The sequence below is a fragment of the Canis lupus genome, chromosome 9, assembly GCF_048164855.1.
Source record: "Canis lupus baileyi chromosome 9, mCanLup2.hap1, whole genome shotgun sequence".
Classification (NCBI taxonomy): Eukaryota; Metazoa; Chordata; class Mammalia; order Carnivora; family Canidae; genus Canis; species Canis lupus.
The window spans coordinates 40784288-40904526 of record NC_132846.1 but is presented as its reverse complement, the minus strand read 5'-3'; the positions used below and the strand labels follow the sequence as shown (position 1 = coordinate 40904526).

The following is a 120239-nucleotide window of genomic DNA, read 5'->3' as shown; positions in this document are numbered from 1 at the left end:
AGCAGGGATGTGGTTATCCAGGGCAACATTTCTAGATACAGTTCCTGCTAAATAAATGACCCTTGGGGAATTGGTAGCCCAGAGCTGTGGATTTGGGTTTCTCTTGGTAATGAATGCCCAGTTCAGAGGTGACTGGTAGTCTCTAGGTCCTTTGAGTTTCTAGAGAGTTCCACCACAGTAATAGGAGGCAGCAGAGCTGCCAAGGGCTGGAGGTAAAGGAGGTTCGTTCAGCAGCATCGTGTTAGCTCCATGCGGCCTTAGGGACCAACATTGGCCTGAACTTGTTTAACCTTGAAGAGAATTTATGGCCAGAACACAGCTCAGCTTTGGTTTTCCTGTCTGGCTGACAGGAAATACTGCTATTCCTAGACCAAGGGAGGGAATGAAGTTAAATCAGTTCTTTGATTTGCCCCTCTCTTTAGAATGGTAGTGCTGGGGGTCCTGTCAACCAGATGTCAAGTTCAGAGGCTCTCTTTTTGGCTAATGGGAGTTGATAGGTAGGCCATGTTTCTACAACAGGCAGTTTGGAACCTGATCAAACCAAACCCCCCCAAAACGGTGATTGCAATCAGGAAAACAAGGATGCTGGGAGAACAGCATCCCATTTATTAAAGGCACTCCTTTCCAAGACAGGAAAGAGACAATAAGAAAATAAAATGGGTGGGACGCATGGGTGGCTCAGTCAGTTAGCATTTACCTTCTGCTCGGGTCATGATCTCAGAGGCCTGGGATTGAGCCTCGTGCTGGGCTCTCTGCTCAGTGGGGAGTCCTTTTCTCCCTCTTCCTCTACCACTGTGCTCTCCCTCTCTAAATAAATAAGTAAAAATCTTTTCAAAAGGAAAGAAAAAAAATGGGAGTGAAGTCCGGTGATCTTTAATAAGCCCTCAAAGGCAGCATGCTTTCTTCTTTTTTGTTGCTCTTCACTGTATCTCTTTGTATATCTGGCCTTAATTATAAGTCTACACAGCTGGCTTGGGAAGGGTGGGCCTCAGAAGCAAGCTGCAGGTGAAGCCATGTGTTTGAGGTGGAAGGAGTGTGCAGCTGGGCCACAGGAGGGGGAGAGAAGGGCAGTCGAGCCAGCACAAGGACAGATGATGTCCCCAAGAGCCAGCTGTGGCTCCAGGACATTGGCTGCACAAAGGGCTTGAGTTTTCCACTTCTCAAAATTTCAAGAAACCAGTTGGAAGAAAAGGGCCACTGTGGATAACTGGTTCCTGGGAAGATCTGAACCACCTGACCAACATGCTGTGATGGAGCAAAAGCTGGTGCCACGGGGAGCAGCTGCCTGGAAAGGAAAACAAGGTAGGAGACCCACGCTGGAGATGGTGTTCACTAAAGGGGACAAATGAAAGTCACAGCTAAGTTCTTTCTGGTCTGTCTAGGAAGCCAATGTATGTATCCCCCGGGACACCACAGGCCTGCAGGAAGCCAGAGAACCTGGTGATTTGCCTGGTCACTGCAGCAGGTGGCTTCACTGAGGGTCCTGTAGAAAGCCACCTTGTTGTCTTTTGCAATGATAAGCTTGATACTTTCCTCCTTTGTGATTGCCCCAAGTGCAAGGGTGTTTTAAATGGTCTGGTTTTTTTAATTTCTTTTTTTTAAGATTTTATTTATTCATGAGAGACAGAGAGAGAGAGAGAGAAAGGCAGAGCCACAGGCAGAGGGAGAAGCAGGCTCCATGCAGGGAGCCTGATGCGGGACTTTATCCAGAACTCCAGGATCACGCCCTGGGCCAAAGGCAGGCGCTAAACCACTGAGCCACCCAGGGATCCCCGTGGTTTTTAAAATTCTTGATACATAGATCCAGTATATAGAGTTCCTACAAGTTCAGCAAAGAATTAGCTCAGCTCACAGAGCTCCCATCTTAGCTGGGGAAGGTTTGAAAAACAAGACTGAGTAGATAGATGATCGGAGACAGACATAAGAGAATTCTGTTTATAATAATAGAGCGTTTTATGCTTGGGTCCTGAAGTCAGACTGCCTGAGTGCAACATCCTGGCTCTGTCTCTGGCTGCTATTCTCAGGGGAGCTACTTCTCCCAGCCCCAATGTCCTCATCCATAAAACGAGGGTAGTAGTGGTACCAGCCCTATAAGGTGGCCGTGAGAGTTAAATGAAATACTGCTTATAATGTGCTTGACCTCAGGCCCGAGTGAGCACCCAGGTGCCAGCTATCATTATCTGCACAGAGGACGTGACCAGGGCTGATGCTAAAATGGAAAAACCTAGCTTCTTCAGCCAGCCTTCCCTGAGTATGTGAGGGTGGACACCTCATTGTCCCACGATGCTTCCACCCCTGAGATGTGCCCTATCCTTACAAGGCACAGTGAATAAAGAGGCACACTCTTTAAAACCAAAAAGGCACCTGCAGGTACCTCAGATCGGGTGTCAGCCCATGTGAGGCTCCGCTATTCCCTCCTCCTGTTCTTCAGTGGCATCTCTGAACTTTGGACACTTGGTGTTCTGTCCATGGTGTTGTTACTCCAAGTCGAGTCTCTGAGGCATGCCCAGGGGGATTGTTTAAAGGATTTCTGGGCTCCTGCTCCTCTGACCTAAAGCATATGGTAGGCCCGGCAGCCAGAGTCCGTCTCTTCAACAGGCGCTCCCATGTGGTTCTCATGCACTCAGGTTTGACCCCCAAAAGTAAAATAATCCAGAGAACAAAAAGAAGCTGTAGGAGATGGGCAGTCTGGGTGGCTCAGCGGTTTAGCGCCGCCTTCAGCCCAGGACATGATCCTGGAGACCCTGGATCGAGTACCATGTCAGGCTCCCTGCATGGGGCCTGCTTCTCCCTCTGCCTGTGTCTCTGCCTCTCTCCCTGTGCCTCTCATGAATAAATAAAATAAAATCTTTAAAAAAAAAAAAAAAGCTGTAGGAGAAAGGGAGGCACAGGTGAGCTGAATTAGCAAAGTGGGTGTGAGGTCAGCCTTTTAAGGCTGCGCTTGGGAGAAAGGGGAGAGGCTTGGTAAGCCATCCACTTGATAGGACTGCCTTGGTGTTTCCCTTTTCCCCGTGGAGCTCTAACCCTTGAGGCTTACCTCGCCGCCCACTCTCAGAGCCCCAAGCAAGGGTGGATGGCATGGAGCCACACCCGGTTTTATACCACACTGGCGTCCTTGGGTTTCCAGGCAGGTCTATAGGCCAGCCAGAGCAAGGCCGTCTCTGTTGGCCGGGGCTCTGTTCTGGACAGCCTCCAGGAACGTGAAATGAGAGTCTCTCTTTGTTCAAACCGTTTCTCTAGCCTGAGGAGGAGACCCAGGTAGGGAGAAGGAGTTTGCTAGCCTCTGCATTGGTCGTACAATGGAAAAACCATGGTAAGGACCAGGACCCTCTGAAGCACTGTTAGATCATGAATGGGCAAAGCCAGAATGTCCTCCAGTATTTGGGGTTACTAAGGCATGTACTAATTAAATTAATACAGCGCCAGGCTTTCCTTGGGAAGGGGATAAAAAAATATTTTCTAGTTCATTCCTGAGGTAGAAATCAAGTTGGCCAAATACCCCATTCCTGGACAAGCTGGGATAAGCAGGCTCAACTGTGTGCAGGACTGGGGTGATGGCATCAGGCAGGCCCCCACTTGAGTTTTGGAGGCTCTCGGCCAAGCATCATCCCCAGCTGGGGAGTGTCGTCACTGCTTCATCAGGGTCAGGGTGGGGCAAGGGGCCGGGACAGCGTCAGATCTAGCGCCTGATTGGTGAGGCCTGGAGCTCTGAGCTTGCCTGTCTGGATGGGCTCTGGGTGACACTGCTCTGGTTTCCTGAGGCAGAACACGAGGACGGCAACAGCACAAAGTGCCATTGTGAGCCGTAAAGGCCTAAGTGTGAAAGTCCTTCAACTGAGCCTGGCACTTGATCAGTACTCGGATGTTAGCAGTTCTTAGATCTGCCTGCCATCAGAGGTCCTGGGCTATGCAGCCATTTCTGTTTAAGTTTTGTTGAAATACAGAGCGAGTAAATCCCATCCTTCAGTGCATTTTAATCCTTAAAGGAAGTAAATACATGTTGAATACCAAAGGGTGGTAAGAGATCCGCTTTACTTGATTTCTGATGGAACTCAAGCAAGACCACAAGTCTTACTACCTTTTGCTAAAATCTGGACTTGGGAAATGAAATAGACCTTTGCTAGCTGGATCGGAACTACTAACCATTACCATACTGGTTACTTCGCCCTGTTCCCCATCATGGTTTTTTTTTTTTGTTGTTTTTTGTTGTTTTTTTTTTTTTTTTTTTTTATTTACTTATGATAGTCACAGAGAGAGAGAGAGGCACAGAGACACAGGCAGAGGGAGAAGCAGGCTCCATGCATCGGGAGCCTGATATGGGATTCGATCCTGGGTCTCCAGGATCGCGCCCTGGGCCAAAGGCAGGCGCCAAACCGCTGCGCCACCCAGGGATCCCCCCATCATGGTTTTAATTCGGATTTCTGCATTGCCTCGTGGCCTGTCCTGTGCCATGCATAGAGAACTGCAAAAGAGCCAATCTGTGACAGCTGGGTGTTACCAGCCAGGGCCTGCTTCCAATAGCGCTCGAACCCTTGTGTTTCAGCCTTTCCTCTCTGGGCCCCTTGAGCTGAGCTGCCTTGAGAGGTGAGGTGGGGACAGACTAGCCTGTTGTCTCCATGTGGTCTGATGACTAAACCCCGCAGCCCACATACTCTAGCTCACTCTGGCTGATGTGTGTGTGTGCACCTTGTGCACGCACACACACCCAGCAGAATGGGCGTGTCTAGAACAGAGCTGAACAGGTGGCCCTGGACAATTCACAACCAGCTGGGCAGGCTCCCTCCTGTGCCCTGTGCTGGTTGCCAGCTGCACCAGCAGGCCTGTTCTGACTGCCAGGGCCCATTTAGGATTGTTTTCCTCTGATGTCCATGGTGGAGTGAGGCCTTTGTATACCTGTAGCCTTCTCTGGGAAAATTTGTCCAGCACAGTCTATTAATTTTTCTCACTAAATTAAAGGCCAGAGTTGAGAAGTCGGGGGAAGAAATCAAGGATCCAGTGTTTAAAAATCTGTGCCAGAACCAACCTTCCACTCCAGTGCTGAACATGGTGAGGGTTTGATCCTCCTGCAACAAAAAATAGATACCTGACAGCTACCATAGCAGGCTGGTAGAGAAAGGTACATATTCCGTAAGCTGGCTCTTGCAAGGGCCCAATGAGCCATGCAAAGTCTGGTTCAAGAAATAACCAAATGGGCATGCAGAGCTGCCACCCACACCCTCACTCACTACCAGCTGGAGGAGTCCAGCTGGCAGTGGGGCTTCTACGCACAGGCTTCCTTGTTTCGTATCTCCTGGTGCCATCAACAACTCAGAGGTGGCAGGAGCAGATCTGGGGCTAAAGGGCAGCAGCTGATGGCTTTGGGCCAAAGGCCACGGCAAGGCCAGCCAACTGAGAGAAGGAATGTCACGTCCACAGCAAACACCTCCCACAAGGCAAGGGGCAGACTTCAGGTAGAGAACTTGACCAGGTTTCCCACCCAGGAAATGAGTGCAGGACTGCCCACTCTGCAGAGAGCTGCTGTGAACACTTTGGCAGGCATTTCTGACTGGAAGTTCCCCCGAGGCCAGGGATTGGTCTCAGTGCTTGCTGCTGCATCCCTGTCACAGTGCCTGCCTATCACCAGGTACCCCACAAGCATTTGTGCGTGCCACGGGACTCTAGCTTCCACTGTACATGCATTTCTGTGCACGTTTAGGGCACTTCCAGGGTTGTCTCTACATGAGTTCAACCCACAGGTTTCTGAACACTTGGACCTTTAGCCCAGCACTGTGTGAGGCACTGGGGAGATTCAAGGCAGTTAATGAGGCCTGGGCCCTGCCTTTAGGAAGCTCAGAGGAGATAGAGACCAGACTCGAGCACATGGCAGAGATGTGCACGTCTGCACTCCAGATGCCAAATGAGTTCTGAAGCTACGCTGTCCACGAGAGACAGCTGGTGTTGGGAGAGTGGAGGGGTGAGGCACGAGGCCAGGCCATTGCTTCCCAAGGTCTGGTGTGCCCGCCTTCCTCCCTCCCTACGATCGCCCAGTGGAGGTTTTGGGTGAAGGGAAGGCGGGCCAGAGCCTCCACTCTGCATGGACAAGATCGCCCTTCCCATTCCAGCACATTCATTGGCAACCTTGCTATCCAGGCCATGACAGCTACTGCTCCCAAGATGGAGGGCAGGGACTTAAGAGCCCAGCAAAGCATCCACCTTCCTGGGAGCTTGGCATAGCTCTCCTGGCTGCTCTCTCCATCATTGTGATTGTCATCCCCCTCACCCAGAGGGGCCACTTGCAGGACCCTTACCACTCTTCTGCCAGGTACTGGTCAGCGTGCCTGGAGGGCAGGGCCCCCTGCAGTTCCAGGATCCCCCAGCCTTCCCCTTGACAAGGCTGTGACATCCAGTCTACTCTGACTCGGAAGCTGAAATCCTAAGCCCCTGTCACCACCTTTGTCCCATCAGCACAAGCCATTACAGGTACAGCAGATGACAACTTGCATGTAGTCTCACATCCAAGATCACTGGCATGCAGTACTTTTTATTTTGGAAAGAAGTTAATGTTATCAAAAATTGAGAGAGTAGTGTACTGAATGCTAATGTACCCATCAACCAGTGTCCACGATCAACATGCCATACTTCTTGGAAGAAGAGGGATGACAAGCATTATTATTTTGTTATTTTATAAGGAAGGAAATATGGAGATGTCAAAGGGACACGGGAACCGATGGAAAGAGTTAATGGCCAAAGCTGGAACAATCTGAGCAATAAAATAAACAACACAGTGCAGAACACAACCCAAAGCATAAAATAAATACTCGTGAGTCCATACTGTTATAAACAAATGGTTAAATAAATAAATGGAGGAAAGAGAAACCTCCCACAGAAAAATTCCAAATAATCTTATGTAGATACTCCACCTTCAAGGATGTGGGGCATAACTGTCCAACCCTCTCATGTGGGCAGTGCACATGGACTTCCTACTGAAGGGTACAGTCTGGAAGGTGGAAGAAAGAGGAATCTCAGAGTAGGGTAACATGACACACACTGTCCAGTCAGGTGACCAAGGTTAACAGCCCCAGGGATAAGCCATGTGGACCACACAGGCCCTTGAAAGGACGTGAGGAGAGGGTGCCTGGCCTCTGTGCCCTTCCTTCCAAAACCCACAGCCCCAGCATAACTGGGAGAAAATTTCCACACAAATCCCAACTGAGGGCCATTCTACAAAATCCCTGACCAGTACTCCTCATTACTGTCAAGGTCATTCAAAACAAGGAAAGTCTGAGAAACTGCCACAGCCAAGAGCAGCCTAAGGAAAGACTTGACTAAACGTAATGAGGTATCCTGTGTGGGATCCTGGGACAAACAGGCATTAGGTAAGAACGAAGCTCTTCAACCCCACTATGGACTTTAGTTAGTAGTAGTGAATCAGAATCGGTTCGTTGTTGTGACAAATGTTCCCTTCCAATGTGAGATGAGATGTTACAGTAGGGAAAACCGGCTTAAGGAGTATGTGGGAACTCTGTCTACTATCCTCCCGATTTTTCTGTCAATCTAAAACTACCCTAAAATAAAAAGATGGTTTTTAAAAATGTGTTCTTGTTGTTATTTTGCAGGATTCGTGTTTATGCAGGAGGGGCAGAGGACAGGAAAAGTTTTCCATTTAGCTGGGCTGGCGATGAGCACTCTGTCCCCGCCTGCCTGGTTGTTCTTGGATGTACCCAAGAAGTGGGAGGGGACCATTAGCCACCTGGCCTCGTTCTCTGATCCTCCTGCAGCAGCTGGTGAAAAGCAGAGGGGAGGCTATTGCCGGGAAGTGAAAGAGGATGTCCAGGAACCAGTTAGGCAGGCCAGGCCAGGCTGCAGAGGCTGGGCTGTCTTCAATGTTGTGATCAGCTCCGAGAAAAATGATTCACCATGACCTCGCTTGGGAGTCACGCGGCGTCGCACTCTGCACTGGGGTGGCACCCATTTGGCACGGGGAGCCTCGCTCTATGCCGAGGCCTTGGCAGAGCAGGAAATGGCTTAAGAAGGTGAGGTGAGCCTGCCCCTGCTGGTGGCTGTCCTTGTCCTGGTAAAAGATGAGGATGGGCATTTGGGGTCCCAGTCATCCTGTCCTGGAGGTGACCCATGCACATTTAGCTACTGCCCCTATTGCTGAGACCATCCATCTCACCTTCCTTTAGACACCTGCGGGGATGAAAGCCATGGACTTGGAGGCAGCAGATCTGGTTTCAGGTTCAGACTCCACTACTCAATAACTAGGAAACTTGGGTGATTGACTTAAGCTCTCTGCCCTGTTTCTACAGTTGTAAAATGCAGATAATACACCTGCCTCACCCACTTCATGAGGCTGAGTCAAGGATCAAATGAGGCGAGGCAGTAGAACTCTCCTAGGGGTTATTCTTTGGGTAAATGTGGCAAAGGTAGTCAGTGTCCTTCAGGCAGTGGGTAAGGACTTTGATGACCCACAGGCCAATATGGGATGAACTTTTGCTAATAATGCAAAAGGATTATTAGGATGCTGTAAGTCAGGGAGTCTGTGTGTACTGGCTTCTAAGAGTGGCTTCCTTCCAGGTTGGAAAATGGTTGGAGTTCCAGGCCACACATTGTGCCATCCCCAACAGGAGAGAGGTGCTTTTCCTCTATCATATAATATCCAGGGCTTCTCTCTCTTTGGTCCATTTTTGGCCACATGCTTGGCTCTGCATCCATCAGTGAAGCAAGGACAAGCCATTTGACTGGCTTCACTTGGGTCATTGCCAAACGTGAACAAATTCCTGAAGCAAAGACGGATGGATTAAAATAATTGGCTTAGGCCAGTCAGGGCCTAGACCTGGAGGGAGGAAGGGGATCAAATCCACACAAGCCTATTGGCTGCCACAGTTGGGTGAGGGAGGGGAACGGATGCCAACTATGTCCACTACGGGTTTCTATCCTAGTAATAATCCACTGTTACAGAGAGCAATGGTGATTTGTCTCACTAGTATCCGTGTCCCATACTTTGGTTACAACCCTAGTTTGCATCTGGGGCTTCATTCCTTCCCCATTCTTAGACTATGTGCTTCTGATAGAACCCCATTTCCCACTCATGGGAGAAGCACATGATCAAGACTTAGGTCAAACAGTGCACTCTAATCTCCTGGCCATTGGATTGCTTCTCGGAAAGGCACTTTGCTTGATCAAAGCCAGTGAAACACAGTGACACTTGCCAGGAAGGAAGACTGGGACAGCGCCAGCCGCTCGTCTGCTGAACTTCACCCCAAGCGGATGTAAGGTCTGGAACTATGGCTGCTGCCATTTTACACTCACATGGAGAGAGCCTGAGGTTGGAGCTGATACAGAAAGATGGAGAAAGGGGGAGAGAGCCCTGTTGGGGCCGTACAGCCAAGTTAATTCCCGGACATCTCAGTTTGTGAGTCAACAATTTCCTCTTTGCTTTAAGAATGTCTTAAATCATACAGTTCTCCTTCCTGTTCAAAGGCAGTGAATGCCCTGAACAGTGTGTGTGGGTGGCTGGGATATTTGGTACAAGCTTTACCAAGCACATTAATAATTTGAGACTAATATACATGGAAAGCATCTCAGCCATGACAGATGTGGAAGAAAGCTGAATGAATACGGGTAGGATTTAGTTTAGATCAAGGGTAGGCAAACTACAGCCCACTGGGCCAAATCTTGCCCACCACCTGTTTTCATAAAGTTTTATTGGAACACAGCTACACTTCATCTATGGCTGTTTTGTATTACAATGGCAGATTGAAGTTGAGTAGTTGTTTGCAAAGCTTAAAATATTTAGTAGTTGGCCCTTTACAGAGAAAATATGTTGCCCCCTGGTGTAGTTGGTAGACTAATAAAATATTAGCAAATACCCCCCACCCTCCCAGTGAATACCTGTGTCCCCAAACGGTAGCAACAGTGAGTAGCCCTCCATGATAGACCTCCGTATCATTAACCTCAGGTCTGATTATCAGCATTAGGAAAGCAAACTTTCATGGAACTGAACTTAGCCCAGGCGGTGAATGAGAGACATCCTACATCTTTGGTTAATATTTGGCCTATGCAACATGTGTATTTTAGTAGTCCTGGCCCCAGAGGGCCTAGGAAAGCCCGCCGACATAAATAATGGCCTGTCCCGGACCATTATCCTTCCCTCCGGATTGAGACACTGAAGCTACTAGAGAGTTCCTGCTGGTAGCCCAGCAGCCTAATTCCACAAAGAGGTAGGATCAATGCAAACCTGGTGGGAAGATGAGACAAGCTCCTCAGTTTTCATGATGGAATGGCAACATTGTTCTCTGTACATCTGACAGGTGAAGCCAATGGATTCCACTTCTAGCAACAATATAGGGCACTCGGGGCACTTGAAGCTCCACTCTTAATCCTATCAAGCTCCTGCCCCAACTAAGTTCAGCATAGATGGTTAACACTAATGAAATAGCCAAGGTCAGATAAGCAACCACCTTGCCAGGGGTTCCTAACCTCCATCTCTGCTAAGTTCAATCACCAGGAAGCAACATACCAAGATCTAAGCCCAGTTCTCAAGGGAAGGCCATTGTGGAGCTATTATTTAATATTATGGCATATGGTTTTGTGTGAGGTCTTCATGAGCAGTGGCTCCATCAAGGTTGGTACTGCATGGCCCCCAACACGGTGGCCAGCATCTGACTGGTGGTTTCAAACTCAAAAATGGTGCCATGAAGACAAGGCAGTTCAGGATATTGTTGGCTGGTATTGTTCTCCTGGGGAGTCTGCTTATCCAGGAGCCCCCCTTCTGTGCACAGGAGGATCTAGCAGGTTGCCCAACTTACATGGGACACAAGGTGGGTCTGAAATGGATCCAAGGAGTAAGCTGGGAGCCCATCTGGATATAGAGATCTGTGGTCATTTTGTATTTCTTTACCGATGGGGAAATATCTGGGGTAACCCACCTTAAATGCTATGCAAGTGCCTTCTACTTGAGGAACCACATGATAATCTGAGAATTTATCTCCAGCCCCCACTTTGCTGTGAAAGGAAATCCTCCAGACTTAATTGGGAGCAGACAGGGAGTCTTATGGTTATGCCAGTATAAAAGCCCTGAGGTAAGAATACCAGGAAGTGACCCTTTCTTCTCCACTGAGGCAAACTTCACCTTCCCCTGAAGCCAGCTCTAACCCTCCCTCCTTGATATAATAAAGCCAGCTCCTACGAAAGCAATCCCTTCTGGAAGCAATCCCTTCTGTCTCAACCACACCAATTACTGCAACTAATCCCCTACCACCTAGAGGCTGCTCAGCTGGTGCTGAGGGTTGGCCTTTTGTTATGCGGCAAGGGGGCATCTCAGTACACTGCTCTGTAGCCCAAGCTCTGCTATCAGGGCAATGCTGTGCTAACAGGGACAGGAAATACATTCCAAAGTGAGGATACCCTCTTGTCATCCATGAAGGGAAGCCAGGGGACCAGAGGATTCTGGCCAATTCCTGGGACAGCCCCCCTACCCCTGGGCAGGACGACCACCTCCACCTGTTGCCGAAACGCTTGCCCTAGGACTCAGGAGCACAGTCCCTGGCTAGAGCCAGACTGAGGAGACATGCAGACCATGAGACAGGGAGTACAGAGTGCTGGGACAGAAGCAAACCGAATTGCTCTGTGGAGCTTGGGGAAAATGTAGCTTTCCCCACTGCTTGTTGGTTCACTGTGGCCTCGATGGGAGGAGGTGTCTGAAGGTGGAACTCGAGCCAGATACCTGTAGTCACTAACACCCAGGGGCTGGAACCTTGCACGCAGGACACTGGCAGGCCACGAGCAGTCTTCAATAACTCCTAACACTGGACGACATCCTGAGGGAATTTTCTTGGTACCAATCACAAATGAGAGACGTCATGGAAAATGTTATTCTTTTATTATTTCAAGGAGGTAATACATAGCCCAATCCGCCAAAGCAATAGGGAATTAGAGGCAGCAACGGGCAGAGTTTTTGAGAAGAGCCTCATGCTGCATCTCTGAGCTGCTGTCGGCCCGCAGCCTATGGCTGCTTACCTGAAGGCCAGGTCAGCCACGCGGAGTTTGCTGTGACTGTAGCAGTGGACAGACGGCCCACCTCGACACCCCACTGCCCAAGAACGGGTTCCCCGTGAGCAGCAGAGGTCCTGACAGGCTGAGCAAACCGGGTGGCCCTCAGCCCTGCCTCAGCCAGGGTTCCATGGCTACTGCCTTAGCAGCAGCCAGCCTGTCTAGCACTTGATTTTATTTCTGTGAGCCTACAGTGGGCAGGATGTGAATAAATCCTGAGTCAAATTAAGGTGAAAGACTTAGTAGCGTTAATACTTGGGATGAGAGAAGACAACACTATCTTGGAGGGGGCGAGGCTGGGCATCTGATGGAAGAAAGATGGAAACACGCACAATGGCCACAGGCTGCAGGTGCTGCCTTGCGGACACGAGAGGGGTTTTTCACGGTACATGATGGGGTAGGGGAGGGCTGGGCACTGGGGCTGCTTCCTCGGGCACAGAATTGATAGAGGTTCATTTTCCACTCGTAATTGGCTTCCTGGGTTGAAGTCACCACTGTGGCTGAAGCAAATCCCACCCTTGCAGCCGAGAGGGCCCTGGGGAGAGGTGTGGCTCGGTCCTCCAGCGCGGAGCGGGAGAAGCTCATAACCCAGGGAGACCTTTCTCTCCCAGCTCCTTTCCCCTGCAAGTGACCAAGGTGGGAGGTGACAGCCTTGGGCATGTAGTGAAGTCCCAGCATGATTTTTTTCTGAGAATTCATTTTGATGGGACCAAAGTTCCCCCTCCCCCTTGGCACAGAGCAGACATGGGAGGGCACCTTCCTGGTGACTTAACGGTGGCGTGCAAGGGGGGATCCAGCAGTGACTCCTAGACACCATTCATTTCAATACGGCTGTCCCGGCTGGAGAGCTGGTGGCGAGGGGCCGCTTCTGCCCAGCATGCACTGTTCCCCAACAGCCCTGGTCAGGCCAGAGCCGGGTTCAGGTGCCGCACAGGCTGACAAGAGTTTTGGTTTTTCAGAAGTGGAAAGAATTTTTAAAAAACCACACCAATATGTTCTCCAAACCCAGAGCCATCAGTTTTGTTTTGTTTGACAAGAAAGGACAAGGGACCACAGCTCCATAGTGGCCAAGGCTTGTGCAGCACAGAATGCAGCATGTATCGAAATGTATACACCTTGGTCTGACTGGGGAGGTGGGCGAGCATGGAGCCACGGGGCCCTTGTCTTCTAGGCGGTGGCAGTCTCTGCTGGTGTCTCATCCTCATGCTCCTCAAAGCCCGGGACTGGCTTCTGCAGAAAGTGCATGGTGGCCTGGATCACCTTATCTGGTCCAATATTGTACACAGGGTGAGTGGGCTGCTGTAACGAGAAGGACACATGCTAGTTAGTCACCCCGGTGGTCCTTGGGAACATGCAAGCCTAGGAGCCACTGCAGGTGCTTGTAAGAATTTATCAGAAGAAGGACTCATCAGAGATACCTGGGAGATCTGTCACACAAGGCCCTGATGTTCAACGACAAGGTATTAGTAGAAACACTTAATGGTACACAGGACACAAAGGAATATTATGTCCCGTTTAAAAACATGCTTTCAGGGGTAGCCCGGGTGGCTCAGCAGTTTAGTGCCGCCTTCAGTCCGGGGCATGATCCTGGAGACCCGGGATTGAGTTCCACGTCAGGCTCCCTGCATGGAGCCTGCTTCTCCCTCTACCTATTCTCTGCCTCTCTCTCATGAATGAATAAAAATCTTTAAAAATAAATAAATAAAATAAATTAAAAAAATAAAAACAAATATTTAATGATAAGGGCAAATACTTATAACATATGAGGTAGAAAACAGTATGTACAATGTTATCCTAAATTTTTTTTTTAAGATTTTTAATTTATTTATTCATGAGAGACATACAGAGAGAGGCAGAGACACAGGCAGAGGGAGAAGCAGGCTCCATGCAGGGAACCCAATGCGGGACTCGATCCCGGGACTCCAGGATCACGCCCTGGCTGAAGGCAAACGCCCAACCGCTGAGGCACCTGGGCATCCTTTATCCTAGAATTTTTGAAAAATTTTTGATAGATGTGATTCACAGGTAGAAGTTGGACATCCACCCAAATAGGAACAGTGATACAATTGTTTTAAATTTTCTTAATTATACTTTTGTATATATTCCAATTATTAAAGCAATCACACCAGGTATTTACATCTGTAATCGGGAAAAAGGACCACAACCTTATGACACAGTAAAAGTGTCAGGCCATGCTTGAGTTGTTCCACCCTATCTACAGTATTCACAGAATAATTACATCACAGAAACCCCCAAAAAAACTTTAGGTCTAAGGCACAGTACAACTGGAAGCTAATATTGAGGACTGTTCCATTTTGGGCAAATGAAGAAGGGGACAGAATTGCTGGAGAAGTTTTTAAAACTTCTGTAAAAAAAAAAAAAACATTTTACATATTTATTTTATAGAGAGTGGGGGAGTGTGGAGGGGTGGGGGAGAAGACTCGGAGTTGAACACGGAGCCCATCATGGGCCTTGATCTCATGACCCTGAGATCGTGACCTGAGCCAAAAGCAAGAGTCCGACACTCAACTGACTGAACCACCAGGTGCCCCAAGGTTTTAAAACTTTTAAGAGAGAATACTATGAGCAACTTTATGCCAAAACATATAAAAGTACAGATAAACTGAATAACTCTAAAGAACAATACAAATTTTCAAAATTTACTCAAGAAGTTCTTTAAAATGTATATGAATAAATTAGATCAATAATACAGTTGCTTATTCTACTACCACCCTTCCTGCCTTAGGACACCAGGCCTACACGGCTTCTCGAGCAAGCGCTATCAAACCTACAAGAAACACATCATCTAACCTGTACAAATGTTCTCAAAGACTAAAAAAACAAAAAAGGCGGGTGGCAGGGAAGGAAGAGAAACTACTCATCTAATTTCACGAGGCTGTGATATTATCCTGAAATATGAACTGGAAAGAGCAATACAATAAAACAGAAATTTTAGATCAGTTTTTTTTATATCATATAAAAACTCCTAAATAAAAATGCTAGCCAAAAATATACTAGCAAGCCGAATCCAGCAATGTACTACACACATACTCACACTGTCCTATGACCAAGGGCTGATCCTGGGAATGTAAGGTTAATGTCAGAACATTTATTAACAAAAATACAGCAGGTTAAAGGAGAAAAATCAGGTGCAGAAAAAGCATTCAATAAAATTTAATATAGATTATGATGAAACAACACAACAACCTAGCAAACCAGGAAGGGAGGGTAAGTAACATCTTAACCTGATTGGAGGTATTTACCAAAACCCCCCAGTAAGGATCCTACCTCATAGTCAAATTGTAGACACCTTTTCATTACAACCAAAAGCAAATTAGGAATGTCCTCTATAACTACCTCTAGTCAACACTCTATGAGAGTCGTAGCCAACAAGGCAGGAACAAGAAATACAACCCTTAAGAATCAGAAAGAGGGAATCCCTGGGTGGCTCAGCGGTTTAGGCCTGCCTTTGGCCATGGTGTAATGCTGGAGTCCCAGGATCGAGTCCTGCGTCGGTCTCCCTGCACGGGGCCTGCTTCTCCCTCTGCCTGTGTCTCTGCCTCTCCCTCTGTCTCTCATGAATAAGTAAATAAAATCTTAAAAAAAAAAAAAAAAAAGAATCAGCAAGAGAGGGGCACCTGAATGGCTCAGTCAGTTCAGTGTTCAACTCTTGGTTTTGGCTCAGGTCATCACCTCAGGTCATGAGACTGTGCTCCATGTTGAGGTCTGCTTGAGGATTCTCTCTCACTCTCCTTCTGCCTCTCCCCCAACATGCACTCTCTCTAAATAAATATATATTTTTTAAAAGAATCAGAAAGAAAAAGGCAAACCTCCTCATCTAAAAATAATATCACATTCTAAAGAGAAAATCCAAGAGATTCTACAAACCATTACAACTACTAAGCAAGTTCAACAAGGTGGCTGGATACAAAAATTAAAATACAAAAAAAAAATTAAAATACAAGTATCATTTCTGTACATTAGTAACAACCAGTTATAAAATATAATGGAAAAAATATTCCAATCACAACAGACATGAAAACTATAAATTTCCTAGACCTAACTCTAACAAAAGATGTGCTAGTTTCTTATAGAGAAAATGATAAGAGACCATTCATTGAAGGACGTGTAAGATAATCTGAAAAATTGTGTTCACAAATGGAAAGCTTTAATACTGAAAAAGAAGTCAGTTCTCTCCCATGAATCTTAAATCCAATGCAAATTCCCATAAAAATTCCATTATATATAGTTTGTGCAACTTGATAAGCTGATTCTAAAATTCACAGGAAAAAGCAAAAAGCAAAGAACAGCGAGGCAATTTTGAAGAAAAAGAACAAACTGGATGGGACTTGCCTACCTGAATTTAAGATTTGCTTCAGATAGTGCAGACAGGACAACAGACCAAAGGAACAGAACAGAATCACGTCATATATAGAAACTTGGATACGTGACACACATGTGACACACATCAGTAGGAAAGTTATAAACTTCCATAAGTGGTGGTGCTGGTCAACTGGTCATCCACAGGGAAAAAGGATAAAATTACATCCAACCCTCACCACAGACAAAAATCAATTCCAAGAGAATTAGAAATCCAGATGGGAAAAGCAAAACTTTACACTGTTTGGAAGAAAATATATGTATGACCTCAGGGTAGGGAAAGATTTCTTAAGTACCCCTCCCATACCCTCTAAAACTAAAAAGGCAATAAAACTGTTCACTAAAAAATTAAAATCTCCTATTCAACGACAACAACAACAACAAAAACACTAAAAGAGAAAAGACAAGTCACGAACTGGAAGAGATTCACTACACCCACACCACAGACACAGGATGAGTATCAAGAACACACGGAGAACTCCTACAAACCTATAAGAAAAGGGCAAACGATTAAAATCGCAGATCAGCAAGAAAGACAATTCACAGAAGACAACACAAATGGTCAATGAACATTTGAAAAGATGCTTAACCTTACTAGGAATGGGGGAAATGCAAAAATAAAACTGAGGTACCATTTCCACGTATCAAATGGCAGAAGGGAAAAGTCGGACTATGGAGCAACTCCTCTGAGTGCTGCTGAGCAGAAAGTGACACACGCACGTGGGGCCACATCGGCTGGTCCAGTGAAGACGCAGGCGTGTGTTCTCTGCAACCCAGCAAGCCTCTGCTCCCGGGGAAACTAACAGAAGAAAGTACACCGCGACTCTGCAACAGCACGGGCTGAAAGCATCCCAACGTGAACCAACAGAAGGAAAATACACCGGGGTCCATCTGTGCACCGGGATGCCGCAGAGCTGTGGAAACGGACAAACCAGACACCTGCACGCACACAAACCTCCAAAGCCTAAGGGCCGGCGAGAGGAGCAGGCGCGGTAAGCGCTGCGGGAGATGCTCCCGGACAAGGCGTGAACGCCTACCTGCGCCTACCTGCCCTCTGTGCCGTTTAGGGACAGACACAGACACAGCCCGGGACGCACACAGACGTGGGCAGGTGCGCCACACGGCCGGGGACAAGGTTATGCCGGGGAGGGAGGGAGGCAGGGGGGCAAGCAGGGGAAAACGTCAGGACTTGAGAAGGCTGGGCGGTGGCCACTGCAATTCCCTCCGGCTGCGGGCGCGGCTGGGCACCTCCGCATGCGCCCGCGGCGCGGCTCTTCCTTCCCTGCGCACTGCAGGGTGGCGGCCTGCTCGCCCGCCGGGCGCGGACAGTCTCAGCGGGATTCGCGCCGCGGCCCGGGAGGGCTGTCTCCGGCGGCCGCCGGGCCCAGGCTGCGGGCGGCACCCACCGGCCTGCCCCCCCCCCCCCGGGCCTGACAGCCCTGGGGGGCAGCAGGAGACAGGTCGGACACACGTTCCGAACCGTGCGGCGCGCAGGCCGGGCACAGAGCGGCGCCGGGGCACGCACTGCGGGGCGCCCGCGTCCGCCGGGAAGCCCGAAGCCTGGGCAGCTTCTCCGGAGAGATGCGCGCGGGAGGCGCGTGGAAGCCCCGCTCGGACGGCCTAGCCGCAGGGCTGGGTCCCGAGGCAGGGAGGAGGGCGGACCGGCGCCCCCACCTGGAGCCCCACGTTTGCCCAGAGGCGTTCGCCCCCGCGGGAGCTCCTGGGGAAGGCTGCAGATCCTGGACGGGTGGGCGCGGTGCGCGGGCAGTTCCCCGGGGCGCAGTGGCTGCTCTGCTCTCCCGGTAAGCGCCCCCGTGCCAGGACACCCGGGAGAGGGGTGTCAAGGCCCCCATCCCGCCTTACCAGAGCATTTTCCGGCACACCCAGGACCACATCGTGCAACATGGCTCCGCTGCCGAAGTGCTGGGCTATGGACAGGCCACTCAGGCAGTAGCACGTGTGGTAGAAGTCCCGAGACCTGCAAGGACAGGGCGGCTCTGAGAGGTGCTCCTCCGCTCCCCACAAACCCCACAGAGATCCAGGCCCAGGGTGCGCTCCCGCCTCCCACGGGCCCGGCAGCATTCCTCAGGGCCCATCCTTCAGGCCTGCCGCACAGCCCCAGGGCCCCTTCAGCTGTCTTCCGGAAAGGGCTCTCCACCGTAGGGAAGAACTACTAAATAACTACAATTTAGTAATTAGAGTGCTAAATATATATTATATATATTACTATATATATATTGCTAAATTACTATAGTTCTCCAAAAGACCACCAAAATGCATAGAAATGGGCCAAATTCTTCCCGATAAACTGCTCGGACTGACCTTGAGCTGGGCCAGGCCCTGGAAGTTGACAGTGGCAGGGTGTGTGCACACCCAGTAGCAAGAGAGGGGCACGGGGCCTAATCTGATTTCCCTTTTCTTTGTCCGTGGGGCCTAAAGATTTAATCTACGCTGCAGTGGTTGCGGTGATTATAATTTCTGTTGACAACACTCAAGGGCTTTAAAATCCTGTAACCTGTTCTATTTAAATTAGTTTAAAAGAAAAAAGGAGGAAAGAAAGGCTACCCACCTGGCAGTCTGTATACCTACCTGGAAAGAGGGGTGAATGGAAGCTGGGGGAAAAGACGGTCACAGGGGATGCCAGGATGGCACTAGGAGATGCCCCCACTGGGGTGCTTTACACTAGTACTAAGCAGCTGGATGGAAAGGGACTCCCCCCACTGCCCACACACTCTCCCGGCTTTTAAAGCTCATCCACTATTGCCCTTGGCTCTGAACACGCCTGACTGGCATCCCTCTCCCCCTTCCTGATCCCCCGAGAGAAGCCACTCACTTGCCAGGTTTATCCAGAAGCCCCCCAGCGGGACACTGGCAGCACATAAGGATGTACTCCTGCAGGGCCTGCTGATGAAACATCCAGTGGCTCATGCTGAGGGCAGGGTCGCCTGCAGAAAGGCAAAGGATCAGGGCGGGCCAAGGCCTAGGCAACATCCAGCACGGTGTCAATGACATCTTTGTATTTTATTACCCATTGGGGACAGTTAAGGTTTCCCTCTATTCTTCTGGATTAATTTTGAAAATTACATTCTTGGGACACTTAATACCTTCATCAAGTCCTATGATATGTCTCTCCTGACCTCTGACTTGAGTCAAAGAGCAGCAGTGCAGAGTGGCACCTTAGCTGGAGCCCTTACCATGGATGTCCATCCTAAACTACATCCCTGTCAGGTGTGAGCCGGATGGCTAGCTCCGCCTTCCAGACCCACCCTGCTACTGCTCCTGACTCCTTACTCTGGACTGTGGCTTTTTTTTTTTTTTTTTTTTAAGATTTTATTTATTTATTTGGGGCTGGGGGAGAAAAAGAGAGAGAGAAAGAGAGTGAGCGTGGGGGGGGGAGGCAGACTCTGTGCTGAGCACAGAACACAATGCAGGGCTCAATCCCATGACCCTGAGATCATGAACCAAAATCTGAGCCGAAACCAAGTGTGGGATGCTCAACCACTCGGGCACCCTATGCCACCCTGGGCTTCTCAAGACACTTCCTCTAGCACATCTCTGACTCTAATTGACTAAGAGAACTCTCCACAGGGGCGATGTCTGTTCCTTCTACTTTTCTCAGCCTCAACTTAATTCATCTCTTAAGGCCATCCTCCAATTTTTATCTTGACTCAAAAACTTTTCCTAAGAAGCATTACTAGTCACTGCCAGGATTCCTGCATCATATAATATGGTAGCAGGAGCAGAACCTGGTAATTCTGGTAATAATACTAACATAGGAAGCAAGTAGGCCTCCTCATCTGAAGCTGCATCAGTATGGGCAGAGAATTCTGTGGGCCGCACAGTTCTCGAGTGCAGAGGAGGGCATCTGCAAAAGCATTTACATGGGAGTTGTTTTTTAAAAAATACACGTGTGTTAGTCCTGGGTCAATTTTATACTTTGATACCTGGCCTACTACAAACATAGCAAATGTTCTGTAAATACCTTATTAAAAGCTAATTTTTCCTTTTCCAGTCTTTTTTATTTCTACATATTTTTCTTTACAGTTATTATAATTTTATATTTTCCATTTAATACTATAGACACACGTTTTTCTATGCTATAATCATCCTGTTGATTTTTCCTTTGTGATTTCTTCTATAAAGAGGCACATTCAATAGGTATAGGGACTTTGGGGAAGTGATGAAAATTCTAAAATTGACTAGGGTCATGGTTGCACAACTCTGTGACTACACTAAAAACCGCCGAATTGTATGTTTTAAATAAGTGAATTGTATGGTATGTGAATTATACCTCAAGAAAGCTATTCTTTTTAGAGTAAATATATTAAACTTTAGGATAATTGCATTAAACATCTGTTCAAAATACACTTTTATTCTGTATCCTATAAGAAATAAAAGACTATTATTGTAAGGTAAGTGCCAGCCTATCACTAAAATCGGAATCTGAGAAGAAACTGCTGTGTTTGTTATTAGACAGATTACAGAGTAGGTCAGTTACTTGCTGTATTGCTGAAGTCTACAAGCTCAAAGTTCACAAACTCAACAAGGAGCTTCCCAGGATTTTGGAATTTGCACAGCAGCATACATAATCACAGCTGAATGCAGACATGATTACTGAGTGCTGACTGCACTGGAATCAGCCTTCTAAATCCTTCGTACCCCTCCCTTAAATTACAAATCCCCATCATCATGTCATTTTGCATTTCAAAGATTCCTTTTCTCTAAGAAATCAAAAGTTTTCCTAAACAGCAACTGATGGGTATAGCACATGTAGCTCAATTTCACAAACGGAAAAATCCAGGCCTGCAGCATGTCTCAGAGAATATATAGGCAACCAGTAACTGTCAATCCAAACACAAGCTCACAGGCCTACTGCTCCACAGAAACCAAATAACTCACTAATTTGGTCTGCATTTTATATTTTGAAAATCTTAATCATTTGTCCTTCTATTCCACTACTGTCCTCTACACATGTATGGCAGTGACCTGCGTGGAATTACTGACAGCCACTTGCCGAGTGAGGTAGGACGGGGTTTGTGTGCTGCTGTGTATCGGGCTCTTGTTATCTCTCTAGCTCACAATATGATCATTGCCTTTAAATAAATGTATTTGGTCACTTACTGAGATAAAAGTTGTAATGCACATGGTGAAGAAAAAAGCAGAATATAGTACAGAAGGAAAAAAAATCCAATACATAAGTCTCCCTCCCTTCATCACTCATCTTTCTCCCAAAGCTGCCCATTGTTAAAGGGGTCTTGCTCGCTTCCAGGAAAAGCTGTGGGGATGTCAGCCCATGTGCACACAGACCACACTTTTTAAAGATTTTATTTATTCATGAGAGACACAGAGAGAGAGAGGCAGAGACATAGGCAGAGGGAGAAGCAGGCTCCATGCAGGGAGCCCGATGTGGGACTTGATCCCGGGTCTCCAGGATCACGCCCTGGGCTAAAGGCAGAAGCTCAACCACTGAGCCACCCAGGCATCCCCAGACCACACTTTTTACACTTTAGGTTGGGTTCTGGAGAGTTTTCCAGATTAGCCCATTGTATGCAACCATGGTGTAGAGAAATCATAATTTATTTAACTATTAACATTAAAAAAAATGCTTTTGTTTACTAGAGAGAAAGAGAGCATGTGAGCGAACATGGTGGGGACGGCTGAGGGAGAGGAAGAAGCAGACTCCCTGCTGAGCAGGGAGCCCCAATGAGGGGATCCTGATCCCAGGACCCCCGGATCATGACCTGAGCCAAAACAGATGCTTAACTGCCTTTTAATAAGCAGCTGGGTGTTTGCCATTAACACTTCACCTCAATACACAACCTTTGCTACTATCTCTGCAGGTAAATTCCTGACAGTGCACTTGCCTGGTTTAAGTAATTTAAACAAGTCTCCAAACTACCCTCTGAAAACTGAAATAGCTATTTACACCCACACTGACAGTACAAACGTGCCTATTTTTCCCATACTCTTCCCAACACTGGGCATCAAGTTTTCTCATCTCTGCCAATGTGACAGTAAAAATGACTAGTGTCCCCCGATTGTATTTGCATGTCTTTCACCATGATTTTGTTTCATTCAGGCCCTCTGTGGCGGTTGCATGCAAGGCTCTGATACCGGTGTAGGTGGTGATTGGTTATCATAAAGCCAGTCATTTACTCTTGCTGTTCTTTGTTTCCTCACCTGTAAAATGGGGGTCACAACAGTACCTATTTCATGACATTGTTCTGAAGATCAAATGAGAAAATACATATGAAGGGCTCCGAACAGTCCCAGGCTGATGAGACTGGGCGGCTGGCAAGTCTCGGCACCTAGAGGAGGGCAGTGGTAGCAGGGGTAACAACACCCAGAGTTCTTGTCCTGCCTGTTCTGAATCTGCCTGCGTTTCAGTGGGGTTGTTCATCTGTTTCTTAGTGATTTGTATGAGTCTCTCAGATTAATGAAATCAGCCCTTTGTCACAAATGATTTTTCCCACCTTTTTTTTTTTTTAAAGATTTATTTATTTATTTATGATAGACAGAGAGAGAGAGAGAGAGAAGCAGAGACACAGGCAGAGGGAGAAGCAGGCTCCATCCCGGGAGCCTGACGTGGGATTCGATCCTGGGTCTCCAGGACTGCGCCCTGGGCCAAAGGCAGGCGCCAAACCGCTGCGCCACCCAGGGATCCCTTTTCCCACCTTTCTACTTGTTTTGTTTATAGAATTTCTCCTCTTTTGTAAAATAATTTTTCTTTATGCAAGAAATTTAAATTCATTGTAGAAAACCAGAAAATACAAATAAAAAAGAAAACAAGTCTCACCTCCATTTCACAACCCAGATACCTTCTAGTAATTTTCTGAAGTCAACTCTTCAATAAAAATGGAATTACATGGGTGCCTGGGTGGCTCAGTCAACTAAGCATCCAATTATTGATTTGGCTCACAACATGATCTCAGGGCCATGAGATGGAGCACCACGTTGGGCTCGTCACTGGGTGTGGAATCTGCTTAAGATTTTCTCTCCCCATTCCCCCACCCCCTCTTGCACTCTTTCTCTCTCTCTCTCTCTCAAAAAAAAAAATGGAATTATATATATATATATATATATACACACACTGCTTTGAAACCTTTGATCATAATATATTATGAATATCTTTCTACACATTGTCCCCTTCTGACTTCTAATGTCAGTATTATACCCACAGCTCAAGACACTTCCCTTCTTCCTTTCTCACTATTGCTGAGAAGCAGGTGAGCCTCAAGCCCAATACAGGCTTTCTCCCAGGCAGTGAAGAAAGCTGCAAGACCCAAGATCCACAGGCAATCTTTTCCACAAAGTTCTGATGCGATTAGTCCTTCAGAACTTGTGGTACAATAAACAAAAGGTCAACCAGGGCCCCTCCTTGAAGACACGGGCAGGTAGGGGTCCTGTTACAACTCTCCTGGATTTTCCTGGCAATTGCATAAGGACTGCATCTCATCCCTACCCGGGGCAGGTTTGTGAAAGGCTGATCATTTTATCAGGGGCTTGACCTCACCAGTTCCAGATAAAGAAATCATTAAGACCCCAATTTTTTTTTTTTTTTTTTTTTTGCTTTGAAAATATTAGACCCTTCAGAGATTTCTTGACTTCTCTATGACAGTGATCAAGCCAGAGGCCACGCAGGCTCCAGAGTCAGGGGAATGATCTATTTTAATGCCCAGAGACTGAAGGCCCAGCGGCCCCAGGCAAGGGAGTCCAGGCAGACTAAGACTGGGAGAATGGGAACACAGGGCAGAGGTTCTGCTGACTTCAAGTCACTATCCAAAGTGGCCACAACTCAAGTGAAATGAAGAAAGTAAGGAAAAGGGGCTCAGAAAGAACAGCCAAAGAAGAAAAAAAAAAAAAAAGCAGGGGGTGGTGGTACTGGCAGGGCAGTAGGGAAGAATCTGATCTTCCACATTTGAGCAACTAATTACCCAGTTACTAAGTCCAAAGCAAACCTTCCCTCTGGGCCAAGGGATCTTACTCCAAGAAGAGATCAGGACCCAGCGGGACAGCTGTGACTTGCCCTCTCCCACTGGTTTTCTCAGAGACACCCTGCTCTCACGTAAAATAAACAAGAAAGATGATTCAGGAGTCAGCAGGCAACCGGAGAGCTCGAGAGATCATAAGGGAAGGCTCGCAGAAGTTTTGCTTGCTCTCTAAATGCTCTGGTTTTGCATTCCCACTTGAGGCTCCGCAGAAATGAACACGGGTCTGCCCACTTCAGGCGTACGGGGGAACAAACTGGCATTTAGGACTCTTTACTGGATTTAAGATACAACATCTCTAATGGCAGCAGCTATAAAATCAGTCAGAGTGGTGGACCTTCTCCCCATGGGTTCTGTTTCTTGCCCGCTTCTGCAACTGTCTTTTCGGTCACTATTGTGACCGTAACATGCACAATGTGGGTTTTCAGTTCCGAAATGACTGATACAGAACTCTGCACTGGAAACTGTGGCTTCACACCCAGCTGAGGTGGCAGTCACCATGGGGCCCAGGACACGTGCCCACTTCCTCCTGGCCTCAGCCAGTTTGGAGCAGCAACTGTAACTCGACTGAACCACTGGAATTAAATCTTGGTCTGCACATGCCCACCTGAGGCAGGAGGTTCCATACCAGGCACTCAAAATCCAGGACAGACAGGGCTCATCCCCACCCCTCCACAGAGCACTCTGGCTTCCTGACTTGGTTAGCAGCCACGGGAAATCGCCCGGTCCCTGCCAACAGCCCCAGGTTCACCTTGAGCACGCAGTGCGTGGTGCAGCAGGGGCAGGAGCCTCATCCTGCCAACAGGCCCCCCTCATCTTGAGCACTGCAGTGCATGGTGCAGCCCCATCCTGCCAACAGACCAGCCCCCCCCGCCCCCTTGCCTCACCTTGAGCATGCAGTGCACGGTGCAGCAGGGGCAGGAGCCCCGCCTGCCAGAAGGAGTAGCAGCCGTCCACCAGCTTGTTGCAGCGGCCCTGAAATCCACCTTCGAAGCGCATCTGCCGGCTGGTCACCCATTGCTGAGAATGACAGAGACAAGGGAAAGGCAGCTAAGTTCCCATCTCTTGGCTTCTCGGCACATGGAGTCCCAGTGCATTGGCTGTTCCTTCCTTCCCCTCGCTTCCACAGACGCAGAGCAGAGCACTTGAGCTGGACCCTTTCGGGGAACCAGTGTTGATCTCTGCTCTGTGCCTAACAGACACCTAACCTCCTCTTCCCGGGTTTCAGGTAGGTTCTGGTGTTGACAGAATAAAGGGGCCAAGTTGGCCTGTCTCCCAATAAACAGGGCTTAACTAGGAAATATAAGGCCAGCCCACCAGTGTCCCCACTCAGGGAAGTTTATTAAAGGCAGATAAATGGAATTTTGTCTTACATCTCATCAGATGATCTCAAACTATTCCTGACTTTGACCTGACACCTGGAGAAATCCATCCAAGGTTTCTTAGCAAGTCACTTGCAGGACTGGAAGCAGAAGCCATTATCCCAGCCACCAATGATGGCTCTGTCCAGCGGACGCTCTAGCCGCTCCCCTTCTCCAGGGGAACCTGGCTGGCTAACAGAAGAAAATCTTTCACTCTGACCCTGTAAAATGGCTCTTGATGTCCCTCAGCAGTCACCCACAATGCTGCCCTTCCCTGCTTATCTCCGAGTCTCCTAAACACACACTGCTACCAAGATCAAGATAGCTGTGGGTTTGGCCTCCAGGAATGAGCAGAACCAACTGGCTGAGAAGATAACACCATCTCCGTTTCCCTCCCGGGCAGTTCCAGCCACCAGCCATGGACTTTCAGAACTGAAAGGTACGGGGTAGGGCATCCCCTTGCCCCAGGTTCTTACTACACTGAGTTTCTGAAAAGAACCACCAAGGATCCTTTAAGGAATTGGGAGTCGGGGGGCAGCCTGCCTTTCAGTTAGCAGTTGTAGAGTTTAGATTATATCCCTGTTCAAGGCAACACTTACCTATAAGAGTAAAGTCCCAAACTCTGAGAAGAAACACATAAACACTAGACTGCAGGTGCAGGCACTAATATATCCCCAGTGAGTCTTCAATGAGCCAGTGCTTTAGGGATGACACCATTTAATGAAAGTAGGTGAAGCATCACTCAAGAAAAGAGAAAACAGGTACTACAGTGGGGAGTCCATTCTTCATATTTATTTACCTTACAGACTAAGGTTTGGGTCCCCTCCCTCCCAGACTAATAGTTTTTAAGTCAGACTAAATAATTTTCTCCAATGCCTAAGCCCATGGGTTTATTCAGTTTCCCTCGGCTACATGAATTCATAAAATCCTTCAGACATGGTCCTAGTTCTCCCAAAGCAAATGGAGGGGAGAGAGTGTTTTGGGTAAGAAGGATACTGGCATTTATTGAGCACCTACTATATGCCAGGCTGATTTATAGATGTTCTTTCCTTTTACCTTCGGAGTCCAGAGTGCTAACCTCTCCTTTAACCATCAGAAAGCTATCGTCTATACTTTATAGAGAAGAAAAAAAATTGCAGCTAAAACAGACAAATTTCCTAAGTCATATAGCTAGGAAGTAGTAGAGACAGGGCTCAAGTCTAGAATACTGCCACCATAACTGAGGCTTCTGCTAATATATTCCTTATTTCTACCTGGGAAATGGGACTATTTCATGCCTTACTGGTGATCTTATTTTTATTTTTTTTTAAGATTTTATTTATTTATTCATGAGAGACACACAGAGAGAGAGAGGCAGAGACACAGGCAGTGGGAGAAGCAGGCTCCATGCAGGGAGCCCAATGTGGAACTCCATCCTGGGACTTCAGGATCACGCCCTGGGCCAAAGGCAGGTGCTAAACTACTGAGCCACCCAGGGATCCCAGGTGATCTTATTTTGTAAGGTCTAACAAACTCCAAGTCTAGTGCACAAAGTTGGCCATTTCAACATGACCCTTCAAGGAAAGTATACTATAGGAGGCTTCCTAAGGATGAGGACAAAATACTGCTGGTTGTGTATCTACAGAGTATAAAACAGAAACTTTCTTGGAAGCTCATGATGGGTCTCATGACAGTTCCTATGATGAGAGATGACATCTGCACTTGGGGAGAGGAGATGAATTTCAATTGCAGCTGATTTTCTTCCCAGAAGACGGTGGCACTGGGTGTGTGTATGTTCATACACTAGGCCTCTGATGATAACTTAAGTTGTAAATCAGTAATCGAGTGACTCCCTGGAGCTAACAGCTTTCTGAATTCACTTTCAATATTCATCAGGAACTTAGAGTCCAAAGAGAAATGCCTGCGCTACCTTCTCAATGCAACCACCCTACTCTGCCCAGCTCACTTAAATATAGTCACTAAATGTTCACATACTGTGGTTGGTAATAAAAGCTTGGCTTCAACAGGCCTGAGAGCCCTTGTCGTGATGTTTTCTCTTAGGAGATTCTTTCTAAGACACATGAGGGCTTCTAAAGAGACTGAAGCTGTAGTCTTGGAAGTAGGAAGAAGGTACTCTGGCTCATGCCAAATGTGTGAGGGACTAAAGAAGACTGTGGAGTTGGCCTAACATGTTACAGAGAGTTCAGAGCGGAAAGATGGAAAGGCAGGAAGAGCCAAGACCGAGAATAGGTTTACTACTCCCACTTTCTCAGAACAGTGCTGAGCACCCCAATTTATGTGCTGTGAAAAGCTTTACTAAAGGGCATTTAATTTGTGAGCTCAGGACAGGGACTCATGGGCCCTTCCCACAGCCAAATGGTCTCAAACCCTGTGAATCTGAGCAGTCACATCACCAAGGGCCCGGGGCCTGAGAGGCTAAGGGGGCAACAGACACTTACCAATAAGCTCTTCAAGTTCAAGTAACGCTCCTTCTTGAGGATGACCAGTGCAGCCAGACCACAGAAAGTGTAGCCACCATGGGCTTCCATCCCTGGCACCCCACCAATTCCACCTTCCCAATTCTGACACCTAGGAGGAGATTGAGAAGAGAAGATTGAGTGGTTTGTGTCAACCAATGAGCAGCCGGCTGGAGAGGTGGGCACAAGTGCAGAACCACCCTGGATGGCAGAAAATGAGTTTGCTCAGGTCACAACATGAACCATCACAACTAGGAATGAAAAGATGTCAGCTAATTAACTTTTGGAAATGCCTTCCCCGCCCCCCCCCAAAAAAAGGAGAGGGGCACTCATAAATAGTAGACTTATGTAACAAACATAGTACTTCAAATCTTCACTTTTAGGGAAAAAGTTACAAAATCATACGCACAGTAGGACAACCACAGGTTAGGTTAGAATAACATTGAAAAATAATTGCTAATTGTAGTTATCTTTTAGGCAGGTCTATTGCTGATAGTTTTTACTTTTCTCTATTTTTTTAAAAAGATTTTATTTATTTATTCATGAGAGAGAGAGAGAGAGAGGCAGAAACACAGGCAGAGGGAGAAGCAGGATCCACGCAGGGAGCCTGATGTGGAACTCGATTCTGGGTCTCCAGGATCATGCCCTGGGCTGAAGGTGGTGCCAAACCGCTGGGCCACCAGGGCTGCCCACTTTTCTCTATTTTTAAAAAGCTTCTATAATGAACATAAATACCCTTATTCCTATAAAAAATAAACTTATCTTTAAAATTATCACTTCCTATGTATTCAAATTACTAATTTATTATTTGAATAATAACTATTATGATTATTTGGGGTTATACTCTATATTAATCGTATATTCTCTAGTCATAAAAACACACCTAATCTTTGGACCAGCAATATAGGATCACTTCTAGGAATTATCCTACAAAAAAAGTAAAAATGTATTCAAATATCAGATTACAAGAACGTTTACTGCATTCTCACTTATAACAGTGAAATATTAGAAACAACTCAGGAGCTCAAGAGTCAGGGACTGGTTATATGTTATGGCATATTGTACAACAGAAAACTACTCATTTAAAATGATGCTATGAAATATATTTAAAGATGTTCCAAATATATTACTTTAAAAAGTTAGAAAGTGATAATGTACTATATAATTTTTCTGGAATTCTAGAAAGATATACACCAGAAGAGTGGTTGGTGGTAGATGATAAGTGGTTTGGATGTTCTTCTTTTTGCTTGCCTATAACAAATGGTTTATCTGTGAAATAAAGAAATTTCCTTTTTAGTATATTTTCATACAACAATGTAGGACTTTACTTCCAGTGATCTCCAAGTATGTATACGGAGTCGTACTCTGCAGGCGTGTCTGCCTCACGGTCTAGAGTACAGGTGCACAGGTGGATGAGCACTTGCTCCCAGAGTGGGGAGAACTTCCAGATGGAAGAGAAATGCAGCAGTAAGACTGTCCGTCTTCCAGGCACCTTTCCCTAGAGGCCTGGCACCTTGGTAACTCACAGGCCTTTTTCAGGTCAGTCCCCGGGCCCAGGGACATCACAGTGCAGAGGGCCAAGTCACAAATTGGCAACCATTCCCTGCACAGACGCTTCAGCGCCTCTGTCTCAAAACCTTGCTGCCACCCAAGTGGGGAGTTTTCCTTCCTTCACATTCAGCAGCGTGGAACATAGGAATAGCTCAAGTGTGAAGAGCTTGATGAGTGAAGAACATGCCAGGGACCTCTTCACATTTTTCTTAGTCTTAACTTTTCTTAACTCATCTTTCAAGAAATTTTTTGAGTTAAAAAGAAACCCAGATAGTGTTAGAGAATAAATAATGAGAAGTTAATCTTCTGCCCACCCTAGTCCCCTCTCACCAGCAGTGACCACTGTCAGTTTCTACGCATCCGCCTTTCTCTACACACACACATACACACACACACACACACAAATGTGAATGCACGCAATTTACATTCCACCTTTCCTCCCTTTTATATGCATGGGAGCAATTTTAATAATTGTAAATCAGTAAATTTAGTAAAATTATTTGGGAGGGACTTCCAGTTAAACCTAACAGATTGAGCACAAGAGCCCAGTAAAATGAAAAGAAAGGAATTTAAAAAGGGATAAATCTACAAGGGTAAAGAACATAGGAGAAGATATGAACACAGATAGGAGATAACGAAATTTCGAAAGCCAGTAAAGAGATAAGAAGTAACGGACTTAAGAGATTAGAGAAACCTACACCAGCCCCAGTTTCTCACCAGAAACTGAGCAGCAGGAGGCAACAGACAGCAAGATGATGTGCTCTGGTGGAAGGCCCAGGGTGAGAGCAGGAGGGAGGCACCACACTGAGCAGGGGACTATGTGAGAATCTATAATCTGAACACAAACACCACCACCACCCACCACCCACCACCCCTTTTCCTCCTAGTATTTCACAAAGCTGGCTACCAACTTCATACACCAACCAGGAATCTGGAAGATTCTCTCAAGGGAAGCTGATAAGCCCAAGGGAAAAACCCCATTGGGGTAAAAGGCTGAATCCTAGCCCACTCTGGCACACAAAACTCTCCATTAGCTTTTTAGCACTTGGCTCCTAAATACAAACACCAGACATTTTAGCAGTCTCTAATACAAAAGAGAGAGACCGGAACAGACACACAAAAAGAAGCTGGAGAAGCAGACTTTTTAGATAAAGTATTATATGAAATAAAAATATAAAATATGCCTGAAACAAGAAATAAAAAAGTATTTCTTTTATAAATGAGGATAAAATAAGCTCTGGAAAATTTAAAATAGGTTGCTGAAATAAAAACTCAACAGAAGGATTAGAAAATAAAAGGTAGGGGAATCTCCCAGAAGTACAAATAAGGACTATAAGAGTTAAAAAAAAAAAAAAAAAAAAGGCAAAATAATTTGAAAAATCAGAAGACCACTCCTACTTATACAAGGTGATAAAAAGAGCAAACACAGAAAATAAAGGGAGAGGAGTTATCAAAGCAATAATAAAGATTCTTGGAACTAAAGTATACGCAATTCCAGATTGAAGACACCGCTGAGTACAAAAAAGAAAGAGAGAGAGAAAGAAAAGAAAAAAAAGAAAGAAAAAAATATATATATATCCCTACCACGGTTCATCAGCATGAAGTTTCCAAACAGCAAGAATAAAGATTCCAAAAACTTCTAGGGAGGGGGATAAGGTGGGGCAGAGAAAAAGAGAAATAAAAACATACAATGGATTGGGAATACAATGGCATTGGGAGGCAGTGGTTACGATAATAGGTTTTGGCCATTTAAATTCCTTGCATTTCAGCTTAATATCAAATTCAGTATCCCACCATTTGACATGCAAGGAAACTATGGCATGGAGAAGTGAAATAACTGGTCCAAAGCTATTAAATGACAAAACTAAGATTCAAACCCAAGGAGTCAGAGTTCCATGTCTAGTAAGTGCCTAACAAACCAATCCTCCTCGGGATACTAGCCATACACTCTGGACAAAACACATGGAAACAACTTCCTAAGGGTTCAGTAGACTGAAAAAAAGGCAGGCAGATTTTAGCGAGTATTTAAAAGTTGGAGCAGACAACAGCAGGAGACGGTCTCTTCCCTCCCCCACCCTATATTTGTCTTCCCATTTTGCCCTGAGGATGGATGCCACCCAGTGGTGGCATAGGGGTCAGTGGAGGGCAGTTGAAACTAATAGAAAGCCCATCATTTTTCTGGTAAGACAGAAACTGAGGAGGAATACCAGAAAAAAGAGTCAGGGAAGGAAAACCCCAAATTCCGTGTTTAAACTTCACTGTGATGTCTCTGACTCCTGATCACACATGCACTGGGCAAACCAAAAGCAGCTTCTGACCAATCAAAGAGCTGAACCACTGCTCAGTGTAGGTGCCTCAATCAGCAGTTTGGGTCTAATCAAGTTGATCGCTGCTAGACAAAGCTATCAACATTCCTTTTTTTTTTTTTTTTAAGATTGATTGATTGATTGATTGATTCATTCATTCATTCATGAGACACACACAGGGAGAGACAGAGACACAAGCAGAGGGAGAGGCAGGCTCCCTGTGGGGAGCCCGATGCAGGATCATGACCTGAGCCAAAGGCAGACGCTCAACTACTGAGCCACCCAGGCATCCCAAAGCTATCAATAACATTCTTTAGAGCAATCTAACAGAATCCAGTCTCTACACCATGACTCCACAATGTCTAAAATACAATCCAATAATTACTTGACATATGTAGGATCAGGAAAATGTGACATGCCAGACATGCCAACTCCAAGATACCCAGATGTGGAAATAACCATACAAGAATTTTAAAGCAGATATTATAACTATATATTTACCTCAGGGAAATGGAAAAAAATACACTTGTAATGATGGAAATCTTAACTGAGAAAACAGAAAGTATAAAAAAGAACTAAACCCAGGCAGGTTAGCTCAAAAGCCTATACTCTCAATCTCTGAACTATAGCTACCTTACTAGTGAGTATTACATACCAGGTCTTCAGTAAATGTTGGTTTTTATGATTATTATCAGCCTTTTTCACAATGACACTCAGAGCCAAAAGATAATGGAGGTATGCTAAAAAATTCTGAAGGAATACAGTTTATACAGTTTTCAATTTAGAAATCTCTAACCAAGTAAAATCTCAATCAAGTGTGAGACTAGAATATGTAATATGCACATTCTTAGAAATGTATCTCCTAAGTGCTCTCTTTTGGGATCTACTGGAGTATGTGTTTCATTAGAATGAGTAAATAAGCCAAGAAAAAGGAGGGCAGGGCCTTCAACAAAGGAGAGAAGTGAAGTGAATTTCAGGCTGAAAGGAAGCTTCTGGATGCCTGCTGTGCAGCAAGCTGAGAGCAATCTGTCCATACTGAAGCAGGAGGGCAGAGTGCTCCAGGAAGGAGAACTCAAAATACACACACACACACACACACACACACACACAAGAACTGATACATTACCTAAAGTGTTTCACTGTATTGAGAGTGATTTTACAGCTCTGGTAGAAAATTTGGGAATGAATTCATGATTTATATATTTTTAAAAAGAGGTAATGATTAACTCCAGGAAAATAAATATTATATAGGAAAGTAAATATGATCATAGTTTACCATCTGATTTATCTGTAAATTACATTTTCATAGTAATAAGTACTACTTGGTAAGAATAAAAATGTAACAAAAAAATACAGCTTGGATATCATTCCATAATAGGACATACAAATCTACTATACTTTTTTTTTAAATCCTGAGATACTTGAAGCATCTAGGGAAGTACAGCAAATAATTTATAGAGTGTACATGTATGTACCACCTAGCTTTAATTTAGTCATATACACTTCAGGTCTTTCTTTGATCTCAAAGAAAGGAACCATTACAGATACAGTTGAAGTCTCCTGTGGAGAAGGGTAGACATCTCCTGATTTCATTTCCTCTGCTCTCCCCCAGGAAGTAACTACCATCCTGAATTTGGTGTTTATCCTTCCCATGCATGTTTTTATATTACCACATGTGATTTTTTCCCCATAAATAATACAGAATTATTGTACATGTTTTCAAATTTTAAGTGTGCTAATCTGCATGTTTTCACATCCTTTATTTTACCTCAGTGTTGTTTTTGAGATTTATCCATACTGATACATGTAGCTCTGGTTCACCCATTTTAACTGCTATTTTATTATACCTTAGCTTGCTTCTCCATCTTGTGCTTATGAACATTTAACGTGTTTCTGTGCTTACAAACAAGGCGTATGTTTGTCTCTTTCATGCATGTGGGTGAGCTTCTGTAGGAGTGGGATTATTGGGTCATTAGCAAGGGCATCTTTAAGGTATTACCAAATTGCTCTCCAAAGTGGTTAAATCCACTTCGATGCCCACAAGTACTGCTTGCCCAAGGTTTTGATCCTTGCCGATCTATACAATAATACAACACTGCACAAAGTTTGGAAAAAAGAAAACTTTTAACATATTTTTGAAACACACAATGCTACAACCCCAATCCATCTCTTGTAATTTTATATTCTCTTCCATTCCTTTTTCATTTTCTTTATTTTTACGGAATCTTGACCACCTGCTTTCTAAGAGGCCGGGACATATCCCAGCACCTCTCACCTTGCTATCCATTCGGCAGTGCCCTCAAAGAGGTCTGGAGTGATGATGTTGGTCAGAGAAGCTACGGAGGCAGCACAGTATGCACTTCTGGAAGGGGTGGAAACAGAGGGAGACAGAGTTAAACTTTAAGGAAGACCTGATATAAGGTTCACTGAACTTCTCAGGCAGATTGCTCTCTGCCTGGTAAGCTGTAATCACCTCCTGTCCTCACTCCTGGCACATGGTCAGTCCTCCTGGGTCTCCAACTGAGAGGTTTGACATTCTATTTGGATAGAGTTGCTCACAGCGTGGCTTCAGTGAAAGAACATGACATTCTAGTCTCCCTACCTCCACATGGTCAAATCTACATCAGAGGAGATAACAACCATATCAATTCATATCCAAGGTGAATTTAGCTCTTCTTTCAAAGGCCAATAATGATTCCCAAACTTCCATGGTGTCATTCGGGTATTTCTGATATGTTCATTCACTCAGATGTCAGTAATATTTCAAACCCAGGATTTCTGTTTATGGCATGGACACATTATAGGTTAACTATATATTTTTTTTTTCTGCAACAGTCACTCCAACGCAGGGCTCTAGACCCTCATGTCTGCTTAATCCAGATGAGAGGGACAGGAATAGATAAGTCTACTCAGATACTTTCCTTAGGCCTTTAGAAGAAGAAAGGGCTTTGATTTCAAGCATCCCACCAGTACATGTATACACACACACACACACACATACACACACACTTAAATGAAAAAGAAAGAGAACATCTTTTTTTTTTATTTTTTTAATGTTAGCCTACTTGATTTGGAATAATTCTTGCCATTCCATCCTGCCAGCCATAATTCTTCTCAGGACACGTTTTATTTCAGCTTCTCCCTCTTTTATGTAATATATCTACAAACTGTGTTTTCTTTCCTTCTATGCCCCTTTCAAATATCCAGCATCTCAGCTCCATTTTACAATGAAGACAAAAACTGTCTGTTCTGATTCTGTTTACAAATCCTTTTTCTAAGGGCTCCTAAGGAATATAAAAGGGAGGAAAGAGAAGAGTCCAGTTTCCATATCTTTCAACATGGACATCATACTAAGCCAAACTTACAAGGTATTCCACAGAAATCTCTGCGGAAGCTGCAAGTGTTATTATCCTACCAGCCTTTTTTTTTTTTTTTTTTTAAGATTTTTTTAATTTATTTATGATAGTCACAGAGAGAGAGAGAGGGGCAGAGACACAGGCAGAGGGAGAAGCAGGCTCCATGCACCGGGAGCCTGACGTGGGATTCGATCCCGGGACTCCAGGATCGCGCCCTGGGCCAAAGGCAGGCGCCAAACCGCTGCGCCACCCAGGGATCCCCCTACCAGCCTTTTCATCAGCCTGCTCACACTGGCCAAGGCACAGCAGAGGCTGAGTTAGTCCAGCAGGCATCAGAAGCATGCAAGAGGCCTACATGCCAAACATTATCATCAACCACAAGCTAACTTCAGAGGTCTGATCTAATTTCTTTCAGGTTTTGAGCCTCTCATAGGGGTTCCACAGTATTTGCTCTTGAACCTTAATGTAACCTCTGAGGTAGGGAGGCAGCCAACAATGTAGCCTGCCTCTCCCTAATGGGAGAACTGAGACATCATGCCAGAAGCCTCAAGTCCTAGATCTCACACGGAAATGGGGAGGGAACAAAACACACCTTTTTCATGCAGTTTCTTCCTCTCTCTATCCATCTACTCATCACATCTCTCAAATCTGTTCACTACTCTCCATTGTCTCTGCTGTCCCCCAAATCCAAGTCACTATTACCAGGATCAACTTCCTGACTGGTCTTCCTCCCTTCAGCCCTGAAACCAGAGGACTTTTACTATAACATGCCAATCTATTACTACCACTGGAGAAGTTCTAATAAAAATACAAATCAGACCACATCACTATCTACTTAAAACTGGTCCGTGGCCTCCCACTGCTCTTAAACTCCCTACTTCTTAAGGAGATTTCAGGACCCCTCAAGTCTGGTCCCAGACTGTCCTTCCAGCTTCACTTCTACTGCCTATGAGGCCCTCTATACTTCAGCAACACGAAACTGCTTTCTTGGACATACTCTACACCCTGTCACCTCAACTTTAGCAAATGCTGGCTCTCTGTCTAGCCCCCTACCCTCACAGAACGCTCCAGGTTATACAATCTAGATTAGGAGGTCAGTAATAAATAATTACTGCTTTCCTGAGAACTGAGAAAGAATGGCACTTGCCAGGAATTCACTGCAATCTGATCACTGGCAGCACGCCGGTGCCATAAACCCTTGAACAAACTTATCCCGGAAACAATTAGGAATTGTGACAGACAGGAAAGATCGAGAGACCACTCTGTCTAACTCAGAATGAGACATACTAGCCTCCAGCTGCCCGAATGTAACCCCCCCCATTCCTCGCCCCCCCCGCCCCCCATCACTGCTGCTTCTCTCCTGGTCAAACCCACTCAACAAGCACTCTGGAGTCCTGGCTGACACTTTCAGGCAAAGGACAATGAAATACCAAGCAAGAAATGATGGAATTGGGATACTTGAAACCAGGCAAAGCAAGTAAGTGTTAGTGTCTCTGATCCTATGCAAATAAAAAGCATGGCTAGAATGGAGCACATTACCAGAGGAGCTTAGGTACAGGTAACATGGCTGCAGGACTCTTTGGTGGAACAGATACATTTTACTAGAGAAGTTTTCTAGCATTTGTCTAGCAGATATAAATAAGACCACAGGGGGAAAAAAAAACTCGCGCTGGAACTAATAAGTTAGAGAATAATCACATCTGAAAAAGGTATGTGATACAATGCTAAAACAATCTGGCTTTTGCCTACTAATGTCAAAAGTTTTTAAAAGCTAATTTTTGAGATTGTGCATATTCAGTTGGACTATCTTAGAACAGAAATGAAAATATAGTGCCTGTGGGGGGTGGGGGACACTTTTAACTTTTTCCTTAAGAAAGGTCAACACAATACTGCTTTTCTTCATTAGTTATATTGGTTTTGCTGGCATTTACAGGGTTAAAAATGAGACAACAGGCCCCAAATGGAGTCACTTATGCTAAGCCCCACCTCACCAAACTGATACTTAATCACAGTTTCAGCTCCCTAGAAATGAAATCTTAAACCAGTTAATCAGGAATCACCTGATCAGCACTGGTTAGGTCATGTGCCTGCTAGAATCCGGCTGCACCCTAAAGGAAAGTAACCTTGCAATAACTGACCCACTTGGTTTGCTGAGTATAACTTCCTTGCTCCGGCTCCTTTCTGCCTACAAAAGTCTCTTCATTTTGTGTAGCTCCTGGGAGTACCTTTCTATCTCCTGGGTTAGATGCTGCTGATTTGAACAGATTTTTGCTCAAACTCTTACATTTGTAAAATTTGCCTCAGTTTACATTTTAACAATGTAGCAGATTGTTAAAATTTTAAGAGATATTGGGATATTATGATATAATAAAAATACATATGTGGTTTTCTCCCAGATTCCTGGTACAGGGCTCCTAAAATCCTTGGAATGGGATGAGCACTGGGTGTTATACTATATGTTGGCAAATTGAATTTAAATTAAAAAAAATGAATATTCAGGCACAATGCATGCAGTATAATCAAATAAAATATGAACTACCAAAAAAAAAAAAAAAAAAAAAAAAAAACCACCCTTGGAATTTCCTGAGTGACTGGGTGATAGGAGAGTCTTTTTTTTTTTTTTTTTAATTTATTTATGATAGGCACACAGTGAGAGAGAGAGAGGCAGAGACACAGGCAGAGGGAGAAGCAGGCTCCATGCACAGGGAGCCCGATGTGGGATTCGATCCCGGGTCTCCAGGATCGCGCCCTGGGTCAAAGGCAGGCGCCAAACCGCTGCGCCACCCAGGGATCCCGATAGGAGAGTCTTTAGTTATTCAGAACAAGCCCAGGTCAAGCACACCTGCATTATGCTAATGAGCTGACTCCTGGAGGATGGGCTGCTTGCTGAAGGGATGGACCACATGATTAGAGGGTTGGAACTTCTAGACCCACTCTCCTGAGGGGAGAGGCTGCAGAATGACTGAATTACCAATGGCCAGTGATTTCATCAATCATGACTCTACAACACAACTTCCAGAAAAACCCTAAGTGAATGGATCTGGGGAGCTTCCGGGTTGGTGAATGTATCCATGTGTCAGCCAGGAGGGTGGCATACTCCAACTTCTAGGGATAGAAATTCCTGTGCTCTGGCCCCTTCCAACCTCGCCCTACATACCTCTTCATCTGGCTGTTTATTTGTGTCCTTTATAATATCCTTTGCAATAAACCAAAAAGTAAAGTGTTTCCCTGAGTCCTGTAAGCCATCCTACCAGGTTGCTGAACCTGAAGAGGGGTCATGGGAACCTCTGATTTGCAGCCGAGTCAGACAGAAGTGTGAGTAACATGGGGACACACATCTTGTGACTAGCATCTGAAATGGGGGTGATCCTGTGGGACTGAGCCCCTAACCTGTGGAATCTGAGCTAAACCTGGTTAGCTGGCATCAAAATTATTTAACAGGAGAAAAAAAAACACATACATTTGGTACTGGAAGTGTTATAAGAAACCATTTTTCCAATGGGTAACAGGTTTTTGGTTTGAATAGACACATTATGTTTTCTTCTCCCCCCTTACTTTCAAACCAATGGTTAGGCCAGAAAATTAATCAACTTATATAGAAGCTAAACACATTTACAAATAAGGCAGTAAGATGGCTTTGCTAAAGAAAGCTCAAAAAACCATACTTTTGTAATTAAATACTAAGAAGTTAGTATAAAATCTCAATGATGGGCCACCTTTGAGAAATGACTTAGTGACTCCCCATATGCTTTAGTAATCTCCTGCCAGATGAGCGAGCTACTTACTAGGTACATCAGATAATTTTAGAGTAAAATAGTAATTTTGAGCCAACTGGTCTTATTGAAACTCTATTTCCCTGCACTCTACTGGCCCCCATGGGTTTTTGCACCTCCCAAAAAATTCTCATAGAGGTGATAGACATTCTCACAGTTTCATCAAATTCATTCAGAAAATATTTAGGAGGTCTCTACTGGGCTTCCTTCTCCTTGCCTATCCCAGAGAGATAAAAAGCTCTATCCCACTATATAGTTATAATATGTTATGTCATTTTATACCAACCAAATAAATTTTTGATTTTTAAAATAAAAGCATGTGATTTTGTTCTTGTCTTATATTTTGACATTTACATAGAAGTGACAGTGCCACCTAAAGACATCTGTATCATGTTTACCATGATTATGGACTGTATCACTGAAAGTCATTCTATGTCAGCAGATTCTCTATGTTGTTTCTTGGGTTTGGCATCTCCGATGGCAGATAAGCTCTAGAATCTACTGATGCAGCAGCCTGAGAAAAACCCCACTCACCTCACATCCACCTCACCTCCAACGTGCATGAGAAAAGAGCCATCAGGTTGCTTCAAAGAGTACAAATACTGAAGAAGCTTCTCTCTGAGAAACAAATAGGCGAGAGGCAGGAGACAGCAATGGTCAGTTCAGTGTCAGCAGGCAGGGCCCTCCGGGTGTCTGGCACTGCTGGCTTTGGCTGTACCTGTTGATGACGCCATAGGCCTCCTCGGTGCCAATGATGCACAAGGCATTGACTGCTGCATATGTGGGTGCAAGGTGCGGGTACTGGCCAGGGCCCCCTCCAAAGCCACCTTCTGGACTTTGACACAGCTCCAGGAACTGACACACACTAGGTACACAGCCAAAGGGAAAACCCAAGTCAGAGAGTATTCACTTAAAAACAACAACTCTCACCAGAGTCCATGACTTTACCCCAAAGGGGGAAAAAACCCTCTCCCACCTACTGAACATATATTGAATATAATTAACCTCTGGAAAGGGCCTCTCTACCTTGCTATTCTGAATGCCTTTCTTTCTGGGTTTTGCATTTAAGGACTCACCTAGCTGTGAAGCAAGGAGCAGACCACCAGGCTGATACAAAGAGCCTTTCATAGAACTGGAAATAATAAGTCTCATGCTTCTTAGTCAAATCTTTCCCATACTCTTCACTTGGCTTGCCATCCTGGGTCTGTGGAACCAGTCCCTTCGCCCTGCCTCTGAGGTCCCTAAATTGAATTCTGCCTAAACTGTGGTGGTGCCCAAATATTGTCCACGCCAACTACCCTGGTCGACAGCCACCACCTCGGCCTACCCAGAACACTTAAAAAGATGTCTTCTTGCTCCCAGGGGCTTCTGACTTTTATTCCTACCACCAGCAAGAAACAAGCTGTAATGGAGTCTGCCTCCATGGTTAGGAGAACAAAAGAAATGGACTTCTATCATGCTCACCTCAATTGTGGCCAACTTAAGCAATGCTGACTCATATCACAAAAATGAATCCCAGCCTACAGGCTTTTGGAGAATTTTTTCACACCAATCCATAGAGGCTCCAGTTCCCTCACTGATGGAAAACGTTCATTGAGGGTTTGCCTCCAAGCATGGCATCTGGTTGCCTAGAGGCAACATCCTTGCCTGAGGTCAAACCCAGGGAGCCCCTAGTTATCCAAGGTCCTCTAAAGTTCACCGGGAAGGGGTACCCCAGGAAAGTCCTGGTAATCGAGCTCTTTCCCCACAACTCAGTCAGGATCACAGGCTTCCTATTCGGACAAGCTTCCATTTAAGAGAACAAGCTGCAAATCTCTGCCCTAGTGCTCGGGCAGCCTTCTTTCCCTGGACTCTTTGATCTCATTCTTTCTTATCTACTGCTGCCACATAGAGACCACATAGAGTCTAGTTCATCCCCATGGGGGCACAAGTTTATTACTGCTTTTCTGTATCATATCTGATGACTTTTGATTTCAGACCTTCCATTATCTGTCAGGGACAGCAAGAGAAAATGCTGCTGATTCACTACTAGAGCTCTGAAGTCTTCACAGGTTAAAAAAAAAAAAAAAATACACACTCCCTTAAATCTGCACCTCAGATTTTACTGTAGGAAACAGGAGGAAGTTGATCCTCTGAAGTTGGATCATCAGAGGAGGAAGACAGTTCTCTGGCTTTTTTGTAGTAGCAATTTTCACAGAGAAAATAAGTTTGTTCCTAACGTATTTTCCAAACCTTCATCAATTCATATCCTATTTCCTGGAAACAAATAGCTAATAAATTCACATCCTGACAAAGCTGGCTGTACTAGCATACAAAACAAAAGGTTTTAGTTGATAAAAAACTTAACAGTACATTAAAAAAAAAAAAAAGAAAAGAAAAAGAGTCACCTAGTCATCCATTCATTCTCTTTCCCAACTCCCAAGATAGAATCCTGCCAAATCCAACACCCTGATCCTGTAGCCTAATGTCCAATGATCTGGGATCTGAATGTACCAGACACCTTTAAATCATCCCTCCATGCCAACCTCCCTCAGCTGACATGCAGCATCTGACTGGCCACGGGGCTACATTAGGGGGCAGGGTTGGGCTTTTCTGGACTCTCAGATGTTCCCATATAACAGAACATTCTGCTCCAGAGGCTTTCCAACTCACACCTTAAGGACCTGGCAAATTGACCGTGAAGCTACCAACTGTCATTAGCAGAGTTCTTAGCAACTATGAAAACCAAAATGTGATTGAGACTTCTATCTATAGAAGGGGGGAGGAAAAATTTATCTTAGAGACCAGAAATTCACCAACCTAGTTAAAAAAAAAATCACAAGCAGGAAACATGATGCAAACACCAAGAGCAACAGACTCTATGAAGAACAGGTATTCATGCATCATTCATTTAGTCCTATGACAGAAAAAGCTAGTAACCTGTTTTCTTTCAAGTCAGCAAGGCATTTCATTCTAGCTAATGTGACAATTACCAACAAAGTGGGAAACTATCTTTAAGATCAGGGATTGTTTTTTTAAGATTTTATTTATTTTTTCATGAAAGACACACAGAGGGAGGCAGAGACACAGGCAGAGGGAGAAGCAGGCTCCATGCAGGGAGCCCGAGGTGGGACTCAGTCCCACGTCTCCAGGACCACGACTTGGACTGAGGGCGGCGCCAAACCGCCACCCATGCTGCCCCCAAGATCAGGGATTTTCTTCCTTCCTTCCTTCCTTTCCTTCCTTTCCTTCCTTCCTTCCTCCCTCCCTCCCTCCCTCTGTCCCTCCCTCCCTCCTTCTCTTTCTCTTTCTCTTTTTCTTTTCTCTTTTCTTTTCTTTTCTTTTTTCTTTCTTTCTTTCTTTCTTTCTTTCTTTCTTTCTTTCTTTCTCTTTTCTTCCTTCCTTCCTTCCTTGCTTCCTTCTTTTCTTTTTCTTTTTTTTTTTTTTTTTAAGATCAGGGATTTTCAAACCCAACATGTGTATACCACAATCACTGGAGAGTGAGTAAACAGAGACAAGCCTGGGCCTCCATATTTTTACCAAATTCCCAAATGAAGTGACTATACACAAAATCTAAGAATCACAGGCCTTAGCTGAGCAATTAGAATCATTTGGGGTATGTTTTTTTAAAAAATTCAAAGCCCAGGCCATACTTAATACCAATGAAATCAGAATCACTGAGGGTGGGACCCAAGTGGCCATGTTTTTTTTTTTAATTCCCATGTGGCTCCAATCAATGTACTGCCAAATATCAGTGCCTCTCAAACTTGAGTGCACATGGAAATCACCCGAGAACCTTGTTAAACTGCAGCTCTGACTCAGAAGAGCTAGGTGGGCTTGAGAGTCTGCTCTTTCAGCAAACTCCAGCGGGCAGTAATGCCACTAGTCTGGGGAACCACATTTTGGGTAGCAATGCGAAAGATCTGTACTGTCCAATAGGCAGTGACTAGCCACATGAGGCCATTTAAATTTTAAATTGAATTAATTAAATTAAGTTAAATTAATTTAAAATTTAGCTCTTTGGTCACACAAGCCATGCTGCAACTGTTCAATAGCTACACACCCCCAGTGGCTACCACAAAATAGAGAACATTTCCATCATTGTGGAAAATTCTATCAAACATCAACACTGTGATTCAAATTAAAAAGTCTATGAGAAGGGGGCACCAGGGTGGCTCAGTGGTTGAGTGTCTGCCTTTGGCTCAGGGCATGATCTCAGGGTCCTGGGATCGAGTGCCACATCAGGCTCCCAAGAGGGAGCCTGCTTCTCCCTTTGCCTATGTTTCTGCCTTTCTCTCTGTCTCTCATGAATAAATAAGTAAAGTCTTAAAAAAAAAAAAGTATGTGAGACCTGTGAGAAGATCAAGTTCAAAGCAAGAGTATCAAGGATTTACTGTCAGCCTCATAAGGGGTTTATTCAGACTTTGAGGTGATGGTTGAAGAATGACCTAAAGTGCTTGATTCTAGGTATCGCTGTCACCAACTTGGACGAAGTATGCTAAAGCATGTACAGTGAACAAATAATTCCAAAGGAGCAGAGAAACACCTCCAAGATGAGAATTAAAGTCCAGAAGAACAAAACAAATCAGAAGCACATAAGAATAAAACAAATGGAACAGGGACAAGTAACAAATAATATACTTAGCCATGGTAGGAGTGGGGATGAATAAAGCATATAAATTTACCAAGGGAAAGGGCTAGGAATTTAAGAGAAAAAGGACCAGCGGTAGGGCCCATGAGTTATGAATTAAAATGACAACACTTGCTAAGAGCACCACAAACATAGTGCTGGGGGCGCCTGCATGGCTCTGTTGGTAAAGCATCTGCCTTCGGCTCAGGTCATGATCTCAGGGTCCTGGGATCGAGTTCTGCATCAGGCTCCCTGCTCAGCAAGAAATCTACTCTCTCTCTCTCTCTCTCTCTATACCCCTGTACCTCACTCATGCTCTTTTTCACTCACTCTCTTTCTCGAATAAATAAATAAAATCTAAGTAAATGAATGAATGAATGAATGAATGAAACACAATGGTGATCATAACCATATCTGGCTCAAGCCTCCATTTTCCAACTCAAAGGAGGTTTAGGTGAGAGTCATAAAAATGACTAAATATTAAAAATATTAAATGGCTTAATATTACAGGCAAACACTGTGAGGAAACTACGCAGCAAAATACACCAAGTGTACAAAAGGTAATTGCACAAACCTTCTAGTAGAGAAATGAACAGCGAAGCTGAAGCAGCAGCAGAATTCAGGTGAGAGCTAAGGAAACCTTCAGTACCAGAACAGCTTACCAGGGACAGACTGCTGGCCTAGAGTAAGTTACAAATATGACAGCTTTGGAAATCGGAACAGTCATCCTTGAGCAGGATGGCTTGGAAGGTGAGGCCGATACAAGATGGATGCATGGGCATCAGGCTTCCTCTAGGACTACGTCTTTTGAATTTCACACCAGAAAACAACTTGGGCTTAGTCTGAGGGAGAGTCAAACTTTCCTAGCAGAGTACAGCAGGGTTTGGGTGAATGACAGGCAGGCCTTGCCCCCATTCCAGGAGGCCCTGGCAACCTGGAGAATCTGATACATCGTGTGGCTTCATCAAGTGCGGTCAGCCTCTGGATGCTGCTGTTCTGGAACTATGGTCAAGTCTGAAGTTGGTCATTTTGGAGCAGGGCTTCTCCACCTTGGCACTACTGACATTTTGGGCTGCACAGCTGTTCATTGGTGGAACCGTCGTCCTATGGAGGATATCCGGCAGCACCCCTGACCTCTATACCCCACTAGCCACCAGCAGTGCCTCGCCAAAAAACACAAAGCACCACCTAAGGTATCTTCACAGAAAGGTAAGGAACCAGCCATAGTATGTTTAAAAATTAAAACGAAAAATATTTAAAGGGCTATTCAGGAGATCAGCTGTTAATAACCTTTTGAAAGGGAAATAGTAAAACACTGACACTTTGATGAAAATTTAAATTTAGTATTTGGAAAAAGTGTATAAGCAGAAAAGTCCTACAATAATTAAAGACAATGTTTAGATCTTACAGAATCTGAAAAACCTAACTTTAACAGTGCAGTGGTCTCCCTGTGATTTCACTTCACTCTGTGTGTTATATACATTCAAGTAATTTTCAATAACAAAAGTATGGGATTCTCATTAAAGGATGCTTCCTTCCATGCTAAAATCATCAACAAATGAACTCAGTCCGGTCCCAAAATATTAATTTATTTCAGGTAAACAATTTGTGGATGCAGGCTCTCAAGAGTGGCAAACTAAAGTCCTACCTATAAATATATTGTTCTTGAAAGGCCTGAGACCAGCAGTTAAAATCTGGCTTTGCTGGCTGCAGTAGGCAGTCACAGTAGCTGAAAAAGTGATTCTGTCCACTAGAGGGAACTCAGCTTGCCATACTGTTCCCTAAACAAATAGAAGCACAACACTGAACAAAATAACAAAGAGAAACGTGTGTCGTGTGTGTGTGTGTGTGTGTGTGTGTGTGTGTGTGTGTGTGTGTCCTGCACTAGGTGGTAGGTGGGGAAAGAAAAGGACAGGAAAACAATAATACTGGAGGGGCACCTGGTTAAGCATCTGCCTTCGGCTCAAGCCATGATCCTGGGGTTCTGGGATGGAGCCTTGCATTGGGCTCCCTGCTCAGCGGGGATCCCGCTCCCTGCTCCCCTTCTCCCTCTACCTTCCTACTTGTGCTGGGTGTGTGTCTCTCATAAATAAATAAATAAATAAATCAATCAATCAATCAATCAATCAATCAATCAATCAATCTCTAAAAATAATAATAATACTTGAGAACTAAACTCTGCCTTTTAATAGCTGTATGAAGAAGGGAACACAAACCTGATGACATTTTCAAAGCATTTTTTCTCTGTGCAAAATAAAAAGGCAATATCCTATATCAGATTGTCTTTAAAAAGCCCCCTGTAAAGTTTTTCTTACAGAAGTCATTAAGATTTCTCTGTATCTTACTAAAAATAGTTTATTTCCTCATATGTCAGAGTTACTAAGCTCATTGATAACAGACATTATCTGTACCTAGAATAAACTGTCAGCTAGGCACAAAACAAAATTCATTATTGGAAAGTCTAAGTAATTCTTTAAAAGTTTCCTTAATCAGAAGAACCACAAGGAAAGATTTTAAGGCAGCTGGGAAGCAGAAATTCTCATTCACTATCACGTGGTTCTTGAAATTAGAACAAACTAGCTTTTTAGGTTTAAAATATTCTTTTAATTACAAAACAATTAAATAAATAAAATTTTAGAACATGCAAATAGGCTTAGGGGGGAAAAAAATCACCTTTAACCCTGCCATCCAGAAGTATGAAGCATGTATGTATCTTTCTGGTTTTCGCTATGCACGTAACCAGCTATATTTTAATCTATAGAAGTTGAATCTTTTTTTTTTTTTTAAGATTTTATTTATTCATGAGAGACACAGAAAGAGGCAGAGACACAGGCAGAGGGAGAAGCAGGCTCCTCGTAGGGAGCCCGATGCGGAACTCAATCCCAGGACCCCAGGATCACAACCTGAGCTAAAGGCAGACACCCAACCACTGAGCCACCCAGGTGTCCCTAGAAGTTGAATCCTTTTAACTACCTTTTCTCACTTAAATCATGAACATCTTTCTAGATAAATGTATTCATTTTTAAAAAGACATTATTTATTTATTTATTTGAGAGAAAGAGAGAGCATGAGCAGAGAAGAGGGACAGGAAGAGGGAGACCCCAGACCCCAGATCATGACCTGAACCAAAGGCAGATGCTTAACTAATGGAGCCACTCAGGTGCCTCGTGTGCATTTTTATCAACAAATACATAGTTCATAGGTGTACATTTTTATTAAAGTATAATTGATATATACCATTGTATACTTTCAGGTGTACAACACAGTGATTTGCTATTTGTATATACTACAAAATGTTCACTAGTTAATATCTGTTAACTTAAATTTTTAAATGGCTGCAGAGTATTTCACTATATGTACTGCACCATATTTTAATTAAGCTTCAAACACACTTTAACACATTCTTACTGTGGATATTTAGGGTGTGTCCAGGTGTTCACTGTGAAAGCCCTTTAATGGGGTCCTCCTCCTATCTGATGTTGCCATGAGAGCTACTCTGACATTCCCTCAGCAAACCCTTACCTATGCAACAACCTAGAAAACACTCAAAATTTATGCTGACCCAAGTGTGACTGAGGTCTTCCTCTTCAGGAACTACAACCCCCTCCGGGGCACACCTATACTTCCCTGTCTGAATCCTCCATTTCTCTTTTTCTTCTCTCATCTCCGACTTTCCCATTCTCCCCAGTGTACATCCTAATCGTGTATGTGTGGGGGAGAAACTTCCCAAACAATCCACAACCCCCAACTGGTATTTCAAAAACACATGGGCCTTTGACAATTAAATTCCTGTTATTGCAGAAACTGTGTCCAATTCTACTTCCAGAGCTAGAAGCAACTAGGCTTGCAGCAGCAGCATCATGAGGACAATGCATATTTTTCCTCTCCCTCAGAGAGCTTCACGCACATCACAAGGGTTAACTGCCTAATTCTTTATTATCTTCCCTATCCACAGTCATCACAAGACACCCTGCTCCGGAAGGCAAGAATGAGACGTTATTGTTAAGACAGAATGAATGAGACAATGTGTGGTTCTGTTCTTCTGACCTGACAATATGACCCGGGCAGGGGCACTGGGACCAGGGCAGGGCACAGGCTGGCCTCCACGGGTCCTTTACATGGTTATTGTTGTATGCTGCGGGAAAACAAACCTGGCTCATGGGCTTTCCCTTTCTGACTCCTGTCCCTCAGAGCACCAGAAGAGCAGATGAACTCAAGATGCTGCCAAGGGAGTGTGTGCTCTTTCTCTCAGTGAGAACTGGGGCGTTGGATCCAATTCCTGGCTGCCCTTTTCCATCCCAGGTACCCCTAAGATTAGAGTGATGATTAGTTTCTTTTTTAAAATATCATTGTGATGAGCTTCTAAGGATGAGGTGCCATAGCCATTCCCAGAACACCATCTGCACTAGCAGTTTGAGAAGAACCTTAGTTGCTTAGATCTCATAAATCAGAAGTTTAAGAAAATGGTGAGTCAAGGCATTTGCACACCAAGAGTCTAACACATCTAGTACCATCAAGAGCCAAACTGTCCCCAAGGCATTGATGAGGAGGGAGGTCTATAGAGGTGTTTATGGAAGGTGGGGGCATTTTTGTTCATTGGTTTGGCACATGCTTCCCCACAGAAGCTATTCAAATTCATACCGTACTTTCTGGCAAAATCATGTCTCTCAGAATTGATGATGAAGAATTTTCTCAAAGACCAGAGCAAGAGCCAAAAGAAAAGGCCACAGAAGAAACCAGAATCCTTCGTTTGGGAGTTCAAAGTCTTGTTCTACCCACGAGCTCACAATAGGCTTCTGAAGTGGAGGAGTTTCAGGAAGTCACTGGGGTCAAGGGGAGGGCAAGGGTATCTTTGTAGCCTGATGTGTTTTTCACTCAAAATCAGTAAAACAGAAACAAAATAAAAAGAACCCCTGACTCAAAATAGGATTTCAAAGAACAGTCCAGATTCCCTGGAGCCGGACTCACTCTGTGGCCACCATCTGGGGGATGGGTTCATCTAGTAGTTCCAAGCTGTGCAGGATCCAGTAGCAGAGCCATGGGCGGCTGGCATCCAGACACTGAGAAAGGCACAGGGGAAAAAACACACCCCTTATTCAGAATCATTCCAAGATGCTGCTGACAAGGCAACATGTGTCGCACCCTGGCAGCCCGGAAAGGGGGAGGAGAGCACCTTATGAACAATAAGTGAATGAAGGACGCTCTGCTTTATGGCCCCAGCTAGCAGCTGAAATGACCATATGTGCAGAAAGGACAATGGGACAAAGTTTACCTTGAACCCTCTGGGTCCTTCCCTGACAAGCACCAAAAGAAGGCCAAGGGGAGGAGCACCCACATGCTAGGAAGTTAACCCATGCTATTTTCCCAGTGTAGAACCCAGGAGACCTAGACTCTCAGACAGCGATTTCCTGGATTAACTCATTCATTGATTCAACAGATATTTAGTACCTCCTTGTGTGTGCCAAGCATTGTATTAGATACAGGGGGTACAGTAATGAATAAACATCAGTTCCTACACTTGAGATGCTTGGGATAGAGAATGTATGTGTTCATCTGTAGAGGAAGAGGGCTCTAGATGAATGCATTTAATCATGAGTTACCTTATGGCTTTCTGGGTCAAGATGGCACACAACACACACATATGTGTACCTGAATTATGGTATGTGCTGCAATGGGTAGTAGCAGAGTCCTGAGGGAGCACATGAATAGCTTCATTCTGCCTAGGGGGCTGGAAAAGCTTCCCAAGGTGACACATGGGCCGCTTTGGATCCTAATTTAACCCATAAACATGTACAGAGCATCCAAGGCAGGCAGGCAGATAGTATTATTGCTCTAGTTTTCCAGATTAAAAGCATATAAATGAGATCCAGAGAGATTAACTTTTTCCAAGTGACAAAAGACCTCAAATGTTAGAGCGGATATAAGAAGCCAGGTTTCTGGACTCTCACTCCAGTGCTCTTTCCATTGGTCCAAGCTACCCTCTTCATTAATGCACTGACTGTCCCCAGCTGTGGCTAGGCTGCCACCTAGAAGCAGTTGGTGTGGATCCTGCCTGCCTGGGTTGGAGTCCCAGCTCCTCTTAGAGCTATGTACTTCTGAGCAAATGACTTAATCCGGCTATATCTGCTTCCTCATCTGTAAAAAATACTGACAGTATTTGAGATAAGGCATGGTAAGCTTTTAGTACTCCATTCAACTGTTAGCTGGTATGGTATTAACTGTATCAGGCTCACTATACCCTAACAACTGAGGACTTGTGTCAAGGATTGAAAATTTTGACCCCAAGGCCAATTCTAGCCCATAGACATGTTCTGCTTGTTCCTGGTAGTGCTTTGTTTTTTAAGTAGAATTAGTTGCAACATTTAGGCACTGGGAGATTCACACAGAAATCTGGATTTCTGGCTTAATTTGAAAAAAGAGAGAGACAGAAATCTGGCAAACCTGGTTCTGCATTCCTGGATAGCAATACCTGGCAGGAACAGAGGAAAAGCATGGGGCCTCTAATGTGCTTCAGTCTCCCTCTCAACTGCTCACTTCTCTTATTTTTGCTACCTGCTTGGGTCTAGAGGCATTTCAGTTGGCCAATTCCTACTGTAAATAATCAAATGTAGACATCAAAATAAAAAGCAAATTAAAAGCAGGGCTTAGGCAGGATGACTGGAGCCCTCTGGTTCATATTCATCCTCTGCCTACTATATTCCCAACACCCTTTCCCCTCCTCCACCACCACTGTCGTCTCCTGAGGCCCTTCTGTGGAACCCCAGGGCTCCAAGGAATGTGATTTAAAATGTACTCTAAGTGTGGGCATTTTCATAGTATTAAATTGTGGAAGTCCTCACTGGGATTTATATACTGATCCTTTGGCCAGCATAGAAATTAGATCGGCTTATAGGGCAAAGGATTAGGGATGGACTGCCTTTATCTAGCTGATCAGGAGTGTCCGGGAGAAAGCACGTGAACCCCTCATCATGATCTAATGGTGCAAGAAAGCACCATCCCTTCTAGGGTGCTCTGTCCTTCCAACAGGAGAACAAGACTAGGAGAGACCTGGTTCTGCCCTTGCAGAAGTGGGAGTCCCAGCTCTGCAGGACTGGGCTCCTGCGTACCTGGCTCCTGCCACAGCCATATGGTACAAAGAGTAACTTCGTAGCAGGTCAGGCCCATACATGTTTTACATTCCAAAAGAAAAAAGGAGGGCCGTCTGGATGATCATCTGGTTGAGTTCCTGGGCAGCGTACTTACCTCATAGGCATCTGTCAGCTGTCGAAGACCTCTTTTCAGATAATGGAAGTGCTTCTCCCTTTGCAAAATCAGCCTGGAAAGACAAAGAGCTTGAAAACCTAGTCTTATACTTCTGCTTCCACCCCACTACAGAACGTGTGTGTGTACAAGCACATGCTCTCTGCTTCAGGACATCTTCCCCATGGTCACCAAGTAGATAACCAGCATCTGCGGTAGCTCAAGGGCAACAAAGCCAGACAGAAGAGGTCAGCACCTGAATGTCCCTAACATGTCTGAAAACCTGCTGGCCAATGTTTTGGGTGAGTTCCTCTCCTTCATGGTAGGTGACTTTGGGCTAAGTGAAAAGTCACAAGGAACACACATTGCCAGGCAATGAACAAACCATACAGAAAGCTCTTCCAGGGTCTAACTGTGAACAGATATTCTGTGGCTCCCCATCCTGGGACCAATTCCAATGTGAGCCTCACCACTTTGGTTAGCCTCAGTCATTTCAGTCATTTCTTCTGGGGTCACTTCTCCGAGGTGGGTAGTTTGCACCCTACCTGCTCCTCAGTTGTGCACCTATCACTCCCTCCGTGAAATTCCACTTCCTATGTGCTGACCCACTGCCCTGGCCAGAGGATCCTACTTGTATACTGTAGCCAGCTCGTCTCCTTGGCACTGATGTCAGTAATTCTGGCTGTGAGATGGGGTGTGGCGCCCACAGCCCCCCGTGTAGGCAGGGCAGAAGGACAGCGGCCGCCCTTTTTTGCCTGACCTCACAGCAGAGGCCTATGTGGTTATGGGAGGAAGGGAGAAAGAACAGAATGCCAACACAGTCTTTGTGCTCACTAATCACACAAGTTAAAAAAGAACCACTCTCTATTCTGGGTCATCAATTCAAAAACCGTTTCTTGAACCCCTACTGTATTTTGCCCAGAGTAAGATTATGAATGTAGCCTTTACCTCAAAAAGTCTCCCAGTATGAGTAGCAACAATATGAGAAACAAATGGGTAGGTTTCATAGAGGAAACTACATAAAATACTACCAAGGCTCTAAGTGGAAAGGCTGGGGACATCTCATTAAGAAAGGAATGATCAGGGCAGCTCAGGTGGCTCAGCTGTTTGGCGCTGCCTTCAGCCCAGGGCCTGATCCTGGAGACCTGGGATCGAGTCTCGTGTTGGGCTCCCTGCATGGAGCCTGCTTCTGCCTCTGCCTGTGTCTCTGACTCTCTCTCTCTCTGTGTCTCTCATGAATGAATAAATAAATAAAATCTTAAAAAAAAAAAGAAAGAAAAGAAAGAAAGAAAGAAAAAGAAAGAAAGAAAGAAAGAAAGAAAGAAAGAAAGAAAGAAAGAAAGAAAGAAAGAAAGAAAGAAAGAAAGAACTGATCAGGAAAGGCTGTGTGGAAGCAGGAGAATACCAGGTGGGTGGCTCCAGTAGAGGGAGAAAATGTTTACAGGTAGAGATGGTGAGGAGGTGGGGAGATTGTAGCCAGAAGGAACAGAAACGAAAAGGTTCAGACCAGTGCCGTCCAAAAGAACCTTCAGAGATGATCAAAATGGATCTGTGCTGCCCAAAAGACAGCCACTGGGCATGTGTGGTTACTGAGCATTTGAAATGTGTTAGTGTGACTGAGCAACTGAATTTCAAATTTTACTTTTTTAAAATTAAGTTTAAATAGCTGCAGGAGGCAATGGTGACTGTATACACAGTGCAGGTATAAAGTGTGCAAGAGGTGTGGAGTATCTGGCCTGAATATTAGGAATGAAAGAAGAGTGGTCAAAAAGGCAACTTAAGCCCTTTTATAGGGATCTGGGATGCCAGCTGAGGAATTTCAACTCCATTTAGTAGGCAAAAGTAGTCTCTAAAGGTTGTTGTTGTTGGTTTTTTTCAAATAACCTGTTTTTTTAAATCTTTTCATTGAAGTATAGTTGACACACAATGTTAACATTAGTTTCAACCTAGTAATTCAACAAATTTATGCATTAAGCTCTGCTTACTCCAAGTGTAGCTACCATCTGTCATCATACAACAGGATTACAGTACCATTGATAATATTCCCTATGCTGTGCTTTATTCATTCCAAAACTAGAAGCCTGCATCTCCCACTTCCCTTCATCCATTTTGCCTTTTCCTCTACCCTTCCCCTCTGCAACTACCAGTTTGTTCTGTGTATTTATGGGTCTGTTTCTGCTTTTTGTTTGTTCATTTGTTTTTTAGATTCTATACAAGAGAAATCATATGGTATTTGTCTTTCTCTGACTTATTTTACTTCACATAATGTCCTCTAGGTCTACCCATGTTGTTGCAAATGGCAAGATCTCATTCTTTCTTATGCTTGAGTAATATTTCATTGTCTATATATACCACATCTTTGTCCATTCATCTATTGATGTACACTTAGTTTGCTTCCATATATTGGCTATTGTAAATAATGTGGCAATAAACACAGGGGTGCATGTATCTTTTCGAATTAGTGTTTTTATTGTCTTTGGGTAAATACTCGGCAGTGGAACTACTGAATCATACAGAACTTCTATTTTTAATTTTTTAAAGAACCTCCATACTGTATTGCACAATGGCTGCAACAGTATGCATTCCTACCAACAGTGCATGAGGGTTCCTTCCCCCTCCATCCTCACCAACACTTTTATTACTTGTCTTTTTGATTCTAGACATTCTAATGGGTGTAAGGTGAAATTCTGAAGGTTTTGAGCTGAGAAAAAAATGACCAAAACTATGCTTTAGAAAAAGTATCTGGCAGCAGCATATTCAATACGTATTTACAAACTGGACCAAGCGAAAGCTCTAAGTGTGGAGAGAGGTGAGGTGGGAAGACTGGGTAAGGCGGTGCTCAGAGTCACCAGGGCAGAAGTACTGAGAGTACGTAGGGCTCAAATCAGGGTGGTGACCCATGGGCAGGTGGGCTGTATGGCAGGGAAGTGTATTTGGTGAGGATGTCAGTTGTACTGTTGAAAACACATGTCAGACTCAGGAGAGGGCTCCAAGTAACACAGAAAGACCACAAGTCATTTATCAGCACACAGGTGACAGATGAAGCTGCGGGAATAGAGGACAAAGCAGAGAGAAAAGTCTGAATGCTGAACTGGGGGAAGACCCATCCTTAAGGGCTTAGAGGAGAGAATTAAAGAAAGTCGTAGAAGTAGGAGGATGACAAAGGCAATGTTGTGTGACAAGCACAATAGAAGAGAACTCCATGGAGGTATTTACAGTCTTAAACGCTATAGCAAGACAAAAAGAGAACAAATGACAAAGTGGCTGGTGACCTTCAAGAGAGTTCAGGGAGCAATAAGGGCTCATTCCAGATGATAAAGGAGAAGAGAAAGCCAGACACAATTTCTCTTTCAAAGAGATCCAAGGGTCAGTACTCTGAGTGCCTACTCTATGCAGGCTGAGTGCCCCCAGTGGAGTGGATGCTGACTCTGCTCCCTAGAGCTACAGCCCAGACGTGGACACAGACAAGTTAATGGCAGGTATGGCCTCAGCAGAGAGAGAAGTGTAGTGGGCTCCGGCAGCACACGCAAAGGCATGGAGGACCAGAACAAACTACCCAAAGGGCACAGCATTGCATCAAGGGATGGAGGAGACCCAAAGGACATGAGTTAGCCAACCAGAAAGAAGGGGATGGGGCAGGTGTTTTGGGCAGGAAGCAACGCTGCATGTTTGTGTAGGTTGAGTTCAGCCAGAACAGAAGCACAAGGTAGAGAGCCGTGAGAAATCAGACTGCAGAGGTATAGAGGCATCAGATCATACAGCACTTGTAAATGCATCAGGAGCACTGTGCTACCAACATCAGATGACCCTTGGAAAGTCTATGCTCAGTAAAAGAGGCTGTCACAGAAAGACCACATATTGTATGATTCCACTTATATGAAATGTTTGGAAGAGGCAAACAAACCCACAGAGACAGAGTAGCTGAAGCTGGTGCCAGGGGCTGGGCAGGAATGGAGGAATGGGAGGGGATGGCTAAAGGGGACAGGGTTTCCCTGTGCAGTGACGAAAAAGCTCTAAAATTAACTGTGGTGATGGCTGCATAACTCTGTCCATGTACTAAAAACCACTGTATTGTACACTTAAATGGGTGAATTGTATGATATCCGAATTGTATCTCAAAGCTCTTACCAAAAAAAAAAGGGGGGGGAAGTAAAAAAAATTTTTACGGGAGTCACTGAAGTATTTTAGGCATAGGAAAGACATGGACAGATCTGCATTTTCTAGATCCCAGGAGCTGCAGCATGCTGAATAGATTGGGGTGTGGATAAGACTAATAGCAGGAAACCAAACCCACAATCTAAGAATGTCTGTGAGGTATGTGAGGGAAGAAAGACAACAGACTGGCAGCCCGAGGAGGGACTGGGGATGGGAGTAGGGGAAGGCAGGTAGTTCAGCCAGAGGAGAGGTTAAAAAAGTGTTTGAGAGCAAAGATGCTGAAAATGCAAGATCCCAGAGGAAATCCACCAAAGATGGTCCTCAAAGAAGAGGCAGGAGGGTTGGGGTAGAGAGTTCAGTAGGGGGGATGAGTCTGGCAATAAGGATGGATGCTCCATTCTCAAAGATTGAAATAATGACAGGAAGTATGAAGTTAGACAAACACAGGACTTGGAGGTGGGGAAGAAGAAAACTCATGTGAGACTGCTTGGAGTTTCTCAGGAGTTAGGGGAGAAGACTGGTCACTGGGGTGAGTGTGTTCAGGAGTCTACAAGAGATGAGTAAGGGGAGACAGCAGTAGTGAAGGCCCAGATAAAGCTTGTAATATAACTTCTGCTGAAGCCACTCAGCAGGCAATGTCACATGACTTCTTCTTGGAAATCTTACTGGACCCTGGGCAGAAGCAGGGTTAGGGATGCCATGGTAAGGACTGGGAGGATGGGAAGAGCAGAAAAGCGAATGAGACCAGGGAACTGGTGACAAATAGCCCATAAACCATGCTGGCACAGGCTGAGAAGCAGAGAGTGGCCAGGACATGAGTGCAGATGAGGAGAACCAGGAGGGTCCATGAGACCATCAAAGAGGGCAGGCTGAGAAACCCAAGCCAGGTGAGGGCAAGTACAGAATCTGGAGGCAGATGTCCTGACTTCTAACTCGGACAGGACCCATTCACAGTGTGCGTTTTCATAGGTCAATTCTTTTCCATCAAAGAAACAGTCATCGAAGGAATTTGAATACACCAAATACTTTGAGATGCTAAGCCATAGAGCAAAGAAGGGAAAACAAAAGAGAACACCAAGTCACCTTATTTGGAAATGTGAGGAAAAAAAAAAAAAGGAAAGGCAGGTAAGGGTGTAAATAAGATTTTGTGATCCTAAGTACAATGCGAGCAAAAGAGACCAGGTAAGACAAGGGGTGCACTTATTGCAACGAGCTGGTCAGTCGGCCTCTCTACTCTGCTGCCCTGTCCCTCTGAGGAGAGCTCATGCCTGTAGCCTTGACATCTGTGCCCCACACAGAGCAGGCTCTCAACATCTATTAGTCACATGAACAGAAGAAAGAATAAAAGAACAAACACAAGGCCAGTTTCTGAAGGCCTGACAAGACTGTTCTCCCTGGATACATGTCCCTTCAATTTAAATGAATGGCAAACCTCCAGGGGAGCTCAGGTTCACTCCAGGAGGGCAAGGAGAGGGGTGACTAGACTGGCTCAGGGGTCTGCTCCACCAGCCCTCAGGCGTGCTCATGCCCTCCACACTGAGGAGAGCCGCCTGCCGCAGGCTGACCCTTCCTATGGGACTGAGAATTCTGAGGGCCCAATTACGCACCTAAGCAAACCCTTCCTCTAGCTGGGAAAATAGAAGCAAGAAACCCAGAGAAGAAACCTTTTCCTAATCTTCTCAGGACTCCTCTCTCTGAACAAGCAAGGGGCTTTTTAGTCAGTACAAAGTAAAAGAGCTCAGAAGCAAATGCTTTTCTGCCTTGGGGGGTTAAAAGATCCCTGCTGCCTCTGCCCAGAAACACCTAACCTGAGGCGGCCCCCGCCACCTCTGATGCAGCTCCGGGTTGGTCCATATGGTAGGCTCCCCCACAGCGCCCTCCCAGCTGAGCCTCACTCACAGCCAGGCCCTAGCAGCCCTGCCGGCAGGAAACTGATGAATTCCTCTAACTAGTGTTGCCTGAAGATAGTCACAAGCAGGAGAAGAGAAATTCTCTGCAGAGACCATCTCCACAAAGGAAACTATTCTTTCATTTTTGCCCACTTAATCATAAACACACACACACGCGCTAATGCTGCTGTGCATGGGTTATTCTAAAATCTTGTAAAAGGTTTCTTTGTTTATGTAGAGCTTCAAGGGCTTTTATGCTGACTGAACTTTAACTTCTCCTCTGAGGCTTATGATTCTTTTAAATTGAAGGGACATATATCCAGAGTCTTTTGGTCAGCCAGAAAGGGTACTGAAATCTTATTGATATGGACTGAATGTGTCCCCCAAAATTCATACCTTCAATCCCTAACCCCCAGTGTGACTGTATTTGGAGACAAGAGTCTTTTTTTTTTTTTTTCATTTTTTAATATTTTTTTATTTTTGGAGACAGTCTTTAAAGAGGTATTTAAGGTTAAATAAGATCTGGTGACCTTATAAGAAAAGGAAGAGACACCAGGGAGGAGTACATACAGGAAAGGCCATGTGAGGACACAATGAAGAGGCAGCTATTTGCAAGCCAAGGAGAGAGTCCTCAGGAGAAACTGACCCTGCTGCCATCTTGATCTTGAACTTCCAGCCTCCAATACTGTGAGAAAGTAAATTTCTTTTGCTTAAGCCGCCTAGTCTGTGATATTTTGTTGTAGTAGCCCTAACAAACTAATACCCTTACTATTCTCTTATTCTCAATTCACTTCTGTCCAAAAATCTTTTCTGTGTAAGGAGTTAAAATAGAAAAGCTAGAGCTCTTTCCCTTTTCTTCCTGAACAATTCAGCCCTAAAAGCCATGCCATTAGGTAAAGCAGAACAAACAGGCTCTGTGGGGCAGTGGAGCGGGGAATGCAAGGTGTCAGTGCTCAAGTGGATGGTAATTTGTTGTAGCAGCCAGAATAGACTAAGACACATTCCCTGATTTCCCAACCTAAATTACATCCTCCCTGTTATTCTCTCAGAGCATCCCATTCACTTCCTTGACATTTATCCCAGTGGTAACCATGTCTTTGCCTTTGTTTAATAACTACCTCCCCCTTGAAACTAAGAACCCAGTAGGCTGAACCCTGGGTCAGCCTTGATCACCCTGCTTCCCAAGAGGAAAATGATATGTGAGTATGTATGTGTGTGTGAGAGAGAAAGAGAGAGAGAGAAAGGGAGAGAGAGAGAATGTTTAGTTTATGCATCTCGGATTTCTTACTAAAGCTAATGTAATAAATGGAATGGGTAAATTCCTAAGTGTGTGGAACAGTGAGAATAACCACAGGGAAGGAAAAATTAACTCTCATGGGAAAGCAAGCTACTGACAAAACTGTTAAAAGCATGGCCAAAAAGCTCCTTAGGAGGGACTATCCCACTCCAGGATAGGATGCAGGTTTCATGGTCGTAGAGAGGGAAACCATTTCTGGAATGGGGAATAATTGTAGAAGGTACAGACATTCAGCTTCAGCCTTGAATTTCAGCTAAATCTGATAATTGGCCCTGCACTGGCAGGTTCAACAGGCAAATGCCTCCCTCAGCATCATTCCTGGCATCCCCAGACCTGTGTGTGGTCAATGGTCCTATCACACTGTATCATAACCTCAAAATCAAATATACCATGTCATTTAGATTTATTGCTAACATCTGGATATCCACTTTAGCTAAAAATGAAGGTTTGTTGCTCCATTATGTCAGACTTTTAAAATTTGACTTCTAAAATGTTAAATACTTAAATTGTGATAATAATTTAAAATATTCCTAAATTTTCAGGTTTATTCTTCTATCATCGGAGTCTGTTCTATGATGGTGATGTTTGGCTTGGGCCTTATATTCATATGTTGATCTATAATAGCCATTCATTTAGCCATTCTGCTAAAATGTGTAATATCTCTAATACTAATTAGCATGCTGTGATACGATGAGATGCTTATTAGCATTCTTCAAAACACTCATTTTCATAGGCAACAATGATAAAATGGGAAATGTCAGGTTCCTGAAACAAACCCAGAGCCCTGATAGATGCCACTTCCAGAAGGATCCAAACCCAAGTGGAACATTTTTGTTTTCTACCCACACCTGACCTTAGACCAATGAATTCAGGGGATTTAATTATTTTATTGTCCTCTACCACCACTCCCAAAATTCCACTTCTCCCTCCCAAACTATATAACCTCCCATTCTCCCTCACATTTCAGTAAGAATAAAAGAAAAGTCCAAGGGTCTATTCTGATGATGGGTGAGAAGGAATGTCAAATGATCAAAGATCCCTTTGGAAACATAGGGAACATGTGTCCACAGAGCCTCAGACAGCAGACGGTGACTCCGAGCCCAATCAGATGAGTCACTGGGGATGCATCTGCTAGACACAAAGCCCCTCCTAAAGCAATCACACCCCTCACCACTACCAAGTCCTGCCACCTCTGGAGAAGCCTCACCTTTACCGAGCACGGTTGGTGTCCACCTGCCCCCCCTCAGTTGTTGCTTCACTTATTTGCAAAAACACTCTGCTTTAACTTTAGCATAAATATCAGATGACTACACATATTTACACATATCTTTTTATTTTTTCCCACTTAATATATCTTGGAGATTATTCTAAGATAAGAACTATGTTCAAATAAAAACTTGGAAGGAAATAAATAAATATTTTTAAAAACCTATTTCTCAAAAAAAAAAAAAAAAAACCTATTTCTCGTAAAAATGTTATTTAAGTAGTGGTGACATACAGTGCTATGTTAGTTTCAGCCTCGAGCTGTTGAAACAAATAGCTTCATTTCCTAATCTCCAGCTGTGGCTCCTGATGAGCAATAGTTCATTTATTGAGGACTAAGCTTTAAATTAATACAGAGATTCAGTTCAGCAGTCTGGGGCAAGAATCCTCTAGTTAGTTGATATTTTCCTCTTTCCTTCCCCAGGAAAGAAAAATGAAGATGACCTTCCTGCCTGCCTTTCCCTTTTTCCAATTGTTTTCTGCCTTGGCTAATCAGAATTTTCAGAAGAAAATTTCTTTGTTAAGGAAATAGTGGCAAAATATGATGGTGGTAAAAGAGACACAAAGTAAACTCAGGCTAGAACCATGCATCATGTTCCAGTAAGTCAAAGTACCCAGAGCCTGACCAGCCTGGAGTTATTCCATTTGGTCTCTGAAGCAGGGCGCCCATGGCTCAGGCCCCCTGCTTCCCAGCCAGAGTGAGTCAGCCAGCAGCCCTACTGCCCTTTGTTCAGAAGTGGTCAAGGCAAAGTGCTATATCACTGAGAGAAAACCATGATCACACACAGTTTCAGATTCCTAATCCGTTCTGATGGAATATGACACAGGATGATTCTGGAGAAACAACTTGGCACTGGGAGAGACATACTAACAGGGATGAAAGAACCTCATGAAATCCTAGCGTGATATAAACTAGCAACAAGAAAAAACAAAGGTTCAACCTAAGTAATAAGTTTCTGCTTATAATCCCCTTTTTGGAATTCCTGACACTGAATTGCTTAGAAAACTTCAACTTGCTAAGTGCCAAGAAAAACAAAAGGCACTGTATTTTCTCCCTGGAAACTTCATCTTTGGGAGTGGCTCCATAATTACCAATAAGAGCCGGGCTGGGAGAAGCTCAAACTCGTCCCATCTTCCCAGTCAAATCACAATATACGTCAAAAGAATCCATCCTTTGCCACCCCCTGGACTCTACAACTGTTTCAAAGTGTACTATGACAAGAAAACCTTGAGAATTCTAATCTGAACACCAGAGCAGCAGGTTACAACTGAGCAACAGAAACATAAATGTCCTCTCCCCATCCTCAGACCTCAGAGTTCAGGCCTTGAAGAGTATCCCCGTGTAACACTCGATGGTTCAGTTCGAGAAGAGCACCTCCTCCAAACAGCTTTCCAATAGAGGAAAGAGTTGGGCTCGTGAGCTTACCAGGCAGCCACCAGGTCAAGAAACCCATCTCACAGCCAGACTTATCCCCTGAGGCTGAAGAGGCTCAAGGAGGAACAAAGAAAAGGCTGGCACGGGAGGTGGTGTCTCCTAGGCTGGCACGGGAGGTGGTGTCTCCTAGGCTGGCACAGGAGGTGGTGTCTCCTAGACTCCCTCCAACGCCTAACCACAGCTTACCTTGGAACAAGGTGGTTGAACTTGTAAGAACTGAAGACGTCTTGGATCTTTTCTTCTACTTTTGCCTGGTAAGAATGTAGGAGATGGGAGAGAGAAAACAAATACAGATGAGTCCCCTGTCAACTTATTCTTCCTGTCACCACAAATGCCCATCGGCTACAGTTGCTTGGTGTGGTTTTGTACTTCATGGGACTGTGAGACCGGATTCAGGGGCTCTGCGGGATGACAGGCTCAAGACAAATGAAACAGAGAGAACCATGATGACATTATAAATGACTTCTCCAGTAAACGATCCACATATCTAAACTAATGGCGGTTCCAGGGTGTGGTACACTGGGGAGTTATTTGGGGAGCAGGCAAGGCATTCTGCTTGAGAGAGTCATTCTTGCCTGCTCTATGAAATTGTTTAGGTGTTCACTTAACTGGCCATTCATAAATACAAAATTAATTCCTGCTAAGGATCGTACTTCTTATTGTCAGACTGAAGCATTTAAATACGGACTGAATGGTATTAAAAGTCCCTAAGGGATTTACAAGAACATCAGTTATTGAAACACCAAAGAAATAGCACATCTATCTGGTCATTGATCCTTTGTCACACACAAGACTCCACAGTCCCATAACATGAAGGATCTCAGAGAGTCAGATCACAAAAAAATCCAGATCACCTGTTTTCTCTGAAGACCTACCACAACGTGGTCATACAGTTCAGCTTCTAAAAAGAAAGGATACAGCAATGTAGAAGTGGGTTAGTTAACAGGATACAGGATTTCTCCTTCACTGGCATCCCTGTTCTTTGTAGTGAGGCACATCCTTGTTGAGATTTCAAGATACCTAATGATGTCCTCTCTGGGAATTTCAAAATGTATTCTCTATTTCTGAATCACCTACTGAACTAGAACATCTAGGCCCTTGACACGTGTGCAAGAATTATTTGTGATGATGAGAGAAGCCATGATGTGAATCATCTAAAATGGCAGCCAATCTAAAATTCAATTACACTCAGTTTCAGGATATACTTTGGTATTTGCCTCTGAACATGAATTTGAGGGATAATCTGGCTAAGAATTCATAATACTTCAAAAAACAGACTGAAGTCACTGTAAGGATCTGACTCAGGAGGAATACGGAAGTTGTCCCAATTCTTCATAATTCTTTTCCTTTCCAGACTCTCAAGACTAACATAAACCACCAGCCTAAATGTAACACAGACTGCATTTCTCAGTGACGCCTTTCTTAGCTGCATGCTGAAAGGGACAGAAAAATCTATAAGAAACATACGTCAATGAGATCACGCAATAAAGATTTGCCTATAATATACTAAAGAGTTAAGGGAATTGACGAATTCTAAATGGAACAAAACCAAGTGGGAGGAAAATTCACTGCCTTTCCCCAAATACAAATCGATTCAAATCCACATGACTTAATAATATTCCAAGGCTAATAGATGAGCCCATCACCTCCTTAGCATTCTGACACCGAGCATTCTCTTCCTTAGAGAGAAAAGGGTCCAGAAAATAACTCCTTCATGAGGACACCCACCTTCAAGCTCCCCGTCAGACAACATAAGCAGCCAAGTACTAGGTAAAGAAAATGGAGTTTTGCCACTAAAGTAGGATACCTAACAGACATAAAGCAGAAAGTGCTTAAAATATTCCCAACACAGTATCATTTCTCTTCATATTTCCTAATCACTTTTCTGCAGAATGAACAAACAATATTCTAATGCAGTTAGTAATAGACTCATTGAAAATCTAAGTTATGAATTCTAAAAAACACCTAAGTGTTATGGGTCAGCTGTTCATAAAAATGGACAAATAACAATTCCCTTTATCTAAAGAACTGGTATATTTTTCTAAGAACTTCATTGAGATATCATGCACACACCATTCAATACATCCATTTTTTTTTTTTAAGATTCTATTTATTTATCCATGAGAGACACAGAGGGAGAGGCAGAGACATAGGCAGAGAGAGAAACAGGCTCCATGCAGGGAGCCCGATGTGGGACTTGATCCTGTGACCCCAGGATCACACCCTAGGCCGAAGACAGACACTCAACCACTGAGCTACCCAGGCATCCCCAATACATCCATTTAAAGTGTATGATTTAATGGCTTTTAGTACAGAGTTACGCATCCATCACCACAATCAATATTTAGAACATTTTTACTGCCCCCAAAAGAAATCCTGCACCCCTTAGCAGTCATGCCCAACCCTCCATCCTCTTAGCCCCTGTCAACTACTCATTGACTTTCTATCCTTATAGATTTGCCTAAACCTGGATATTTTATATAAATGTAATCACATGACAGTCCTTTGTGACTATCTTCTTTCACTTGGCATAATGTTTTCAAGTTTTTTCCATGTTGCGTATATACTATCACTTCTTTTTTTTTTTTAAGATTTTATTTATTTATTTGAGAGGGGAGATAGAACACAAGCAGAGGGAATGGGAGAGGGAGAAGCAGACACCTCGCTGATCAGGAAGCCTGATGTAGGACTTTTTTTTAAGATTTTCTTTATTTATTCATGAGAGAGAGAGAGAGGCACAGACACAGGCAGAGGGAGAAGCAGGCTCCACGCAGGGAGCCTGATGTGGGACTCGATCCTGGGTCTCCAGGATCACACCCTGGGCCGAAGGCAGTCGCCAAACCGCTGAGCCACCCAGGCTGCCCCTGATGTAGGACTTGATCCTAGGGCGCTGAGATCATGACCTGAGCAAAGGTAGATGCTTACCTGACTGAGCCACCCAGGCACCTCACTTCATTTCTTTTTATTGCCAAGTAATATTTCATTTTATGGACACATCACATTTTTTAATCTATTATTCATCAGTTGATGGGCATTTGGGTTGTTCCCATTTTGGGGCTATTATGAATAAAGTTGCTATGAACATTCTTTTTTTTTTTCATTTGTTTTTACTTAAGTTCGATTTGCCAACATATAGTATAATACCCAGTGCTCATCCATCAAGTGTGCTATGAACATTCTTGTATAAGTTTTTAGATGGATATGTTTTCCTTTCTACTTAGGTATAGGTATATATGTAGGGGTGGAACTGCTGGATCATATGGTAACCCTATGTTTAACTCTTTGAGGGACTATCCGACTATTTCCCAAAGCAATCATAGCATTTTACATTCTCACCAGCAATGCATGAGCATTCTAATTTCTTTACATCCTCACCAACACATGCTACTCTCTGTGGTTGTAATTACATCCAACCTCATGGGTGTGAAGCAATATTTCACTGTGGTTTTGACTGCAATTCCCTGATGGTTAATGATGTTAAGTATTTTCTATGGGCTTACTGGCCATTTGTATATTTTCTTTAGAGAAATGTCTATTCAGATACTTTGTTCCTTTTTTTTAAATTGGATGGTCTTTTTATTGCTAAATTTTAATAATTTCATATATATTCTAGATACAAGTCCATTATCAGATATATTATTTACAAAAATTTACTTCCATTCTATGGGATGCCTGGGTGGTTCAGTTGGTTGAGCAACTGACTCTTGGTTTCAGCTCAGGTCATGATCTTGGGGTCATGGGATCTAGTCCATGTCGGGCTCCCCACTCAGCAAGGTATCTGCTTGAGACTTTTTCCCTCTGCCCCTCCCCCGGTTCATACTCTCTTTCAAAATGGATGAATGAATCTTTAAAAAAAAAAATTACTCTCATTATGTATGTTGTCTTTAGGAACTGGTATATTTAAAAAAAAAAAAAAAGGAACTGGTATATTTTAGAAAAAGATCACCTTAGAGCACACAGTATGGCTTCTAGAGTACAACTTTAAAACTAATACTTGCCAATAAACCTGCAATTGTTTGACAAATAATAATGGATTAAGATAAAAATTAAAAAGAACTCGTCTGGGGAAAAAAGGAATCAAAGTAATCTCCAAAACATGCAACTTCCTTTTTCGCCTTCCCTTCTCCCCATATAGCCTGCCAAGTGTTATATAAAATCTGAGTAAATTTGTTACTGAGAAGACGCAAGCATTCTTTGCTCCAATTTGTGTAGCAGAAGGAATGGAAAAAACTTAGTTGTATACAAAGGAGTTACCAAAGCAGGTGTGAGACTGCTATCCTTAGAAAGGCTAGCTTGAATGGCTGACCCCTGGCTGGTGTCTAGAAATCAGAATTTGGGGAGGGTCCCCACCATTCCAAGAACTGATGAGTGGCTCACTGTGCCACAACTATAAACAACCTTGTTTATGCTGAACAGCTACTTTTTTCTCAGAGTCTGGAATTTTGAGAAGTGCTAGGCGGAAAGTGCATATGTAACTAACCTCCAGTAAAAACCATGATGACCAAGTCTCTAATGAGCTTCTCTGGTAGACAACATTTTGCATGTTCTCCACTGGGAGAACACTTCTCCCCTGAGAGAAGACTCTTGGAATCTTGTGTCTGGTTTCCTCCAGACCACGCTGTGAGCCTTCCACTTGCTGATTTTGCTTTGTAGCCTCTTGCGGTAATAAATCATAACCATGAGTACAACTATATGCTGAGTTCTCTGAATCCCTGTAGTAAATCAACTAGGGGTGGTCTTGGGGACTTCTAACACATTAGCAGATTTAGAAATTTAACCTTTGGGATAGAATTAAGGGAAGTAGTCATAACAACTGCTTGATATCTATAGGTAAGATCTATAACAATTTCTTTTTAAAAATTTATCAAAATTCTCACTTTAAATATAGGCAAACTGACATTAAGTATTAAAAAAACAAAGTTACCTCAGTCATAAAAACTCTGAACACTATATAGCTTTCAAATCAGAATTTTTTTAAAAAATCAGCTTCAATACTACAAAGAGATGCTAAACCATGCCCACTTTCCCTGAGCTCTCATTTTATCTTGGATTTCCAGGCTTCCTTTCCATCCCAAAGGAACAGATTATTATATTTTAGTCAATCTTTCCTTTCAGCATGAGAACCTCAATAGGCAAAGCAGTCACCAATGGGGTACAATACAAAGGCTGATTAACAGCCCCATAACAACAGATAACTTTCTTTTACATAAATAGTGAAGGGCCCATAGGTTCATTTACCTTGGATACAGGGCACATGGTTCATGACCATGTTAATGAAAGTGATAGGACCCTTCTGGGAGGAGGATGACAGCCTAAAGTATCTTATCTGTTTCAGAAACATTGCTATATGACATGTTATACAAAAGGCCACCAGGACTAATCACCAGAAGATTTAGTCCCAAGGGATTAGCTCTTCAAAATTCTTTTTTTTTTTAAGATTTTATTTATTTATTAGGGAGAGAGAGAAAAAATGGGCAGTGGGGAGGGGCAGAGGAAGAGGGAGAAGCAGATTCCCTGCTAGGCAGGGAGCCAACATGATGCATAATGCCAGAACGCTGGGATCATGACCCAAGCCAAAGGCAGACACTTAACTGAGCCACCCAGGCACCCTGTTCTTCAAAATTCTTAAATAGCCTGGAAAAAAAGTAACTTGGACTAGTTCAAAGTACACACACACACACACACACACACAGAAAGAGAGAAACAATCTTGGGACAATTGGGGAAATTTAAAAATTTTAAATGGGATATTAGATAATGTTATAGAATTACTTTTTTTATTTTCTTAGGTGTGATATTATTGTCTTTATGTGGGAGAATGTTACCCTTTAGAGATGCATGCTTTATTATTATTAAAGGTTCAGAAAAAATATTTGTCATATGTATATACATGTGTGTACACATGTATACACACACACACACACACAGAAAAAAAATAATGTCCTGGCTAGATGATCCATTGCCTTATCTCCTCCTTTGTCCTTGACTAGGCTGTTTCACACTCTGCAGATGTAGAAGTTAATCTGTAGAAAATTATAGTAATGCAAATAATTACTGCCCATAGATATGAATATGGTACCTGGTAAAATGCAATCAATGATCACCATATGTATAGTGACCAGTTTTGCGTGCATTTGTAAATTCACCTCAGCATTCCTTACCTGACTGTGGATGTGTATGCCACTTTGAGTTCTCTTCTGAACTAGTTATCATATCTTATTGGTTCCATGAGTTAAATAAAATCTTTGATGTGTTCATTTTATATTTGTATGAGTCTTGATTTTATCCTCTTTTAAAATTTATCCTTTAACATGGGGCAGCCTGGGTGGCTCAACGGTTTAGCGCCGCCTTCACCCCAGGGCATGATCCTGGAGACCCAGGATCATGTCGGGCTCCCTGCATGGGGCCTGCTTCTCCCTCTGCCTGTGTCTCTGCCTCTCTCTCTCTCTGTGTCTCTCATGAATAAATACATAAATTTTAAAAAAAATTTATCCTTTAACAGTTTATATGAAGGACAAAGATTAGGTGGGAGGTAAACAGATGCTGTCAATTGTTCTGTATATTTGATATTTTTTTATGATAAAACGTTAGAGGGAATTATTAAGAATCAAATCAAAACAAAACACTTAATACCCAAATTTCACCATGACTACTGTATGTAGACATAAGAAAGATTTCTGAAAAATCAAAATACATGCAGACACACAGATAATGCATTCATATCCCAACTAGGCCTTGACTTTTGTACTTCTGTGGCCATGTTTGCATTACCCAGTTTTAGCAAGAATCCTACCAAATTGGGTCAGAATTCCCCATCCTTAATATCTGATCATCCTCAGTATCTGACTGAGCATCCTCCACCATCCCCTAGTGATATCTGATCACCCTGGCCTCCTTTAGAAGGAAGCCTGCTAATTGGTTTAGCCAGAATTCCTCCTTTCCTCTGACCATTCCTCTTAGTAAGTTTCTATCCACCAATCCCTCTACCTTGCTCCTTGGCTATAAATTCTCCCTTCCCTTTGTCATATTCAGAGTTGAGCCCAATCTTTCTCCCCTACTGCAAACGTCATTGTAGTAATAAAGTCCTGAATAGAGACTTCCTTTAAAACAAGTGTCACAAATAACTTTTTCCTTAACAATACCACCCACAACTACCGGCAGAGTGACTAAAGTTGAAAAAACCAACAACACCAAATGTTGGTGAGGATGTAGAGCAACCAGAACTCTTATTATACAATGCAAGTAAGGGTATAAAATATACCACCACTCTGGAAAAGGAAAGCAGTTTCTTATAAAACTCAGCATACACCCACCCTATGATCCAACAATTCCACTTTTAGGTCCTTCCTCAACAGAAATGAAAACATATGCTCATAAAAAGACTTCTACAGGAATGTAACATTTACAGCAGTTAATATCCAAAATCTAGAAATAGCTCAGTTGTCCATCAAGAGGAGAAGGGATTAAAAAAATCAATAACAGTGTTAAAAAGAAAACCACAGGCCCAAAATAAAGTAACTTATGCTAGGTCACCAAGCTGGGGCTTAATACCTAACCTAACTGCACTTTCAATCTCCCCCAGAAACGTAATCCTAACCAGTCAAGAATTTTCTGGTCAGTGCCAATAAGGTAACCCTGTCACATGGGCCCTCTCGATGGATGTGACCATGGGAAAAGTGACCTCACCCACAATAAACCTTTTTTTCTGAGTGCCTTTGAAAACTTTTGCCTTTCTGTAGCCCTTTGGTGCTCCTTTCTACTTGCCAGATGGAATGCTGCCCAATTAATGAATTGTTTAATAAAACCAATTAGATCTTCAAATTTATTCAGTTGAATTTTGGGTTTTATTTATTTATTTTTTAATATTTTATTTATTTATTCATGAGAGACACAGACTGAGAGAGGGAGGCAGAGACACAGGCAGAGGGAGAAGCAGGCTCCATGCAGGGAGCCCGATGTGGGACTTGATCCTGGGACTCCAGGATCACACCCTGGACCAAAGGCAGGCACTAAACCGCTGAGCCACCCAGGGATCCCCTGAATTTTGGTTTTTAACAGATTAGGTGGAGCATCAGGATCCAAAGCAAACTTGTGGTGGCATCTGGAGATAACAGAAACAGGTGTGGTACCTTGCAAACCCTTTTGAGTTCACGGTCTGTCTTGCCATTTCTAAGGGCTGCTGGTGAGGTCCTGTGGGTGGAGCTCCCCTTCTGACTAGCTTTCCAGTCTGGGGTTATTAGTCGGTCTAGCCCCAGTCTTTAGTCCTAAATTCAATCTGCAATTCCACATTCCCAGTCCACAGTCCCCAGTAACGGAGTCTGCTGATTTAATCCAGATTGGAAATTGCTGGCGGCACATACAGGGCCTTCTATTAGCCAACCTGTAGTAACTCCTAAACCCCAGCCCTCAGTTCTGTCTTCATATTCCACGCTGGGAACTACATGTGGCAGCTGCAATTCTCCATTTGTTTGGAATCAGTCAACAGTTCCCCTTCTTTGAGGTCTGCTGGTTCAATCTTTTTCCTGGGCCCCTAGTTCTTTGGTTCCTGCTGGTGTCCATGTTTCCATTTCCTCAATACTATTTCTGTTGATGTGCAAATGAGGTAAAGTCTTAACTAAAAGAAAAATAATAAATTTATAATCATAGAATGGATCCTTAAAACCCAAAGAATTAAGTGCTTACCTTCTAGCACATCTGCTTCTTTTATACTTAAGAACTATGGTCCCAGAAGCTATAAATGTCTACACGCCTGTTTTGTTTCCTAAATAACTTAGTTTGTAAGAACTTAGTTGTCAGAAACCCCAAAATAATGCCAAACAGAGTAAGGCCAGACAGAAGCACAGAATAATTTCCATCCATGGATGACTGATAAAAACCAACTAATGTATTTGGTACTTTCTCTTCCACAGCTTCTATCTAAAGCTAGTCTAGGGACACCTGGGTGGCTCAGCGGTTAAGCGTCTGCCTTTGGCTCAGGGCATGATCCGGGGGTCGAGGATCCGGTCCCACATCGGGCTCTCTGTGAGGACCCTGCTTCTCCCTTTGCCTGTGTCTCTGACTCTCTCTATGTGACTCCCAAGAATAAATAAATAAATCTTTAAAGGAAAAAAAAAAAAAGCCAGTCTATTGATGTAGCAACTTTCATATTATAAACTATCATGTCCCTTCTTCCTGTATCTCTCCAACTCTCCCAGAGGAGGACCCTTCCAGAAAGCGGATTTGCTGCCTGAGACTCATGCTAATGCTGAAAATCCAGTAAAAGAATCATTAGTAGATCAAATGTAAGGCAAGGATTTCCACCACCACAAAAAAAAAAAAAAAAAAAAAAAAAAAAACCCTCAGGAAAAACAAATCACTTCATAAGCAATCCTTACTATGTACCTCTTTTACAGGGAATTCTTTCAATCCTTTATTTTAAATACAAAATACCAATTGGGGTTGACAGAATCAGCCAAAAACAACCTGAGTCAATGTCTTATTTTGGCTACTTATAGAGGTAAGCTGATGGTATCAAGGAAAGATGACAAATTAAGCAGAGATTTAGCAATTACTCCTGAGGATATGAGCTCACACTTCTACATTTAAGTTGCCACTGTTGCAAACTCTTTTAAAGATCATTTTAAAAAGTAAATAGAAAAAAAAAAAAAGTAAATTGATGGGATACCTGGGTGGCTTAGTGGTTGAACATCTGCCTTTGACTCAGGGTGTGATCCTGGAGACCTAGGATCAAGTCCCACATCAGGCTCCTGCATGGAGCCTGCTTCTCCCTTTGCCTGTGTCTCCACCTCTCTCTCTGTGTCTCTCATGACTAAATGAATAAAATCTTAAAAAAAAAAAAAAAAAAGTAAATAGCAGTTAAGTTGTGGTGATCACAGATATACACCAACTGGACACATTGTAGAAGAATACTAGTGTTACACAAGTGGGCACCTGTAACTTGGGATAAAACATTCTTACCCATATTCAAAAGGGATTTATCCCCAAAAAAACTGAAAATGTGGTCTGGAAAAATATATTAGTTGACCCAAAATGTGGCTCCAGTATGATAAAAATACTAAGGTCAATGATGTATGTGATAATTTTGGAGAAAATTTTTTTATAAAGAAGAAAATGATATTTCTAAATTAGTGTGATTTTACAAAGTACATGATTCTAAACAGGTACATGTACCTAAATTTAAAATGTAAATTTTGTAAATAGACATTTGATTTGTTTACCTATGTACTTAAAAATACATGTTTTTTATTTTATTTTATTTATTTATTTGAGAGAGAGTGAGTGAGCACAGAGAGAGAGGGAGAAGCTGACTCCCCACTGAGCAGGGAGCCTGATGAGTGGTTCGATTCCAGGACCCCGAGATCACAACCTGAGCTGAAGGCAGACACCTAACAGACAGCCACCAAGGTGCCCTCCAAAAAAAATACATGTATTTTCAAGTTAGAAAAAACTGGGGGGACTTTTTAAATAGGGACATTGGGGGAAATTTGATATTTGGAATTATCTTAAGAGTTGAGCAACATGATATACGCTGAATTTCAATAAAGCAAAACTGATTCACCATAGCTAGCCTGTTGATCATGTAGCCACACAGAGCTCTGGTCCCTTCTATCAGAAGCACAAAAAACTAGTAAGCTTGATCATATTTAGTGACTTGTTTCACCTGCATTTAATAATCTTTCAGAGATTATAACTTGAAACAGGCCCACAGTAGGCATCCAGGATTCATTCCTGGACCCCTGATGTTCCCTCTGTCAGGATCTACAGTGGCACAATGCTTAACACTTAGAGTCAGCTCTTCAGTCTGTCTCCATCCCTCCCCACCATCCACTCCCAACCCCACTAGCTTCACCCATCCAGCTGAACTAATTTCCTCCCACAGCCAACCTGCCCCCTCCTCCACCCGAATAAGGTGGAGTCTTCCTTCCAAACATCTCCTCTGACTGGAATGGCTGCCCCCCAACTCCATCCTTTAGAACCCAACATTCTCCATGAAGTTGTCCTAACCACCTCAGCTCACAACATATTGCTTCTACTCTCCCAAACCCTTGTGCAATGCAGTCATAATTTAGCACTTACTTACATGCTTTTGTAAATTATTGTGGTTGCTTCAGGCACATTCTTTTTTTCTAAGAGGAACGAATTTTGAGGGCAGGAACTGAGACTGATAATCCTTCTAGTCAACTCTTCACAGTTGACTGTCACTTGACTGAATGCTGTCTAACAACCTCATGCCATTTCAAGTGAAGTATGCTTCTGTAAACCACTGCTTTTGGCAAACTGGCTACCTCTGAAACTGTGCCAGTTTTAACCTACTGGCCTGAAACATCTTGCTTTCTAGCACTGTAAAAAATTCTCCATGCACCAACCCATCAGCAAAACAGCTTGTCAAGGTAGAAATCTTTTAAAATACCCAGAACCTGACCACCGCCCATTACCTCTACTACCACAGCCCTGAACTAAGCTGCCATTGTCCATCACCTAGAGTATTGTAACAGCCTCCTAACTGGTCCCCCTGCACCCATCCTCCCCTCCTCACAATCCCAATAGTGAGCAACATGGGTCTGTTAAAATGCTACTCAGATTGGGTCAAAACTCTAAGATCATGCATTAGTCTGACTCGTGGCAGGAAACAGATGGCACAAAGTGGGTGATGTGAGCGGAGTTGATAAAGGAACTAGTTACAGAAGTGTGGGCAGGTGTAGGGAAACCACACAAGAGAGTGCAGTACTCTAAGGCAGGCAACACAGGGTACTCGATCCCCTCCTAGGCCTGAAAAGTGTGAAGAGAAGGGGTGGGCAGGGTGCCAGAGAGCAACAATGGAAGGCACCTGCTAAGAGTTGTGACCTAGTCTAGAGACCCTCCAGACCACCCAGTCTGTCAGGAAAGGAGTAAACATGCTGAGTAAACATCTCATTCTCTCTTTCTCTCATCTCCCCTATCAATATCCCCCATGGCCAAATACACCCAGAAGCCATAAGGCAAGGGAGCCTATCCATGAAGGTCCACCTCTTGGGGAACACCTGCAGAGCAGATGGAAAAGGGTACAGTGGATCTGGGGAGGTAAAAAGACGCTATCTAACCAAATGGCTTCCCATCTCAATCAGCATATCTTAAAGTATACTTACAATGGTCTGGAAGGCCCTACATGATCTGACCTCATCTCCTATTCTCCTGTTTACTAACCTCTCTCCTCACACTGACTCTCTACTCACCAGGCACTAGGGAGGCCTCAAGTCCTTCATACTTGTTGCTTTCTCTGCCCAGAATGCTTTTCCCCCAGACACACACAGCCTGATCCCTCACTTATTTCAGGTGTCAGCTCAAGTGGCAGGCACATCGTCAGAGGGTTTCCCTTACCACTTTATATAAAAACCTTTCCTGCTCTTACCCCATGAATTCCTGGCATACTTCATTTCTCTTATCCTATTTCTTTTTCTCTACAGCACTTCTTATTAAAATTAGATAGATATACAAATGTATGGATAGTTTTTTTTCCTTTTTTTGTTGACTGCCTCCCTGGCCTAGAAGAAAAGTTTCATAAAGGCAGCAGCTTGGCCTCTTTTGTTCATTGCCTTACATCCAGTACCTTTAACAGTGCCTGGCACATAGAAGACACTCATTTTCTGAATGAATAAAAATGTGAGTGAACAGAACAGAAGAATCCATAGCTAAGCGCTCTTTACACTATTTATAGGTTTAAATAATGATTTAATTTAAATAATTTAACTAATATAATAATTAAATTTAAATTAAAAATAATTTTACTTTAATTTAAATTGATAATCAGACAGGAAACAGAGACAAGCATTTGTTCTTATTGGTAATGGCACAAAATTGAACCCTGTCATTAAATCCCTATGAAAAAATGGACAGAACCAAAAGAATAACTAGTTTCTTCTGTAGACAATGCCTCCTAACAAGGTTGGTATTTCTTATGATATACCTCATCATTAACCTACCCACCTAGTACCTCTCTAAGCTTCAGTTTTCTCATCTGTGAAATGGAAAAAGATTGACTGATACAATGTATGGAGAGCATTTAGCACAGAACTGGGACTCCGTAAATGGATGCTGCTATGATTATTAGTAATGCTGAAACTGAGGTAACCATCTATATGAGACACTACATCATCTTTCTACTCTCTAGAACTGTTTATCCCAGACTTTAAAAATGTGAACTGGAAGAATGACATGTTAAAGACATACAGGATGCTTTATTATCTATCACATAGTTGGGCCTACATTTGAAAGACACCCTATAATAACAATGTTCCATATCAGAGCCTAGCCTTGTCCTTGGCTGACCCTTTGACAGCCCAGAATCTTGTTGCATCCATTTTTGCATCACTTATTACACCTAGACACTTAGAGTATAAGTGCTAGTATTTCCTGGCAGGAACTAAGCAGGGGTGCTCTACTGGCAGGGGAGGGGGGGGGGCGGTTAGCAGTATAGGAAAAAGAGAGCATAGCAGTAAAACTTCTAATAATATTCCTGTTTTCTGACTTGCCCCTTGAACCATGGAAATCTCTGTCCTGTACGCTAAATTAATAGATGAGCTTCTGATTTCCTTTTCTTTTCTTTTCTTTTAAGATTTATTTATTTATTTGAAAGAGAGAGCAAGAAAGCATAAGCATGGGGGAACAGTAGAGGAAGAGGGAAACGCAGGCTCCCCATCAAGCAGGAAGGCTGATGCGGGGCTCAATCCCAGGACCCCGGGATCATGACCTGAGCCTAAGGCAGACACCCAACCAGCTAAGCCACCCAGGAGGCCCTGATTCCTTTTTCTCCACTAGAATTCCGTCCATATGCCTATCTTCTGGGTCAATTAACTACATAAAAAGTGACCCAATAGTTTCACGTCACATGAAAAGGAAAAGGCTTGACCTGAATAAACTCTACAGTCTGCCACTTAGGAATACTGCAAAGATCCTGTAGGTTTTTCATTGATGGGAGATTTCCTTGCAATCTTTTGCAAAAGGCTTCTGTAGAAAGACACACTGGTGGGTTAACTAAGCTGGGGAGCTACATTCAAAAGGTAAGGGTTAAAACCCATGTGGCATAAATCTCCAGTTACAATATTCTTTCTGCTGTTATGTGTATAACCGTGTATTCAAGTCTTTTGTTATGAATGCATAATTATATTCATAGTCATAAATATAAAATATGATAACTATCACTACTAATTTTGCCCAATTACAGGCTTCCAAGTTCGGGTGTGAAAGTCAAAGCAAGTCTCCTAGGTTAAGCCTGGGTACTATCTTACTAAGAGATCTAACTTTATTTGTTAATACTACAGCCCGATACTACTTGTTAGTACTAAAAAGGATCATCTCAACCACTTCTAGTGACGGGTGGGCATACATTTCCACAATAACCTGGGAACAATTCCAAATGGAGAATGAAAAGAAAAACAAAAGAGTTCACTACCGACTCCTCGAACACTTGTCGAAGGGACAGGTTCGAGGCCTCAGTGAATGAAGGGTGAGTTGTCTAAAATGCATTCTTTTATTATGGCGCTTTCCGAACAGTACTGTTTTCCTCAACAGGGCTGTGCCACGCTCATGATCAGAAGCTGTTTTATTTCTTTGTATTTCCAGCGTTTAACATTGTGCCCGTCCCTTTGCTGGGGCTCGAACGATTGAATCCCAAAGCGCCCACTCACGAGGCAGGCCCTACACCTGGCACTGTGGCTCAGCAATCAAGCAGATCCGGAACGGCAGGAGCGCGGTCTGGCCGCTCCTCCTCACCTCCACGTCCCAGCACTGCGAGCAGGGTTAGGGAAGCGCACCATCCATCCGACCACCTCCCACTGTCCCGGCGGAGTGAAACCGGCGGTCCGACCGGCCCGGGCTGCTGCGGTCCTCCAGGCACAGCACACGATCCTCTCCGCTTCCTTCGGCAGAGAGGACCCAGGTACTGTCCTCGCCTCCAAACCCAACCCTGACGCCGACCCTCTCCCCAACCTGGCCCCACAAACGCTCCATTCCCCAACCCGACCCAGCCTGGGCGCCCAGAGCTTCCCAGAGGGGAGGCGCCGCGGTGCACTGTGGGAGTCGTAGTTCATCGGTGAGTTCCGCACGCCTACGGCCCTGCGGACGGGACTCCCGCTCCCAGAAGCCCCCGCGTGGGCGCCTCGCTCAGTCCGGCCGCCTCACCTGTTCTACGGACGTGACTGTTTCCACCGAGTCGTCCTGCAACCGCTCCCGCGCGTGCTCGGGCCTCAGACTGTACAGCGGCTCTGACCAGACAGGGGAGGAAGATGGAGGGCAATAGTAGGTGAAGGAACTCGGAGAAGCCATGGTCAGGAGAGCAGCGGGCGGTGTATAGGACTCCCTTCGTCAAACAACAACGCGCATTGAAACTCAAGCGGGCTAAAGCGCTACGGAGAGCGGGTCGAGTCAAAAAGACTTTGAACGCGAATCGCTCTCCACCCACCCACACAGCTTCGGGGAGAGGGTTACTGGGATGCTGCTGCCCCCCATTGGGCAAGAGGAGCTGCTGCAGGAGGCTCAGCTGCCTGGAGCGCACGGAAGGACGGATGGGTCTCTCCAATCTGGATTTCATTTCCGAGAGATGGTGTAGGACTCCTCGGGTCGTTGTGCAAATTAACACACGCAGGCACGCACACTTCGACATTGTGCTAATTGTCGCCTAATTGCAATGGCAGTCCTTCGCAGTTTCGGATGCCCAAGAACTGTGAAACTCAAAAAACATTTTTTGACACATCTCCTGACTCAGACACACTATCGCTAATAGAATTACTGTGCACCTTTGGGTGCGTGGGAGCCGCCCAGGAGAAACCGTCGGCTTCTCAACGAGGGAATTGCCTTCTCGGTACTCAGGGATGGAGGGAAGAGGCATTGTAGTTGTCTCCTATTGTCCCCCAGGGAGCCACAATACAGTAGTAGGGTCTAAAGCGCAGTAAAAGGAACAAGTATAAGTGAAACGACAAAGGAAATACTCGTTTATCAGGCAGTTTTTTAGGGAGCACCTACTATATGTCAAACAGTGTGCTAGGCCCTAGGTATACAAAAGTGAACAAAACAAACAAGCTCCCTGCCCCTAGGAACCTTATAGTCTAGTGGAATTGACAGAATTAATGAATGAACGCAATAATATATGAAGACTTGCCATAAATGGTATGAAAGAAAATAACAGTCTACAAGAGACTGAAAGGAGGACTGGACTAATTAGATTGGGTGGTCAGGCCAAGCCCCTCTGAGGCCTCTCTTAGACCCAAAGGATGACAAGGAGCCATCCACATGAACAATATGGGGAAGAGCTCCACTAGAGGAAGCAACAGTAAGTCTGAGAGAACACTGCCACAAATATACTTATGTATGTGTTTTAATTATAATGATTTAATCTAAAGGTATTCAGAATAAACAATTCTTATTGAGTAGGATTAATCATCATATATGCCTCCATAAAAATGTTAAAGTTGTGATTTTAGGGAAATCCTGTCTTTGGACAAGGAATAGAAGAGACTCTCTTTCAGGGTCCTGAAAGGACTACGTCAAAATTATAATGCCAAGAATTGGGGGAGGGGGCAGAAGATACTGTAATAACAGGCCTTCCAGATAGACTTGGCCCTGTCCAGACTTGGACAACTTCCTGCTCAGGGTATTTTACTCTGTTGCCCCTCAATTCCAAGTCACACGTCTGGAACCCAAGGAACTGTGGTGTGGCATTTCACAACCAACCATTCCCCTTTTATCCGTCTCTGGTGTTAAATAGAAGCTCTCAGAAAGATCCTAAAGATGAGGCTGGGATGGCCTAAAGTCCTCAGACAAGTAAACACTATCACCATGTTCATTGCAGTGGTACTGTTGCTAAGTTAAGTCCTGTAGGTGGCAAAATGTTTCTAAATCTGAGAATAAATGACCCTGTGTGGGTTAGGGTCATGGATATGGCTGCACTGTACTTCCCTCTCTGTTGGCATCTTATTGTCTTTCTCTTGGTTCTGTTTTGAAAAGAAAAGACAGTCTGATAAAGTCTGAGTCACATCTGAAGATTCAGCCTTCTTTGTAAAGAGTTCCTTTGCTGGCTAGAAATTTAAATTGAGCTACTGAAAGAGTTGCTGGAACAGTTTTGTAACAAATTGTTATATCTGTTACAGGTGCACCTAAAGCAATTGCAAATTGTATTTGAGAAATAGAAACCCATTTTTGAAATGTAGTGTCTTCTGCAATGGGATCTGAAAGGGGTATGGCAAGAGTGTCCTGCAGAATACCGTCTATTATCAATAGGTATTTGTTGAGTCCCCATTATGTGCTGGGCACTTATGAGCTAAGTACTGAGGAGACAGTGGTAAAAAAACAAAAAACACAGTCTCAGCCCTTACAGGGCTCATGATTTACCAGAAGAAACAGACATTAAACAATCATTACAAAGTTGACTATTTCATTACAGTTGGGGGAAATGGCAGGCACATAGGCCATGGTGAGATTATATAATGGAAATTTCCTAGAAGATCAGGAAATACTCACATGAGAAAATGAGTTAATTAATGCAGCGTGAAGGGACATCCCAGGCAGAGGAAACCCAGCAACATCAAAGAGCAAGTGAAACAAGGAATGAAAAATATGAGGAGTTTGTACTCCACATAGCATTGAGAGGATAGTTCAGTCTTGGATCATCAATTGCCCACCAGTTGTCCTTCCTCTAGGTTTGATAAAAACCACTGGTTCAAGAAGAAGAATGAATATAAATACTGGCAGTATGGCAAAGAATTATATGCTTACGGGAGAAAATAATGATAATAGCAACTGTAGCTTGGACTGCAGATGGTTTGGGGTTATTTTACTCAAACCCCTTGTATTTTTCTAAATTAAGCTGTGAATTGTAATTGTCTCCTCAAAAATAATATAAAATGTGGATAGTAAGTACTATTTTGTTCTTTCAGGAGCAAGAAAACAAGAAAAAAAAATTAATGACCCAAATGAACCACTAGAGGTGGCTCCTCACCCTGGAGTAAGCTTGCAGAGTCCGCTTTAAACCTGTTCTCAAGGCATTGCTCACAGAAGCCCATATGTCTGCGTGAATTGTTTTCTTTTAATATCTTCTGAAAGAATATAATAATACACATTTTATAAAGATTATAAAATGGAAAGAACCCATCTGTTACCTGCTAGATAATTAATTTCCTCCTCTACCAACATCTGTGGCCTCCTGTTCTGTCCTCCATGTCTGTCCTGTTTCCTGGGACAGAAGACAGCAGCCCCGCTCTTACAGAGGGGACCACTTCCACCTCCTCCCCCCATGCCCTACCCGTGGATGTTAGTTATCCCTTGCCTCTCTTAAAACATCAAGTACGTTATCCTTGTACTTGATTATGCCCATCACCCTCAAACAGGCTACTTCTTCATTCTTGGGGGGAGGGGGACATTTTTAAACCTATTAATTCCACTCTCCTTTGACCACCTTCCCATTACCCATTTCCTCCCTACCAGTGTCTCCAATTCCTCTCCTCCAAGTACCTCCTGAACCCATTCCCATCTGGCTTCTCCATCAATTCTTGTCAAGTCCCAGTTAAACCCCATGTTGCTAAGTCCAAGGGCCACTTCTCAGTCCCCATCTGTCCTCCTGCTTGACTTCCTAGCAATATTTGTTATTAGCAGTTCCCTTCCTATGGTGTCTAGCACTAGCCTTTGCCTCTTCTTTGTCTTCCTGACACCGTAACTTGGGAGCATCCCCAGGACTCTGTCTCCACTCATCACCTGCGAACTCAGTTAGTCTAAGTATTTTAAATACCACACTGTTGGATTGGAAATTCCCTCATATCTCTAGCCTGGGTCTCTCTCTCTCCTGAACTCCTACTTCGCATCTAATATCCTGTTTGCACTTCCACTTACATGTTGAACAGGCGTCTCAAACAGTATGTCCACCACAGAGCTGCTGGCCTTCCCTTCCAGACCCGTACACACAGCCTACCCCATCTGTTGTGCTAACTCCATCCCTCCACTTGGAGTCTGTCCTTGATGTCTTTGTCTCACTACCCATAAGTCTTGTTGAAGACATATCCAGAATCTGACCACCGCGAATCAATTCCACCGCTAGTGTCTGGTCCAAGCCACCATCATGTTACTTGGATGACCTGAGCCGAAGGCAGATGCTTAACCGACTGAACCACCCAGGCACCCCAAAATCAAGGTCCTTGACCATGGCCTAGAAAGCCCCAAAGACATGGTGTTTACTCCTAGTACTTTCCCGCTTACTCACTCTGTCCCTCACACTGGTGTCTCACTGGTCTTTGCACAGTCCAGGCACATGCTGTCCTCGGAAGGCTTATGTTCACTCTCCCTTCTCTGCCATGTTCTCTGCCCACAGGTATAGACAAGGCTTGTCCACCTACTCCTTGCAGTCTTTCCTCAATTCTTTAGCTTAACTCAAATTCCTTTCCTATCAAGCCTTTCCTGAGCTCCCCATACAAAGCTGAAATGCCACCGTCTTGCACTAATACTGTGTTTACTTTTCTCATGCATAGCACTTACACTAGGTTGACAGACCTTATATTTAATGTATCATTTTAATTACCAGAAGATAAGCTCTCAGGGCAGAGATTTTTGTACATTCATTGCTTATTCTCTGGCACATAACAGGCATTGGGTAAGTTAAATGATTTGAGTGATTTCTAGTCACTGTAATAAACATTTTGAGTATTCATTTCTATAACCTACTATAGAAGATAAAGACAGTGAACATAATACTGGCCTTACCTGTCAGGAGCTCACTAGCTAAAAAAAACAGGCACTATATAAATACAGAATAAATATATTTAAGTAAATATAGAACAAAATACTTAAATACATATAAGCAAGACACAATACATACACAAAATGCAGTGGAGGAAGAAGAAAGCAGTAGTTAATTTTAATCTATTTAATGAGGATAGCACCTTAATATGTAATATTTGTGTTTAGCGATACTTTCTTTTTTAGAAAATAGTTATTTCAGAGGGGAAGTGGATGAGGGGCAAAGGGAGAGGGAGAGAGAGAATCTCGAGCAGACACAGGACTCAATCTCACAACCCTGAGATCATGACCTGAGTGGAAACCAAGACTCAGACACTCAACCGACTGTACCACCCAGGCACCCCTATTTAGTAATACTTTCAATAGAATAAATATTCTTTGGTAATAATTTTTTATTTTATTTTTTATTTTTTTTATTTTTATTTATTTATGATATTCATACAGAGAGAGAGAGAGAGAGAGGCAGAGACACAGGCAGAGGGAGAAGCAGACTCCATGCACTGGGATCGCACCCTGGGCCAAAGGCAGGCGCCAAACCGCTGCGCCACCCAGGGATCCCGGTAATAATTTTTTAAAGACTACATTAGAGTTTAGAAATCGTGAAATTTTATTTTCTATTACTTTCTGTAGCATACAAAAGGAAGTATAAAAAGCTTCAAATTATTCAAAAAAGAATAGTTTTCTGAATATAGTGATTTTATGGCACAGTGAATAACTGGGCTTCTCAGAAATCAATAAATCATCAATTACACTTGTATTATTTTATTGTCATATATTGATATAAAATTAATCAAATTATATATTATTAATCATTACATATACTCTATTACTGAATACTTGTACAAAAGTGTTGACTCTTAGTCCCCTTTGATCACAGCAAACACTATTTTACCAGCGGATACAAAATTGAAGCCAATTAAGGAGCATTGTTCACAATGAGAAGGCTGAGAAATGATTTTTTTTTTTAAGGTTTTATTATTTGAGAGAAAGAGAGAGAGAGCCTGAGCAGGGGGAGGGAGAGGGAGGAGCAAGCTCCCCACTGAGCAGGGAGCTAGATTTGGAGCTTGATCCCAGGACCCAGGGATCATGACCTGAGCCAAAGACAGACTCCCAACCAACTGAGCCACCCAGGTGCCCCTGAGAAAAGATTTTAAAAGCTGTTGAGAGACAATGTCAGGGGTACACACTCCAGAGCATACCCGTGACTCTCAACCTAGGCCATGACTTTGAAAATATAGAATCTCCCAGGTACCAGCCCAGGCCCACAAAGTCAAAATCCCTTGGTCCAGAGACCCAGTACATGCATCTTTTTTTTTTTTTTTTAAAGATTTTATTTATTTATTCATGAGAGACATAGAGAGGCAGACACAGGCAGAGGGAGAAGCAGGCTCCATGCAGGGAGCCCAATGCAGGACTCGATCCCAAGTCTCCAGGATCATGCCCTAGGCTGAAGGCGACGGCGACGCTAAACTGCTAAACCTCTGAGCCACTGGGGCTGCCCCCAGTGCATGCATTTTTTAAAGCACCACATGTGATGCTGATACACAGGTAGAGTTGGGAGCTGCCAGGAACCTTCCTAAACAGCAGAAATGCTGGCTGTCCACCAGAGTTCTGCTCCCTTTCCATAGCAGGTAGTCACAGCTGGGCACTGGTTGTCCAACAGTCCCTCTGCATTTAGGCAGGGCCTGCTGACTGAGTTCTGAACAGGGGAACACGGGCAAGAGTGATATCCACCACACCCAGGCCTGAACCCTTAAACCCTACTGGATCCTCTATTTCCTTTCTTCCCCTTTCCCCCAGCAGGATGTCAGTGCCCCGGGCAGGCCTCCATATTCAAACGAACTTCCGGCTCCGTGTTCTAAAAGTTCAAAATCTCAGGTAACAAAGAGATCTTAAGTGTTTTCTTCCACTGGACAGATATCCATAATCCCTTTAGAGATTTGAAATTATTTTCTGGACAAATATTGTGACCTCTTTCAAATTGTATATTATTGTTACTCCTTTCAAATAGTCTTTTCATATTGCTGACTTATGACTACAGGGTCAACCCTCCCCTCCCCTGTTGAGGTTCCCAAAGTTTCATCTTCCTTACAGACTATCACGGGTCCCCTCCTCCCCTGCAGTGTACAAGGCAGTCTTAGAGGGGGTCTCAGGGGTATAGTTAGAAAAAGAAAGCCTATAATCTTGAAATGTGGGGGACTGGAGGGTGGTATTCCCCAATCCTTGCTAGGCGGGCACTTTCCTCCATCCTTCCTACGAGGCTTTGCTTATAAAAGAGCATGTCTTGCTTTTAAATTGAGTCCCACAGTGGGAGTCCTTACTGAAGATAGCAGAGCATCTGCCACCCTGGGTGCCTAAATGACTTCGTAGCACAGAGCCACTCCCATTCCCACCTCCTTGCTGCCCAACACACTTTACATGAGAGGGATGTCTTTATGTGTGAGTGCCTGAGATTTTAGGATTCATCTGTTACAGTATCTAACATTGCCTTAACATACATAAAATGAATGACTTCATTCCTACATTGATTCCTATCTGCAGGTTATATCTTGTCCCCACTCCAACCCCCAAACATAACTTTGACAGTAAAAGACTGATATGACATACATCGATTGGTTGGTGGTTACTAGTTAAGTCTTCTCAACTCTAGTCTCATAAAGGGAAGAATCTTCTGAGGTTTTCCCATCATGAAATCCTCCCATCGACAATCCAATCTAGACCACCTATTAGGAAGCCACAGGAGCAACTTAACTTTCATTTCTTGTTCCAAGATAATGAAATCATTCTGAAAAACTATCTGCACAGGGAGTAACTGATGAGGCTCCTGGATTGGTTCTTTATCATGGGTTAAATTTGTATCCCCCACCCCCTAATTCATATGCTGAAGTCCTAAACTGTAAACCCTCAGAATGTGACTTATTTTGAGAGGTAGATACTTTAAAGAGGTAATTAAGGTAAAATGAGGTCATCTGTTTGGGCCCTAAGGCAATGTGACGGATTTCTTTGTGAGAGGAGAAGAGAAGGGCACAGAAAGGCTCAGAGCAGGAACAGGAAGATGGCCAGGTGGAAGGAGGGAGGACTCAGATAAATCCAACCCTGCTAACACCTTGACCTTGGACTTCAGCCTCGAGAACTGTGAGAAAATAAACTGCTGTTTAAGCCACCCAGTATGTGGTACTTTGTGATGGCAGCCCGAGCTAATACAGTCCTGAAGCCAGTGGCCTGGACTCCAAGGACAACCTGAAGTGGTACTCTGGGTCATTCTGTGTTGGCTTGAATTACCATCAGAATTGTTTTCTTTGGTCTCCAACCCCAATATGCATCCCTGACAACTTGTCTTCTTCCCTCTTCCCTTGTCATTTCAGACTCTTTCCCCCTTTCTCTATCTATTAGAGATAGAAAGAGAAAAGGATGGGGCACCTAGCTGGCTCAGTAGGTAGAGCATGCAATTCTTGATCTCGGGGTTGTTAAGTTTGAGTTTCATGTTGGGTATAGAGATTACTTAAAAATAAAATCTTAGGGCAGCCCAGGTGCCCTAAGGTGGCTCAGCGGTTTAGCGCTGCCTTCAGCCCAGGGCCTGATCCTGGAGATCCGGGATCGAGTCCCACATCGGGCTCCCTGCATGGAGCCTACTTCTCCCTCTGTCTGTGTCTCTCTCTCTCTGTCTCTCTCTCTCTGTCTCTCATGAATAAATAAATAAAATCTTTAAAAAAAAAACATTAGGGATCCCTGGGTGGCGCAGCGGTTTGGCGCCTGCCTTTGGCCCAGGGCGCGATCCTGGAGACCCAGGATCGAATCCCACATCAGGCCTCCCGGTGCATGGAGCCTGCTTCTCCCTCTGCCTATGTCTCTGCCTCTCTCTCTCTGTGACTATCATAAATTAAAGAAAAGAAAAAATAAAACATTAAAAAATAAAAATAAAATCTTAAAAAAGAGGATATGAATGGAGGACCTACTGAAGTGATGAGGAAGGGAGGTTCTATGCTATTTCTCCTAACCTTGAGATAAGGTGAAAATCCTATAAAGTGAGCACATCAGCTTTGTCACCCAAAGTTGGAAACACAGGTGTGAGTCTGGAAGATGTGTAAGGGTTTTGCTCGTGAGGAGCCCCATAGTCCAGCTGTGTTGGTCTCAGCGGTGGGCTGCCTATGGGCCAACACTCTGGCTATTCCGCTGTGGCCATGGTAGATCCCACAGTGGTGCCCCTGCTGACTGTTTAAACAGGGAGCATGCTCAGTGTCCGGGCTGGGGGTGGCAGGAAACAGGGGCAGGCACTTGTCTCTCCCTGGTAAAAGAATGAGTATAACATAACTGAGAAACTGATTCTTGGGGGCTTCTTGTGAGAGGGAAATCCGGCAACCATTCTCGGACGTCTCCCAGCCCTGCTGAAACCTGTCCTAGTGCAAGCTGACCTCAACTAGGGAGGATGCCAGAATGTCCCACTGGATGCTGACATAAGGAGGTGAAATTGGGTGTGTATAAAGCCCCTGGTTAAAGCAAACTTTGTTGTCCTCACGAGTTTACATGATTCTTTTGCTAACACTGTTCCAAAAATCTCAGCTCTTCCATTTCACAGTGTGAAACACACACACACACACACACACACACACACACACACACAGAAATGTATTTCTGAAAGTAGCAGAGCCAGGATGTGAATGGACAACTTAGGTGTCTAGCAGCTTGGACTGCCATATGATTCCTTTTTTCTTTTTTTAAAGCAACATAAGCTAATGAATTTGACGTCTGCCCAGCATGATGAATTATCTTTAATTTTTTTATGAGTGTATTTACTTCCTGGATTCATTCAGGAAACCTCACTCCCTTTCCTGTCTTGCCTGGGGAAGTTATTTCCTTCAAAGTTTCTTCTTGGACTAGGAACTTGCCTCAGGGCGCATCTTTCCTGTTTCCTGGACGGAAACAAGTAGAGAGCCCCTAATAGTCCCACTAAGTAGACCTGCAGAGTATTTATCATGACGATGCCCATCAATGGGAAGGCAGCTGCAGTGCCCAAAGGGGGTCAGGCTGAGTTGAACCTGCACTCCACACTTTGTGTGGTAGTGTGGATGAGTATCACAGCATGATGGCCTGAGTTCCTGGAAAACATCCCTGAGCCTCTGTGGGATACACTTACCAGCCATGTATGCATATGGGAAACATTACAGGGTGGTCTCTGTCCCTCAGCATTTATTGAGTACTGTCATGTGCTGTGCTAAGTCCTTTCCACACATTGTTTCATCTTTCCAACAATCCTGAGAGGATATCCCTATTTTTACAGATGAGGAAACTGAGGCATAGAGGGGTATAATAACATGGTCAAGGCTGTACAGCATGTGAGTGAAGGAGCTGTGGCTGGAACCCAAGGGTGCCCAACTCCAGAGACCCTCATATGCACCTGAAACCCAGTGTAAATCCAGTAAAGAGAAATACACCTGGAAATCTTAAAAATCTTAATGGAATTCACAGGGTCCATTTTCTTAATTCTTCACGTCATCAAAGTAGCTACCAGCTTCAGGAGTTTTTCCTCTTTATTATAAATTTAGACATACAGCCTGAAATACAACTCTTCAAACCAAGAAGATGGGGAGTTACTGCTTTCCTTAACCTACTACTGAAAAATATATTCTCTATCCAATACTCAGAAGGACGCCTTTCATCACTTTTTAAAGATCTCCTGGGCTGGGCTTGTTCACCCGTAATACAGTTTCTTAGGAATACAGAATCTTCTAGGTTCCAGAAAACACGCATTTGCCTCTCTCTGGTGCTAACACATTCATTTGTGGTCAGTTAAGTCTTGAAAGAGGCCCATCCGTTCTTCGGTGTCACTGGTGCACACCAGCAGCAATACTCAGTGGTCTGACATAATGCATTGGCACCCTGAGCACCTATCCCAAGCAGCTTAGACCCAGAACAGGTGCTTTTGCTTGCCCGAAGGATTGTGCATTTGGAAGTGTTTCTGTGGCCATCTCTCTTCTCATCCTAGCAGAGGAGGTCAGCAGAAATTTTACCCGTTTAGATTAAAACTGGGATGAGGGCGGACACAGTCACACGGGGTTACGGGGAAGCCAGGTGGCAGGGAGAGAATTCTAGCAACGCTCTCGAGTGTTCCCGGAGACAGCGACTCCAGGGATAGGTGGGTGTTGGCCGCAGACCCCGCCGGGATGGGGGGGGCGAGCCCCGGTGAGGACCCACTCCCGGACCCGGCCGCGCTCCCGCAGGGGCGGGGTTGGCGGGGCGGGGACCGGGACGGGATCCGGGGAGAGGCGCGGAGCCCCGAAAGCCGAGTCTGGCGGAGGCGGAGGCGGAGGCGGGCCGGCGGGGGGCGCTCCCCGCAGCTCCGGCCGCGGCACGTCCGCAGGGTCTCCGCGGGGTCGCGGCCCGGCGCCCGGGGGCCGGGGGGAGGCCGGGCTGCAGCCCCGCCGCGCACCCGCCTCCGCCCGGGGTCGCCGCGCTCCGGCGCGCTCCCCGCCCCCTCCCCCGGGACGCGGGCGGCGGCGGCGGCGGCGGCGGCGGCGGGGGCGGCGCAGGGGAAGGGGCGGGCGGGGGCCGCCGCGCTCTCTCCTCCCACCCGCGCGCCCGCCGCGCCGCGCCGCGCTCCCCGGCCCCGAGCCGAGCCGAGCCGAGCCGAGCCGAGCCGAGCCGAGCCCGAGCGAGCGGGCGGGCGGGCGAGGCCGGCGCGGGGCCCGGCGCCGCTTCCTCCTCGCAGCCCGCGGCGTCCCCGGGCGGGCGCGCGCCGCGATGGCAGCGGCCGAGCGGGGCTGAGCCCGCCGCCCCCGCAGCCCCCGGCCCGCGCGGCCCCGCCATGGCGAAGCAGTACGATGTGCTGTTCCGGCTGCTGCTGATCGGGGACTCCGGGGTGGGCAAGACCTGCCTGCTGTGCCGCTTCACCGACAACGAGTTCCACTCCTCGCACATCTCCACCATCGGTAAGGGGCGGCGGCCGGAGGGGCGCCCCCTCCCCCCGCCCCCGCCCCGGCCCCGGCCCCGACCCCCTCCCCCCGCCCCGCCCCCCCGCCCGCGGGGACCGTCCGCCTCCCCGGCCGGGGGCGCTGGCGCGGCAGAGGCCGGGACCGCCCGGGGACCTGAGCCTCGGGTCCCGGAGGTGGGGGCGTCCCTGCTGTCGTCCGCGATTAGGGCTGGGCTCTCGGGCCGCGCTGGGGACCCGCCGTCCGACCAGTGCAGGCCTGGGTACCCCGAGCTGGGGCAGCGAGGACCCTGGCCCCTGAAATGACTTCCCCACACCCCCAGGTGGAAGGGGGGAGGGGAAGCAGCCTGCGCTCCGGAGGAGGGGTTCGGGGTGGGGAGCCGCGTCACCGAGTCACTGGAACCCTCAGGTCAGGGGTGACCCAGTGTGGAGCCCCGAGGGGGGAAGACGGGAGGAAGACGGGAGGAAGGGAGGGGCCCAGGGATTGAGTTTCCAGAGCACAGATGTGAAGGGAAGGCAGCCACAAGGTGGGACACCTGGAGGAGGACAGATTCGGTGAGCGTGTTTGCGGGTGAAAGGGGCACTTATTAGCCAGCTCCAGAAAGAAGAACATTGGCCAAAGATTTGTATTGAAGGAGGCTGAGGACCCACCCTCCAGTACCTCTCTTTGATCTGGCGATGCTGGCAGCCTGCGCTTAGACGGACGAGATCTGGTGGCTTCCCAGACCGGACTGTGATGGCATCCCTTGTTCTAGGAGGGTTGGGTGACCTCCCCTCTGAGGGGGTTTCATGCCCTTGGACCGTAAGGGGCCTCCTCCTCGGGAAGGTGCGAGCTGAGGAAGTCCACCCCATCTAACAGCTTCCCCCACTGTGGCCCTGGAGGAGCCTCAGCACTGCCCAGGCCCCCTCTCCAGTGGGCAGAGCCCCAGCACTCAGCTCCCACTTGAGGCTTCCACTCTTCCCCCTCCCCCCCTCCCCCCAAACACCCGGTCCTTGCCAAGGGAGAAGAGGGAGTGGATGGAGCCAGGAGGGACAGAGACCCGCGGCTGTGTTGTCACGTAGACCTGGAGACCTCACTTTGGGGCAGTGTGACCTTGAATAGTTAAGCTTCTGAGCTTGCATATCTCATCTGTAGAATGGGAATGATAGTGCTTACCTCCCCAGGTGTTGTAAGGATTAAATGAGATCATGTTTGTTCAAAGCGCTTAACACAAAATTGGACACATGTGAAGTTGGATAAATGCTAGTTGTTACTGTTGTCATTGTCCTTGAGCTCCCGGGATCTCCTTCTCTTTTTCTTCACTATCTTCATGGGACCCAGGGTGAGGGAACAGATTCATCCTTCTCAGGAGAGCTGTGAGGCAGGCTCCTAGGAGTTCTGGAGCGTGGGCTGGGCCACTGCTTGGATGAGAGGTATCTATCTCGGAGGGATGGGCGGGGTACTGAAAGCCTAGGGAAGACTGCCTGCCTCTGGGGAAGGCTCAGGGAAGACGGTACATTGGAGGGAGGCCTGGGAGTGAGCACGGGAGGGGCTGAGGAACCAGATGGGATGTGGGGACAGGTTGCAGGATGGGGACAAAGGGCAGCAGGTTAGCACGTAAGGAAACTTTCAGTGGCTATTTTATGGATGGGTTTGGTGCCAGGAACTGCTGAGCTATCACAGGGGGCTGTGGGCTGCTGGGGCCTGAGGCAAGGGAGTGGTCTCTAAACTTTGCCTCAGGAGCTACAGTAGTTCGCACCCTGGTGTTCTGGCCACATTTCAAGTCCTAGGAGTGATCTAGGTTTTTCCCTGGAGCACCTTATTCATCTACCTCATTTCAGAAGCTCTTGGGCTCCCGCTCAGTGTTGTTACGGGAGCTAGTCTCCCCTAGAAGATGTGTCCTACATCTTTCCTACAGACAAGGGGGGGAACCTGTGTTTCTGAAATCTCAAGGTGGCCCTTCTGAGACTTCTGTTTTCCCTAAGTCCCTTGCTAATCACCAGCCCTTCTTATGTCTGTCCCACCTCATCTTCTTGTTGGACACCTTGTTCCTGCTGGAGAGGCAAAAGTGCACTTTCCCCTCACAGGTCCCTGGGACTTACTCAGGGTCCCCCCTGGAGCTGACCACTTTAGAGGTAGAAGAGAATTAGCAAAGGAAGTGGAAGTGTCTCTATAGCACAGTCCCCATGCCATCCGCTCAGGGCTCTCGGTATATTGACCTGAAGCCCGAGCAGGTTCTTTCCCTGCATTTCTGATGGTTGGGTCCTTTTCCCAGGACACAGAGGACTGTTTTGGAGTTTGAATTCCATGGAAAAGAAAGAAAGCTGCCTTTCTTCACAGTAGCCTTTTGAAATCTGCCCACTGGGCTCCTTACATATGTTTGGTTTGAAGCAACCTAAGGCACATGTGAGTCTATCTCATCTTGGGCATGTTTTTCAGCAATAACTACAACTTAGGGACGGACGGTCAAGAAAAGCTTTCCTTTCAGTGATACAGAAAGTTTCCCTTGGAGTTGGAAAGGGCGACTAGGACTCAAATCAAGGAGCCCAGAAAATGGGGTCTACCAAACCATATTCATTAATTTATCCATTCAGAAAAAATGCACGTGTCCTGTAGCTGGGCTCAGTGCCGAGACCTGGAGATTCCACGATGAATAACACACGTCCTCACCTCTCTCGATTTGCTCCTTGTCTGAGATACATTTCTTTACCACGCTGGACATTTTTCTAGGCACTTTTCCTGGAGTAACTTCGGTGAAATGGGGAAAACAAGGCATTTCACTAGTTATTGCCAAAACAGAGTTCAGATTCTTGGATCATGTCATGATGGCATCTAGGCTGGCACTTTTGTGATTTACTGTTTATGCTTGGAGAGCCTGTGACATTCCAGAGAAGGGCCTGCCAGGGAGCAGTGAGGAGACCTTGAAGGTAGGCTGAGTCACTCACTGCCCCTCTTTTCGTCAGCAGGTGGGCGGCTGGCCATGAGCTAGATCTGTGCCACGAGCAAGCCTTTCCCATGAGGCTGTGCTCACCCGGACGGTGGTGGTGGTGGTGGTGGTGGTGGTGGTCGTCGTCGTGTGCAGGTGGGCAGCCAGCCAGGGCCTTAAATGGCCTCTGCTGGTTCCTCACCTGTTTAATTAATTAAGGATCCACTACAAAGCCCTGTGCCAGGCACTGTTCGAGACCTATTCAGTCCACCTTTTCCTTTTTTTTTTTTTTAATTTTTATTTATTTATGATAGTCACACACAGAGAGAGAGAGGCAGAGACACAGGCAGAGGGAGAAGCAGGCTCCATGCACCGGAGCCCGACGTGGGATTCGATCCTGGGTCTCCAGGATCGCGCCCTGGGCCAAAGGCAAGCGCTAAACCGCTGCACCACCCAGGGATCCCCAGTCCACCTTTTCCTAGTTAGGGAGGTGGCACACAGGCGAGAAGAGCCAAGGCCGCAGCAACGAGATGGAGATCGGGAAGCACTTAGTGAAGCACTCTTCACATGTGGGAGATCAATTATGATCACTGTTACTGTGAGCGAAGCTCTCGCAGGAGTCATCAGCAGCTAAGCAAGGATACGAGGGTGCAGGGGCAGCCGGGGACTGGGCAGGAGCCCGTGAGAGCTAGAGCTGGGACAAAGTGCTAGAGGAGGCCAGACGAGAAGCCGCCCCCCCCCTCCCCGCCCTTACTAGAAGCAGCAGGGAAGGCTCTAGAAGGAGGGGAGGCTGGTGTGGGGAGGCTGGTGTGGGCTGCTTTTCAGTTCCTGGAGGGGAAGGAGCAGATGGAATAACAGAGCAGAGACGACCGAGGTGGGAATTCAGTGGGTGTTTATGGGATTCTGGGCACTCTGGCTACAGAACAGAAGGGAGTTTTTAGGGGAAGAGTGAGAACATTCCTCTGTTCATATCTCTGTCTCCCAGATTCTACGTGCATGAGGATGAAACCAAATCTTATCCCTTTATGTTTTCATAGTCCTAGTGTTGGGCCAGGTTCAAGTCTCAGAAATGTTGTTGAGTTAATGGATGAAGGAGGGCAGAGGGCATCCAGGGCCTGGCTAAGGAGGTGGGACTTGGGCCTTCGCAGCGGGATAGTTTTCTGAGCTGGGGAATAGATATGGTGACAATGACACTTAGGGTACGGGTTGGGAGCGGCAGTTAAGACCCGCAGCAGGGAGACCAGTCAAGAGTTGTCAACACAAGGGACTTCCAGATCTGTTCTCTCTGCCATACACTCCTCCTGGGGCCCCCACACCAAACTACACACCCGCTCCTATCTTCCTCTCCGAAGTGGAGAGTGGTCTGAAGCAGTCAAGCTGGCAACTTCTCCAAGGGCCTCACGTGACCTGTGCTGCTGGCCAAGGCAGGGAGACCATGTCCTATCCTACTATCCTTGCAGTCCCTTCGTAGACATTGTCACATGGTCTCTGATCTTTTTGTTTTAAAGGCCACCTGGGTTCCAAGGAGGCTGCCCTGTGATTTTTCCGGTTTGACTGGTTGAACCACTGCCTGGGGCTTCAGGGAGGCTTCCTCCACCTGGCTTTGCTCCTGCAGGCTCCCCTTTCTCTGGAAATTCTGTTTGAACTGGCTTGGGTGGCCTGGGGCTAGGGCTGTGGGTGACTGAAGGGGAGGGAGATGCCTAGGGAAGGATCAGGGGGCTTGAATCTGAGCAGGAACCTAGAGACCTAACAAAGGAGGCAAATGCTTGGGCACCAGGTGCTCCCCACAGCAGGGGGAGCTGCGGGAGGAGGGAGGGACGCCCACTGAACAGAAAGAGCACTGACTGTGTGAGATTCCCTGTGGCCTTACCCGGCTCTGCTACCTTCAGATGCTTATTTAACATCCCTTTCCTTAGTCTCCACATCTGTAAATCGAAGAGTAACAGAATCTTTCTTAAAGGTCCTCGTGACAATTACAGAGGCTAACGGATGCAGGCACTTGGCTGAGCCCTCCATGAAATGGTAGCCACTGTGATTATATTACCATCCTTATTATTTGTTATTCCTAGCTCGTAAGAAGGTTGTAGACATGAATATACTGTCAGTGATGCGCTTTGAGGCCATCCTATTTGTCACTCACGCACCCAGTTGCTAAGGTGCCCGCCAGGAGCTGGGGATGCAGCAGTGACCAAACAGGACTCAGGCACCAGCTCCCTTACAGGGGTCACGGGAGCAGGCTCTGGGTTTCATCTCAGATTCTGTGCCAGCTACCCCCCCACCTTGCCCCAGCAGAAGCTCTGGGAAGGAAGAGTGAGTTGGGAAGGAGTGGGGAGATGGGGGCTCTGCTTGGGGTCACCCGGCCTCAGGCCCCCATTCCACACACCCCATTCCCCAAGGATATGATCTCTGAGAACAGCTCTAAAACCCTCCGAGGCTTTCATTTCAGCTGTTCTGCACACCTGTGCCACCTTCCCAGCTTGGCAGACCACCCCCACCTTTGAGGGCCCTGCCTCTTCTCCCTCCTCCCATCCTCCCTCGCTCCCCAGACATCCTGGTGATGAGCTTTATAGCATGAAAGTCGATATTTGGCCATTACCCTTCTACCCTGATTGCCAGTTCTTCTCAGAGTGCCTTCTTCTGTAATCTAATATTTGTGCCTGTTTCCCTGTAAAACTGCCAATTTTCTGCACAGGCGTGTGACCTCTCCTTGGCTCTCCTTCCTGGGCAGTGTGCTTCGTCAGGGGGGCCACAGCTTCCTGGACGATTTATTCCTTGCACTGAGGAGAGGATTAATCATCAGCTTGGTTTTATAACAGGGGAAACTAAGGCCCCAAGAAAGGTGATGGCTCATACCTTGTGTGCAGGTGGCCCGAAGTTGAACCACACCCCCTCTGCAGTTTCTCCAGACTGGCCTGGGGCATGCCCTTGCTCCTCCCAGAAGACCCTCCCACAGGCTGCCAAGTGGAACCTCTCTCCAGTGAACCAGGCTGTGCCTCCCCCACCCACGGAGAGCTCTGGGATGGAGGGACATTTGTACTTCTGTTGCTGGCCCCATCTGCCTACTTGACATAACCCGCTGGGGAAGTGTCAGGTGCTAGGATTGTGGAGTCTGGCTGGGGAACCTTTGAGGGCGAGATCTGAGTGTTGCCCTCGTATTACTATCTTGATAATATATTTACTGAGAACTCTGACTGGGGACCCATAATCTGTAGAGAAGGCTGACCATGGCTTCAAAATGTGGGTCATCCCCTGACAGCTCTCAAAATTTTTCTTTTTCTTTTCTTTCTTTCTTTTTTTTTTTTTTTTGATTTTATTTACTCATTCAGGAGAGACACAGAAAGAGAGAAAGGCAGAGGGAGAAGCAGGCTCCATGCAGGGAGCCCGATGTGGGACTCGATCCCGGGTCCCAGGATCACATCCTGGGCTGAACGTCGCACTAAACCTCTGAGCCACCCAGGCTGCCCTCTCAAAATTTTTTCTCACTGATCTTTTCTCCTGGGATGTACTGACTTCATTCATTCACTCATTTATTCTTACACTCACCCACACATTCATTTTTTTCTTTCCTTTATTCAATTTTGTTGAATAATATATATTATTATATGTGCCTCTGCCAGGCAATGGGAATGTGAAATGAATAAGATGCTGTTTTGCCCTCTGGGAGCTCACAGTGCAGACAGTTGGAAAGTCAGGCATCCAAACCGACAAGCAGAAGAGCATGCAAAAACAATGTCAAAATGCTTGGGAATCACAGAAGTGATAAATTCCTCCGGGTTGGTTGGTGAAGGCTTCACAGAAGCAACATTGGAGTGGTTCCTGGAAGACCAAGTAGGGCTCCTCAGGGGCCAAAGGGTGGAGGAGGAGGTGCTGTGAAAAATACCTCATGATTTGGGGCTTCTACTCTTCTGCCTGGCGGGGCCGGCTGATAGTGGCTGGGCCATGGTCGTACCAGCTTCAGTTCAACGAGATCTTTGCTAGGAGTTTGCTCTGTTGGCTCTGTGTAAAGGCCCTGGAGGCCCTGCCCCTGACAAGATGTTTGCTCCTGAGGCTCCCAGCCCCAGTCTTTTTCTCTAGGAACTTTCTGCTACCTGGGTCAACATGGCCCTGCTCAGGAAGAGGCTCAGGAGGAAGGTAGAAGGGTGAGTGGTCCGTAGCTTGGCAGGTCTTGGCTGCGTCAGCAGTGAGCAACAACCATTCAGGAGCAGGCTCTGGGAGGCAAGGCCCAGGTCAGGGATCTGCCAGAGGGGAGCAGGACAGGATTAGCTGGAGCACACAGCACATGTCACAGAGGCCCTCTGTAGATCTGTGCCCATTGCAGTGGGAAGGGCAACAGGAAGGGAACTGGAGTGTCCTGTGTACCTACTATGTTCACAGGAACAGTTGTGCTTTACACATATGAGCCGTTCAGTGTAGAGATGTCATCATACAGTAAGGGGCAGGGAGTCCCCGAGCTGGCCTTGCTAGCATTCAAGAAGTTCCTCAGTACATTCTTCAGGTTAGATCCTCCGAACAAGTTTATGTGTATGTGCGCACACATGTGCACAGGTGAGGCTGGGAACCCCCTGAGATCCCAGAGAAGGGAAGAGTCTTGCTCTGCTTCCCCACCTCCTACCTCCACCTTTACAACAAAGGAAAGAGTAACATGGGTCCCTCTTCCTCTTCTCTTCCAGAGAACTTCAATCTTGATTAAAGTGTGTTCTTGCCTGAGGGATATGTGCTGTTTCTCCTCCCCAACATCCTGGTCCTCAGATCTTTGTGCTGGTACCACTTGTCACGCAGCCCAGAGGTCACCAGTTTAAAAGGTCTTTGCTGACCAGCCAATCTAAAGCAGCTTTCACAGGATCTCTTCACTCTCTACTCCACTATTCTGCTTTTGCCCCTTAATGTCACTCTGAAATTATTTATTTGTTTGCTTATTATCTGTCCTCCCCCCTAGAATGGAAGCACTCTGGAGACAAGGATCTTCCTGTATTACTCACTGCTGTGTCTTCTAGTACCTAGCTTAGTTCCTGGCACAGAGTAGGCACTCAGTGACAGTTGGTTTGAATGAATACATACCCGGATGAATGAATGCACGCATGCATTTTCCAAGAGGACTTTTGGTCTTCCTGAGGGGGCGCTGCAGCCTGTATTGGTGTCTTGGGACTCCTAGACTGATGAGTAACTTACTATGCTACACCTGTGTTTGGGACTGAGAAGAGGTGGAGAATTCTGTAAGGGGCGAGCAGTTTCCAGTAGTTTCTAGCTCTTCTGCTCAGCTACATGTCCTAGGGGAAGTTCAGACCTAGCTGGGAGCAAGAAAGCATGAGCAGGGTCCTCTTTGGTGAATGCAGAGAGGAGGGATTGGGCTCTTATACTAAAGGTCACTATTGCCTGTGTCTCAGAGTCACTGCAGGTGTCCGATGATTCCCATCAGCTCAGCCAGCTGCTGGAGTGCCTTGCAGTAGTAAGCACCTGGGCCCAGGCACTGGGGACAAGCCTGCCTTCCAGCCTCCTGGGACTCCATGTTTGCCTGGGAAATCCTTCTACGTGATAACGGCCCCTGGGTTTCCAAAGATTGACCCTTTAAGGTTTTATGTGAAGATGGTAGCCTCTAGAGGTGTCCTGATCCCCATATCACCTCTGAGCACATCGAAGGAGTATGTGTATGTTTGTGTGTGTGTGTGCGTGTGCATGTGTGTGCATGTGCATGCGTGTCTTAAAAAAGAAAGGAGGGGGACACCTGGGTGGCTCAGTGGTTGAGCGTCTACCTTTGGTTCAGGGTGTGATCCTGGGGTCTAGGGATCAAGCCCCGCATCGGGCTCCCTCTGAGGAGCCTGCTTCTGTCTGCCTGTGTCTTTGCCCTTCTCTCTGTGTCTTTCATGAATAATAAAATTAAAAACTATTGGAAAAAAAGGGGGCGGTTAGAGTATCATTCTGAAATCTGCAGTCTTTCTTGTGGGTAGCATCCGCATCAGAGCCCCTGACTCAGGGTCCCGGAGGTTAAAACAGGGCCTTGGATTTAGAAGATCAGGATTCTGCCAAAGAGCAGCGCCTCCTCTTTTATTTCTGCTTCCCATCCCTCCCAGAGAGAGCTGGTGTGAATGCTGACAAATGCATTTGCTGAGAGCACCCGGCGCACCTTCTCCCCAGAGCGAGGCCAGTTTGAGGGACAGTCCATTTGCAAGTGGGTAAGAGGAGGAAGTCAGGTGGCCACTTGCAGTCCAGCATATAAGGAGGCTGTGTCCCCAGACGGAAGAGGAGCAAGGCAAGTAGCAGGTCCCTACCTGGTATGAGGGACTTTGGTGTCCTGGGACCCTTTGTCTCGCATCTTCTCTTGGGATTTGTCTCTTAGCTTGCCTTCTGTATTGTTCTCGTGTCCCTTCTTCCCCTCATTTGTCCCTCAGTTAGGGGGAAGATGGCATCATCAGTCTCTTGGTGTTACGGATTTTCTCTCTTGCCGAGAGAAGAGGGTTTTGAAGTGGGGATTACTCTGATGCCTTCTTTGGGGTGGCAAAGTCAGGCAGCCACCTCCCTGAAGGGTCGGCCTTTCCCTGAAACTTGTTTTGCAGTTGTTCAGGATGACCTCCTTGGAGGTGACCTCCTGCCACAACCACCCCCACCCCCACCCCCGCCTCCCCGTGAGCTCCGCATGTCCAGCACTGGCTGGTTTCCTGCCAAGGAGGAGCTGGGGGCCTTTCCTGAGTTTAGGGCTTGGTAACTGGAGCCAGCTTGGCCCCAGGGATTGGGTGTCTGCCTTGGGTTTCAGGTGGATTAAGTTGTTCCTGTTATGGCGTCTCATTGCTAATGAAAAGGCTCAAGTCACGCTGCTGGTCCTTTGGGCTGTGGTTGATCACGGTGATAACATTTGGCACGCAGAAGAAACTTATTTCCACTTGAAACATGTGGCACTTGGCAAGCAGGCAAGCTGGCACCTGACATTAACCCATTAGGTGCTGGCCTGCCAATAGGTGCACCCTCACGTTGCCAGAATTTAGGTTGTAGGCAGACTTGGGGTAGGGGCATCTGGGCTCCATGGTGGGTGGCATTTTCTCTGTTTGCTGAGACACCGTGGCTTAGTGCTGGCCCCTTGTCTCACCTCCCTGCCCTGTCCTCTTTCCTCTCCCCAGTATGAGCCCCCAACTTCCCAGAGCTCTTGCTGTCCCCCATCCCCCCCTACAGTTCCCCCATCTCCTCATTTCCTGGGGAACTGATAGCTTCTTCAGCTGACAGTTCATAAAACTCTGTGTGTCAGGCCCTGTGTTCCTGGCTTTCTACCTTCTCTCAGAACCCTCACATCAATTCCCTGACATCCGGGGTTGTCATTCCCATTTTACAGGTGAAGAAATAGCAAAGAGAGGGTGAGAAGACCATGTGGGCGATGCGTGGGGAAGGCAGGATCAGAAGCGAACTCTGACCACGCAGTTGTATTCTTACTGACCAAGCCACTGTTCCTTGAGCCACACTCACTCCGTGCTTCCCAGGGCTCTCTGGGGAGGCAGATGGTCATGGCAAGGGTGTGCTCTTTCCCTTCTTTCCACGGTCTTCTCAGCCCCTCACTGCTGGACTGAAGGGGCAGTAAGTGCGCTGCTGTTTTACCACCCACAGTGAGCCATCTCCCCTGCCCTGTCCCTCTGTCCCATCCCAGCCCCCAGTACCCAGAGGCCAAACCTTGCCCCTCCTCCTCTTCTCTGACAGCCACCCTGTCACTGTGCTCCAGGGCTCCACTTGTGGCCTGGCTATCTCTGAGGGTTCCTGCTGGAGAAGCAGAGGCTGTACGGACAGGGACACAGCAGGAAGAGCCAGAGGCCACGGATGTAGTGAGGGCAACACTATCCACAGTCCTAGGCAGGAGGCACTTAGCTGAGGAGCTTTTCTTGCCAATGTCTGCAAGGCATTCACATGGCAGGACACGCATCTCTGCTCTTGAGCCACAGGCACCCATCCTCATGCTCTCTGGGCCACTAATGGAATTACCACTTGATGCCTGGCACTTTGCTGAATTGGAGGCAGAGATTTTAAAGACAGAAGATATTGTCAAATACAAAATACACTCTCTGCCCCTGAGGCACCGTCCATCTGGATGGGGCTAGAAGGCAAAAACTAGCAGGCAGCAATAAGCAGGGAATTGGGAGGGGGTTTCTTCCAGGCCCATAGTCGACACATCTTGCCTGCCTGCCCTGGTGGGGGGTGTGGGGTGTGTGTGTGGGGGGGTGGGGATTAGGCAGCAGTGGACAGACACAGGCTGGGACTCTTCAGGCAATCCCGAGGCCCTTTCAAGCTTCACTGGGGAGGGCAGATGTGCTATGAGGATACCCATGGGCTGGAAGGTGGGGTCTGTGCCGGCATCCAGCACCCCCAGCCCCCACACTGGCCAGCGTGTTCTGTCTTTAGGCATCACTGCTCCTCTGCACATCTGCCTCATGTTCCTCTTGTTACCAGATGACTAATCCTCTCGGCACCGTCTGGAGGGAGCTGATTTAATTGGCTTAGCTAGATTGCCTTGCCCACGTTGGCCAGGTCACTTTGGGGGTCACCAGCAAGCCCTTTGATGGAGCAAGGCTCCTGTGGTCAGAGAGCCACCCCTGATGCTTCTCCTCGGAGAACACACTGCACCCAGCCCTGCCTCCCTGAGCAGAAGCTCCAGGCTCGGCAGTTCCGGCCAGAGAAGGATGCTGGGTGTGGCGGACACCGTGGCGGGCACATCTGAGTTACTGAGAAAAACAATGAGCTGCTCGTCGTGCTTTAGATTCTGGCTTGGCGGAGGGCCCCATCTTCCTGACTTTCTCCTCCAGGGCTCCCAGTGTCTTCAGGAACGTCTGCCAGAGCTGTGTGGAGGCCGTGTACTTGGTTCTTCACAACACAGTGTGCCCCGTGCCTGGGAAAAGAAGCCGGCTCTCTTGTAGGGACAGTGACGTGGCACTGTGCAAGGTGATGCATCTGGGCTTAGTGCAATCCTGAACGGTCTCAAGGAGCAAAGGGTTCCCTGAAAATAGGTTATGGGGGGCTTGCTCCATGAGTGCCCAGGGCCTCACTTCTAGAAGCCTCATGATAGAACAGCTGTGGGGTGTGCCAGGGTGTGGCAGGAGAGGCAGTAAGATTCTGCAGCCACTGGTTGAGGGACCAGTACCCTGCTGGTGGGTGTTAGGAGGCTGGTTCTCCAGTTCTGGTTCAGCTCCAGGGTGTGGGAGCATGAGGAAGTGACCCGGCATCTCTGTGCCTCCAGTAGTAATCACCACTCTTACCTGCTTCACAGGGCTGGCACAAGAACTGAGGGCTCTAGATTCCTTAGCTAAGGGGTGTGCCACAGTTATAACTATGAGGATAATATATTGGGTGTGGTGCTGCCTAGAGATGGGCTAGACAGTTGGTTCTCAAACTTGTATACCCCAAATTTAGCAGGTCTGGTGGACCTGGCTCCCCAATGATGTTGATGCTGCTGGTCCCTGAACTAGCCAGGCACTAGACCAGGTAACCATTACCATGTCAAAGGTTCTCTGGGCTTGTTTGCCTGGCTGCTCTCTGGGAAACTGTTATTCAGCAGAAGGAAGGTAGGAATGAGAGAAGGCCCTTCTACCATGTACAGGTGCTTCACACCTGTGGCCTAATTCATATCCCACAACAGCCTGTAGGAGGCCAGTGGGAGCCTCATTCTGCAGGTAAGAAAACTGAGGCTCAGAGAAGTTGAAAGTTGCACAGCAAGCGCTGGAATCCAGATTCAGACCCAGGTCTTTCTGATCCCAATGCTGATGGATAGCTGTATTAGGATGGTGGGCTCAAACAGTATTAGGGCTCAAACTTTCCTCTAAAAATCACCCATCACCCTGCTAAAATCAGAAGTCCCTTGCCCTTGCCCTCAGATTCTGAGTCAGTGGGTCTAGACCAGTCAAGATAGCACCTTTTTTTAAAAAAAATAAATCACTCCAGGTGATCGAAAGCTGAACACCTGCAAAGCACACCTGGAGAATGGGCGCACAACTATGCCACCTCACCTGACACTGCTTCACCTGATGCTTCAGGTGCAAAGCCTCAGTCCAAACTTCAAACTGCAGTACATATTAGAATCATCTGGAAAGCTTATTAAACTAATTCCTGGGCCCTGCCCCCAGAGTTTCTGATTCCATAGGGGTCTGAGGTGGGACTCAAGAATTTGCATTTCTAAAAAAAAAAAAAAAAAAAAAAAAAGATTTTGCATTTCTAACAAGTCCCTGCTGATGCTGATGCTGCAGACCAAGGGACCATACCTTGAGAACCACTGGCTGTCTTGGGACGCCTGGGTGGCTCAGTGGTTGAGCATCTGCCTTTGACCCAGGGCGTGATCCCGGAGTCCCAGGATCGAGTCCCACATTGGTCTCCCTACGTGAGCCTGCTTCTCCCTCTGCCTCTTTCTCTTGGTGTCTCTCGTGAAAAAAATAAATAAAATCTTTAAAAAAAAAAAAAAAAAAAAAGCTGGCTGTCTGGAAGTGTGGCCTTGCCTGGAAGTGTAACTCAGCATCTCGGGCCTCATCTCACAGCTATCAGATCAGACTGTGCATCTTCACACAATCCCCAAGTGGTCTGTGTGCACTTTAGTGTTTAAGGAGTGCTGCCCTAGAGGAGCTAGAGGGGGAACACACAGGGGATGGAGGTAGGTGGGAGGATCTCTCCTCCCCACAGAGTTTGGAGATCAGCAATGAAGGGCCAGACCATTAGCATGAGAACCCAGAGGGGGCTGATGAAGAGCTGAGAGCTGAGGCTTGGGAAGGATGGAAGACTCTTCCCTAAGGAAGGTGGAGGGAACAGAGGCCCATTCTGAGGAAATGAGGTGGGCCTTAGGAGCGGCTTCATCAGGCAGCAATCATCTCACCCTGGAGAGGAAAAGGAATACCGTGGAGTGTGTGGCATTAAGGGGGGGCCCAGCTGGGTGGGGTCATTGGCTGTAGGGAAGGGGATAGGTGGGCACACCTCCGTGTAAACGGTGTGTTCAGCAGCTACAAGGGCCCCACTGAGGTGGGAAAGCAAGATTCTATGGGTGACCAGCCGGGCCAGGGTTTTGACTGCTCTGCAGGGCTCAGCAGCAGAGAAAACTAACAGTCACACAAGGGGGATGGAGGGGCCACAGATGAGCACAGTCCTGGCAGGCCAGGGGTGGAGTGGTAGGTGGGCACAGTGGGAGGTCCAGGCTATGGACCGGAGGGAGTAGAAAGAATGAGTTCACTAGAAGATCACTGGGCTGTACATCTTTTTTTTAATTAAAAAAAGGGGGGTGCTTGGGTGGCTTAGTTAAGCATCTACTTGCAGCTCAGGCCATTATCTCAGGGTCCTGGGATCAAGCCCCTCATCAGGATTCCTGCTTCTCCCTCTTCCTCTGCCCCTCCCCCCTCTTGTGTGTGCTCTCTCTCTCACTTTCAAATAAATCTTTTTTTTTTTTTTTTTTTAAAAGAGTGGGTGGGAGAGGAAGATCTCTCAAAAGGCCTAGACTTACTGTGTTTCTTGCTTAGTGCTTATGAATAGCCAAAATGGAAACATTTTACTTCTCTGAGCTCCACAGATTTTACTGGGTGGTCAGGTGGATCTAAGTTGTAAGAGGAACAGATGTAGGGGTGCTGTGGGCCCCCAGAATCCCTCAGTGTCAGTCCCTGGCCACACAGCTAAGAAGTGAGGGAAGCAGAAGGAATCCAAGCCCAGCGCTCACTCCTAGGGTAGCTGCCTCTTCTAACACCTGCTTACATTCTCGGGCTGAGTACCCTAGTGTTGGGAGCTCCTCCCCGGCTGAGCTTTGCTCAAGGACCTACAGAGAAACCCACATAGGGACGCCTGGGTGGCTCAGCGGTTGAGCGTCTGCCTTTGGCTCAGGGCATGATCCCAGAGACCTGGGATCAAGTCCTGCATCAGGCTTCCTGCATAGAGCCTGCTTCTCCCTCTGCCTATGTCTCTGCCTCTTTCTCTGTGTCTGTCATGAACAAATAAATAAAATATTTTAAAAAAGAAAGAAACCCACATAGTTAAGTCCTCTGTATCTAGTTAGTTTATAACCCTCACCCTCCTGAAAAGCAGTGCTGGGGGTAGCATGGGCTCTGACATCAAACAGGCCTGTGTTCCGACCTCTGCCACCTGCTGTGCTGACCTTGGGCTAGTTATCTTACCTCTCTGGGCCTTTGTCTCCTTTCCATTAAGTTCTGTAATGTCAGGGATCGTATGTCCTTTTTAAGTCCCCATAGAAGTTTGTGGAATAAACAGAGAACTTTCTACCTGCCACCTTGTGACCACTTTGCACAAGGCACTGTCCTTGACCAGGCTTGCTGGACTAATATGAGGATGACCTAGGTTGATTATAAAATGGACAGAATTGCTGGTTCTCCTGGGAAGCCAGCACTGTACCATTAAAGAACAAGAATTTCCTGATTCCCTTCTGTGCCAGGAATGGTGAGAAGCAAATTCTTGATAACTATTTGAGAAGAGGGTGAGCATGCTACTGCCCCAACAAGGCCAGGGGCCCTCCACCCTCGTTTTCTCAGCACACTTGGAAGACTGGCTGCCAGACATTGCCCATTTGCAAGAGTACAGCTCAGTAGATATGAATCAGTTTGGGCAGGCGAAAAATGATTCACGTCTGACCAACTTGATTTATTTATTTATTTTTTTAATTTTTATTTATGATAGTCACAGAGAGAGAGAGAGGCAGAGACACAGGCAGAGGGAGAAGCAGGCTCCATGCACCGAGAGCCCGATGTGGGATTCGATCCCGGGTCTCCAGGATCAGGACCTGGGCCAAAGGCAGGCGCTAACCCGCTGCGCCACCCAGGGATCCCGACCAACTTGATTTAGTTTGGGTTGTCCGTTCTCAATCTTTTCCTCCCCTCTAGTTAAATGATGATTGGTTGTGATGGGAAGAGGCAAGAGCCTGAACTTAATCTGTCTGTGGTTGTGGAAGCTGAGGGACAGGCCAGAGAAGGGGAGAAGCGTTCCCATTGGTAAAGAACTAATGCTGAGAGGGAATATCAGTGGTGTTGGGGACTCTGGTACCTCTGGGGTCTTTGGGGCTATGCTGTGCAGCCTGGTGACTACCATCCATCTGGAACTCTGCCTTGACTATGTTCTCCACACAAAAACTGGTTAATGATGCCCATTCCTGACCTGTCTCCAGGGACTACATGAAGACTTAAGCTTAATTAATCTACTAGATGCAGCTCTTGAATCACTGGGCACAGTGCCCGGGCACAGTTGGGACTGGGAAGAGGCATGGTGATAAAAACGTCTCCCTTCATCTCTGTCGTCACTCAGATTCAAGCCTGTGTGCTGCTGGTGCTGCTGACTCTTCCTGCAAGTTTCCCCAAATATGGTTCTGCCTTGGGCTGGAAATGCCTTATGATTTCGGGTCTCAGGTCTCGCGGCAGCTTAGCTCCTCAAGCCCTTGGGCAGATGAGCCTGAGAACCCTGTCTATCTCCCCCTCTCTCTCCCAGCAGCATGCTGTGCCCTGCCCCTTCCTCTGGTCACTGGTGGTCATTTACAAGCACCCATGATGCACCAGGACTGTACTCGGTTATAGTAATAACTGCATCCACTGAGTGTCTCCCAGGTGCTGGGCACTGTATCTCGTCTGGTCTTCTTGTCCACCTTCTGAAATGATTGGTGACGTCTCCATTTTACTGATGAGGAAATGGAGACGCAGAGAAGCAAGATGCCCAAAGTCATAGCTATAAGTGAAGTGGCCAGAGTCAGGATTCAAGCTCAGGCCTGGCTTCAAAGCCCATACTTCTAAGTAAAGAAGTAAACAATAATGCTTCCTCTAGTAAATGGGGGCCAGTCAACAGTAGATCCACCAGGCCTTCTTGGTGGGCTTCTGCTAGCTGCTCAGGGCTATGTACACAGGCACACAGGTCCTTCCCCACATCCCTGACAGCATCACATCCCCTCCTGGTTAATAAAAGGCGGAGAAAGAAAGAAAGAAAAGAAAACCAGGCAAACTAGGTAGGTTGCTATTCCTAGGGGTTAGAGTTCCAGGGTGGACAAATAAATACCCGCAGTTCTTTCCAGAAATGTAAATAGGAAGACCTCATAAGAGTAGAGGGAGACACATTTGGGGGTTGAGTGGGGCAGTGATGGCATGGATTCCCTTGTACTCTCACTCTGCCCTCCTCCTTCCCCTCCCCCACCCAACCCTTTACTGCTGGCAACTCTCAGGTCAAGGAGGAAGAGAAGCCCCATTCAAAGCCCAAAGTCCCAGACCCTTCCTTAGGCTCAATCTTTGGCTCAAGGAGGCCCTTACCTCATGCCATCTTTCTGGCAATATTAGGCCATAGGCAATCCCTTTCAGTGCGAAGGGTCTTTACCATTTGGTCTCAGCACTACTCTTCCTAACTTCCTCACTCTCTTCCTTTCTCCAGGCGTGGATTTTAAGATGAAGACCATAGAGGTAGATGGCATCAAAGTGCGGATACAGATCTGGTGAGTTGGGGAGGAGGAGGAGGAGATGTAGGCGGAGAGACATGGGGCTGCTCCCTGGCTGCCACTGCCATGTGGTGAAAGTCTCAAGGCCCCATCTGGGATAACTGGCCACCTCTTCTACCTAGAGAAGCAGATGTCTCAAAGCCCATCTCCTGCTCCTATGAACCTTACTTTCTTTTTCTTAAGAAATTTTATGGTGGGATCCCTGGGTGGCTCAGCGGTTTGGCCCCTGCCTTTGGCCCAGAGCGCGATCCTGGAGTCCCTGGATCGAGTCCACGTTGGGCTCCCGGGATGGAGCCTGCTTTTCCCTCCTCCTGTGTCTCTGCCTCTCTCTCTCTCTCTCTCTCTCTCTCTGTCTATCATAAATAAATAAATAAATCTTAAAAAAAAAAAAAAAGAAATTTTATGGGATTGGCCACTGTAAGTCACCAAAAGGCAGGAATTAGAAGGAATTGGCAAGCTAACCAGTGTGGGTTTGTCTTAGGATGAGGCTTTGCCCCTGGGCCATGCTGCAGTGCATAGGAGGGAGGGTTACACCCCATATTGAGAATGGGGGATCCTGCGGAGTGGTTTCCCCAGGACAGCATGGTGCAGTTCCCGTCAGCAGCCACAGGGCGCCACTGTGGCTCTCTGGCCTGATGTTCCTGCAAGTGCAGCCTTTGCCAGCCGTTGGAGCTGCCTCCAGTTTGAGAATGCTGCAAGTGTTGCCTTCAGAAGCCCCAACCCAACCGAAGGTAAAACAGCCCAACCTGTCTGAACGATGGCCCGATTCTAAAGAGAGTTGTCCAAGGCCCAGTTTTGCTTGGGGCTCCTGGCACAGAGCTGGCAAGGCTCCATAAGCCGGGTCAGCAGCAGATAATCAATCAGGCCTCTCTCCTGCAGAGTCAGGTATGTTCAGACCCCCTTGGGGATCAGAGCTCCTCATTTTTCACCCTGTAGCTCCCCAGTTTTTCCTGCAAGGGTACAGGGTCTCCCAGCTCCTGTTCATCCCTTCCCCTCTGGTTCTATGGTCCCTGCTCTTCTGATGGCCTGGCCTTCTATTGCAGGGACACAGCGGGGCAGGAGAGATATCAGACCATCACAAAGCAGTACTATCGACGGGCCCAGGTAAGCCACCATTTTCAGGGTTTAGAGGTGGGACACCGCCATCCACACTGTCAGCTCTGGACGTGTGAGATATTTATGCCACTGACTCCCAGAATAGGACCCTCAGATTGTCTGCTGGGGAGGGCAGCCGTGGGCTGTCTTGTGGTTGTTCCCTGGTCACTCATTCATTAGTTATTCTCTGAGCACACACTAAGGGCAAGTCCCCCAGCCTCGTCCGCACCCTCCACCCTTCACTCTGGGCCAAAGACCCCAGGCAGGATATTTGGTGCCTTCCTACCTCAGAGAGTTCTGTGATAGGTCTAGGGCACAATGGCTTTGGGGGTATGAAAGAGAAGGAGACATTTCTGGGTGCTGAGGGATCCTTATTATGCTAAGCAGGGAGAAGGGAAAGTGGGATCCAGCATTTATGGTACAACACCTGCTTCTGGACCCATCCATGACTGTGCCCTGACTCTGTATGCGTCTGCCTCCCCTATCTCTCTCCTTCTCTCTCTCATTCAGGGAATATTTTTAGTCTACGACATTAGCAGCGAGCGCTCTTACCAGCACATCATGAAGTGGGTCAGTGATGTGGATGAGGTAGGAGATGGTGCCTCACCTTTGGGGGTGGGGGAAGGGTGCCTCAGGGGGGAAGGCGAAGTGAGGGCCAGATGGGAAGGGCTGAAGCTCTCAGGGTTGGTGAGCAAACACTCCCAGGAAACCTTACCTTTCACAGGCCCAGATGAAGGCCTCTGGGTGAGTAAGACATAAGGAGGAAGCCCCTGCTGCCATGCCATCCACACTCTGTACCCCACCAGGCAACCATGGCTGTTTCTTCCTTGGAAATGAGTTAGGTCAAAGCCTACCTACCCTGTGACCGTCTTCCTTCTTGAAATCTCAGGACCAGGAGGAATCATGAGACTGGGGTTCTGGGCCTGGCTCTGGAGCCTTGGGCAAGCCATTTGAACTCTCTGAGTCCTCACTGGTAGAGCGAAGGGGTGGACTTAGTGTAATGTCCTTGCCAGTTTGGATACCGGTTCTCTAACCCCAGGAATTACCAGTAGTAGCCAGAGTCTCTTACCCTAAGCTGTCTCCATGACAGCTCCATGGGGCCCCCAGGTCAGCCCTGGTACTTGTGGCCTCACACGTGCACCCAGTCAGCCTGCTGTATCCCTAGGGCTCTTAAGTCTGGTGCTGGGGTGGAGGCCATTGGACTCAATGGTGGGAGGTGAGGGGAAAAGGCAGCACTCACTGGCAGCTCGGCCTGTCCTTTGTCCCTAGTATGCACCAGAAGGTGTCCAGAAGATCCTTATAGGGAATAAGGCTGATGAAGAGCAGAAGCGCCAGGTGGGAAGAGAGCAGGGGCAGCAGGTAAGTGGAGCAGACTGTCCCAATCCATCCCTGGGTCTTTTGTCACCAGGGCCAGTCCTGAGAGCAGGGACCTGGGATTCTGTCCTCGTCCTCGGGTACCCTGGCTCCTCCCACAGTTCCCTAAGGCTCTGGGCATGTGGCCATCCTTGGGAGTTTGCTTTCTGTCCTTTGGGACAGGGATTTGGGGTCCACCCCGAAATTAAGACCTCTTGGGCAGCCATTGCCCCAGCTCGAGGTGTCCCAGAGCAGGACTACCCACTGCTAAAGGGGCCATCCCAGTGTCCGTGGTGAGGAAGGGCTTTGAGTGGCTGGCTTCACCAGCAGCATCCAGGCACAGCTACTATCTACAGGTGTCCCACCCCACTCCTTATCCTAGAAAGGGGTAGGAAGGAAAATAAAGAAATGAAGGGCCCACGGTCAGAAAAGCCACGGGGCAGAGAGGGTAGGAAGGTGGTGCCGAGGGACACCACCCTCCCAGAGGACAGAAGGATGGATACTATGGAGACAAGAGTCATCCACCCACTCCAAGGGCCTCAAGAGCTTTTTTTTTTTCCCTCTTTCAGTCCCTAGCACTTAAAATAAAATGGATTTTCGGTATACAAAAATAATATAGGGTCATAGAAAAATCTGAAAGTAGAGGCAAATCCTACTTAGAATAAACCCTCCCAGAATAGTATTTACCAAGCACTATGTGTATGGCCAATGCTAAGCAATGACTTTGAGACGCGTGCTCTTTCCATCATAACCTGACTTTGGTTGATAGACACCCCCACCCCCCTTTCACAGATGGCAGTGCTGGCCTTAGAGACAGTAACTTGTCCAAGGTCGTATAGCTGCTGAGTAGAAAGCGACACTGAGTCTGTTGGACCCCAAAGCCCATTTTTCATGAATTCGACATCCTGCACAAGATTGTGAGGTGTTTGTCTCCTGATGTATGATGTGTGTGTGCTGGGGGCAGGGGCGTGTCCACGTGCAGGTGGGCAGGGAGTGCGGGCGGGGGAGGGGGCTTTGCGGAGCACCTTTTCCCATCTGGTAAGCCTTGTTATCTTGGAAGGGGCTCCCGCCTGGTCTGAGGAGAGACCTGCTGTGAGAAAATGTCACAGCACAGCATGGGTGGTGAGGGCAATGGCAGAAGTGCTATGGGCGCCCCCCTTCCCTTACTGACTTCCTTTCAGGAATGTTCTTTTCTTGCAGCTGGCTAAGGAGTACGGCATGGACTTCTACGAAACAAGTGCCTGCACCAACCTCAACATTAAAGAGGTGAGAGCTCCCCTGCCTCAGTGGCCCTGTCCAGTAGAGTGGGGGGTGGGGGATGTGCTGGGACAGTCCCAGGGCTGCGGAGGGGAAGAGGGGGCGGCGCCCCACTAACCTGTGACCCTTGGTTTCCCAGTCTTTCACGCGGCTGACAGAGCTGGTGCTGCAGGCCCACAGGAAGGAGCTGGATGGTCTCCGGACACGTGCCAGCAATGAGTTGGCACTGGCCGAGCTGGAGGAGGATGAGGGCAAACCTGAGGGCCCAGCGAACTCTTCGAAAACCTGCTGGTGCTGAAGGTCCTGTGTGGTGCCCCTGCCGATCCCCGTCCCCTCAGGAGGCCTGCGGCAGACAGGGAGTCGGGCTTTGCCCTGCTTCTCCTCTCACTCGGGTGACCCTGTGGAATGCCAGTAGCTGCTACTCCCCTGCCTGGCCCTGAGAGCAGCCCTGCTGTCATCTCTGAGCAGCCTCTGCCCCCTGTCCTCCAGCCTGAAGGGCTCCCCTCAGCCCATTTCCCTGCCACGGGCCTGCCATGAGCCCCCAGGATGTTACGGGCACCGTCGCACTGCCCTGAGCTCCCCAGACAGTGGCCACGTCTGGAGTGAGGCCACTTTAAGGCTCCTTCTTTCTCAGTGCATCTTGTCCCCCCCTCTCTGCTTTTCCTCTCTTCCTTCCACTTCTCTTTCTTGTCCCCTTCCCCTCCAGTGCATCCTGAATCAAAGCCCCTCCCTCCTCTTTCCCTCTGTGTCCTACCGTGTGGCTGCCGATACTGCTTCTTTGTTTCCTTTCTTCCTAACCCTGTCCAAGGGAATGGACTCAGGCTCATGGGGTTGTTCCATACTCTTCTTCTGGGAGAACCCCCCCACCCTGCTTTGTGAAGGGGCCAAAGCCTCGGGGGTGCTTCTTCCTCTCTTTCCCTCCCCACCATCCCTTCTCGTGCTGTGGGCCTGCCTCGCCAGTGATCTGGGAAAGTGGAACATCAAGGTAGGAAGGAAGCACTGAACTGGCAGTCCTCAAGACCGGGACTGTCCCACCCTTCCCTGCCTGCCCCCCACCCACTCCCAGCTTTGGCCTTGCTTGGCTGCCTGCCCACCTGCACTTTGAGGGAAGTGAGCTCAGAAGCAGGTGCTTCAGAGAAGAAAAGAAAATGTTGAGGGGAGGCAGGGATCAAAAGTCACCTCCGTTCTCTACCTCCCATGCAGTGTGTACACAGTTTCTTCCCACCCGGGCTCCCGGATTTAAATAAAGGTGTGTACCAAAGCCTCAGGGCGCCACAGGGGCGAGCAAAGCCCGGGGGGCCAGTGATATTGACAAGCCAACCACGCACCCCAGAAAGGGGAGTGTTTGGTAATGAAGGGCTAGCCCCTGTATATCAGGATGAAGCAAAGGAGAGGAGGCCAGAGACAGTATTGTGCAAACCAGAGGGGCATATGGCAGCGACTTCCCTTTCTCTGTAAGGAGGGCACTTCCCCACAGCCTCCTGGCAGGTGAAAGGTGACATGGCCACTGAACCCAGCCTTCAGCTCCTGAGCTTTTCTTGAGCCTCCGAGTCTGGGGAGGAAGGGCAGGGACTTCACGGGGAGAGAGAGAGAGAAGGCCCTGGATAGAAATGCTTGGTGCTGTTCTCTTCAGCCTTCCAGACAAAGTGCTCCTTTGCCCCTCTAGCTCCTTGACCAGGAGCTACCTGCACTGTGGCTACAAGAGGGAAGTAGACTCCCTCCTCCAGAGCTCTTTGTTCCGGAAGAAGTTTGTTTCTTTAACCCCACATGGCCCAATGGTGGCTTGAAGTTGGCGTTTTAAAGAAGGAACAAGTCAGTTCTGGGCCCTGGCAGGGTTCCTCCCCACCTTCCCAGGGTTGGAGGCTCATTCTTAAGCTGCAGATTAGCTAATCACATGGCTAGGGCTGGAGCAAAAGCAAAGAACCAGGCCCTGAACACTCACCAACGAAGACCCAAAGTCCAGGGCACACACATGTGAAGGATGAAGAGCCCCACTTCCTTATTCCTCCAAAAAAAAAAAAAAAGTGGGGAAGAAATCACCAAACCTTTCCTCCTGACTCTTGCCAGAGTAGGAGAAGGTAGCTCAGGATGTAGGAACAGGGATAGGCTAACATAGTGGAAGGAAAAGGAGGGCAAGAATAGTTACAAATTGTTATTAATGAGAAACTTAGCAGACTTTTTAGGATGAAGTCATGACTATGGCTGGGATGCTTCCTTGAGGACTGACTCCTCAGGTGTCAGGACACAGCATCACACTGAGGTTGGGGAGACGGTGACGCCAGCCCTTGGAGTGCCTGCAGCCAGGGGCTTCAAAAAGCAGACGTGCTGGCCCTTGGCTCCACCCTGTGGGTCAGTGTTGCTGTATTTTGGAAGGGAAAACACGGGGTGGAGATTTTATGAACTGAGCAGCCCCAATCCATCAGGGCCACAGCTGGGGAGAGGCACGGGAGCAGGAGGGTTGGAGCTTTAGGGGCAGCTACGCTCACCAGGTATCACAGTTGGCATCGCACCCCTAAACTTCTTCAGTCCAGGAGGTGGCCTGGGATCTGGCATTAGGCCCAGACTGTTGAGCAGGCGCTCCTGCCTGTTTGCTCCTCACCACCTCTGCACCTGCTCTCTTGAGACTCAGCCCGACCCCAGGCATCCCACCTGCTGCCAAGCCCCCACCATCTCCCTGTGACGGGTGAACTTCGTGTACTGTGTCTCGGGTTCAATGTATGAATTGTGAGCAGGGTTCATCTATTTTAAACACAGATGTTTACAAAATAAAGAATATTTCAAACCACAGGTGTGGGAGCAGTTCTCACTTGGCCCTCAGCAGTTGAGAGGGAGAGGGGAGGGGCGGTGCTGGGAGAAAGGCTCCAGAACCTGGAGCAACAGCAGTAGAATGACAATGAAAGCAGCAAACTGATCATCTTTCTCATTGTACCCTTCCCAGCGGCACCTGTTGGGGAGCCCCAGCAAAGCCCCCATGGCTCTGCAAGGGGCTTACAAGTGCAGAAATAGGATGGAGTCACTGGGAGGATGCCGAATAGCTATGTCTGAAGAAGTCTTTAGAGCCAACAAGGCTCTCCTCTGTCTGGGATGGAACAAGTCTCCCTGAAGGCATGAGGAGGGATTCAATCTTTCAGAAGTTCGTCCTAGCCCTGGGATGGGGCAGCAAGGCAGACTGTAATCTCAGGGGCCTAGGGGTGCCAAATACTATACTTGGGGCGCAGAGTTCACCGGAGAGGCAGAAAATGAAAGGATAGAATGAAGAAGGGAGTCAAACAAGACAAGGCAATGGTAGCCTAAGATCTTCACTGGCCCTTGTTGGAGAACTTGCAATACTTCCTCTTTCCCATCCTAACAGTCATATCTGTGGGAGATAAGGAGGGTGATTATACGTGCCCAAGGGCCTCAAGTAACAGTGGCAGAGTCGTGGCTAGAGATAGCCGACCTGAAATCTCTGGAGGGAAAAGCTTTAGCGTCTCTATTTAGAAAAATCTCAATAAGCAATTCTCATTTGTAGCCAGAGTTGAGAACCCCCTACCTAGACTTCTTACCTACTAAGCCAATGCACCTTCCAGAACAACTGTCCCTGTGAAAAGCCGGGGGAACCACACACCTGTATGTGCATCTTCAAAGTAATAAGCTTCTGGAAAATGGACCAGTTTGAGAGAAAGCTGGAGACAAAAGGACAAAAGTATTTTAAGAGAGCCCATCAGTTATATTTAGCCAGGAAAGGTGAGTACTGCATGACAGAGGGTCCTAAGTTGCTCTTAGAGAAAAGGGATGGTATGTCCCTAAGGAAGAGTGTGCCCCCACCTCAGTTCAGGAACTTCTACGTCTTCCTGGACAGAGGCCCCAGAAGGGCAGCCAATAAGAGGTATCCCAATGCCCAGGGGTTCTGGGGAAGCACTCGGCATGCAGATGAGTCTGGCAAGTTCATGTTAAGTTCAGCCCACTGTCCTTGGTCCCCAGAAGGGCCAAGTCCTTCTGATGCAGTGGCCTGGTAGGGACGCTTATTGGCTGTTTCTAGGAACTCTACCCAGTCTCACTGGGGGACACACTTCACTCTGTATTTCCTGCCACCTTTTTTAAGAATCTTTTAAAGATCCATTCCCACTCAAGTAATGGAGGCTTGTTTTTAGGGAGCAGCCAGTGGGAACATGGGACAGGCTACAAAAGACAGAAAAGCTGGGCACTCCCTGGTGAGTAATTCCTCCATCTTCTCAGCAAATCAGATTCTCAATACCAGCTGCTCCCAAGCCTTGCTTATTCTTTCTTCTAGAAGTCAGTTCCCAATGGATATGTACCTGTGAAAACACTCTCTAGTAAACATTTGCATTGTTATTGAAATAATGCTCTAAAATCCCAAGGCCAGGTAAAGCCTAATTGCCAGTCTTACCGATGGAGAAATCCAGACATTGTTTTTAAAAATGGATTTATTAAGCTGGTGGGTGCGAATGATGAAGCGAAGCCCTAGGTCTTCCATTAGGTCCTCAGATGTCCTGCAGGCCGTTCGTGGCATGGCTGGTGCTGGAAACGGGCAGCTCGGCAGCTCGGCTGGGTTTAGAACCATAGCAGCTTTGACTCCCTGCACACTTCCTTCTGTGGGGGAAAGGAGCAGCACAAGCCTGCTGGGAGAGGTCCTTGGGACTGAGCATTTGTCTGAGAGGAGGCAGGTGCAGCTCATCCCCTCGGAGGTCCTCACCTGCTCTGTGACTCCTCACCATTACCCCGGCCACAACTGATGGCACCTAGGACACAGAATAGGAGGCGGTGCCATGCAGCAGACAAGGGCAGAGGTGCTCTCCGGCATAGGTAACATCACTCACAGAAGGACTTTCCAAGACGAACTTCACCTCTTCAGCCGGGCTCAAGCTGAGCCACTGAGCCATTATTCCTAGAAAAGCACATTGTCCTCCTGAGGATCCCTTTGATTCTGTGCTTGTGCAAAACAACAGCCAAAGAAAAACACGTGCACGATAATACGTATATTTCAGTTGTGATCTGAGTTAAGGGGACATGCACCCCAATTCTCTTCCTTATCTTTCAGATCTTGGCAGACTTTGACCTCAAAATTGCACAGTTCAGAGCTTGGCCCTCAGCAGACAATGAACGTCTGTGTGAAGCGAAAATAACTTGCTGGGGCAAGTCGGTGTCAATCCTGCATCCCTCCCTCCCTTTTTTCCTCCCCGTTTGACCTTTGGGGCTCTAGTTTCCTGCAAGGAGTGAATTATTCATGTTTGTACATAGATATCAAATTGGCCCTTCCCAGGTTGCCAGCAGGGTGGAGCAGGTCGGTGGCTTTGTTCAGAGTCTGTAAATAGGAGGAGCAACAACCTTCTTGTTGGAACAGCACTTACAGGTGGGTGACTGTTTTTGCTAAGTCATCCTGGGGATGCTGAAAGCCCCATTGTGAAATCCTTCCCATCCTTCCAGGCTCCTCCCTCCTCCCCATCCCTTTAACAGACCCTTAAGTCGGGCTCACACCACTCTGCAGGTCTCACTCTGCGCCTTCACCATGGCTTACATAGCCAAGTCCTTCTACGACCTCAGTGCTATCAGCCTGGATGGGGAGAAGGTAGATTTCAATACGTTCCGAGGCAGGGCCGTGCTGATTGAGAATGTGGCCTCGCTCTGAGGCACAACCACCCGGGACTTCACCCAGCTCAACGAGCTGCAATGCCGCTTTCCCAGGCGCCTGGTGGTTCTTGGCTTCCCTTGCAACCAATTTGGACATCAGGTGAGGGGTCCCTCGTATTGTACCCAAAGGAGTTGGGTTTGCTGAAGCTTTGGTAGGCTAAGGGGAGGGGGAGAATGACTGTGTGTGTCAGTGTGTCTGGAATTTTAGGGACATTTTGTTAACCTAGGTTTTCAGGTACACGTGAATACGTAGGGAAATATACACGGCTCTGTCTGTGCTTAAATACTGAGAGTGGGGTTTTGTTGTTTAGTGTCTTCCCATTATACTCCGTGAGGGCTGGTACCAGGTCTGTTTTTCTCTCTGCTGTAGAGAAGGCACTCATTAAATATCCACTGAATGGATGAGTGGAGGAAATAGAAGATCACCAATCAAACTAGGATTGAGGTGACCCAGGAGACCTTAGTTCCAGCTAGATGTGGTTTTGCTAGTCAGGGGCTCTGTGCCCTAGGAAGAGTCCCTTGATTTTTCTGTTTTGGTTTCCTCATCTGTAAATGGGAGATAATAATACCATTTATCTCATAGGAGAATTGTAAGGTTCAGAGGACAAGATGTACAAAAATAACTTGAAAAATAAGTAATATGCAAGCAAAAGCAAAAGCAACTGTATTATTTAGATTGAAGGACTTTGTTTGGCAAGTGGAGAGTGATTTTGGTGGAAAGCTAAGGGTTTGCAACCTACACGTGTCTCCTCTGGGCATCACATGCACCTCTCTGCCTCTAATTTCTTTCTTCTTTCTTTCTTTCTTTCTTTCTTTCTTTCTTTCTTTCTTTCTTTCTTTCTTTCTTTCTTTCTTCCTTTCTTTTTCTTTCTTTCTTTCTTTCTTCTTTTCTTTCTTTCTTCTTTCTTTCTTCTTTTCTTTCTTTCTTCTTTCTTTCTTTCTTTCTTTCTTTCTTTCTTTCTTTCTTTCTTTCTTTCTTTCTTTCTTTCTTTCTTTTTTTGGTGTGTGTGTATGTGTGTGGCCCATACAGGGATCAAATCTCTGTCTCTGATTACTGGGTCAAGTTCTAGATCTTCAGCCCACACACCTCAGGTTGTCTTTTAGGGACTCTTCTTCTATTTTCACTTATTATTTTAACAGCACTAGCAGGCAAAATGTCCTCAAATGAGCCCTCTAATTATAAGCCCCTTAGTTCAATTCACAGTGGCATGAAGGCAAGAAACTGATTAGCAGAGATACAGCAGGAAGGCAGAAGTGTCATTGGCTGTGACACACCTGAGCCCAAACCATCACTCTTTCTTTGTTTCTTCTTTGTCTCAGTCTGTTTCTAGAGCTGGAGAGAAGGGCAAAACCTCCATCCTTATGCCATCACTTCAGGCTAGCTAGTGGCTGGAGAGAATCCGCAACCTACCAGTAGCCATCCATCCATTTGCATTAAGAGATAGGCAGTCTAATAGAGATGACCTTTGGGCTCAAGATGTCATGATGGCCTGGAACTGACTGTACTGATTGGTTCTAGTAGGTCAGAGGCAAGAACTTTCTCCCACAGGGAGATATCTGACTCTTAGATCCAGGGGGAGGGGTGGAAAGTAAGGGTTTCCATGAGCCTTTGGGTGTTGTCAGGGGTGGAGAATGTCGAGTGGGGATAGGACAGGGATGGCTGGGGGGTTGGGAATGACAGGCAGGTAACAGGCTCTGAGCTAAAACCTTCACAGATGAGTACAGTGAGTGAGTGTGAGGGCAGAAATCTTGGGATAGCAGTCTGGAAATAAGAGGTATGATAAAACCACATTCACAACCTTTAGCCCTCAAGCACTTACTTCCCTAACGTTCCTTCCCTGGCCTATTCCAGAACCTAAACACTCTGTCCCGGTTAATTCTTCCTTGTTGGTCACTGAGCAGTTCCACTTAAGAGTACATCCACAAAAAAAAAAAAAAAAAGAGTACATCCACTGTTGTCTCTAACTTACTTTGCCTTTGTGGCACCTGGACTTTCTTGAATGGGGACTTCCTTCATCAAAGCTTCCTCCTACTTACACTTCAGATCTAGGACAAGGCAATATGAAAGCAAGAAGCCATAAATCCCATTCTTCTAAGTCCTCGATTTCACCCTTAGCTTGAGGAGATGAGGACAGAGGCAGAGCTATACTCAACACTCACATGTAATCAGAAGCAATGGAGGCAAAATCAGGGCAGAGGGGAAGGGAAGGTTGTGGCAGGATATGTGCGTGCGTGTGTGTGTGTGTGAGAGAGAGAGAGAGAGAGAGAGAGAGAGAAGGAGAGAGGGAGAGACTGAGAGAGAGAGAGAGTGTGTGTGTGTGTAGGAGGCCAATGGAAGGGAGAATTCTAGGTGGCATCACCTGAGCCTCTGTTTCCTTTCTTTCTACTGCCCTGAATTCAAGATTCCTTGAAGTTGGGATCCCTGGGTGGCTCAGTGGTTTAGTGCCCGTCTTTGGCCCAGGGCGTGATCCTGGAGACCTGGGATCGAGTCCCACATCGGGCTCCCTGCATGGAGCCTGCTTCTCCCTCTGCCTGTGTCTCTGCCTCTCTCTCTCTCTGTCTGTCTCTCATGAATAAAATAAAAATCTTAAAAAAAAAAAAGATTCCTTGAAGTTTCAGACAGATACCCTAAGAACTGTTCAGGGTAGTTTAAGAAAGAAGCACCAGTTCGAAAGTGCTACATCATTTGCTGTAAGAGCAGTCAAGTGAGGAACTGCAAGCATTTTCAGGAATGGCCTAAGCAGACCATCAAACCATAGCTGTGAATGGGGAATTTCCAAGTCAAGAGTAGGGTAAAACCAGTGAAGGAAAAAGAAAGAACAGCGGCGGGGGAACCAAGCTCCAGAGAAAAGAATGATCCTGGGACAGGAGTATTGGAGGCTGAAAGGTTTTTTGTGGATCCTTCATTTTCCCCCTTCCCTCTTCCATGCTCTTTGTCTTTTTCTTCCCCCAGGAGAACTGTCAGAATGAGGAGATCCTGAACAGCCTCAAGTATGTCCGCCCTGGGGGTGGATTCCAGCCCACCTTTACCCTTGTCCAAAAGTGTGAGGTGAATGGTCAGAACGAGCATCCTGTCTTCGCCTACCTGAAGGACAAGCTCCCCTACCCCTATGATGACCCCTTATCCCTCATGACCGATCCCAAGTTCATCATTTGGAGCCCCGTGCGCCGTTCAGATGTGGCCTGGAACTTTGAGAAGTTCCTCATTGGGCCGGAGGGGGAGCCCTTCCGCCGCTACAGCCGCACCTTCCCCACCATCAACATTGAGCCTGACATCAAGCGCCTCCTCAAAGTTGCCATCTAGCTGTGCAGCATGCAGATCTACTGCATCCAGCCCCTGAGTCTCTCTCCTTAGGGTTCCGTGTGCCCTCAGGAGATGCTGCTGGACCAAAGCTTTCCCTTGGGATCAGTCCCTTTCATTGAAGAGCCTTGCCTTTCCAGTCCACCTGTCTCCCTTCCCTCCCACAACCTTCTGGTTGGTGATTCTATTTGGCACTCCAAGACTTGGGTGGCTCTGGGCCTTCACAGAATGATGGCACCTTCCTAAATAGTATGGGCGGTGTCTGAGAAGTGTGAAGGGCTCAGAGCCAGCCTGCTAGATGAGTCCAATAAAGGGCAGGTATGGAAATGGCCAGGCTCTCTGTGTCTTCTTGCTTGATGAGGGTAGAGGGATGGTACAGTCCTGCAGGTGGCACAGGGAACTAGCAACACAAAAAAGCTTGATAGAGGGAGGCTCCAATCAGAGGGATATCCTAACTACTGGCTGGAGAGCAGGCTCTGGCCAGGGTCTGTGGTGGCAGGTGGAGTTGCAGGAAGTGTGAACTGTGTTATTATTTAATGGCTCCAGAACTGGGGTAGGGGATAGGGAGGGGGACGGTAAGGAGAGGTAAAGGAAAGGAAAAGACAGCAGGCCTTTCAGCTGAGACTAGTGGGAGGTTCCTTAGAGGACTCCAATCAGGAAGATGTCACTCTCACTGTAGATACTGGGCCAACTCAACATCGCCTGCACTTTGCAATGTTGCTGGGGAATTAATGTGGTCAACTTCAATTGAATGGCAAGGGTCAGGAGGGTGCAGTACTGGGGATGCAGAAGGCCCTTTTTCTTTCCCCGATCCCCTTGCTGATTAACACTTGTCTCTGATGCTTTGCTAGACTGACTCCCTCTTTTTTATAGTTCACATGTTATCCGTCTTTCCCAAACTCACAGATTCAGGCACAAGACAAACCAGTGTAGGCATGAATGATTGATTTCATTTTTTTCTTCCATGAGGGTGGGAACGGGGAAGGGCCTCCCTTTAGACAGACTGTTCATAACCTGCCAACAGGATAGCTCTTCCCTGTGAGAACACGGTTCTGCCAAATGGCTTTGTAAGGATGGTGCCCCAGATTCCTCAACAAGTACAGGCATACTCAAAAGGTGCCAACACCACCAAGGCCAGGTCCTATCATATTCTAGAAAAGACACCTGCTGAAAGGCCACTGCCCTGTCACTTTGCCTCACAAATGGTTTCCTGGAAACTGTTCACTTTATCTTTCCTTCCTTGACCACTAGATGGAACATTTTACTTTCTTCACTGAAGCCCTGAAGGGACAGTTCTCCAAACTGGACACACTGCTTACAAACCCCAATGCTGGGTGGGGGTGGGATTCCTCTCCTGTGGTGTTCCCATAACGATTTCCCAAGCACCTGCATCATCTGAGAAGTCAATGTGGAATAAAGGTTAAGGATCCTCACTGTCTGACTTTCAACTAAAGCTATGCCATCCGTGGTGCTCTATTTCAAGACGGGTAACCTGAGCATTACGGTGGGAATCCCCTGGCACTCTTTTGCAGGGCCTTCTGCTAAATTAAGGCCACCCTTAATTTGATTCTCGAAAAATCAAGCCTCTCAAGATTCCTCCTCTTAAAGCCAACAGCTGGGGTGTGGGTTTTTTGAGGGCAGGACCACGCAGTAACTGATTTTAGAGCAGTAACTGCAGACAAACCACTTTTCAGGAGAAATGAAATACAGAATTCATACTGGATGCTAGTATGATTTGTTCATCATCTCCATAGTGCTAAAGGCTGTTGCTAGGTCTAATAACAGTGCAGCTATCCTGGATACTGGCATTATGCCACAGGCCATTTAGGGCCTGATATGCCAGTACAATGTGTTGGGTCTTTCCCATGAGGCTCAAGTTGAAGAAATTATTTAAAGATTCCCAAAGGATTAGGAATTAACAGTGGAAATGATCTTGCAGAGAGTCAGTAAGAGCCATAATGCTAAGAAAAAAGCTCCTCACTTGGGTATGGAAAATGCTATATGCTTCAGAAGGGACCTGACCAGATTGGCTCAGCAGGAAACAGGGAAGGCAGCAGGACTGGAGGAACTTCTTTCACAAGGACATTTCGTTTTCACTAAATCTTTGGTTGTGCTGTAGTTACAATGAAGAGAAGTGAGAAATTGTTTCCTTTATTCCTCACCTCGTTTGTCTCCCTTTTGTTCTCAGAAGTATCACTTTATGGTCATAAACAGACATGACAAAGCTTAATATAATCACCCACATTCAATCTTTTCATCAAATTCCCCTAAGGGCACTCAGAAGTAGGAAGGCATCTCATAAACAAGCTTTCCCAGAGAGCAAAGATGATGTCACTCAATTTAGAGGAGGGACAGGACAATCATTTCACAGAGAGCTCTAACAAAAAAACAAAGCTTGGGGTAAATGATTTTAGGGAGTCAAAGTACACACACTGAAATTTATTATTTCCATGACTATGTTCCCACAGTGATATCTCCTTAGTTTAAGAAATACTGAGCCAAACTCTATAATCACC

General features: G+C 46.4%; 3 protein-coding genes across 7 annotated transcripts; 2 read left to right on the top strand and 1 right to left on the bottom strand.

Moving 5' to 3' along the window:
- Positions 1-11846: 11846 nt before the first annotated feature.
- On the bottom strand, positions 11847-76488 carry FNTB (farnesyltransferase, CAAX box, subunit beta). Of its 2 annotated transcripts, XM_072838933.1 has the most exons (12): positions 76247-76486; positions 61278-61342; positions 51056-51128; positions 48782-48873; positions 39923-40069; positions 39739-39822; positions 34351-34437; positions 28201-28330; positions 25289-25421; positions 19247-19358; positions 18277-18391; positions 11847-13332 (listed from the first exon to the last, which is right to left on the bottom strand). In XM_072838933.1, exons 1-12 carry the CDS (start codon positions 76388-76390, stop codon positions 13201-13203), a joined length of 1314 nt encoding a protein of 437 aa, XP_072695034.1. In that variant the 5' UTR covers positions 76391-76486; the 3' UTR covers positions 11847-13200. The 2 variants fall into 2 exon arrangements, with proteins under 2 accessions (XP_072695034.1, XP_072695036.1); XM_072838935.1 differs by lacking the exons at positions 39739-39822; positions 39923-40069 and having other exon boundaries at positions 76247-76488.
- Positions 76251-111578, top strand: RAB15 (RAB15, member RAS oncogene family). Of its 4 annotated transcripts, XM_072838941.1 has the most exons (8): positions 87635-87771; positions 99451-99586; positions 105023-105083; positions 106130-106190; positions 106692-106769; positions 107451-107540; positions 108735-108800; positions 108931-111578. In XM_072838941.1, the coding sequence occupies exons 3-8, from the start codon at positions 105037-105039 to the stop codon at positions 109087-109089; spliced, it is 501 nt and encodes a 166-aa protein (XP_072695042.1). In that variant the 5' UTR covers positions 87635-87771; positions 99451-99586; positions 105023-105036; the 3' UTR covers positions 109090-111578. The 4 variants fall into 4 exon arrangements, with proteins under 4 accessions (XP_072695041.1, XP_072695043.1, XP_072695040.1 ...); XM_072838940.1 differs by lacking the exons at positions 87635-87771; positions 99451-99586 and adding an exon at positions 76251-77393; XM_072838942.1 differs by lacking the exons at positions 87635-87771; positions 99451-99586 and adding an exon at positions 86959-86978.
- Positions 111579-114042: 2464 nt separating this feature from the next.
- GPX2 (glutathione peroxidase 2) lies at positions 114043-118050 on the top strand. The gene is made up of 3 exons (XM_072838943.1): positions 114043-114144; positions 114280-114522; positions 117376-118050. Exons 2-3 carry the CDS (start codon positions 114301-114303, stop codon positions 117724-117726), a joined length of 573 nt encoding a protein of 190 aa, XP_072695044.1. The 5' UTR covers positions 114043-114144; positions 114280-114300; the 3' UTR covers positions 117727-118050.
- Positions 118051-120239: the final 2189 nt, after the last annotated feature.

Coding starts and splice junctions, on each gene's coding strand:
- FNTB (XM_072838933.1), bottom strand. CDS start 76,390: ATGGCTTCTCCGAGTTCCTTCACCTACTATTGCCCTCCATCTTCCTCC. Junction 39,823..39,922: donor GCCTATGGCGTCATCAACAG/GTACAGCCAAAG, acceptor TTTGTTTCTCAG/AGAGAAGCTTCTTCAGTATT. Junction 18,392..19,246: donor CTTCTGGATAAACCTGGCAA/GTGAGTGGCTTC, acceptor CTGTCCTTGCAG/GTCTCGGGACTTCTACCACA.
- RAB15 (XM_072838939.1), top strand. CDS start 87,648: ATGGCGAAGCAGTACGATGTGCTGTTCCGGCTGCTGCTGATCGGGGAC. Junction 106,770..107,450: donor GGGTCAGTGATGTGGATGAG/GTAGGAGATGGT, acceptor CTTTGTCCCTAG/TATGCACCAGAAGGTGTCCA. Junction 108,801..108,930: donor CCAACCTCAACATTAAAGAG/GTGAGAGCTCCC, acceptor TTGGTTTCCCAG/TCTTTCACGCGGCTGACAGA.